At 41.3% G+C, this 144,179-nt stretch overlaps 2 protein-coding genes across 2 annotated transcripts; both read left to right on the top strand.

The window, feature by feature from the left end:
• Positions 1-32,601: 32,601 nt before the first annotated feature.
• Positions 32,602-33,513, top strand: LOC140908770 (paraneoplastic antigen Ma1 homolog). The gene has a single exon (XM_073336644.1). It carries the CDS (start codon positions 32,602-32,604, stop codon positions 33,511-33,513), a length of 912 nt encoding a protein of 303 aa, XP_073192745.1.
• A 16,811-nt stretch (positions 33,514-50,324) lies between these two features.
• BMP5 (bone morphogenetic protein 5) lies at positions 50,325-122,712 on the top strand. Its single transcript, XM_073335124.2, has 7 exons — positions 50,325-51,484; positions 78,061-78,253; positions 86,204-86,352; positions 105,167-105,364; positions 113,334-113,410; positions 116,624-116,734; positions 121,052-122,712. The coding sequence occupies exons 1-7, from the start codon at positions 51,001-51,003 to the stop codon at positions 121,199-121,201; spliced, it is 1,362 nt and encodes a 453-aa protein (XP_073191225.2). The 5' UTR covers positions 50,325-51,000; the 3' UTR covers positions 121,202-122,712.
• Positions 122,713-144,179: the final 21,467 nt, after the last annotated feature.

Below are 144,179 nucleotides of genomic sequence, written 5' to 3'. Positions count from 1 at the left end.
GAAGGGCGGGGGACAAGAGGGCCCCTTCAAGATTTAATATTAAGTTATTTGGGCAAAAGAACTGGAAGCAGAAGAGCTCAGTTTGCTGATACTGTGGAAAAAAGTGGCAGAAAAAACAAAAGCAAAGGAAGTCTCTTGAATTTGGAGGAATTTTTAACCAGTGGAAAGTATCCTTTTTTAAGCTGCCAGTGTAAAGGCACTCTGTAAGCTTTCCCCATTAAAAATAAATATAATTATCAGTTTATATCTAATTTCTGACCTGCAGCAACCCTATTATTCAATACAACATGGCTTCCATTGCTTTGGCTTGCAATGCTTAATTTATGTTTGAACTTAGGCAGACAGGTGAATATACATCTTTTGGCAAAAATCTGTTTTGTCAATAGTGCTTTGAGTCTGACTTTAAAACATATATTCCAGTCTGTGTGTGTATGTATACACTTAACTCCTTACATGATTTCAATATGTATATTTCACAATGATATTAATGATCTGTGAGATCCTGGCTTTCATTTAAGAACTTACATGACTTTTTATTTAAGAACTTATGTGACATGATAAAGATTGTGAAAGCAGCATGCTAGGTGTAGTGAGTTTGGCAGGCCTGATAAGAGTTGGTGCTCTAGAAGAGTGAAACCTCTGCCAGTTGGCATTGAAGTGGTTCTTGTGGTTACACTTACCAAGCGAAAGATGACTGACGCTAAGATAAACCGAGGAATTACTTGGGGATAAAGTAAGAGATCTCTGACACCATTGTGTGAGAAATAAGCCTAACTAATATGGCAGTGTACTACATACATTACTACATTAGCTTTCAGCACTAGGCTTCCATCTGTAGCTTTCTAGTAAGTGAAGGGACGACAGACAAGTAGCTGGTTCTGTATTGTCAATGTCAGTATGGCTTAGCTGAACTGCCACTGGTGGAGGAAGGACTAAGAAATACTTATAGAGAGATCCCTTCCACATGCCATCACATGCCTTGCCACCTTCCCCTTGCACACACTGCTGCACATCTTTCTCTGGCAGGTGGATATGCAGTGGAAAAGCGAAGATTTCCAGGGATTAATATTACCCCTATCAAATCATCAACATAGTTCTTAAGGAAACATGCATCAAGGGACTAGAGCTTTCAACATCAGCCATTAGGGAACTGATTAGATAAATTATGACTAAATATCAGTACAAATGAAAACTGAGCAACAAGGATTTAGTCAAAGTTCATCGCTGCCAAGTGAAGCTCATTGGACTAATTCACCTTCTGTTGAGATGTTACTTCTGTTTTAGTCCATTCCCATGTCCGGAGAATTGTTTTAGCCGGATTGTGATTGTCCTTTGAAAAAACCTACAATACAAGTGACTATACAAGTCTGCGACTGCAAGTTAACCAACTAGAATTTTATATTCTATCTAGAGACTGATTCAGATTAAGAGCGGAATCTCCAAAGTTTGATGGGATATTAGAATCCCTCCTACTGAAATGGACTTATTACTGAGAAGTTCAGATCTAAAACTAGATCTTCCCAAAGGTCAAGGCTGTATGGATCAGGTGTTCTGGTCTGGCCACATTTCCCATCATATAGTAATGATCAGAGCAGGCAGCATTTTCACCAGTAGGTGGAAATTAGTCTTAAGTTGTTGTCTTGTATTGATATTATGATGATTGTCTTGGTTCGGCGGGCATGGGGAGGGGTTTGGAGAAAGTTTAAATCCTGCCTGTGTGTGTTCAAGTTGTTACTTGCACTGTTCCAGTAAATGCTTTGACTTTTTTAAAGCAACTATTACAGTATATTAATGGGTTGATCTGGTTTTAAGAATACGCAGCAATGTTTCCAAAGTTACCTTAGCACATACTGTTCTCTGAAAAGTTAGCCAGCTTCTCCAGACAAAATACAAGATTTTTATATAAAAAGGAACTCAGCTGGCCATTTTAAAGAATACATTGCCCCCTGGTGTACAAAATGCTGAACTCTTCTTGCTTTTACTATTCAAAGGGTACTTACTGTCTCTGAGGAGAGTATCTTCCACCATTTGACCATCTTACCAACATCTTCTGTAGCTTGCAGTGTTTGTCCAGTCATCAGGGTCCCGTAAAGACTTGTAAGTTTTAAATAATAAACTAAACAGTTCAGTCACACAGGGATGCTACTTGGCTAAAGAGTAACTTTTGTAGCTATCTCTTGGTTATTTATGATTTGAGAGGAAAGTGTAAGGAACCCTACCTGGTGTAAATTCCCTGATCCATGCTTCTAGGAAGACTGTAGATTGGCCAGAGCATGGTATGGTTGGAATTGAATTGAGGTTCAGTATAACCAAGTCCCTCCACATCCTAGACAGTGACACTTAAAAATATGAGGATAGCTCCCCAGAGTAAACTGGCCTAAGCCCATAAAGTCAGATCTGGTGCAGGGAACCCTTGTGAATGTCAGCAATTGTGAAGTTACAAGATGTTGAATTAAAATGACTGCCCAGTGTAAGATATCAGTCATAAATTATGCTGTGTCAATAATAAATTGCTGTACTGTAAAGAGAAGTTGGGTAAATGAAATATGCAGATGCTGGAATGTTTTATTGACGGCCATCTAGAGCTATCCTGCTAAGAATATGTACTAATTAGATACACTGGAAGAGCTGCAAAATACCTCTTATAAAATGGTTTTGAAATGGAAATGTGAACTATCTGCAAACCCCAGATTGGATCCGCTTTCAGCAGAGAGGCCCAACCCAGAATACCAGTTCCAGACTCCAGTTCTGGATCATCTCTAACTTTTAGGGTGTAAAATCCTATTTAACTGTCCTCATAAGGTGAAAAGAATATAACTGTATTGCATTTTAAAAAATGATTCCTGTTTTTGTTTTGTTTTTTGCTGAATGCTGTGTATCTCTAACAGCGTTCCTCAAATAGGGCCACTGTGGCCGCATGCGGCCGCCAGGGGCTTTTCTTGCAGCCAGAGCCTTGTGGGCAGTGATGGGGGGAGGTGGAGTGCAGTGGCCCCTCTCCCAAGGCCACCAGCAGGGATTGGGTCCTGGCCGCTTTTGGAGCAGGCTGCTAGTGAGATCCCCACCTTCCCTGGGGTGGTGGGCAGCAGGGTCTGGCCCTGGGCTCACCTCCATCTCTTCCTCACTGCCTCCCCCGGCCCTCCAGCTATTCTCCCCATTGCCTCTGGCCCCCACTGCCTCGCTACCCACCTCCCCATCCAGGGCTTTATTTGTCCCTGGGCTTGTATATTTGTTAATATTATTTTTCACAGCAGCAGACTTAGTAGCTAGCAAGTCTTGGGGAAAAAAGCAACCAAAAAAGCAAAATAAACCACAACAAAAAAGACAAGAATGTGCAAAGCACCTTATTTGTGTTTCTATTCTGTTGAGGTCCAATAAATAGAGACAAGTGTACATTATTTTTATTATTGAGTCTTCAAAAAATCCCAACATAAATAAATTGCAATGATTTGGACATGTATATGTGCATATTTATTTGTCTTTCCTAAATTTAATTAGGAATTTTAGTTAAAATTGTAACCATGGCTACCAGCAAGAGTTGGTGGCTGCACTCAGAGGCCACCAAAAAATTTGTTGTGAGAACCTCTGCTCTAGAAGCTGTTATAATGGCCTCCAGCCAATGTTGATTTGTCAGGGACTGGCTACTACTTTGTGTTTGTACGGTGCCTCGCAGAATTGGGTCCCATGCTTCCTTGATCCGTAGGCACTAGCGTGATTAATAATAATCTCTTATTTTGTGGTCTTGAATACCTTCTGTGACGTTATTGACATGAACTGTGACTGTATAGATCATTGTTGCAACCAAGGTCCTATAGTTGCATCAAATCTTGTACAAAGGAGGTCAAGTAAGGTGTCTACGGAGAGGTTGTAATTTGCTAGTTATGATTATACTGTCTGTATGTGTGTATCATTTTTGTATTTGAATTTATGAAGATTGGCTATGTACTTGTATCTGTGTGTTTGATTCTAAGTAGCGTCAGTGAAGCATTTGGTCAGCTTCTTGAGACAGGACTATTCAGAGTAAGTGCCCAATCAAGAAACACTTAGCTGACAATAAGAAAAGGAGTACTTGTGGCACCTTAGAGACTAACCAATTTATTTGAGCATGAGCTTTCGTGAGCTACAGCTCACTTCATCGGATGCATACCGTGGAAACTGCCTGCATACCGTGGAAGCTGACAATGGACTTTTGGGAGATGACAATCCACATCTGAGCTTTCCTGGGAACATTCAAACTAACATGTAAACAGTGGCATCAGCCTGCAAAAAGCTGAATCATTCATAGACATGTGGCTTGCCCAGGTGGCTTCAAACTCCATCTTTTTGCTGTGATTTTGCACAGAAGAACAAGGGGGTTTCCGCCCACAAGACAGAAAACATAAGAGGCCCTGGAAGCCTCTCCATTTATCTTCAGCTGGCTCAAGAGATGGCCTCTCCACTCCCAAGAGATGCCTGAAAGAAACTGGAACAAAGGACTGTAATTACGGGGTGTGTGTATGTGTGTGTGTGATTGTGATTGCTGGACCGAGGCCATAAACTACAACGTTGGTCTGAAAAGGATTGGGCCCAGAGCTAGTCTGTGAAAGAAGCTTATTGAAACATCTGGGAGGATGAGATTTGCTGTATTCAGTTTCCTACTGTATTAGGCTTAGAGTTGCGTGTTTTGTTTTATTTTGCTTGGTAACTTACTTTGTTCTCTCTGTTATTACTTGAAACCACTTAAATCCTACTTTTTATACTTAGTAACATCACTTTTGCTTATTAATTAACCTAGAGAAGTAAGTAATACCTGGGGGAGCAAACAGCTGCGCATATCTCTCTACCAGTGTTCTAGAGGGTGGACAATTTGAGTTTACCCTGTATAAGCTTTATACAGAGTAAAACGGATTTATTTGGGGTTTGGATCTCATTGGGAGCTGGGCATCTGCGTGCTGGAGACAGGAGCGCTTCTTAAGCTGTTTTCAGTTAAGTCTGCAGCTTTGGGGGTGTGGTTCAGACCCTGTGTCTGTGCTTGCAGAAGGCTTGCATGTCTGGCTCAACAAGACTGGGTTCTGGAGGCCCAAACTGGCAGAGAAAACTGGCTCAGGGATTGTCTCAGCACATCAGGTGACTGTCCCAAGGGGGTCTCTGTGACCGAACCCGTCACACTTTTTCTTTTTTTTTCTTCTTTGGGAGTCTGAACAAACACATTAAGTTACTGAGTTAGGCTCTGGTCCTTCTAACAACAAACATGGATTTGTTTAATTTATCCATCAAGATCTGTTTGGCTTTACAAACATACTTCCATTTTCATCTATGGTGACTTAATGGGTTACGAAAACGGTCACAAAAAGTAAGGTTATAGGAACAATTCTCATTCATAATGGCTGTATGCTTTAATCTGGCGTGGGGTGTATTCTAAAATATATTTGTGTGATTAAATACGAATTAAAAGTATTGAAAACAACTTTAAAAAATTACATCCTTAAACCCCAATTCTTTACCTTCCTATAGATCAGTATGACTTTCTTGGAGCCTTAAGGCTCCATCTAGATTATTATTAATTATATTTATTGCTCTGGTACCCAGGGCCCCTAGTCAGGAACCAGGTCCCCTTTGTGCTAGGTGCTGTACAAGCACAGTCGATTTCTCAAAGAGTTTACAATCTAGAGTTAAAGCTGTGGTCACGATCAGTTTAGGTGTCGACAATGCTTGGGAAATACTTCTTCTGTTTCTTGTCACTGCCACCATTGGTGCAACTTGTGACATGTTTTGAACAGGTCTCATCATGAAATGAGGTTTAGAAAGTTTAAATTGAGAAGCAAAATAGTGTTCAATAAGGAGAAATGACCTGGCATGTCTTGGAGAAACTTAGTTTAATTTTGATTACGTTATGAGTATTTGAAAATCCGACTCTGTTGATGTATGATATTTTGGGAATGATTGGTTAACACCTCCAGGCAAAGATGGGCTCTACTGCATGTCAGTGCATGCATATCAGTGCCTCTTCTAAAGTGCACATTAAATGAGGCATAATTTGATAGAATTCTGGCTCCTTAAGGCTGCATCAGCTTGGGCTATTACATACTCTGATGTGCACCTTTGTGTGGGATGCAGTAAGGAAAGCAGAAGAAACAAAAACCACCTAGTTAAGAAATTCAGTTTAAAAACCTACATTAAGAAACAGTTAAGGTGAGTGCCAAAGTTCAGATTGAGCACCCAACTTTAACTCTGCTTCCTTGGCTGTATGAATTACAACAGTTTTTAATTACATGATCTCAAATACTACACCAAGTCATATTTCCCCCAGCCCCGACATCCATGTAAGGCACATGAGGAGTGAATCAAAAGGCATTTTTTCCTCTCATTAAAATGCCTCCTTACTTAGGAGTGTGCCCATAGCTGAAAGCTATGATATCTTCAGTTCTGTTTCCACCTCTCTGCTGACTAGTTTTAATCCTTATTCACTTTGCAACTCTTACGTAATACAGTTTTGAAGCATGCTAGAAGAAGGCAGTAATATAACAACTTCTCGTTACAAATGGGGTAACTGAGGCACAGAGAAATTAAGTGACTGTGGTGTCACAAGTAACTTGTAGCAGAAATGGAAACAGAACCCAGATCCTTGTATATGTCATAGGTGAGGGTTTTTTTTTAAGTAGCCTACTCTGTTCTCAGAACAAATGTTTCAGAGCAGCGTGCTTCATTAGATGTGTAAATTGGGCTTATTTATGTATGCTTCTCCACCTTTGACAAGTGCCTTGTGAACTAGAGGTGGAAAAAGTTTTTTATTTTAGTGCCCATTTTTGATATTGGAAAGGCAAAATGATTAACCTAGCTGGCACTATAGTTCTGAAGGTCTGTATTCAGTCTTCGACCCCCATTAACCAGTGTTCAGCTCCTGATTCTGAAATTAGGAAAAAAAATCTGGCTTTTAGGGGTTTTGGAATTAAATTGCAGCACTCAATATTTTATTAATAAACTACTATCTGAAGTAGACTTACTGATTAATTCAGTTCTGCACTTTGAAAACAGAAGCACACAATTTTAGGAGCTAAAGGAAAAAGTGAACAGGATAAGAAGTAGTGGGCTTAATCTGCAGCAAGGGAAATTTTAAGTAAGATGTTCGAAAAAACCTTCTCACTAGAACGGAAGTTGAGCTCTGTAATAGGCTTCCAAGAGAGGTTCTGGAATCCCCATCGTTGGCCGTTTTTTAAAGAACAGGTTGGAGAAATCCCTGCAGGAATGGTCTGTGATTACTTGGTTCTGCCTCAGAGCAGAGGGCTGGGCTGGACTTCTCAAGGTCTCTTCCCGCCCTACATTTTGATGCTTTTGTACATTAAAAATGTATTGACAGCTTTCAAATTAGAAGTGTAAGCAGTGTCAGGATGAGCTCCACCCTGACATCTGGTGGTGAAGTGTGGCAAGTTTTGGAAAAGAACTTCAGGGGCCGATCTCATTTGCATAGGCACACCCACCCCACCTAGAATGAGGCCATAGCTGCCCAAATGGTCACTTTGGCTGCTGTGAGATCCCCAGTGTCTCTGTTATTGGGGCAGGAAGAATAAATTGTTATTACCCTGATTATGGGAACTGTGCTTGGAACTGTACTTGGCGTTTTGTTATGATGGAGGGACTCACCATCAACTAAGTAGCACTCGCTAGGCAAGGGTCATGGGTTCCAAAACTGTGTGAATGGAGAGAGGCTGGGGACAAGTATTAATACTTGGTGGCATGGGCCCCTTGGTGAGGGTCTTACATGCTAATTGCACTTCCTCCTCTCTCCACTGTGGAATGTCAGAGCTAATTTTGATTCCATTAGGAGTCTAGTTACAGGCTGCTGAGCTCACTTTGGGCTAATGGTGCACCAGCACTGAGGCTCCCCTACTACAAGCTGAATTCACCAAAGAGCTGAATTGGCTAAGAGCTGAAATCACTGAGCATTGTGTTAAGTAGTGGGGGAGCCTGAAGATATATTGTGGAGCAGTTTGCGGGACAGCTGGAGTGCCTTGTGAACAGGCTGGTGGAGCAGTTCATAGGACGGCGGGAGCCGCTTGTGGGACGCGGAGCGGAGCAGTTCGTGGACCAGCTGGTGGAGCAGTTCGTGGGACGGCGGGAGCTGCTTGTGGGCCGCGGAGCGGAGTCGAGCGAAGCAGTTCGTGGGGCGGCTGGTGGAGCGAAGGCCTATGGAGCTGTGGGGCGGTCAGCTTCAGATCATGTAAGGTGCCCCTTACCTCTCGTTCCCCTCCTCCCCCCCATCTCCACTCAGGTTGGGAGGTAAAGCTCTGCAGATAAACTTTCAAACTCTGGGGCTGCCCTGACCAGGGACAGAGACTTTTGGGACATTGGACTTTTGGGACTTTGGGTGATTTGGGGTTGCTGGACTCAAGAACCCAAAGGGAAAGGGCATGCCCCAATTTGCTTGGGGTGGGTTTTTGCTCATGGGTTGTGTTATGAATCCTGTTGGTGGTGTTTCCCCAACATAATGCCATATTGTTTCTCTCTGTTATTAAAAGGCTCAGACTATGTGCTTGCAAGAGGGGAAGTATTGCCTCTTGGAGGCGCCCAGCGGGGGTGGTGTATATTTGTCCCAGGTCACTGGGTGGGGGCTCGAGACAGTTTGCATTGTGTTATTGGAATGGGTCCCCTAGATACTGAACCCGGCCCTTGATGCTGCCAACTCTGACGGGCAGAAGGGTTACAGAAGCATGAATGTAAAAATTCTGTACAGAATTTTTCACTTATTAAAGAAACTGTTTGAGTATATTAAAGAACATCCAGATCTCAAAATATTTGAATTTCATTATGTCAGTCTGAGGATATGGCACATGAAAACTGTACTTCTATATGAGACCTAGTCAGTCATGAAATGATAAAAAATATACTTAGTACATCTGTGTCCATGTATTTCTGAGAAATAACTTCTGAGATGCTAACACCTGGATGAGGAGCAGGGGGATGCTAGCGTGCAGGGCACCAGCTGCCAGGGGCGGGGTATGGTGAAAGAGAGCACAGGACACTAGCCACTGGGAGGACAGGAGTACAGGGGACACCCATCCACCCCTACTGAGACTAAGTAGCTCCCCTTATTTTCCCTGAACCCTCTCTAATCTCCCACTTCTCTCTTCAGAAGAGAATCTCTTTTGTTACTGACTCTAGAGAAATTTAGGACTGTTTTCAAATATATACAGATCAGCACGTGTCCTTTTCATATTGTACCTATAAAAGCTGCAAAGAATACACACATTCTTTTGAAGCACTTGGAGGAGAGGAAGGTGATCAGGAACAGTCAACATGGATTCATCAAAGGCAAGTCATGCCTGACCAACCTGATTGCCTTCTATAATGAGAAAACTGGCTCTGTGGATATGGGGAAAGCGGTGGACATGATATACCTTGACATTTTAGCAAAACTTTTTATACGGTCTCCCACAGTATTCCTGCCAGCAAGGTAAAGAAGTATGGATTGGATGAATGGATTATAAAGTGGATAGAAAACTGGCTAGATTGTTGGGCTCAACGGGTAGTGATCAACGGCTTGATGTCTATCTGGCAGCCGGTATCAAGCAGAGTGCCTCAAGGGTTGGTCCAAGGGCTGGTTTTGTTCAACATCTTTATCAATGATCTGGATGATGGGATTAATTGCACCCTCAGCAAGTTCGCAGATGACACTAAGCTGGGGGGAGAAGTAAATATGCTGGAGGGTAGGGATAGGGTCCAGAGTGACCTAGACAAATTGGAGGATTGGGCCAAAAGAAATCTGATGAGGTTCAACGACGACAAGTGCAGAGTCCTGCACTTAGGACGGAAGAATCTCATGCACCGCGACAGACTTGGGACCGAATGGCTAAGCAGCAGTGCTGCAGAAAGGGACCTGGGGATTACAATGGACGAGAAGCTGGATGAGAGTCAGCAGTGTGCCCTTGTTGCAAAGAAGGCCAATGGCATATTGAGCTGTATTAGTAGGAGCATTGCCAGCAGATCTATTCGGCACTGGTGAGGCCACACCTGGAATACTGTGTCCAGTTTTGGTCCCCCACTACAGAAGGGATGTGGACAAATTGGAGAGAGTCCAGCGGAGGGCAACAAAAATTATTAGGGGGCTGGGGCACATGACTTAGGAGGATAGGCTGAGGGAACTGGGGTTATCTAGTTTGCAGAAGAGAAGAGTGAAGAGAAGGGGGGATTCGATAGCAGCCTTCAACTACCTGAAAGAGGGTTCCAAAGGGGATAGAGTGAGGCTGTTCTCAGTGGTGGCAGATGACGACGACAGAACAAGAAGCAATGGTCTCAAGTTGCAGTGTGGGAGGTCTAGGTTGGAAATTAGGAAACACTATTTCACTAGGAGGGTGGTGAAGCACTGGAATGGGTTACCTAGGGAGGTGGTGGAATCTCCATCCTTAAAGGTTTTTAAGGCCCGGCTTGACAAAGCTCTGGCTGGGATGATTCAGTTGGGGTTGGTCCTGCTTTGAGCAGGGGATTGGACTAGATGACCTCCTGAGGTCTCTTCCAACCCTAATATTCTATGATTCTATATTAAGACTGCAAAAACAATTGTCCACCTGGTGGCAGAAGACACTTTGGGCAAGAAGATAACTCATAATGAGGTTTGGCAGAATTAGGGTGGTTCTGTTTTTTTTTTTTTTTTTTTTTTAAACAATCTTGACAGGTATCAATGTTATGTTTTTAAGACCTTTTTGATTTTTATCAATTCAGATTTTCACAGTTGCACAAAATTATGATTTTTAAGGTTTTTAAATTTATAATCTATACTTTAATAGTTCTGGTAAACTATGCGAGGGTCAGACAATTATTTAACGACAGACACTGAGATTCAAAAGTTAAAATTTGATAAACATTAAAACACAAACTGTTAATATCATATGTCAAAATAGAGAGAGTAAATATCCTTAAACTCCAAGTTCTCAACAGCATTTTTCTTAATTTGCATATCTATACATTTTGATGATCATTGATGGAAATATTTGTTTGTCGGTTTGTATGTGTACAATGAAACTGACATTTACTGATTTAAAAATGTAATCCTGCCAAGCCTAATTATGAAGAGTTTTATGAAAATGCCAAGCATTGTTGGATTTAGATGCTGTTTTCACTCCCATAATTTGAAAGAATTCCTGTAATAAAAGTATTTCAGCCATTAGTTAGTTTAGTGCTTTGGGGTAAGTAGGCTCCCACTCCTCCATCTAGCTATTGGATGTATTGCATATTATGGGCAGGGCCTGTTATAAAGGTTGTCCAACACTTCCATTCTCAGACCCTGCTTACAGTTGCTTATAACTTTTTTGCCAAACTTTAACCATTTGGGCTAAAATTTGACCTTGTGGGTGTCTACATCAGACTGAATTATTTTTCTGAAAATTTTCAGTCAGAAGGGTTCAGCCATTTCTGAGAACAAGCCCCTAGGTAAATATATTTTGCTCTGTGTGTGTGTGTGTGTGTGTGTTTTAAAACAAACTTTTCTTTGAACAATTTTACTGTCCCCATTCTTTGAAACAGGGACATGGAATTTGGCATGTGGTAGCCTTTGTGTTAGGGATGTGCCTTTTTGATATTCCTGTGAGAATCTACCCAAATTTGGCCAAATTATAAGCATTTGAAAAATTCAGTTTGCATATGCTCAGTAGAAACTTCTAGCAGCTAAAATATCTGAAGATTCCATCCTGACTGAGCATGCTCCAGCCTTTTGCAATGTCTAGGAATGGTGCATGCAGTCTGGGAAGCACTACAGAGCAACTGAGTATGCTCCATCTGTTCACAACTCCCATTGCTGAGTAGACTGCACATGTGCTATTTCTACTGAGTGACTGAGCTTGCGGCATCCCCTAACAACTCCATGAGCAAGATTGTACATATGCTATCTCCACAGAGCACCTAGCATGCTCCAGCCCTGGACTACAGGGCACAGCTGGACTTTGTCAGAGTAGCCACTGCAGGGAGTGTTTCCCTCAGGAACTGAAATTAGGGGGGATGTTCAAATTTTCAGGGTGGGAGGTCAGGGCCGATGAGGGGTGAGACCATGAGGGTGAAGGTGGGCTGTATGGCACCATAGTAAAAACTGAAAAATGTTTCATGACCATTTAATTAGATTTAACTCATGTTTTAAAATCCATCACACAAATTAAAGTTGGCTACTCAAGCCTTCTATGAAGCACTACATCTACATCCTTTGTGGCTTCTTGTTAGAATTTTGCACAACTCTGTTAATGAACTTCTTGAATGCAGTGCATTCATCTTTGGTGGCTTTTTGTGTGTCAAATACTTTCATTCCTTCAACTGATATGCTCATTAGTTCATTCACATGATCAGGCAGAAGGTGACTTCTTTCAGAACACAAAATTCTGTTCAATGATGAAAAAGAACACTCAACTGTACCTGTTGTGACTGGGAGTAGCAAGAGATGAATTCCTACTTCTTTCATCCCAGGCAACATATCACTAGTGTCTCGAGCCGATCTTTGTGCTGATAAAAAAGAAGTTGAAGTCAAATCTTCATTCATTCGTTGTGTGATATTCCACTCTGTGTTCAAATTCTCTGTTCTGTCCTGAGCATATGGCAGTCCCATTGCTGGTAGTGCCTCACTTCAATCAACTGTCGGTGTTTTATAGAACAGGGATCTGTAAAAGCTACGTAGAGGTTGAGTAGAATCTAGAAGTCACTGTTGTAGATTTTTAAGAATCAAGTTTGTGTACTTTTTCAGTTGTCTTAACAAACACTTATTGTCCTCTTCACTTAAGGATTCAATATAAATGACTTCAGTCTAGAAGCTGACTAATGACTTTGATTCTTCCAGTACTTTTTCAATGGATAGCTCTCTGATCCAAATGTAGCTTCTATTGCTCGACAAAGGTCTACTACTGTGTGTTATAGCAGATGCCTGGATGGCATTGTTTAATGACCCAAGTGGTTTCAACAGTAGACTTACAAGAAAGAGAATGGGAATAGTCTTCTCTGAATGTAGTAGCAAAAGTAATCCACCAGCCTCAGTACTTAGATCCATCCCATCTTGGTAGATACTTTCCAAAGCCAGTACTAACGGCTGGAGTAATTTTAAGACAACAGCCAAGGATCGCTCATGAGAAAGCAAGAGGGTTTTCCACGGTTGCACTAATTTGAACTTCAGTCCCAGTGTATCTTTTATATTTTCCAAGATATTCAGTCTTTTTGGACTCTGGCTGAAAAAAGAATATAATGAAGACATTAAATGTATAGCTTTTTAAATGTCTTTTGAAGAGTCTGCAGCTCGTCCTAGTGCTAGTTGGAGTAGATGGCCTCTGCAGTGTGTATAGGAGAGATTAGGGTTACACTTTTCTCTGAGCAAAGCTTGTACTCCACCATGTCTTCCAGAGAAGTCTGCAGCTCCATCAAATGCACAAGCAGCCATCTGTTTGGGGTCCAATTGACAAGCATTTAACTCTTGTAAGATGTGGGTTGTCACAGATGAAGCCGATGTGTCTTCGATAGCTTGAACATCTAGAAATGCATCTACTGGCCGACCACTGACATCAAGATAACGTACACAATGACTTAATACTTGATGCCCATTTGCTTTGGTGCATTCATCAGCCATATATGGAAATTTTTTGAATGTGGTGAGAGAGTTCTTTACTTTTTCAACCGTTGAGTCTTTCACTGCTGCACCACATGCTTCTAGCCAGTCAGCTAAGTTTCTTGAAGAAAGATAGTGAGCATTTGTCTTGTTCAGAACCAGTGCTCAACTTCAGGATGAACAAGTGACAATGAACTTAACATTGGCCTCCAGTTTGTAGTGTGTGATCTCTTGCTTAAATAGAAAGTATGATGCCGCAGCCATGTGTGTCACATGAACTGGGTTGTGTCTCCAGCATTCTTAACAGCCTCATTAACACTCACCGGTGTTGTCCTTGGTCAGCGGAGACTCAGAGTTCAGAGGTGCTTTTACATGAGTTCACCTCCCAGGTGGGGGCAAGAAGGCACCTTGCTCATTCCTCCAGCTGCTCACAGTTCACTCTGGCCACTGTTGTTCGTTGTGCCACCATTCACTCCATCGATCTGTTGCCAATAGCCCTGTGCTGTAACCTTCTGCTACCACCTGCCAGTGTGACCTCTGTGAGTTGGTCTCTTGAGGTTCCACCAACTCTGTGATTTCAGCTCTCAGTGGGGGAACCTCACTGCTAGTGCAGGCTGGGCCGTCTCTTCCACAGAAACTGTCCCAAATCAGGTCTAAGTGCTTAGACCTGATTATCAGTGATTTCAGCTGTGGTCACTTAACAAAACAAAAGATTCTCTATGGAGTCTAATCAGCTGTCTTTAAACAGTGGAGAGGGGCAGGTCAAATAGTACTTGTGACACAAGCAGACCATCAAGCAAAACACCTGTCCCCACCCTCTCTAGATGCCTTCAATCAGCACAGGCTAAGTACAGTTCTACTGCCCTTTACTCATACAATAAGAATAACACCATTTCATTCCCCTCCCCCCCACATTCAAGTGATTTGTAACCCAACCCCAGCCAAAATCTATCACTTGGGCAACACAGCTCTGTTGCTGGATATCTAGGTAGATTAGGTGTGAATGTAAATACAAGCTGGTCCTGAAGCCTGTCCCCCCAGCTCATCACTAGCTGTCAGGAAGAGCTCATTTAGACTTTTGCTTACAAATCAGAATTTGAAATTATTAGGTTGGCCAACATCACCAAAATGAATGCACTGACATTGTCCTAGAAAACAGCTGTATAAGGAAGCTAGTCTGTGTTCATACTTTTCAAATCTATTATACTTTTTCAGATACACATATTTTATCATACATGTTGTATGCTTTTAAAGTGTGTATTTCAATTTCAATTCAAATTTCCAAACAATCACTAAATTGGCAACACTGCATGTAACTAGGTCACAAAACTGGGGGCGGGTTGGAGAAATTCGGGGGGGGGGGTGTAGGAAAATCCCTGGGCTACCCCCAGCTGCTCTGGGCTGGGGTGGATTTGAGCACTGGAACTGAAAGCAGGGGGCTTGTCTCCTCTGCTTTGTGACCCCCTGCTGGCACCCCGGTAGCATGCAGGAGGAAGCCATTTAATTTGAATGCAGAGGGGACAAAAGCCAAACCAGGGCAGAGGGAAAGGAGTTGACTGCAACAAGGAATCTGATGAGAGTGGGTCCATAGTTTCTGGAACTAGGTTTCCATCATATACAGGGTTTACAGTTTGGTTCAATGGCTTTTAGCACCCCACTATACAAATTGTTCCCGCACCCCTGACTGGGTCTGGAATCAGAGAGGGAACCTGGGACTCTGTCTGTCTGTTTGGGCAAGGTATCATGTCCGCGACCCTGGAGGTGACGTATCCATTGTGTAGAGTAATGATGAAACCAGATGTGAGTTGCTGTGTATATTTTTGGTCATGACAATACCAGACATTCTGAGAGGAATGAGAAGATACTCAGATAAAGCAACAAAAATATGAGGTGGGGGCTATAGGGAAAGATTAATGGAACTAAATATGGTTCGTTGATCCATGAACATACATCTAATTCTTCAGTACTCTGATCAACAATAGGTCTTTCATTCCAAGTAGAAAACCTGGATACTTGTAGATATTGAGAGTATTGCATGTGGCTTCAGTAGAATTCCTTTCTGTGAAAGAGGTTACAGTATTGGACCTAAAAAATTTTTTTTTCTTTTCACTAACCAATTTAATTGAGAGTAATTATCTGGGTAAAATTGACTAATGGTATTTCTTCTATCCCTGACCATCACAGGAAAGTTTTTTAAGGATGTTCATGGACCTCCTATGAGAGTTTCTTCTCATGAGAGTTTTACTTCATTTGAGATCAGTTGGTGTTCCATGCGTGGGGTGGTTACAGAACTGAGTCCTCTATGACTGAAGATAAGGGCATTGGAAGACTCTCTCTTTAACAGTGATATAGATGTAAGCAGATTTTGGTGCGTTTCATACCACATAAACAGCCTGAGAAGACTTGAGCTAGAAACCAGTGGGAAAAAAATTCAGGTTGGTCAATTGAGGTTTTATTTGCCTACAGTCTTTTTGTCACTGTACAAGATAATACAGCCCTTCCTTAAAAAATGTTTCCTGTCCCCCATAAAAGCCTTGACTCTGTTTGCTCTTTTTGTTAGCAAAAGACCATTATTTCCAACTGTCATGAAGAATCAGACGCTTAGCAAAAATCGTATCAAATAAATCAAATTGCTTTGGTCTTGATAGAACAAAACAAAAACACCATCCCATCCATGTCTGCTCAAGTTTCAATACAATCCTGGGGTAGAGAGCAGAACTCTACTCAATGTGAAAAGGAATCCTGTTATTGGGGTTAGTAATCAACCACCTGGGAGAGTATAAAACTAAAATTATAGGTGGCCACGGAGACGCAGCAATGCTGCCAATTTTAAAGGTTTAAATCCAAATAAAATGTTATGGTAGTCTCAGGTGGTAGCATCTGTAGAAATTTGGACCTCATTAGGGGAATTGTAAAACTTAGAGCTGCTTTCAGTAATACTCAATTTAGTTGGCTAAATTAAAACTGAACTAATCTCCTTTCCGTAATGTGTTTTATGCAACTTGCATAAAACTCCTCCATTAGGACTCTTGTAGGAGAGAGAAGCGGGGGTATTATACTTCAGTCAGTCAAAACACAAATTCTGTGTGTAAGCAGTGTCAGGATGAGCTCCACCCTGACATCTGGTGGTGAGGTGTGGCAAGTTGTGGAAAAGAACTTCAGGGGCCGATCTCATTTGCATAGGCACACCCACCACGCCTAGAATGAGACCATAGCTGCCCAAATGGTCACTTTGGCTGCTGTGGGATCCCCAGTGTCTCTGTTATTGGGGCAGGAAGAATAAATTGTTATTACCCTGATTATGGGAACTGTGCTTGGAACTGTACGTGGCCTTTTGTTATGATGGAGGGATTCACCATCAACTAAGTAGCACTCACTAGGCAAGGGTCATGGGTTCCAAAACTGTGTGAATGGAGAGAGGCTGGGGACAAGTATTAATACTTGGTGGCATGGGCCCCTTGGTGAGGGCCTTACATGCTGATTGCACTTCCTCCTCTCTCCACTGTGGAATATCAGAGCTAATTTTGATTTCATTAGAAGTCTGGTTATAGGCTGCTGAGCTCACTTTGGGCTGACAGTGCACCAGCACTGGGGCTCCCCTACTATAAGCTGAATTCCCCTAAGAGCTGAAATCACTGAGTGTTGTGTTAAGTAGTGGGGGAGCCTGAAGATATATTGTGGAGCAGTTTGCGGGACGGCTGGTGAAGCAGTTTGACACGGAGCAGTGTGTGGATGGCAGGAGCTGCTTGTGGGCCGTGGAGCTGAGTGAAGGAGTTCGTGGGGCGGCTGGCGGAGCGGAGCGCAGCTGAGCGAAGGAGTTCGTGGGGCGGCTGGCGGAGCGGAGCGCAGCTGAGCGAAGGAGTTCGTGGGGCGGCTGGCGGAGCGGAGCGCAGCTGAGCGAAGGAGTTCGTGGGGCGGCTGGCGGAGCGGAGCGCAGCTGAGCGAAGGAGTTCGTGGGGCGGCTGGCGGAGCGGAGCGCAGCTGAGCGAAGGAGTTCGTGGGGCGGCTGGCGGAGCGGAGCGCAGCTGAGCGAAGGAGTTCGTGGGGCGGCTGGCGGAGCGGAGCGCAGCTGAGCGAAGGAGTTCGTGGGGCGGCTGGCGGAGTGGAGCGCAGCTGAGCGAAGGAGTTCGTGGGGCGGCTGGCGGAGCGGAGCGCAGCTGAGCGAAGGAGTTTTGTGGGGCGGCTGGTGGAGCGGAGTGCAGCTGCGCGAAGGAGTTTTGTGGGGCGGCTGGCGGAGCGGAGCGGAGCGCCGCTATGGAGCTATGGGGCGGTCGGCGGAGCGGAGCGGAGCGGAGCGCCGCTATGGAGCTATGGGGCGGTCAGCTTCAGATCACGTAAGGTGCCTCTTACCCCCGTCCCATTTCCACCCAGGTTGGGAGGTAAAGCTCCGCCGATAAACTTTCGAACTCTGGGGCTGCCCTGACCAGGGACAGAGACTTTTGGGGCATTGGACTTTTGGGGTTGCTGGACTCAAGAACCAAAGGGAAAAGGGCATGCCCCAATTTGCCTGGGGTGGGGTTGTTTTTGCTCATGGGTTGTGTTATGAATCCGGTTGGTGGTGTTTCCCCAACATAATGCCACATTGTTTCTCTCTGTTATTAAAAGACTTTTGCTACACTCAGACTATGTGCTTGCGAGAGGGGAAGTATTGCCTCTTGGAGGCATCCAGCGGGGGTGGTATATATTTGTCCCAGGTCACTGGGTGGGGGCTCGAGCCGGTTTGCATTGTGTTATTGGAATGGAACCCCTAGATATTGAACCCGGCCCTTGTTGCTGCCAACTCTGACGGGCAGAAGGGTTACATGTGCACATAACTCTGAAATCTGGCCATTCCCAGTTAGTTTGGTAAGGGCATTTCCATATAAGTTAGAATGATGCAAGATCTGACTGTTTCAAATGCATATAAAAATCATAGAATATCAGGGTTGGAAGGAACCTCAGGAGGTCATCTAGTCCAACCCCCTGCTCAAAGCAGGACCAATCCCCAACTAAATCATCCCAGCCAGGGCTTTGTCAAGCCTGACCTTAAAAACTTCTAAGGAAGGAGATTCCACCACGTCCCTAGGTAACACATTCCAGTGTTTCACCACCCTCCTAGTGAAAAAGTTTTTCCTAATATCCAACCTAAACCTCCCCCACTGCAACTTGAGACCATTACTCCTTGTTCTGTCATCAGCTACCACCGAGAACAGTCTAGATCCATCCTCTTTGGAAGCCCCTTTCAGGTAGTTGAAAGCAGCTATCAAATCCCCCCTCATTCTTCTCTTCCGCAGACTAAACAATCCCACTTCCCTCAGCCTCTGCTCATAAGTCATGTGTTCCAGTCCTCTAATCATTTTTGTTGTCCTCCTCTGGACTCTTTCCAATTTTTCCACATCCTTCTTGTAGTGTGGGGCCCAAAACTGGACACAGTACTCCAGATGAGGCCTCACCAATGTCGACGGACGTGATCATTCCCCTCTATTCGATCTGCTGGCAGTGCCCCTACCTATACATCCCAAAATGCCATTGGCCTTCTTGGCAACAAGGGCACACTGTTGACTCATATCCAGCTTCTCGTCCACTGTAACCCCTAGGTCCTTTTCTGCAGAACTGCTGCCGAGTCATTCGGTCCCTAGTCTGTAGCGGTGCATGGGATTCTTCCGTCCTAAGTGCAGGACTCTGCACTTGTCCTTGTTGAACCTCATCAGATTTCTTTTGGCCCAATCCTCTAATTTGTCTAGGTCCCTCTGTATCCTATCCCTACCCTCCAGCGTATCTACCACTCCTCCCAGTTAAGTGTCATCTGCAAACTTGCTAAGGATGCAATCCACACCATCCTCCAGATCATTTATGAAGATATTGAACAAAACCGGCCCGAGGACCGACCCTTGGGGCACTCCAGTTGATACTGGCTGCCAACTAGACATGGAGCCATTGATCACTACCCGTTGAGCCCGACAATCTAGCCAACTTTCTATCCACCTTATAGTCCATTCATCCAGCCCATACTTTAACTTGCTGGCAAGAATACTGTGTGAGACCGTGTCAAAAGCTTTGCTAAAGTCAAGGAACAACACGTCCACTGCTTTCCCCTCATCCAGAGAGCCAGTTATCTCATCATAGAAGGCAATTAGATTATTCAGGCATGACTTTCCCTTGGTGAATCCATGCTGACTGTTCCTGATCACTTTCCTCTCCTCTAAGTGCTTCAGAATTGATTCCTTGAGGACCTGCTCCATGATTTTTCCAGGGACTGAGGGGAGGCTGACTGGCCTTTCGTTCCCAGGATCCTCCTCCTTCCCTTTTTTAAAGATGGGCACTACATTAGCCTTTTTCCAGTCATCCAGGACTTCCCCCGATTGCCATGAGTTTTCAAAGATAATGGCCAATGGCTCTGCAATCACATCCTCCAACTCCTTTAGCACTCTCGTATGCAGCGCGTCTGTCCCCATGGACTTGTGCTCGTCCAGCTTTTCTAAATAGTCCCGAACTACTTCTTTCTCCACAGAGGGCTGGTCACCTCCTTCCCATGCTGTGCTGCCCAGTGCAGCAATCTGGGAGCTGACCTTGTTTGTGAAGACAGAGGCAAAAAAGCATTGAGTACATTATCTTTTTCCACATCCTCTGTCACTCGGTTGCCTCCCTCATTCAATAAGGGGCCCACACTTTCCTTGACTTTCTTCTTGTTCCTAACATACCTGAAGAAACCCTTCTTGTTACTCTTAACATCTCTTGCTAGCTGCAACTCCAGGTGTGATTTGGCCTTCCTGATTTTACTCCTGCATCCCCAAGCAATATTTTTATACTCATCCCTGGTCATTTGTCCAATCTTCCACTTCTTGTAAGCTTCTTTTTTGTGTTTAAGATCAGCAAGGATTTCACTGTTAAGCCAAGCTGGTTGCCTGCCATATTTACTATTCTTTCTACACATTGGGATGGTTTGTCCCTGTAACCTCAATAAGGATTCTTTAAAATACAGCCAGCTCTCCTGGACTCCTTTCCCCCTCATGTTATTCTCCCAGGGGATCCTGCCCATCAGTTCCCTGAGGTTGTCAAAGTCTGCTTTTCTGAAGTCCAGGGTCCGTATTCTGCTCCTCTCCTTTCTTCCCTGTGTCAGGATCCTGAACTCGAGCATCTCATGGTCACTGCCTCCCAGGTTCCCATCCACTTTTGCTTCCCCTATAATTCTTCCCGGTTTGTGAGCAGCAGGTCAAGAAGAGCTCTGCCCCGAGTTGGTTCCTCCACCACTTGCACCAGGAAATTGTCCCCTACGCTTTCCAAAAACTTCCTGGATTGTCTGTGCACCGCTGTATTGCTCTCCCAGGAGATATCAAGGTGATTGAAGTCTCCCATGAGAACCAGGGCCTGCGATCTAGAAACTTCCGTGAGTTGCCGGAAGAAAGCCTTGTCCACCTCCTCCCCCTTGTCCGGTGGTCTATAGCAGACTCCCACCATGACATCACCCTTGTTGCTCACACTTCTAAACTTAATCCAGAGACACTCAGGTTTTTCTGCAGTTTCATACTTGAGCTCTGAGCAGTCATACTGCTCCCTTATATACAGTGCAACTCCCGCACCTTCTCTGCCCTGCCTGTCCTTCCTGAACAGTTTATATCCATCCATGACAGTACTCCAGTCATGTGAGTTATCCCACCAAGTCTCTGTTATTCCAATCACATCATAATTCGTTGACTGTGCCAGGACTTCCAGTTCTCCCTGCTTGTTTCCCAGGCTTCTTGCATTTGTGTATAGGCACTTGAGAGAACTCGCTGATCGTCCCTCTTTCTCAGTATGAGGCAGGAGCCCTGCCCTCTCGCACGCTCCTGCTCATGCTTCCTTCTGGTATCCCACTTCCCCACTTACCTCAGGGCTTTGGTCTCCTTCCCCTGGTGAACCTAGTTTAAAGCCCTTCTCACTAGGTTAGCCAGCCTGCTTGTGAAGATGCTCTTCCCTCTCTTCGTTAGGTGGAGCCCGTCTCTGCCTAGCACTCCTCCTCCATGGAACACCATCCCATTGTCAAAGAATCCAAAGCCTTCTCTCCGACACCACCTGTGTAGCCATTTGTTGACTTCCATGATTCGACGGTCTCTACCCAGGCCTTTTCCTTCCACGAGCAGGATGGACGAGAAGACCACTTGTGCCTCAAATGCCTTTATCCTTCTTCCCAGAGCCACGTAGTCCGCAGTGATCCGCTCAAGGTCATTCTTGGCAGTATCATTGGTGTCCACGTGGAGAAGCAGGAAGGGGTAGCGATCCGAAGGCTTGATGAGTCTCGGCAGTCTCTCTGTCACATTGTGAATCCAAGCTTCTGGCAAGCAGCAGACTTCTCGGTTTTCCTGGTCGGGGCAGCAGATGGATGACTCAGTCCCCCTGAGGAGAGCGTCCCCGACCACCACCACCCGCCTCCTTCTCTTGGGAGCGGTGGTCGTGGAACCCCCAACCCTAGGACAATGCATCTCATGCCTTCCAATTGGCGAAGTCTCCTTCTGTTCCCTTCCCTCAGATGTATCATCTAGTCCGCTCTCCGCATTAGTACCTGTGGAGAGAACATGAAAACGGTTACTTACCTGTATCTGCGTTGCTGCTACATGGACGCTCCCCTTTCTTATTCTGGAGGTCATATGCTGCCAAATTTCATCACCGTCCTCCTGCCCTGCTGCGCAGACTGCTCTGAATCTTCAGAACATTGTGCCTGTAGAAGCATATCCTGAAGGGTGTATGGCTTCAGATATATCCTCTATAATTTTGCTGAGGAAGATGAAAGATGATTGCTTCAGTGTAAAAGAGGCGGTGTTAAATCTTTCATCCTCATTTTGTGGTGTTCTCCATTTATTCTTCAGTCACAGAAATGGCGTCCTCAGCTTTCAGGAACTAATCACTCAACTGCTCAGAGAGCTTGTACGGCATCTGACTGGCCAGTTACAATATGCCAGTGACAATGGAGAAAGCTACCCCCCAGAATGGAGTCAGCAACCAAAGATATTCAACAAATAACAAGTGAATATTAATTAATATTAGTATTAATCAATATTTGGGGGGAGGGATAGCTCAGTGGTTTGAGCATTGCCCTGCTAAACCCAGGGTTGTGAGTTCGATCCTTGAGGGGGCCATTTAGGGATCTGGGGCAAAAATTGGGGATTGGTCCTGCTTTGAGCAGGGGGTTGGACTAGATGACCACCTGAGGTCCCTTCCAATCCTGATATTCTATGATTAAGTTTAAAAAAACAACCAAACTTAAAAAACAAAACAAACAAAAAACCCACCCGATTAAAAATTGTTAGGGAAGGGATTATGGACAATGATCTTTGGAAGTACATGTGAGATTCCACATTCTACAAGCAATAGTCTCACACACACACACACACCTCACCGTAATACTTTCAAAACATAAGTCTAAATATTTATTCATAATTAAGCTTGCTCAATCTCATCATCTATCTGCTTTTTTGGTTTTAAATTGGTGCTATATTTGGTTTTCTCCATCCTTTATATTATTTTGCAGTTTTCCATAATTGTTGAGAAGTAATGGTCAGTGATACACAAATTAGCCACTCTAACATTTATTGTATGTTCAAATTTACCATGTATTTTACTGTAGTTTTCATTATAATGCTACAGCAAACATAGTGCCTTTTTGTAAAAAGTTGGGTGTTCTGGCCTCTGTGCAGTCACAATAACTTGATTTGTGTTTGCAATCTTAGTAATTGCACATATCTGAGTTTAAATAAAACAAATAAACAACCTCCCTCCACCAAAACAACCCCCTCCCCACCCGCCATAGTGCCCTTTTGGCTTTTTTGTGACTTACTGGTTTCCCTAGCTGGTCCTGGTGTCAGTACAGCACTTCAGGTGCTTGAGTACTTCGCTGATTAGGGACCCTATTTACTCTGCTGGTTTTGTGTCTTGTTCTTCAATAGGTATGTGATTTGTACATGGTTTCTATCATACTTTGTAACCAATTTCTTCTGCTTGTCACCTTTGTTCCTCTTGCAGCTTCACACAATTTCTGATCTCTGAAAGTACTCTTTGCATTGGGTGGGAAGTGTGGCACTGCAAAGTAAGAAGGTGGTTGTCCTGTGAAAACCATCTTACATCTGGGCCAAGAAGTAAGATGTGCAGGGATTGACTGGAACAGCTGAGTGTGTGGAAGGACTGAAGTGATGGAGCTGCTTTTATCCTCTGTGGAGTAAGGAAGCTGTTTACTTTCTCCAGCATACTGTTAATCAGGCATCATGTCAGACGCTCACTTCCTCCAATTTAACCTGCCTGTAGTGCACAGAATCATATGGAGGGTGAGAGGTCTTTAAAAACAAAAACAAAAAAACCCCCACAAAAGCGAAAAGATTGCCTTCCCTGATATCATCATTAAGGACCCATCATCATGCAGACTCCACCCCTAGGAGGGGGAGGGATGAAAGGCTGCATATGCCGCTGCATATGTCCAGCTCAGTTCCTCTCGCTGAGTGCTGGTGTGAGGTTATGGCACATATTGCACACAGCCTTGGGAAACTTTTGAATCTCTTTTAAATTTTGGTTTTTTTTAAACATGGTGTCAGGGCATGGGAAGTAGACCATGTAGACCATGCCATGCCAGTAGACCTGATGTCAATACAAGTTGTATACAACTTAATAGGAAATTACTTTGGTTGTTGCTTAGTCCCTGCCTTCCACCCTCTTTCCCCCGCCCCCCCTTCTGCCTACTACAGAAATTGACCTATGAGGTTACTGAACAGTTGAGTGTGGTTTTTTATTTGTTTATATGTTTTTGTAAAGAAGAGCTATTGCTCCAAGTCTGCTTTAAAGCTGAGACTAATTATACTAAATAATAAATGTAACAATGCAATCTAACTTTCTTAAAGATAATCAACTAAAATCAAGGGCCTGAGCTAGCATTTTGTGTTCAGGCAAAACTCTCATCAACTGCAGCGTGGGAGTCTTGTCTGATTAAAGGTATGCAATACTGGGCCTCAAATTATAAAATCATAACATACTTTCATTGTAATGAGAGCTTGGAAGACTGTAAATCCAAAAATAAAATTATATGAACAAATCAGTTACTGAATGGCTATGTTATATTTTCAAAACTAATATATTTTTTATGCTTCATTCATATCGTATTGAGGGGCAGGGTTGTTGTTGTGTGTTTTTTTTTTTTTTTTTTAGATAACCATGTATGGTTCTCCTAAATGGCAAGAGTCTCTTTGGAATATATCTGTTTATTTTATTGTGCACTGTTTAGGTATTCTAGGGGAAAAAAAGTTACAGATGCATAATTGTAGCCATCTGTTGTGTTTTAAGTCCATTCTAGCCCCAAAGTCTAAAAAGTCATGGCAACTACTTATAAAAACAATGGCAATAATATGAACTCACTATGGTTACTGGTGAAACTTTATTTTTTGCCCAAATGAAGTAAGTTTCCTTAGAGAATTATCTTAACACTTTATTTTTTTTATTAAATTTGCCCATAATATGACCAGCATCTCAGATAAGATTGTCGTATGGCTGTCTACTTGATAGCAAACCAGCATTTCTCTCAGATGTAGGACTTTGTTGTCACTCAAAGCCAAACATCAAGAAAAGCCTCTGTGTTTCAAAGTCCCTCTTTAAAATATATTTTTCTGGAGTGAACTGAGAAAAACTTTGTTAAAAATCTGTTAGAGCTGGCTGAATAATAGTTTATTTAACCAATTTTATGATAGTTTTCAAATATATTATTTGAATATTTGCCCAATCATTCATCAAACTACACAGCTGGCTGAATAATTCATGAACATATTCAGCAAATTTATTCAATGAATTTCATGAATATATTTCAATGAAATATTTGACAGATTTTTTTTTACCCACTGTTCGTCCCTCTCCCACATATATCTATTATTCTTATGTATTACTCCTGGGCCGGTGGGGGGGGGGTGGAATTCTGCGCCTAAAAATTATGCAGATTTGGTTTGTCAACATAATGCAATATAATCACACCAGCTTCAATTGTTTTGGTGTTATTTAAACTACGATACAGAAAAAAGTCACAATAACTATTCAGCATTTCCTAAACACGTGAAAGTTAAGTTACAAATACTTGGTAACTAATACCCTGCATTCCAGTGTTAATCCTGGATTTTCATTTAAATTACATTACAGAATACCAAACAAGGGGGGAAAAAAGTAGAATGTCACTTTAAATTGCTCAGACTTTCACACATGAAAGTCATAAAGTTTTGCTAATCATTGTCCTGGACCTAGGTGGGTACTTTGAGAAGTTCTCGGTTCTGATTGTCCTGACATTTTATTGACCGCTTGGTAAATTATTTATTTGCCCTCAAAAGTCTTTTTTTTTTTTTAAATGGGTACGTAAAAATCTAACCCCATTGTGCCACTTTGGCAAAGGGAAAAAAGTGAGAGAGTGTATAGATCTTCCTAGTTGATTCCCTTACTATCATTTATAAGGCTTCCCGACACTGCCAGGGTGATGTAGCCTTCAAATTTCTACAGGTTTTTATGCTCCTGGGGGAATTGACTGAGAATGCGAACAGTTAATGAACAATAGAATAATTAACAATTGGCACAGAATTCTGTCAGGAGTAATATATGGACACATTGGTTCAGAAAAGAGTAATTGTTCTTTGAGTGCTTGCACATGTCCATGCCAATGTAGGTGTGTGCGCTCCCTGAGCACAGCTGTCATATTTTTTTCCCTTAGTGGTATCTGTCAGGTTGGCTCTAGCACCCTCTGTTCCACACACTGATAGCGCCAGCATAAAGGGCCCTGCCGAGCTCGCTCCCCTTCAGTTCCTTCTTACCACCAGTAGTGGTTGCTGGAACCCCTCAGTGCTCAGACAAACTTTGTCTCGATTGTTTTCTTTTCTCCAATCTTTAGTGTAAATAGTTGTAGTATTTAGATATTTTCGAATGCCTCTGTGCTTTGTTTGCAGAATTGTCCACTTCCCCGGTGGCGGGGTGTCCTTGGTCACTAGGTTTCAAACCCTGCACTTCCTGCAGTAAGTCTGTGCCTTTGAGTAACCTGCACTTGAGCTATCTCAAGTGCTTGGGGGAAGCTTATGGGAGAGACTTCTGCCAGATCTGCAGGGACTTCAAACCCTGGACCAAGAAGGACCAAGACACTCGACTGAAGGTCCTCTCATGGAGGCAGCCTTAAAGACCTACCTCAGAGCCACGCTCGGACTTGGCACCAAGTACCTCAGCTTTAGTGCAGAGCACTCCTCCATCGACCCATGACTCTTGGCACTGGTCATCTTCCCCGGTACCCAAGAAGAAGCATTGCAAACATCAAGACAAGCAGCACCAGTACCAAGGGTGAAAGAAGACAGGGAGACAGCAAGATCTGTGTTAGGCTGCTCTTCCTCCCTGGCACCACATCATCAGGTGCCTGCAACTCCAGTGCTGCAGCAAGCTCCTCATATACCTACAAAAGGGAGAAAGCCTCAGAGCAAATGCACCAGCCGTCAACTCCTGAGGCTTTTGCATCTGCCAGGGACCTTCTTATCCTATCGGTACCAAGGTCCTTGAAGAGTCAAGTCTCAGTGCTACCGAGTAACAGGGAGCCAGCACCAGAATCTCACCTGGTGCCCCGGCCATTTTCCCAGGGAATACCCCCGATTATCACCTTGGTGACTCTCCAGCACCTTGTGGTACAGCACCACCCCGGTCTCTGCACCACAGCTTTCCATCTTCATTGGACTTTGAGGTGGACTTGTTTTCCCCTTCTCAGCACAGCCAATCTCATCGCTCTCTGTGCCATTCATATCCCACCCATGACCCTGACTTATGCAAAGCCTCCAGGCATTTGGCCACCAGGTAGGCTGGGAACTGCCAGCTATCCAATGACTGTTCTGGAACCCTTGATGGTTTACCCCACTGTAGGGCACCCCCTCCAGATGCTCCTATTCTGTTGTCTTGGTGGTCCAGGCGCCCCAGCACTGTACAGAGAGGCTATGAATCTGGACTCTGATACTGAATATGGCACCAAGACTTGGGAGGAAGCCTAGCAGAGTCCTGCAGACATTTAGGAACCAGCAGAGACTCCTCAGCCTGTTTTTTTTAGCTTCCTCATCCTCCGCTCTGGACAAGGCACTAGTAACACCAGAGGTCTCCTCGCCACAGGATGCCTGCAAGGATTGCCAGGACTTGTTAAAGTGGATAGCCTTGAACATGGGGGTCCAAGCAGAGGTGGTCAAAGAGGCAACAGATGGTCTCCTAGATATTTTTGTCACCAGTGGACACCTCGAGAGTGGCCCTACCACTAAGTGAAGCCATCATGGATCCAATAAAGGTCCTGTGGCAGACTCCTGCCTCCCTCCCTCTGACAGCAAAGTGCACAAAGTTCAAGTATTTCATACTGGACAAAGTGTACGAATTTCTCTTTTCTCTCCCTTCCCTTGTTCTAGTGGCTGCCAGTGAAAGAGATCACCAGGGACAGACCGCTCCTATGCCCAAGGCAAAGGAAAAAAGAAATTGGACCTATTTGGATGGAAGGCTTATTCTACAGGGGGCCTTCAGCTCCACATAGCGAACCAGCAAGCCTTGCTGGGTCATTAGGATTTTAATATGTGGCAGTCCCTGTTAAAATTCAAGAACCTACTCCCTGAAGACTCCTGAAAACCATAGCACCTGTCTCCTTGCAGGCAGCCCTGGACGCAGCTAGGTCTATAGCCAGATCAATGGCTACAGTGGTATCAATGTGCCAGAGCTCTTGCTTGTAGTCCTCAAGGCTCCCTCACAAGATGCAATAGACTATTCAGCACTTCCCGTTTTGAGGGATCATCGCTCTTCTCAGAGCAAACAGACACTAGGCTGCATGTTCTCAAGGACTGGAAACCTTGAAATCCTTGGGACTTGGCATACCGGCAGGGTCAAGGAAGCAGTATAGTCCCCAGCAAGTAGGCTGCTACTTCTCTCAGCCACCTAGGTAAGACCAAGACAGGACAAAGAATAGGGGATTCAGGGACAGACCTCCTCCCCCATCCTCCTCATCAGGTCCCGCTCAGCCTGGGCCCAGACACTTGCGATTGTCGAAGCACTTGTTTTCATGAGGCGCTTGAGGTTGGCATTGCAATCCCCTGTGTATCAGATCCAGAGGGACCCTTCTCATAATCATCTGTTGGAACAAGAAGTCCAGTCTCTCCTTCAGGTGGGAGCCATGGAAAAAGTTGTGTTTCATGTGAGAGAAAAGGGGTTCTATTCCCATTACTTCCTAATTCTGAAAGCCAAAGGTGGTCTCAGATCCATTTTAGACCTGCACCATTGTTACCCCCAACTTTGGATCCGGCTTTGTGGCTGACAGACCTCTCTGGGATCAGGGACTGCAGGGGAGTCCTCCCAGCACGGCATCTAATACTGTTCTCCCTGCACCCTGAGCTACCTCCCTGCCTGCACACTGCCCCTCATACCCCACCCCTGCACCCACAATCACCCCCTGTGTGCACACAGCCCCAGCTACCCCTGCCTGCACCTTGAGCTGCCTCTTGTCTCCACGCAGCCCCTAGCTGCCCCCTTTCTACAATCTAACCTGGTTTCAAACTTTTTGAGCTAAGCCCCCCTCCTTTGAGTTATACGTTTGGGTTGTGCACCCCCAACCCAGACATGCAGGGTGGCCTGCTGAAGTGAGTCGGTGGGGGAGGTGGCACTCCCTCCCTGGACCCCGCCATGCAGAGGTGGCTTAAGCCCCACTGGCCCCTGCACCCGCAAATAGAAGTCAAACTACACCTATGCCCAAGGCCCCTGCCCCGAGCCCCACTCTACCCTGCTGGGCCCTGGAGTTCTTCTAGCCTGTCGAGGAGGGCGTCGGAGAGAAAAAGGTGGAGAACCCCTGCCTTAAAGAACATTAAGCACCAACATTCTATGAGTGATGCTTAATCCGTCAGAGTGGGTGGGGTACAAGTCCATTCAAACATAGGCTTTCAGCTTTATTTACAATCATACTCATGCATTCCTTATTATTAAAAAGGAATTTTATGCTTATTTTTCTTTATAATCTCTCCATACCATCTTAAGAGTGCTTCTGTTTTGTCTGCAATTTTCACACTGCTGCTGTCACCTTCTCCACTGCTCACCCTTGCTCTTCTCCTCCTGCTGTCTTCTCGTCTTGCTCCTGCTTGCTCTCCTCCACTCACACACCTACGCCCAAGCCTGCCAGTTCTCTGCCTTGTATATGATTTTTGGCCTTTTCTGATTGGTTGCTTTCTCAATTCCAGCTATTAGCATAGATCCCCAGTGGGGCAATACCTGCTTAGCCAATCAAGCTGGACATAGTTGAGAACCTCCTTCTCACTGCTTCCTTCAGGTGTTTTGGAGTAAGCTGAGCCCCACCTTGCTGAACTTTATTTCACCTTATTCTCCTGTCTGTTCTTGGTCAATTTAGTCTGAATCCTCCATTTTGATGTCTCTAATATAAAATCATTGTGGTCGCCATTTTGGATTTCAAACTATAAACTATCAATATTTATTATCCAGCTACAGACTGGGGACCAACTGGCTAAGCAGCAGTTCTGCAGAAAAGGACCTGGGGATTACAGTGGATGAGAAGCTGGATATGAGTCAGCAGTGTGCTCTTGTTTCCAAGAAGGCCAATGGCATATTGGGTTGTATTAGTAGGAGCATTGCCAGCAGATCGAGGGAAGTGATTAGTCCCCTCTATTTGGCACTGGTGAGGCCACACCTGGAGTATTGCATCCAGTTTTGGTCCCCCTACTACAGAAGGGATGTGGACAAATTGGAGAGACTCCAGCGGAGGGCAACAAAAATGATTAGGGGGCTGGGGCACATGACTTACGAGGAGAGGCTGAGGGAACTGGGGTTATTTTGTCTGCAGAAGAGAAGAGTGAGGGAGGATTTGATAGCAGCCTTCAATTACCTAAAGGGGAGTTCCAAAGAGGATGGAGTGAGGCTGTTCTCAGTGGTGGTAGATGACAGAACGAGGAGCAATGGTCTCAAGTTGCAGTTTGGGAGGTCTAGGTTGGATATTCGGAAACACTATTTCACTAGGAGGGTGGTGAAGCACTGGAAAGGGTTACCTAGGGAGGTGGTGGAATCTCCATCCTTAGAGGTTTTTAAGGCCTGGCTTGACAGAGCCCTGGCTGGGATGATTTAGTTGGTGTTGGTCCTGCTTTGAGCAGTGGATTGGACTAGGTAACCTCCTGATGTCTCTTCCAACCCTACTATTCTGTGATTATGATTACTTATCAAAAGCCTTAAATCTCAAACTAACTTCATTTCTATGCATGTTTAAGCATTATGATACTATCAGTACATTTGTTATGTTAATTGGGAGAGGTGATTTCTACAATGTTTTCCACCCCTCTTTGGCTGTTTACAGTTGCGTGGCCTGACCGCTTTCTATGGTACTGTTGATTTCCTTACACAGTATAGAACAGCTAAAAGCCTCTTGTATCATCATCTCAACCGGTATCTCAAGAATTTAAAGTTCTGCATGGTCTCCTTGCTTCCATCATTCCCTCGCTAGATCCCGGGGACTGGTATGCTGCCCTCGATCTAAAAGAAGCTTACTTCCACAAATCGATCTTTTGTGGCCACAGATGTTTCCTAAGGTTCATAATGAACCAAAGTCAGCATCAGTTCACAGTGCTTCTGTTCGACCTCTCAGCCACCCCGTGAGTTTTCACCAAGTGTATAAGTGGGTGGTAGCAGTATTTCTCAGAAAAAAAGGGAGTCCACATATTGCCATATCTCGATGACTGGCTAGTCAAAGGCCTCTCTGGAGTTCAAGTGGAAGCTGACATCTGTCTCATCCAATCGACCTTCAGTGCATTGGGCCTCTTACTGAACGTACAGAAGTCCACCCTTATTCTGGACAAAAGGATAGAGTTTATCGGGGCTGTGACACTGTATGGAATCTGGGGGACACTTTAGGACATTATGAATACCGATATTGTAAAATTGGAATGAGTTATGCCAGATATACCACGTAAGGTATCTGCAAAAATGTTATAATTTGCCAGCTATAATCATATCATTTATGTATTTGTATCACCTTTGCACTGTAAGTTATATGTGTAACCCCTTGGGGTTTAGAGAGCATGGCCCCTTTAAATCTTTTTCCTAGTGGGGAGGGGGAGCAGTGAGAGAAAGGAGGGAAACTTGGGGGTGTGGCTCTGGTGCTCCCGGGAGAGAAGGGCTGCAGCCTGGAGGCTCTGGACAAAGTGAAACAGAGAGAACCTGCCTGAAGCATGGGAAGGACAAGGCGGCCGGTCTCGTACACCCCAGGACAGGAGCCAGGAGGAGCACTGTGCCAGGGAGGAATCGCCCGAGAAGGACTGGCCGGAGCTGGACCCAGTATCACTGCCACCCAGAGCTGCAAGGGGCTGTGAGTACTGGGGCTTGTGACTCTGCACTGGGAATAAGGAGGGAGGCTGCTAGCTAGTTACGTGGGGAGGTTGTCGCTCTATGCAGCTTTGCAGAGAGCGGCAGAAGAGGGCACCGGTGGGGTTTGTTGGGGAAAGTTCACTGGTGCCGAAGATGACCAGGAGCACCCAAGACTCAGCACTGAACTGGAACTTTGCTCAGGACTCCTGAACTCTGTGCTCAGACACATTGCTCGGTGTCTGTCCTTTCAGACTGTGCTACAACTGGGCCTGTGGGGCCTTTGTTTGGATGCAACCCTGTTTTACTGCTCCCGCTATACTTCCCTTGTTTTTCTCCTCTCATCCCTCTGTAAATAAATATCTCTCTTTGTTATATCCACTGTACTTTTCCTGTGGATGTGTGTGTTCACTCTGGGGGGTTTGGAACAGGTGCCCTTGGGGTGGAAGAAATTTTTTCTGTGGCATTCCTGCGCGCACCGTCTCTTGGCCAGAGCTACCTGCAGAGGAGACTCCATCTTGGCCATGAGGGCGTTAAAGTTACACTTGGTGGCCCGTACAGGGACTTTGCAGTGTACACACACACCCACACCCTGGGCTCTCCTTCACAGAGCAAAGAAACTCCTGAGTGACTTTCATCTCAGTTTTAAAAAAAAAATGGAGCGGGGATTACTAGAAGACCTGTGCTGAGGGGCATGAATCCCATGAACCAAAGCTGTGCGGGTGGTTGGGTTCCCAGAAGAGATGGAACCAAATGAAATTGAGGAGAGCCTAGTTGCAGCTGAAATACTGGGGAGAGTGAAGGTCCACACTCGTATTTACAACCGCAAAGTGAAGGGCATGGTAGCACTATGTACTTACTCCAAGGAAGCAGATCTTGATAAAGTACCCAAAGAGGTGCAAGTAGGAGCTATCCCCTGGACAATTCTGGGGGCAGAGCAGTCCCCTAGTAGTGTGCTCGTGTCACTTGAGGTGGATTCTTTAGTGCAGGAATTGCAAGCTCTGATGGTGGATGAGAAGCGGACAAGAGAGGAATTAATTTTGGCATTAGGAGGGGCTCCAACACCCGCAGCATTCAGCGTGGTGGGATGGGCAAAAGAGCTGGGAAATGCTCTCAAAGATGCATTGAAGCCGGCATATGAAAGTGCTCCATACAAGCGGTTACATTCTTTCTCGGGGGTGTCACCTGTATCCTCAGGGGAGGATGATTACGAGACCAGGAGGGATTTTATGGTGCCACTTGTCCAAGAGTGGGAATGCTCTGATGCTGAGAAGTGGAAACGTGTGCTTGAACGTCTGAGGGGACTTGCCATGCAAATTGTCCGAGCTCTGAAAGATTCCCAACCAGCTGCCACAGTGCAAGACTATTTAACCGCTCTTGAGAGTGTCTACGGTTCTATTGATAGCAGTGATGACCTGTATTATTGTTTCTGCCATACTTATCAGGAGCCCCACAAACAATTGTCGGATTTCATCAGGAGACTAGAGGATTTGCTACAGCAGGTAGTGCGGAAGAAGGGAATTCCCACCAAGTGCATTGATTCCGCTAGGTTAGACCAGAACTGTCAGGGCACCCGACAAGATGGGTTAATGTTGTGGCAACTGCAACTGAGGGAGCAGGCCCAAAACCCACCCCCATTCCTCAAGCTCGTTTGAGAGATATGTGAAGAGGAGGAGCGATTGTTGCAAGTGGATGCAGTGGTGCAACCGAAGAGGGCAGGGAGTCATACCACCACAGTGCTTGGAGAGATGGTAGAGGCCCCATCAGTGGCAGCAGCACTGAGAGATTTGACCAGAGAAGTGGCCATGATGAAGGCTCCGAGACCTACTGTGCCATCCTCAAGAGGGGAGAGTAGCAGGAGGGCTGATAGCTGGCGAGAAGGTTTCTGTTACAACTGTGGGAGAGATGGTCACTATGCCTTGGACTGCCAAAACAAGACGGATCATGCAAGGGTATCTCAGAGATTGCAGCAAACCATTAGGGAGCTTCAGGGAAACACCAACAGGGCTTGGGGAAGGAGCAACCCAAGACCCTGAAATCCCAAGGCTCCCCAGAAAAAAAACACAAACAGGGGTTACCCAGATGGGCTGGCAGGCCCACAGGCTATAATACCCGTTCGTATAGAAGGACGATTGTGTGAGGCATTGCTGGACAGCGGATCACAGGTCACCATACTTTATGAATCTTACTACCGAGAACACCTGCAGCATTTACTCTTGCGTTCCCTGTCTGGCCTGACAGTGTGGGGCATTGACTGTGACTCCTGCCCCATCTGGGATATATCCTGTTAAATGTCCAGTTTCCAAAGAACGTTGTGGGGGTAAATAAGGAAATAGAAACACTGGCACTGGTCTGCCCAGATACAAAGGGAAGAGAGTATGCACCTTTAATCCTAGGGACAAATGCAAACCTGTTCCAGAGATTGGCATGGAAATGCTGTGAAACGGCAGGGAACAACTATCTGCAGGAGCTGCCAATGCACGCTTTATGTCAAGCAGCATACCAGCGAGCCAGTGGCCCCCCATCCGAAGAGGAGACCAAAGCTAGACCTTTGGGGAGGGATAGTTTCCAGTTTGGGGATTTCCCCCATTCCTGCTGAAAGAATGGGACCGCCTGTTGTTTCTGGGTGGACAACTTTATTGATTGAGGGCAGATGCATCCCCAGAAGTCTCACCCAAAGCAATTGGTGCCACCACAGAAGTACCAGCGAGGCATGCTAGAGGCCTGCCACGATAGAATGGAGCATTTGGGAGTCGAGCAATTGGAGGCCCTAGTTAAGGCAAGATTCTGTTGGCCCCGGATGGGGCGTGACATTGTCCACCATGTTCGCATCTGCACAGATGTATTCAATGAAAGACTCTGCCTAAGCAGGCAGCCCATCTTGTCAGCATCATAAGTTCTGCACCCATGGAGCTTGTCTTTATGGACTTTCCATCATTAGAGCCTGACCGCCGGGGTACTGCAAAAGTCTTGGTGGTCACTGACAATTTTACTCATTATGCCCAGGCTTATCCCACCAAAGATCAAAAAGCTTCCACCAAAATCCTGTGGGAAAAGTTCTTTGTTCACTATGGGTTGCCCGCCAGACTACACTCTGATCAGGGACGGGATTTAGAAAGTCAGTTAATAAAAGAACTTTGTACGATCTTGGGGATCAAGAAATCACACACCACCCCTTATCATCCACAAGGGGATCCACTGCCAGAACGATTCAACTGCACACTACTGAACATGCTGGAAACTCTGCAGCCTCAGCAGAAAAAATACTGGAGCCAGCACGTGGAGCATTTGGTACATGCCTATAACTGCACTCGACACGATGCAATGGTGATCACACCATACATGCTAATGTTCGGTCGAGAAGCCTGGTTGCTGGTCAATCTCTGTTTTGGAGTGTCTTCAGATGGGGCACTCCCAGAAACATACTGGGGTATGTGACTCGCCCAAGAGATCAACTGAAGGAGGCATATTGGATAGCAACCCAAGCAGCTGGTCACCAGAATCAAAAGAATAAAACCCGATATGATCAGTGAGTGAGGCAACAGGAGATTCAGGGTGGTGACCGAGTTTTGGCCCGAAATCTCGGACTACAGGGAAAACACAAAATTGCAGTTGGGAGTCACACCCATACATAATAGAGAATAAACTTGGGGATCTACCAGTGTATTATATATGTCCTGAGGGTAGTCACGGCCCCACCAGAACTCGCCACCAGAATCATCTGTTACCTGTAGGGCAAGTATTGTTTCCCCGTAAGGATGTTTCTACAGATTCTGAGCCTCCCGGTACCATGAGTCGGACACAGTCCCAACGATGGAAATATACCTGTGCTCTGCAAACACCCAGCTCCTTGGAGAGTGAGGATGAAATGGGGTTTGGCAAACATCCAGTTTGGAATGCCCCAACTCTAATGGACCCTCTTGTTGTTGCACAAAGAGATGGTGAAGGGGAAGAACCCACACTGAGCATTCCCAAGGCCCCACTGTCCAAAGCTGTGGAGCACCCCCGCTCGCCCCCCAGAACATGATGAGGAAGGTTGAGTGCAGGCAGAGAACCCTGTACCGCAAACAGCCACTTTAAAGCTAGATGCCCTCGAATTCACTCTCATTCTCTTGAACTCAGATGTGAGCTTTAGTCTTTGGAGAAAACGTTTTGGAATTATCTTTAGTCTCTTTCTTGTACTTCCAGATCTCCTTTGTCTGTCAATCTCTCCGTTAGCTCTGATTTCCTAAATTTGTCCTAGTGTATAACCGGTAAAGAATCTCAATGAAGGAGAACCTACGGTTGTAGTTATGTTGTCATAATGCTGCTTTATCAGTCTCCAAATCAACTCCATAACTATTCTCCTGGCTTTCAAAAATCTCCATGGACTTACTCCACCCTATTTCCTTGACCTCATATCACTTCGTCCTCCGCCTGCTCCTCTCTGTCTCTTCCTCTCAGACAGAGAGTGCTCTTTTGCTTACATTGCATCATCTGTCTGGAACTCTCCGAATAAATGAGTCACTTCCATACCTTATATCTTGCCTTAAAACCCTCTCTCTTTCTCATGATTAAGGCCACTGGAAATCTGCATCTCAGAAAAAAATCTACAGAATCCTGCGGATTTGCTGTTCTCCACTGAAAAGGCCATAATCTCATACCGGAACTCTTGTGGGATGTTAATTCTCATGCTTCTAGCTGAGTGTTCCCTAGCTTATTGCTTGACTTTCAATACTTGGGAACTGAGCAGAACCGTGTCACTGAAATGAGCTGTCTAGTACTTTCCTCCCTTACTCATGGCAATTGAAATCTATTCTGTCATGATCATTACCTGGGAGGGAGGAACCAGTTGCTGCAGATATTTTGCAGAAACCATTTGATACAATTTCTGTGAATTTTCTATGGAATTTAAAGCTCATCAATTTTAGCTGTTTCTGTGTAACTTCAGTTCACTATTTACATTCTCTTTTCTGCAAATCTGTGCACTGAGGACATATTACCAAAAAGTTGTGTTGTACTTCAATCTTCCGTCAGCTGCTTGCCCATAGTAATAACACTATTTTTTCATAGTAATTTTAAGGACAGCTAAAGGTCTTTGATGGGTTTAAACAATTATAAGTATAAGCCTTGATTAGTATTTGCATTCAGACATCTTCAGCTATTTTCTTTTTTTCAATGGATATAGGGACACATTCTTGTCAACCTTCTGTTTCTTTTGCACCACTCAGAAGGCACAAAGAGTAGAGACCGGCTGTAATCCTCTTGCTGAGGGTTCTCTTGGTATGGGGAATCTCTGGGGTGTGGAGCTGGAAAAATTGTCTCCTTTGCCATTTTCCCTGGTACAGGGAGTATGTTAGAGGGAGTGGCTGGACCATAATGTATCCTGGCCCTCTCCAGCTGGTGGGTGTCTCTTGGGAAACATAGCCAAGTACCTGCTACATGTTAGAGCAGCCTCACTGTGAGGCCAGGTAGAGAGATCAGGGAGCCAACCAGTCATGTCTGGAGTGGCTCACAACCGTTAGTGCCTACCAAAGAACAGCCATCCCAAACTGGTGGTATGTTCTATAATTAGACTTCGCTAACCCAGTACCAAACATGAACTCCTAGGATCACTATAACAGACTTACCATGGAGTCATAGACAGTCCCCTGAGACTCTCTGTTTGTAACACCTACAGACCCTGGTCATCAACAGGTGCGATCGAACCTGGGACCTCTGGAGCTTACTGCATGAACTAAAAGCCACATGGCTGTATTGCTGACTCATTAATCTCTCTAAGTGGTCTCGGTGCCCCTATGAGACAGAATACCAGGCCCAGGAGGAGTGTGGGTTATACTTCCAGTCTTATCTTGCCCCCCTGGCAAGCTGGCCTTGGTGATAAATGGTCACTTAAACCAAAAGTCACAAAATACTCAAGTTGCTTTCAGTCCCAAGAGACTAGTCACTTACCCCAGATCAATTTGTATCTTAGATCTCACACCCAAGACGAAGCCTGTAGCCAGTCCTGTAATAAATTTAACTAAAGGTTTATTAATTAAGAAAAAGAAATGAGAATTATCCATGAGTCACCATATATGGTTCCTAAAGATGACAGAGATTTGGTAATCTGTCAATTCAAAGTGTCTCTCATGGCAGAAGTAGTGGCAAACCGTGGGGATCTCTGCCTTAGTTTAATGTCTCTGGCCCTCTGAGAGTTAAACAGCAAAGGGATGAAAAATTTTCATGTCAACTATTTTTATTTCCCTCTTCCAGCATTTAAACCAATGGGATGAGGCACATAGTTCTCCATGGGTGGATGGGTCAATAAATAGAGCTTTTGTCTTATAATGTCCTACTTAATTTTTGATAGTCCTCCTGGATGGGGTGTGGGGGCAAGGAACAATTCTCATGCCTGGGTTCACAAGTGTAGAGCAAACATTTTCAAAGTTATAAAGCAAAACTTACATAGTTCCTTATAGCATGGAATACAGATATTACAAGTGAGATTAATGTATGCAGCAATTTACAAGCATTTCATAGTGTAAACACCAAATACGTTCTTATAAAACTAATATTTATTTTGAACAAAAATAACATATAGGTGAGCTGTTTTGGTTTCCAGCTATGAGTTCATCAGTTCTTAGCTAAAGCCTACGTCCTTGGCCAGAGCTGGCACTTGGTTTACCAGCATCACACCCCAATTCTCTGCTGCACCCAGTGAAAGGGGGATACAGAAGAAAATCTGCCCCATAGTTTCTAGTCTGGGATTCTTTTTTTAATGTTAAAGGAACTCAACCCCCTGCCCTCATATTCACTATCTGATAGTCTGGTGGTGTTAGCAGTAATTACTTCCCCTGCTGTTTCAACCTCTAAAGTGTGTTACCCATATGCATATTCTCCACTTCTCCCTATAGCGCACATTGTCCCCATCCTGCGAACATAATCATGTACTTGATTTTAGTTGTTCCAAGCTCCACCTACGAACCTGCCTGTTTATGGCAGATTTAGACATAAAGAATTGAAAGCATTTGGCTGAAAATGTTAAGAGGTGCAGACTCAAGGACTGTATGCTTGCTGGAGAAGGTTGGGGATGCACGCCAACAATAATAAATGAGTTAAAAATAAATCAAGGAGCAGGTTTTTAAGTCTGACAAATTACAGTATATAAACACACCAAAAACTACTATTAATGGAAACAAAAACATTGTTATTAAAGCTGAGCACTGCCATTCAGTTAGCTTCAAAATAATGTTAGTGTCATGCGAATAGTCTGTGTAACCAAAAGGTGGCAGCATTCCATTCAATATTCACAAGGAACAGCTCTTTCAATTACCCATTCTTTTTCAAGCTCATCATGATAAAACAAATTTTATCCTATGTGCTTCCTAGTCTATTTGAATGCCATATGCAAAATGACATCAGGTGTGAGAAGTAAATAGTTTTTAGTACCAGGAACGTAAAAACATCCCATGTATCTCAGCAATGGACAATACACAGCAGGATGCATAAGGATACAAAGCCGTGTATAAGAGTTTTACACACCAGTCATGTCATTAGTTAAGAGAATATCTGTAGCCCTTTTGGTCTCTACCTCAAAGATGGCCGTCAAATAACGAAGTTAGTAACAAAGTTATAAATAGTAGTGTGTAATCAAAAAATTATTTTCCCACTAAAAGACCTGTATGGGGGTACAGGACAAGGCTGGTAGTTGTGTATTGGAGGATTAAACTATTTAAAAATCTAAACTGCAAACTTTATCTAGTCACAGATGAGTGGAATGAAAATGTCCCCTACAGGAACTATTGGACTATTGAAAGTTACCGAAAGACAGCTAATGAGCATAAAATATGTGCAATAATCCAGTCAATAATACTAAATTAAAAAAAAAATTTAACCAGGAAAGACCACTTGAGGCAAGAGTCTCTTTTACAAGAGTATCCTGGCAAGAGGGGCAGCATAACAGTCAATTATTACAAACAAAATCCAGGTTTCTTAATTAAAATACAAAATACTGGCTCTGCTGTGTAGCCTGTAATAAGTTATGTCCTGAGAAGACTGTAATTATACTGGCGCCTGCTAGTGCCGCCATAGTTAAGTCTGTCACCATTTCCATTATAAACCCCATTTTTAAGCAATTTATAACTCGACCGTAAAAAATCATTCTGGACTGAATCTTGGCATGGAGGGTTTCAGACCAAGAAGTTTTCAGGGTTTTTTTTTTTTTTTCAACAAAAACAATGCGGTTGGTCATCCTTCATATTTTTTTAGGAGCATACTTAACAAACCAGAAATTTTATGGTTTCAGAAGCTTTCTATCCATCCTATAACATAAACATAGTTGCTTTTAAAAACTGCATCTGTTTGTAAACTGGACGAGTATCCTTTACTGCTTCTTACATAGGATTTCACCTCTTCAGAGATCCATACATACATGAAAGATCTCACAATACCCCTGAGAATGGAGAAGTATGAATATCGCCATTTTACAGATGGTGAAACTAGGACTAAGAGAGTTTCAGTAGTAACTCCAGGTCCCATAGCAAGTCATTGTATGAGCCAGGAATGGAACGCAAGAGTTCCTCTCCCTCAGACACACGCTCAGTTAATTAAACAGCACTGCCTGACTTAAATTCCAAATTATTATTGATCAAACTACTTGTGACATTCCCCAGCCTATGTAGAACAATATCCAGGGAAGATAGAATGATTGATGACTGGTACAACCTCCTATCTCTGTACTCTCTGGCCCACACTGGAGGCTGGTATTGGTCAGATACCAATGGCAGAAGGGTTGCAAGCTGGGTTGTGCTTCCATTACTGGAGAAGCACCTGTTATGGCTCTCATGGAAACAAAAAGGCTGAGGTTTCTTTGCAGATCACTAGCCTCTAGGTAGTCTCCATGCCCTGGCCCTTCTGCATCACTGCTGAGTCCACAGAACAGGGAAGGGGAATACTTTCCCAAGGCCACACATTCCAGTGCGGTGGAATGTCTTCATTAATTTGTTCCTGTGCAGACCTTAACACAGAAAGGGAACATAGGGCCCACTGACAGAAGATTCTAGTATGGTTGTACTCTGAAAAGATTAGACCTGCGTCCTGAGTGTACTCATACTTCCTTCTCACTTTTCTAGCACTCCAAGCCAACAGTGCTGTGGGACATGAGCTATACCTGCTTATGCATTATCAATAGAATCGTTAATTAAGTTTCCATTGCATAACCTGCTCTTATTGATGAGGCATGAACAGACAAAACCCAGTTTCATTTTCAGATCCAAGGCTCCATTTGCAGGAAAGCTGTTCATCAAAAAGCAGAAATGCTTTTTAAAGTCTCAGTCTAGGATTTTTTACATGTACATGGTAGGGCTGTCGAGCGATTAAAAAAATTAATCACAATTAATTGCGTGATTAAAAAAATTAATCGCGATTAATTGCTTTGTTAAACAACAATAGAATACCATTTATTTTAAATAGTTTTGGACGTTTACTACATTTTCAAATATATTAATTTCAATTATAACAGAATACAAAGTGTACAGTGTTCACTTTATATTTATTTTTGATTACAAATATTTGCATTGTAAAAAACAAATTTTTTTTCAAGTCACGTCATACAAGTACTGTAGTGCAATCTCTTTATCATGAAAGTTGAACTTACAAATGTAGAATTATGTACAAAAACAGCTGTGTTCAAAAATAAAACAGTGTAAAACTTTAGAGCCTACAAGTCCATTCAGTCCTACTTCTTGGTCAGTCAATCACTCAGACAAACAAGGTTGGCTACAATTTGCAGAAGATAATGCTGCCTGCTTCTAATTTACAGTGTCACCTGAAAGTGAGAACAGCCGTTGCATGGCACTATTGTAGCTGGCACTGTAAGATGTTTACATGCCAGATGCGATAAAGATTTATATGTCCCTTCATGCTTCAACCACCACTTCCATTCTGATGATGGGTTCTGCTCGAGAAAGATCCAAAGCAGTGTGGACTGACACATGTTCATTTTCATCATCTGAGTCAGATGCCACCCGCAGAAGGTTGATACTCTTTTTTGGTGGTTTGGGTTCTGTAGTTTCCGCATCAGAGAGTTGCTGTTTTAAACTTCTGAAAGCATGCTCCACACCTCTTCCCTCTCAGATTTTGGACGGCACTTCAGATTCTTAAACCTTGGGTTGAGTGCTGTAGCTATTTTTAGAAATCTCACATCGGTACCTTCTTTGCATTTTGTCAAATCTGTGATAGTGTTCTTAAAATGAACAACATGCTGGGTCATCATCCGAGATGACTATAACATGAAAAATATGCAGAATGTGCATAAAACAGAGCAGGAGACCTACAATTATCCCCCCCGCCGCCAAGGAGTACAGTCACAAATTGAATTGACACATTTTTTTTTAACAAGCATCATCAGCATGGAAGCATGTCTTCTGGAATGGTGGTCGAAGCATGAAGGGGCATAAGAATGTTTAGCATATCTAGCATGTAAATACCTTGCAACGCTGGCTACAAAAGTGCCATGCAAACACCTGTTCTCACTTTCAGGTGACATTGTAAATAAGAAACAGGCAGCATTATCTCCCATCAATGTAAATAAACTTGTTTGTTTTACCAATTGGCGGAATAAGAAGTAGGACTGAGTGGATTTGTCAGCTCTAAAGTTTTACACTGTTTTGTTTTTGAGTGTAGTTATGTAACCAAAAAAAAATCTGCATTTGTAAGTTACACTTTCATGATAGGGAGATTGCACTTCAGTACCTGTATGAGGTGAATTGAAAAATACTATTTCTTTTGTTTACAAATATATGCACTGTAAAAAGGATAATCAGAAATAATAATATAAAGTGAGCACCGTGCACTTTGTATTCTGTGTAGTAATTGAAATCAATACTGAAAATGTAGAAAAATATCCAAAAATATTTAATAAATTTCAATTGGTATTGTATTATTATAAGTGCGATTAATCACGATTAATTTTTTTGAGTGAGTTAACTGCGATTAATTGACAGCCCTAGCACATGGACATGCTGCAGTTCCTCCATGATGCACAGCTCAGACCCACTAAAATGCCAGGTCAACAGCACTGAAATTTGTGAGGCTACAGATATGTAAATGAGAGAAGAGCTGTGTGATTATGCAGTGTTTAGATTATGGTGTAGTTTCAGATATGGAAGTTGGAATCATTCTTTGACCATGCAAGGACGCAGCCTGTACATGTAAATAATTAGCCTGTTGCCTAGAGTAACCTGTGCTTTTCTTGCTCTACTGAGATGGGCCAGTTCTGTTAACCGTTATCCTTCCTAAATCCCCTAAATCTTGTCTGTTTTGGGTGGGGAGAGGGGAACAGATTACTCTACTCTAGGCCATGCGTTCTTTACCTGGGTGTCTTGGGTCGGTGAAGGGTGTTAGACTCTGTGCCATACCCATGCAATGGCTTTGCAAATCCCAACTTCACAACACTGGCTATGTGAATGGAGGAGCAGCAACTGCTAATAATTTTCATATTTGCATCTGGGAATTTCAAGGCACTGCACAAAAGTGTGTGAATATTTTCTGTTATTACAAAGGAAGTAAACTGAGGAACCACAGATCACCCAGCAATAGAATAGAATAAACCCAGAACTCTCACTTCCAGTCCTGTACTTTTAACAGCCAGACCAGTTAGCTGTGCTGACGAACTTCATCGATCCAAGTAATGACAATTAATTTTAGCAACACCTGCCTAGCAATAGTGAAATAAGTTTGATCACGTGTGGCAGATGGTCCCCATCCCGCTGCATGGGGGCACTATGCCCTGGAGAGACAGTATGGTTCAGTGGCTGGGGATTCAGGACCCTTCTCTTCTATTCTCAGCGCTGCCACCTGCCATGTGACCTGGGCAAGGCACTTCATCCCTCTGTGTGCCCTGTCGAACTAGACAGTTCCTGCACTGGATGGTTTCTAGTCTTTCCCTATGTGTTTATGCAGCGTTTAGCATCATGGAGTCCTGATGTCGATTGTGGCTTTTAGGTGCTATCATGGTACAGATAATTAATAATAATAAAATCCCTGCCCTCCTGTGTCAGGATCATTGCTGTGCCTACAAAAATCCCTTTTCGTGCGGCTCATGAGCATTTCACATGACCGTATACTTTGATTGTGTCTTGGGTGATACCACTTTTGTCTATTGTCCCAAAGCTGCTGTACAGACATTTTGTACCCTGGTCCCTTCGTTGGCCATGAGTTACTGTTGATGATGCTCAAAGAAACCCGTGCACGAGGCTCAGTCAGCATAGTCCAAAGATTTTTAGGATGTAGGTTGTGTCCCATTAGTATCATGCACGTCTAGGCACATCTTTTCCTCTGGCAATATTCTTTGCACCACATGCGGCAATTAAGCTTTTAATAATTCATAAGATAGCACTTTTCTTCAGTAGGTCTGAAAGTACTTCACAATTTTTAATATAATTATCCTCACAATACTCTTTGAGGTAGGGAAAGTATTATTATCTCCATTATACAGATAGGGAACTGAGGCACAGGGGGTTGTATTACTTATGGTAGTACAAACAAATTGAAAGTATTGCAGCAGCAGCTCCTTCTGTGCCTCAAGGGATGCTGATCTATTACAAAAAGAGGAGGAAAGTGCTGCTAAACAAGGGAGAAGGGAAATTGTAAACAAACAAAAAATAGAAAATGACATCTGTCTCCAGAGATGTTGGAAAGAGTAGAAGAGATGTGGGAGCAGGAAGAGGAGGAAGGAAACAGTTATGCTGGGAAAGGGTTCTAAGTTAAGAAAGTAGAAAACAAATGGACATGTGCATATGGAATTAGAGAGAACACGTCAGTGCAACACTCTGTAAAGGAGAGAAACATACGGTGGGAAGATGTAAGGAAGCAAAATAAGAGAGGGCACACAAGCAATCTATGGAAAACACAATAAGACCAAAAGTTTGTAGGGCAAAAAGAGAGTGGGAAACAGTCAGATCAAAATATTTCCAGGAAAGGTGCTAAAGACATAGGTAGAGTACTCAGTGAGAATACACAATAGGGAAAAAATCCTGGAATTTTAGAATAAAGAATTTCAAAAGAAAATTGATCGTGTGACACAGGCATTCAAACTAACGAGCTATGATTTATTAACATAGTCATTTAATATATTGTACAGTAAAGAATGAAAAAGCAAAGGAAGACACAGAGCACAAGCTAGAGGACATCCCTGATAGAGAAATTAGGACAGCATTGGTGCAACAGAAAGGATATGGCAATCCTGAAGCTCGAGGACAACGAGTCTAACAGGTACCAGTTTACAGCTGGGGCACAATAAATTTTTTTTTAAGCCTAAGCCAAGCATAAACTTTGTAAAAAGAGCTAAGCACTGCTACTTACAAATGTTTTCCACGTCCAAGTGTTTTGTGTTTGCCATTGTGCAATTCTTTTTACTAATTAGAGCCTTATTGTAAAGCAAAGGGGGTTACTGGAAGCTCTTTTGGTTTCTAAAATATGCAAATGACAATGCTTGGCTGATGGATCATTTTATTAATTGTATGTTCTGTGGTTCAAGTATTGCAAATACTATTTGTGAAAGAAAGCTTCCAATTTTTTTCAATCATCAAACAAAATATGGTTTAAAAGGCGCATTTAACACATTGCAAAAAAATTTTCTGATTCTTTTGAAACTAAAAATATTGTGGTGTTTTTTATAATAGAGACAATACCATGCTGATGGTTTTTACAGCATAGGACATGGAGCTCTAAATAGAAAAGCTTTCACAGATGATTGTATTTAAAGCTAGAGGTCCTTCTTTGCCTGTAGATTGAAACAAAGTCGACTTATTCTGTTATATGCTTTCTATAAAATGCCTGAAGACATACCACCTAGGCAGGGCTGTGAATTTGTCTGAACTTTCTAAGAATTGGATGAGAAACCTGTAGAGAAAACATAAGTTCCTCTAGGAAGTTGTGTTGTTGACCGAGTTGGTGGCTCTCAGCTGTAAGTCAGTATTGAACCAATGCCTCTGTATAGTGGGCACTGTGGTGCAATGCATTCATCTGAATAAAACAAGAAATAGAGGTCCTTTCTACTTGTGGTTCTCAATGATCCCATGATGGTACTGATAACAATATGGAAATTAGCAGAAATATCTCCTGGTAAAATTTCAAGGCCAAAGCTTCCTCTAAATTTCCCTTGTGATTAAAATTTAATATGGTATCCTCCTTTTCCTGATGTGATGTAGTGGCAGATAAAGTTAGCCCTGTCCACTATATGTAACTAGTAAATGCTTTGGGATCCTCCAGAATGAAAGATGTTTATATGAGTATGCTGCATTTAATCATATGTTGCTTCACTTGTCTCCAGCAGTTAATTTCAGCAATATCCCAGCAATTTATTCTGACTCATTAAATATAATTAAGAATTCCAAAATAGATCATATTCTCTCCTCTGCCAGCAGAATTCCCTTTCCGAGTTCTATGCATGGCTCAAGTGCAGTCCTATGCAGAGAAGTTGTTTCATTTGTACAGTAAGTAAAAATACAACTTAACACGCACTACCCTTTTCTGTTGAGATACAATTGAAAGCAGTTATGTGGGTTTTATTCCTGAGTTATCTAACATGGCCAACACAGGGACATGCAAATCAAGCTCTCCATGCCATTGCAAGTAAGTCTAAGTGCGGTGGTGGTGGTGGTGTAACACACGTGCATTTTTCTATTTGATGATACTCTATGCACTTTAGGTAATGATCCTGTCCCAGTAAGAGAGTGGGGACTAAATACGCTTAATATATATGCCAGGCTTCCTTCCATGCTGCCTCTTCTTCTTAGAAATCTCGCCCTCTCCTTGTTCTTCAGATGGTTTCCCCCGGGTAGTGAAATTTCTCCATAAAAGTCTCCTCTTCCTTTTTTTTTAACCCCATCTCATGAGAGAGAACAAGTATACCAACAAAGAGCAAACCTGCACTGCTTTAAGGTTGGACCTTCATTTTATGTATGATACAGATCTGGGTGCTGGATCTATCCCATCGGTTGCATACATAGAATTGACAGGATGATTGGGCCCTGAGCTGTATTGTCTGTGTCTAATTTAAATTGTAAACATGTGGGAAAGGGACCATGATTTCCTCTATTTTCTATGCAGCAAAACACAGTTATTTATAGAGAACCATTCCTATGATCTGTTCCTGTAAACTGATGTGATATACAGAATGCAGCAGGGTGCTCCTCTAGGCAGCCACCTGCCACATATATTTCTGAGCACCAGACAGTGTCCTCACGGAAAAACAGTGACATATCCAATGACTGCTGTAACTCGCTGCAGAGTTAAGAATTTTCACTTGTTGAAATGCTATGGTCAAGTATCCTGAATCTGTGAATGGCTATTTCCTGAGCACAGGGATTATTATTTTTTGTTAATCTCATCCAAATTGTTGTTTGATCTGAACACACTGATGATGCTAATGTTGCCATTTGCAAGGTCTGGAGAGAGATTGCTTACATGCTCTCCTATGTAAATTCCAAGTTGAACCCCTGGGGATGAAAGAAGATCAAACTGTGCATCTTTATATTTCAGAATGAGGATTGTTGGTTTTAGAGAGAGCCAAAACTGGAACTTCAAATCCAAAGTAATCTGAATTTTGGATTCAAACACACTGCTGCAGTTTTGCTTCTGGATCAGATACAAAACCACCAGGGGCCTAGTTTCTGATTCCGATTTGAATGTAGCTAAAATCTTATGAAACTAGTTGGTTTCATACAGTTTCCATTACTTTTAAACTGAAATCTCATGCAAACAGCTCACAAGATTATGTTGTCATAAAATCTGAATCCTAGCTCTAATTTGATGTTGAACCTGAATCCTCACTTCAACCCAACCCAATCCAGATCCAAACATCACTTCTTGTTTCATCAGTAGTCAATTCTTGGGGGACATGGATCAGCGTGCATATCACACTCCCTGTCAGTACCTGGCCCAGGAAAGCTGATAATCCAGCCAGCGGACCAAATTCGGTGATGAATCCTGGTCATGTGCCACTTGAGGCATGTTGTGCATACACTAAGAAGACGACTTGCCAATAAAAGACACCAGTATACTAGATTTGTGTGTGATGTCTCCATTTGCTAGCCAATCCACCTACAGAAGAGATAAGGAAAGGATCTTATCTACCTTAACTGCTTCAGGAGATCTCCTTTAGCTCAACTGATAGAGCCTTTAATTTTTGGAGCTGAAGGGTTCTGGCACCCTATGTGTGAGATATCTATGGTAAATGTCTGTTGTCTCTAGAACATGAACTTGTTATGGAAGGATGTTGGGTGTGTTCTGATAAAAATTAAGTAAAGGCTTTTCTTTAAAGGTTCTAGTCAAGTGGACTTGCTGGCTCAGTAGGAAACCTTTCATATATAGGTCAAGTGTTTGGTTCTGACTTAGTTTGATAGTGACTGAAATTGTCACCATCAGCTGCATGAGTAGTGGTTTATATGATTATTCTGATTCCTATCAGCCAGCTGTTTACATAATTAAAAAGCATCCTCACCACTGAGAACATTTAGTTGGCACTCTCAGGAGAGAAACCAAAGATTGACTGACTGGGTTTGTGCTTGACGCACTTTAGCCCTCAGCTTGTCTAAGGGGCAGCAGGCAGCAGTACGAACTCCCAACATTGTCTCACTGAAGTCTCCAGGGCAATCCGTCCAAGACCTTTCATGAATGCTTAGAGGGGAAAAAAATGATGTAGCAATGTTGATCCCAGGATATTAGATAAGATGAATGAGGTAACATCTTATATTGAATCAACTTCTGTTGGTGAAAGTGACAAGCTGTCGTACTTACACAGAAGAAGAACTCTGTGTAAGCTTGAAAGCTTGTGTCTTTCACCAACAGAAGCTGGTCCTATAAAAGATTCTCTCTAGAGAAAAATGGGGACATTTTGGTGGAAAAGAGAAATAAGCAAGTTTACGAGAGATATGATGGGGGCAGGTGTACAATAACATCGTAGGCACCATTACACTCCTGTGAGTAGGACAAATGGGAGCTCAAACTTAAATGCAAACTGAGATTTACTTTGTAGTGGACGCAGCAAATGGTTGCCGAGGGAAAATAAATGGAAAAAGACCTCAGTAGGGTTCTGATCATTCTCCCATAAAGGAATAAGAGTTTTGCCATCAGCTTTGGTGTTAATTGTAGCCATCCCATTATGGGATAAATCCTTCCCTTGGCAATGCCCATCAACTCGACTGAACTCAGTGGGGTTGCCTGGTTGTCATCAGTGTGCCTTGAATGGGTCCTTGATTTAATGGAAAGTGTTCAGTCTACTTTAATGGGAGTTGGATTGGGCCCCAAAGGCATAATATGGACCAGAACATATGAGAAAAGCTTGTTTGTGCCTACTGTACTAGAGAAATTGTTCATGAGTGGCTTATTAGGGTGAGAATATAACTTCTGTAGTGCTCATAAGTTCACTGAGAACTATGGTCATCTGCTGAGTAGGTGCTGGTCACATGAGTGAAAGCTGCCTGAGGGCAATTTAGGAACCTGTTTTTTCTTTGATGTCCGGCATTTCAGTAACTTTTTTTCATTTTTTGTCTTATTTCTTCCTTTTTCTGTATTCTTGCCCCCATCTCACTCTCCAGCTGTATCCTCATCAAGGGAAATTTCCCTAACGCTTAAATCAAATTTTAAGAAGCAGGTAACTGGCTGCAAGTAATTTTAAGCAATAGTGACACACAATACTATGATTTTGTGTAAATTATAAGAAAATCCAAGGTGCAGGCCTTAATAAAATTTGGAATGAGAACCATAATTTCAAGTAAAGCATTTGTGAGTAACTGTTTAGCTATCTAGCCAGTTATACTAAATTAGAGAAATAGTTTATTAGTAGCAGGCTATGAAGTTTAAATCTCAGTTTTGCACTTTAACTAGAAAATGCAGTACAATCATGTATTATACAAAACACACTTTAAACAAATGATTATTGCTAATTACTACCTATGTGATGTATAATTACACCATTAACTATGTGCATTTTTAATATATTGCTTGCTGACTTTAATTTAGATTGCCTTCTGTTAATTTACAGCTAAACAGAGAAATAAATTGAGCTTTAATTGATAAATTATCCTACAGGTTTTTTTTTAAAGGTAATCTTTATTTATGTAAGCATCTTAAAATATAAACACTTCTCAGAATGAGATCCTAGTTTAATATGTCATGTGACTGAGTGTGTCATATTCAAATTTACTAATTTGCGGACTCAAAGACCTATATTATAAGCATAAACAAATTTAGGACATATAGTTAAAGTAAAGCTAAATTATAGAGCTGGGGTTTTGTAGAAGATGTTTGTAAATGTCAAAATAGGTATGTACCCAATTTACGTATATTACTGTACATTGGGGTTCTGGGGGGGTGAAGCTTTGTCTGGCAGCAGAAGGGTTAAGGACTTTTTTGCTTTGCCCGTTTCAAATTACAATGAGAAGCCTCTTCTTTCCCAGCAGGGTTGTGCTTACATTAGTCTTTAGATCTCTGTTGAAGAGAGCTGTTATATTTGTGCCTGCTAGAGTTGGAAATAACAGTTAAGAAGCTGACAGGGGTTGAATGGATTTACAGAAGTTTTTTCAAGTAAATTCAGGGAAACATATGAATTAGATTAGTACATTCTTTAGAATTAGTTTATACTAAGGTGATTCAAAAGATGTTAAAGTTATCACCAGGCTGCTGGACAAATATAAATTATACTACCAAGGTACAGATCAAGACAAATCTGTGACTCAGGACTTTATCTTTGAAAGAGTGCAAGGTGTGAGAAGAACTCAGAATAACAAGAGAAGATAACTCTGGGAACTACAGTGTATCAGAAGATCAGCTCTTGCTAACACAACCCTGAACTAAAGACCTGGTTATCTAAGGTTTTTAATAGGAATGCCTAGGTCAGCTGACAAAATACTGGTCTTCTGCTCCATAAATGCAGAAAAAACGATAACAACAGTGGAAAATTGGAAGTCTGAATTTCAGCTTTCTTAGAAATAACTGCAACCTGACACATTCCATAATATTTAAACGGAGGGTGGGTGAGAATCACCAAAGATGTTATGTTTAGAGATGACATTGACATGAAGAATAGGTAAATTTTGTTTTTCAGCCACTGGTAAAGCAGATCTCATAGGAGCTCAGAATAAGCAGGAGAAATATTTTTGTTCTTTTTCTTTTCAACAATGAACCTAACGGCACTCAAAGCTTTCCTGGGCTTACTTTGGAATTGCTGGGTTCTAGTGGGTCATGCACAGGGAGGCTTAGGAGACAATCATGTCCATTCAAGTTTTATTTACAGGAGGCTGCGGAACCATGAGAGAAGGGAGATCCAGAGAGAGATTCTCTCTATCTTGGGTTTACCTCACAGACCCAGACCATTTTCACCTGGAAAGCAGGCTTCTTCTGCACCCCTTTTCATGCTGGACCTGTACAATGCCATGACAAATGAAGAGGATACTGAGGAACTGGAGTATTCACTGAGGGAATCAATGGGAGGAGAGAGCAAAGGGGTAAGAAAAGGATACTCCGCATCTCCAAATGGATACTCACGGAGAATACAATTATCTCGCATGACCCCCCTGACCACACAGAGTCCTCCCTTAGCCAGCCTGCGTGATACCAACTTTCTGAATGATGCCGACATGGTCATGAGCTTTGTCAATTTAGGTATGTCTAAACATTTTTTTTCTGCTCTGTTTGACAAACTATCACCCTGATCCTGTAGTTTGTACAGAGGCAAATCTCCCAGTGTGAGCTTAGCCTGTATAAACAAAACAGGATTGGGCCCTGGAAGTTGTACTACTAATAAAATAGAAGTTCTGCTAATGGTAAAGTAGCTACATTGTAGGTGGCCATGGAAAAAGGTTTTTCTCACTGTTTATATAAAGTCAGTTTCTATAACTCCCCTCTCCTGGCTTCTGTTTTCTTTCTTCCATTGATGTAATGAAAGTGCTAGCCTTAGGCCAGCTCCGTTTTTTTAAAACTAAAAAAAAAAAAAATCAAACACTTATGTGTGTTGGTGGGTTATTTTCCCCTCCGTTTTATGTAAAGCTCAAACATAAAAAAACATCAGATGTTAATATTTTAAAGGCTAGAATGTGAAGAGGGTGGGGAATCAAGTCGTTTCTAACGAGAAGGGTTTTTTTTTTTTTTTTCTGTTGGTAAATGTCAAATTTTTGTTATCTTTTCAGCTGAATGGCTGGATTTTGTGGCATCTGCTGCTGATTTTTTGTTGTTTCTATTTTATAACCAAGGGTTGTATTTTTAGTGTTTTGTCAGGGTGTCTGGAACCTGGGTTCGGTCTTAAAATTTTGTATGTTTATTTATAACATAAATAATAGATATAATATTTCAAAATTCCAGGAACTCTTCTTTTTTGACTTGTTTCTGGTATGAAAGTGTATGTAAATTAAGTTATATGGATGAAACCCAATTATATTTGGTCTTGTGGAGCAACATGTTTACCAGTTATGAAACATTACATAATTCAATGAAAAAAATTAATTGCACGTTTCTTAACTAGAATAGGCGACTTAAATGTCATTAAGAATGTTGCAAACAATCCATTTAATTTACTCACCAGTTTTACAATCTAAAAATGAAAAAGGAATATGCTGAAAGCCTGACAGCACTATTTATACAACTTCTAATTTGACTTTAGTAGCAAAAGTGTGTAAATGAAAACCTGAAGGTTTTCTACAAGTGCTGTAAAAGATCTGATAAACTGTCTTGCTTTCCAGAGTAATCGTTATTATGGTAACTTTTTTAATATTGGCCCATGTTCTGAAATACACATCATCACACACATTTTAGACTTTTTTTGTCTTCCAGGTCCCTAAAACCTGCTGCAGGATTAAACATGTCTAATCACTAACCTTCTTAGCTACCAGAATTTGTAGGAAAATGACACCCTAGAGTTCAGTTGCCATAATAATAAAATCATATTTCACTAATTAGTTGGCAGGTTAGCGTGCTCAATTTCCAATTTTTTTTTTAAGAAAAACAGCAACATATATGTGCAACTCCAAATACAATTAATAAATTAATGTAATTACATTTTTTTGTTCCCAGAAGTCAATAAGTTGAACAGAATAGAACTTATTATTTTAACGGGTCAGTTCCTTTCCAGGGATGTTCTAAATATTATACTTCTATATTATCTGCATATTAGTTTTAAAATGATTGGAAACATGATACAACTCACAAAAAGTACTCTACAGCATTTGAAGTTAAAATGCCAATATTTAAAAAAAAAACAAAAAACAAACCACTATGATCTCCTAAGCAATAGTCAAGTATCCAATCCTACAAAAGTTTACATATCTACTTAACCTAATACACTGTGGTCAAATCCTCAGCTAGTGTAAATTGGTACAGTTTCATTCAAGTCAATTGAGCTACATCCATCTACAGCGGCTGACGATCTGACCCTTTGAGTAAGCCTGATGATTTTAATAGGACTTCTTACAGGATGCAATATTAAATACGTGCATAAGTCTTTGCAGGATTGGGATCTGGACTGGAATGGTCGGATTCTGCAGTGCTTACACAAGCAAAACTCCCATTCAGGTGAATGCAAGTCTTGTCTACGTGTCTTAATATTTCTGCCTCTCATTCTGGCCTGAGGTCCATGTTCCTTTAAAAACAAAAACCAAAAAAATCCCTTTAAAATAACATTATATGCTTTGTCTTACATTTTTTCAACTGAAAACTTGGAGTGAGAGTTTTCTAGTGGTTACAGTAATTAGACATGATTAAAATCTCAAGAATACTATATAAATTCCAGATTTTGTTTGGTATTTATAAGCCATTAAAAATGTATTTTAAACCTAAATTAGGTTTAACCCTGCATCAGTTTCAATGACATTCCACAGTGTTCATTCTGTGTAATTGTGGTTTATAGCATGCTTCACTATGTAACATTCATAATAAATATTGATGACTAATATAGATTAGCTTTAACATTTTTATTAAATGAGCCCATGTTTTAGCATAATAACTTATGACTAAATAAGTCATTGAAGCAGGTAACCATTTGGTATGATTTAAGATCCCGACAGATGAGAGCAAGCTATGTTAACATATAATGGGGAAAATATGCATTGATAAATTAATGCTATCACTATACCTTAAAATCAATAAAAATTGAGGTATTGTTAGTAACAGAACACAAGTCATTTTGGGTTTGAAGCACTAAGCAACATTTATCAAATTAATAAATCTTTGTAATCCTAGATTGCACTGATAAAATGTATTTAATTAATTATATGCCAGTATTAATATGGTCAATACTGCTTCCAAAGCAGATTAATCATCCTGGCATTTTACATTTAAACCATTGTATTGCCAATTATAATTACTTAAAGCACATATGGTAAAACAACGAATGTGTAAGTGTCCTGCTGGAGAAGCCTTATTAGGTATGAGCTACAAAAATAAAATCATCCTTATGGGTAACATAATAAATTACAAAAGAAACTAGGGGAAAGTAAAAATCAGTGAAGGACAAATCACTTTCTACTGAAGAACAAAAACTGCAAAAAAAGCTACCTTTCAGAATGGAGTTCTAAACTTCTCACCTTTTAAAAATACAACCAAGGGAATTACAATTACAAGAATTTCCCTCGAGCAACCAGGAGCAAAAAATGAACATATTTATCTTGTCTAAAATTAAAATTGTAAGCACATGCTGCTTATATCAGTATTATGGTCTCTTCTTTCTCAAAAGATATAGACAGGGCAGGGACTATGTATTCTCCCATGTTTTATACAATGCTGAGCATATTGGCAACTCCCCATAAATATTGATGATTGAAACACAAGAGTTAACGGGGTTGGTCCAGAAGACAAAGAATAAAACCTCACCAAAATAAACCACAGAGCTTTTAATAATCTGATCATATAACCTACAACTTCAGAGCTTCTTTGTTTTGTTCATGGGTGGTTTTTTCCTGTTACGTTTTGACCCAGACTGTTGTAAGTGAGTGACTGCAGCTTAGAGTTCTGGCATCTTCTTTTTGGCTGATCTCCAAAATGACATATATGACACTGTATTCGCCAGGGAAGAGCTAAATCCTATAATAATTATACAGTCCTTGCTCACTGTGTCCAGTGGGAATTATGTCAAAGGAAGGACTTTGCTGGAAAAAAAACTTCACGGTTTGCCCACCCCACACCTTAAAACAAAAAAGCAAGATTGAATTAGAGAAAAAAAATTGGCTCAAGTTTGGACCAAAGAAACAGAAAGGATTTTAACAGTTATGTTCAAACATTTCCAGTAAAAGGATTACATTTTCCATATACCATCACAATGAGCACTGCTACCACTGTGCTTAAGGGTTTCTCCCCATTTCTATTAATATATCTATATATTTTCTTTTGTTTACAAGTCATCCGTAAAACTTGCTGTAAGCAGATATTTGCCTTTAATAAGCAATTCTGTTTTCTGTCTTCCTATATTTGGTTTGAATACATTTGGCCACTGTTATATTATGGAATACAAAAATAATCAAACCTTTGGTTTTCAATTATTTTCTTCTTGCCTAACATGAAAGTGGTTTGAATTTTTAAAAATGCAGATGGGAAGGTCATTATTATATTTGTCAGCCGGAACTTTACATGCTATTTTAAAGAAGGAACTGACTGTGATCTTTAGCTTTACAAAGCAGCTAATGTCTATAAACAGAAACTACTCTTTCATAAGGAGTTTTTGGGCTGGATTCTGCACACCTAATTAAAAGTGTTCCCCCACTAGACCCTTTGGAGTCAGCTGCTGAATCAAAGGTTGAAATCAAAGAGAGTTTGCTTGTTTAAGGCATATTTATGCTCCTCTTTAAAATGTGAATCATGTATGGACTCATTACAGCCTATTGTTTTTCTGTATTACAAAGATGATAGAAAACAACTTTTATGAAGTCATTTTAAGGCTGTACTATGTTTTTAGTCCATACTCAAAATACTTACAAATCTATGTATTACTATTTGAGTTATATACAATAAAACGGGGGCTCCTATCCATATTTAGCCATTGTGCCTGTACGGTAGCTAGTTTCTTAAACCAAAATAATTGACTTGCTATAACCTCCCACACTAAAGTAACCAATCAATACTGAAGGATATGGCAAACTAAGCAAGAAAATGTCAAGAGTAGTGGAAACTGAGCTAGTTTTGATATATGACTGCAAAGAGCATCCGAAACCATTAACTTCTGTATTAGTTTAGCACTTAAGAATGGCCAAACTTTTTTGTATGGTTTAAAAAAAAAAAGTGGTCAGTTTCTGACCTTTGAGGCTTAATTTTAGCTATGAGTGAATTTCTTTGGATGTAGTACAGTATTTACCTCACAAAAATACAAGTTTTTTAATGGAAACATTGAAACAACCTTAATGAAAGTGATGCAAGTGGTGTTTTTACTATCTTGTGTTAAACAGACAGATGCTATTATACAAATGAATACAAATTAAATAAAATAGCCCACAGATCTTAATTATTTGTATAGTTGGGCAAATGCTGCAAAAAACTGCATGACGATATTGAACGGAAACTACAACAATCACTGTTTTTTCTTTGTTTTCTGTGAATTTTCATACAAGTGAAAATTTTGCAAGAAAACTTTGTAGCAAGTGAGTCTTGCTAATACTATCCAAACAAAAGCCATGCTGGCAACTTGAAATCTCCTTTGACTTCCCTTCACAATACAATTTTTAGTCATCCAGTCAGTGAACAGAAACAATCTAATGTGACTTAGAAGTCCAAACAAACATCACAAACAATGAGTAACAAGGGAATAATTTTATATGTTTACATAAAGTGCCCAAACGGCTTTGAATAATGAACAAATTAACAAATTTGTTACAGGAACAAAAATCCAAATTCATTGAATAACTTATTCACTACCAACAGCTCACCCATCTCTAATCATTTGTTAGTCAGGGCTAACCAATTTTGACATTAGGACAGAGCAGGTTGTTAGGATTTCAAAAGGGAAATATTTGTCCGTCTTTCTAGTCTGAAACTATATTGCTTTATCACTTTGTATTTCTATATTTCCTTGGAAATTTCTCATGTTACATGAATGTTATGAGTTCTATAGACATACCTCTAGATAGGTTTGTGTGTTTTGCATGACTATCATCTAACAAAATAATATTTTTATAACCGTCAGTTAATTCTTTGCCAAAGTTAACACTTTAAATTCAAGTAAATTGTTGTAGCAACTTGGCCAAAAATATGTCAAGCTCTCCATTAACTGGGGCATAAAACTGTCTAACTTCCCTTGCCGACAGATTTGAAAGAAATTGCAGATAACTGAAGAGAAACTGATTTAGCAGATGGTCAGAAGTTTATGGTGAAGGGATATCTATAATCTCTCTCTCTCTCAAATTGTACATAAACATATATTTAAAATATTAATATTTTCCCATTGGAAGGATGCTGACCCAGTTCTGCTTCTTTTTCTTTAATATGTGTTGCTTTTCCAAACTAAACACAGCTTGGGTTGGGGACGTAAGGATTGTGTGTATTGTACAGTACATATTTTCCTCAGAAAACACCAATTCCTAGTGACTAGCTACAAAAGAGGATGAGAGAGGCTGGTGAGGGCTTACTCTCTGAGGAGGATCTTCAGTGAGTATTAAGTCTCTAGTGGGGCTGTGGAGATGCCTTCTTGACTTTCTAGCCATGACACTTCCTTTGTGCTGGTTTTCTTGGGCCTATGGGCTAAGTTTAACAGAAAAGTGATGATCATTTGAGGTGCAGTCTTGTATTCCCACATAGCTGAGGATGAACAGTTTATGAAGTTCCTGCTAAAGAAAGGCTCCCCCAGGGCTTCAGGAAAACTCTGGCTGCTACCAGACTTGTAATTTTTTCCCACACTCTTCCCATAGTCTCCTCCTTGTCCTCCTCCCTGCCAGCAAAGGTGGGTCACTGAACTTTAATTTTATGGCAGTTTCATTTTGCTGCTCAGACAGTGAATTAGAATAATACTTTAAGAAGGCATTAAAGAAAGTATTAAGAAAAATGAATGCGATAAAGATGACAAAGGAGAGAATGAATGAGGACAGTTCAAGAGTGTGACCTCACTGGAATTGCTGATATGGAACGTGATGTATTCCCTTTGGCGACACTTGTATACCTTGTCATGCCAATAAAGTTCTTGAGATTGGAGGTCGTGTTAAAAGAGAGACAGGAGAATGAAAGGTTGCAAGATGAAGATGGATGAGGTGTAAATGGGAGGGAGTGAGGAGGTGCTCTTGAAGCCATGCAGGTGGAAGTAGGGAATTGAATACTTCATCCTCCAATTCCCCCCTTATAGCAAAGTAACTTCTTCAATGTCCCCAAACTATTCAGTTCCAGATACAAATCCTTTCATCCTAGCAAAAGAAAATAAGCCCCTTCTACTCCAGTATGTGTGTGTAGGGAGCACAGAGACTGGCTACTGACACTATAGTCATAAATAACATAGTAGCGAGCTTTTAAAAACCACAGGTTAAAGGATGAGGGCTGCCATGACGCATACAGAGAGACTGAGATCAGAGGATCAGCTAAAAGGGATCAGGAGGAACAATGAATCCTCTTGTTCCGAGTTATATTTATGAGTACTTCATTGCACCTAAAGTTCATATTTTATTGGCTAGGCCATGGGGTTTCCCCATTTGCTCTTCTCTTAAAATAACACCCCTGGCTAAAATTTCCTATAAAACACACAAGTGCTACAGCAGGCAGAACTCGTCAGCCCTGACAACAGCTCATTTAGTTTGCGGGTGGGGTGCATGGGGGCAGGAGTTGGTTTGTATTTTGTATTGTATTTTAAGACTTGATTTCTGTGCAAAAATTACTGTAAAATGAGTACAATCGTATTGGTTTTATGGTCCTGTACTTTGGCCAGAGTATTACAGAGAGATCCTTCGGTAGTCAAACCAAGCCAGTCGTTTCCAACCATTTTAAGCAATTGTGCCAGTATACTAGACTATGCTGATGGTATCATCCACTCTGTCTCCTCCTATTTAGTGATGTGTATTGTACCCACAATGATAAGAGTAGAACTTGGAGCGGCCCATCCTCTTTTGCAGATAGGGGCATGCACAACTGATAGACGACAATGACACAGTGGGGCCCAGCACAAAGGCACATTACTAAAGTAATGAGTGGAAGCCTAGAAAGCTAGTCAGGAAAACCTGAAGTATCAATGCTAGTACATGGTATGCATCCATTGTTGGCAACCAACAAACTAGGGGAAAAAATTCCTCCAGTGCTCCCTTGTAAGATATTGAAGGCTGAATCAGACTTTACCAGGATGACCAATAGTATTTTCATCCATATAAATACCTAATATTTACGGCTAAATTCTCTACTGGTGTATGTGATGTCACCTATAATGTCTAATATTTTACTCATTCATGTCTGCAGAGAATTTGGCCCATGAAGACCCTTTACATGTAGTTTTTTAAATGAATTAATTTCTTCACCACTATATTATTGTTTTTAACACTCATGTATTTAAACTACAGTAAAAGGAATGAAATTAAAGGAATACCTATTGCAAAGTCCCAATGGCCTACTCAGTTGCGGCACATGAAAACATAAGAATGGTCATACTGGGTCAGATCAATGGACCATCTAGTCCAGTATTCTTTCTTCCAACAGTGGCCAGTGCCAGATGCTTCAGAGGGAATGAACAGAAAAGACAATTATCGAGTGATCCATCCCCTGTTGTCCAGTCCCAGCATCTGGCAGTCAGAGACACAGGAACATCTGGAGAATGGGATTGCATCCCTGGCCATCTTGGCTAATAGACATTGATGGACCTATCCTCCATGAATGTATCTAATTCTTTTTGAATCCAGTTAGACTTTTGGCCTTCACAACATCCCCTGACAATGAGTTCCACAGGTTGACTGTGCATTGAGTGAAGAAGCACTTCTTTTTGTTTGTTTTAAACCTGCTGCTATTAATGTAATTGAGTGACCTTTTGGTACTTGTACTACGTGAAGGGGTAAATAACACTTGCTTATTCATTTTCTCCACACCCATCATGATTTTATAGACCTCTGTCATATCCCCCTTTAGTCATCACTTTTCCAAGCTGAACAGTCCCAGTCTTTTTAATCTCTCCTCACGAGGAAGCTGTTCCATACCCCTAATAGTTTTTTGTTGCCCTTCTCTGTACCGTTTACCATTTTTTTTGAGAACCAGAACTGCATGCAGTATTTAAGGTGTGGGCATAGTATGTAATGGTTTTATGATATTTACTGTCTTGAAAATGATAACGCCTCTTAACCATTTTTTTTATTTGTGAAGGAAATGGTCTTTAATCTATGAAGTTTTAAAAGGATGGATGTGCGTATATATATCTATATCTATATATATCTCAATCCTTCCATTTTCTCTTTCTTTCTCTTTTTCTCTTTCTTTCTCGGACTGTATTGCTGTAACATGTAGAAGCCCTAGTCATGGACCAGGAGCCCATTCTGCTAGGTGCTATACAAACACAGAACAAAAATGTATGTATTCAGTTGTAAAATACTTTCTTAAAATTATTGTATATACAAGTACAGATATATAGATATATAATGTGTGTCAAAAACACATCTGTTCATCTTCCTGATGTGGCCAGAATTGCTAATTAGTAATCTACTAATAGTATAATTTGCCTGGGGAGAAGGTTGAGCTGATTCTTATGTTGTGGTGATATTAATTTCTGTGCTAATAATTTGATAAGGGAAGTCAAGGGACACAACGAGAAATCTTTGGCCTGCAGGTTAAGGACAATAAGAAAGAGGTTTTAAAATGAATTAGGAACAAAAAGAATACTGACAAGGGTATTGGTCCATTACTAGATGGAAATGGTAGAATTATCAGTAATAATGTAGAAGAGGCAGAGGTAATTCAATACATATTTCTGTTCTATATTTGGGGGAAAAAACAAATGATGCAGTCTCATCATATGGTGGTAACACTCATTCCACTAGTTTCTCTGGAGGATGTTGAACAGAAGCTTACTAAAGTTAGACATTTTTAAATCAGCAGTTCCGGATAACTTGCATAGAAGAGTTTTAAAAGAACTAGCTGAGGAGCTAGCTGGATCATTAATATTGATTTTCAATAAGTCTTGGAGGACTATGGAAGTTCCAGAAGACTGGATCAAGGCTAATGTGTCAATTTAAAAGAAAAAGGATAAATGGTATGATCTGTTAATTATAGTCATGTCAGACTGACATTGATCCTGGGCAAGAAAATGGAGCAGCTGATACAGGATTTGATTAATAATGAAATAAAGGAGGGTAACGTAATGAATGTAGATCAACATGAGTTTATAGAAAATAGTTTGACTGTAACTTGATATCTTTTTTTGATGAGATTACAGGTTTGGTTGATAAAGGTAATAGTGTTCATGTAATATACTTTGCCTTCTGTACGACATTTGATTTGGTGCCACATGGCACTTATATAAACCAAATTTATATAAAATTAACTAGGAATAAATTAAATGGATTAAAAACTGGCTTACTCATTGGTCTGAAAAGGTAACTGTAAACAGGAAATTGTCATTGAGCGGGTCTGTTTCCAGTGGGGTCCTGCAGGGATGGTTCTTGGCCCTACCCTATTTGTCATCTTTAGCAATGACCAGGAAGAAAACGTAAAATCATCACTGACACAAAAATTGGGGGAGTGGTAAATAGTGAAGAGGACAGGTCACTGATTCAGAGCAATCTGAATCACTTGGTAAACTACGTGGAAGCAAGCAGTATGCATTTTAATATGGCTAAATGTACATGTATACATCTAGGAACAAAGAATATAGGCCATACTTACAGGACGAGGGACTTTGTCCTGCAAAACAGTGACTCTGAAAAAGATTTGGTGGTTATGGTGGATAATCAGCTGAACATGACCCCCAGAGTGACTTTCTGTCCAAAAGAGCTAATGCAATCCTAGGATGCATAAACAAGGGAATCTCAAATAGGAAGAGAGAGGTTATTTTACCTGTGTGTATGGCACTGGTGTGAACACTGCTGGAATACTGTGTCCAGTTCTGGTGCTCACAATTAAAGAAGTATTTTGATAAATTAGAGAAGGTTCAGAGAAAAGTCATGAGAATGATTAAAGGATTAGAAAACATGCCTTAAAGTGATAGACTGATCTCCTTGTGTCTATTTAACTTAAAAACAGAAGGTTATGGGGTGTCTTGATTACAGTGTATAAGAACCTCAGTGTGGAAAAGTATTTAATGGGCTCCTGCGTCGAGTAGTGAAAGGTATAACACAAACCAATGGCTGCATTTTGAAGCTAAACAAATTCAGACTGGAAGTAAGGTGTAATTTTTTAACAGTGAGAGTAATTTATTGTTGGAATAATTTACCAACCGTTGTGGTGGATTCTCCATGACTGACAATTTTTTTAAACCAAGATTGGACGTTTTTCTAAAAATGCTGGGGAAGTTCTATGGTCTGTGCTATAGGAGGTCAGATTCAATGATCACAGGGGTCCCTTCTTGCCTTAGCATCTATGAATAAAACCAAACCATAGGAAGGGAGGTAGTGGTGACTCTACACAGGGCTTTGCTTTAGATCAGGTGGAGAATGGCACGTGGTCACGCATGATGTAAGGTGCCAAAGGATTATTTGAACCCACTCTGCAAAAGAGGTATGAAATGGGAAAAATGGTAGAGATCCTGAGGATGGATGATGGAACAGCAGGCCCAGCATGCAGCACACCAACAGCAAATGGTTTTGCTGTGATTTATGATGGAAAATAGGAGGCTCAGGCAATTGCCCTGTAGTAAGACTGTTTTGGAACAGGTGCTCCAGAGGTTCTTTAACCCAGGGCATCTCCTAGGTTGCCAGCGAGTATTTGTCCTTCTCTGTCCTAGATTAAATAGATTGCCATTCTGAGGTCTAATCAGTCACTCTCAAGTTAGTGGTACTTGGTGTGTGGAACGTGGAAATCTGTATGGAGGCTGAACGGCTGGAGAGTCTACCACAGCCACGGTCACAGCCCAGACCTAAAGGACAGTCAATGGGCTGTCCAAGGAAGAAAACCAGAGAGATTCACTTTCCAGACAAAGATACCCTGCCTCAGTTTCTCCATCTGTAAAATAAGGATGCTTGTATGGAGCTTACATGCTTTGTGAGCTCTAATTCCCTTGGACAAACCTTTCCTTCTCTCCATAAGCACAGAGGGCCAAAGATGTTTCAGAATTGGTCTAGGACTGTGGTTTCACCCAGTGGTGGAGAGGGAATTTGGGGGACCAACAAAGGTTTGAGCTCCCTGTTCGTCCAGTGGAGGTAGACATGGTGGATCTGCAACTACATAAATCCCGTGGCCTCTGTCCCCCACATACCCTATTTTTAATGTGGCTGTGCACTTTGTATAAGATTTAGCTCTTGAGAGCTTTGTAGCCCCTTGCGCTTGTACTGTGGATTCTTCCTGGGGATTTCAAAGTGTCCTTGTTCTAGTAGGAGATGTCAGTAGATTGCTGTGAATCATAATCTTCAGGATGTATTTATAAAGACAGACAGTCATGTAGATGAAACAAAGAATTATTAAGACTAAAGCAGTAAAAGCTGCCTAACTCACTCAGGTATTGTGAGACTAGCCTAGTTTATGACTGTAAGGTATAAAATTGTGCAAACTTACTATGTAATGTCTCTACATAATAAAGATAAAACACAGAAAGCACATAAGTCTCTCTAGTTTAATACACTGGGGTTGTTGTTTTTCCTTTTTTAAAAAGTCCTTAAATTATACTATTTTTCCCCTCATCAATACTGTGCAGCCTTAGCAGCACTGACCTTTCCAGGCTGCCTGTTTGGACCATGGTTTATCAGATGACCATTTGACCCCTTTGTTAATTGTGCTTAATTGCATCCTGTTGCAACATTTTGAAATAAGGATGAGAGTTCATGGATCTGCTCCCAGGAGTTGAGGACTAATAACAGCATTTGAGCCTGGTGCTGTGAGATGCTGAGTAACCTCCCATTTAGTTCAGTGGGAGTTGAGGGTTGCTTAGTAGCTTGCAAGATAAGTCCTTTAAACTCTTATATTTCACAAGTAGGTTCCCAGTTACTTGTAAGACCTGGAGCTTTCCCAAAGGCCTCAATGCTGCATTGAGGAGCATAGGTCCCTTGTATCAGCTCCATTAACTGGAGTTTGAAGAAGATAACCTGGGATCTGTGCCTCTGTTCCCATGAGAGAGCTTACTCTGTCTTTCCAGAATTTCTCCCTTTTACTTCTCTAATGCTGCCATTTCTCCTGAGCTGACTGTGAGTCTCATGAAGTTTGGTGGTCTTCTTGGAGTCCAAGACTTACGTGAGAATCTCAGCTTTCATGTTTTTTTTTCTTAATGAAGTTTCTAATCCTATGGTTGCAAAAAAAAAAAAAAAAAAAAAAAAGTGGCCTTTAAATGTTCAAAAAGCAGAAGGCAAGTAAAAAGAACCCAAAATTTATTTTTTTAAAATGCATGATTTTTAAACCAGTCCCATGATTTGCGTGTGTGAGGGTGTCTGTCTAAGGAATTTTGAACACTAGGGTTGAAGATACTGCTTCAGTCCCCCAGAGGACGGAGATTTCCATGTGCCCTTTCACTGTGCAGCAAAGATGGGAGAGGCTCCCAACAAATAGCATTGCTATTGTTCTGTTGTTCAGATCTCACAAGGAAGTTCTCAGAGTGCTTCATATCTGAAAACAGATGAAGAAAAGAAGCAATAAAATTTAAAAACAAAATCCTCAGCTGGTGTAAAATAATTTACCTCTATTAACTTCATTTGAGCAATGCTGATTAACACCAACTGAGGATCTGGGCCCAAGTTTTTAAGAAGCACAATATGGAAGAGTATGTTATCAAATGATGATTAAAAACAGAGATAATTAACCTCTTAAGTGTTTTGTGAAGAATTAACTATGGTTGTGGAGGATTGTAGAAGAAGCCCAGTTACACAATGTTTGCCATGTAGTAGTTGGAATTTAGAAATTGTTTGACTCTGGATTGTAAGAACCTAGGTGGATCTGGCACCAACTCATGAACCTGTCTCTGAAAAGAAAAGTGTTCTTGAAATAAATACTAAGTTTTAGAGGTAGCACAGGCAAAACCTGCAGGTTAGATTTCTATGTTCACATTTACTTATGGAAGATGCTATCCTTCTTTCAAGGTGCTTAGTTATGATCCTGTTTGGTTTAAAAACCAACTCCAACAAGCTGAATATTGCAGTAGTCTAATCAAAAGGAGACAAAGACATGAACGAGCTTCATGGTCTCAGACAAAAATAAATATAATTGAAATAATAGAATATGATGTGATGACTTAAAGGAAAGGCTGCCTTTATTCTGGTGATCTTTGTGAGGGATGTTTATTGTAAGACAAGATAGTAATGTTTATCAGTATGATTCAAATTTAGGTGGCACATCAGAATATAGCCATTTCCTCTTTTTAATGCCTGCAGTGTGCACTTCAGATATTTCCTATCATAGCTCATTATGTGTGCTTGTGTTCCCTTATAACCACCTTGAAGTCTTCCAGCAATACACTTTCAATTCCCTTTTGCATTCTGGAATCGTGTTTAGTGAGGCTCCATAGCATACACTATCATGTGGATAGAGACCTAAAAAATCCATAGTGTAGCCCATGTTACAGAGTGAACAGATGACGGGGATTTTGTGTTGTGTTTTTGTATCACAATTATGGCACTGACTTAAATATATGAGAATAATATTACCCTTCCCCCTCCAACTTAAATTCTGAAACTGAAGACCAGATTTTTCAAATGGATATATACCAAAGAGCATACCCACTTTTTCCAGCTTAATACAGATGTGCAAATACCATAAAGTGCGCATACGGTGGGGAGTTGTGCACATATGCTAGACCAGACTTGATCTAGCATCAAAGCATCTGATGATTTGAATACTAGACTCTATAATACAATTTCCTAAAAGGGGATTTTGAGCCCTATATGTTTGTCCTGTGTTTACATCACCACTTGCTGCAGTATGTGAAAGAAGCCTGCTTTGTTAACATGGCATGAACATCCCTTTGGACTAGTGGGATATATTATGGCCAGCTCCAACCAAATTGTTCAATCTTGCCTTCAATGTATTGTCAAGAACATGAAAGCAAGGTAGCCCCAAAAGGTAGGGTACAATCATGGGCTGGGCAACAGATAGGGCTATTTTTCGATTAAATGTAATTTGGAACCATCATCAGAGATTACGCCAGTAGTCATTTTTAGTCCTAGGAGAAACAAGAGCATACTATAAACCGCAGTCAAGAAAAAGGTAGATCCTGCACTGTGTTGTAAATATCAAATTTTCCTCATTGTCCTGGCTCTACAAACATATAGTTTGAAATAAAAATACAGAGTAGCATGTTAGTGCTCAATTTATCAAACACAAGTATCTGTCTCTTAAGTTTAAGCTCCGCTAACAGCCAAGCAGCTGGAGTTGTAGCACATAAAATACATCTTAAGATTGGGTTAATTATTCCAGAGATGAATTATATTGATGAATGACTCTGCAATCAACATGGGTGTTCTGATTGTCTCACACTCCTAGTAATCCAAACAATAGACAGCTACATGCTAGGTTCGGGGTAGGCATCCATTGTGGTTCTACCCATGGCTAAACTGAGTTCTTCACAGGCAGACAAACTTGCATCAGCCATATGCTCCTACTACCACAGAGGCAGGGAAGAAAGTTGCGGGGGCTTTCAATATGCTCCTTGACTTGCAGCACCTGGAGCGCGTTGGTAATGGGGAGCAAGATAGATCCAGAGTCATGCAACCTTCCCCAAATCCAATGCCTCTCTTTTTTAACCTGGTGATAAATGTACATTGGGAAAGAATTGTTCAAAGTATTCATGCAGATTGGTGAGTTCTGAATTCACTTTAATCGTTCAGGAAAGAGTTCTGGGTTTCATTGTGGACAGTTCAGCAAAGGTGCCCAATGTGAAAAATGTTAGGGTGCAAAAGAAATGTTTTTGTTGTTCCCATCCTATCATTTGGCCAGGAATAAATCATGATCCAAACACACAGTGAAGCAAATACTGTAGTTCTGATTACGATTACAAGCATATCCGGTGTGAGGATCAGTAAGGGTAAATGTCCTTTTGCACGCTGCAGATTTTTGGTATGCTTTAACTAAACTACTTCCTTGTAGTTTTACAATAATCAATAAAGTGACATTGCTACATAAGTTGCAGAACTAGAACACGGAAGGCATAAAATATATAGGGTGGTTTAAATCCACTGGTGTAAATCGGTGTAGCTTCACTGATTTCAGTGGAGGTACACATTTATAATAAGTCAGGATATGGCCCAAAATATGTTAAATTATGTTGTTTATGCAAACTTCAGCATATTTACAATGTCTCACTAAGAAAATATTGAATGTGTCAAAGTAATTCTAAAGTGATCATCTACAATACACTTTTCTGTTTTCTCTAAATGTATGTTCTGGGCATTTTAAATTTTATTTATTTATTCATTCATTTATGATCGTTGTTCCAGCTGGCTTGATTTTGTTTCGTGTTTAGTCAAAGTTGAAATGCAGCATTCTAAAATGAAATAGCAGGAGGTTCATTGTTCAGCACAGTTAATAGTAATTGCAGCATAGAGTTCCCTATTCAGCCAATGAGTATTTGAAGGGTTAAACTTTAATTACTGGTTTTCTTAACCAGAAATTGTTTCCCTGCTTTATTTCTTATTTCATGTAAAATGTGATTCACTGATCATTCTAGATCGAATTGGTAGTGAGGGTAATGTTAAAACATCAGTAACCCACTAAAAGGAGGTAAACTTTAAAGAGCAATACTACACTGATTCATACCTTATTAGGGCAAGTTGATCATGAAGTAAAAAGGTAGAGCTCACATGGAAGCCTCTGCTGAACAGGACAGTGTTAAACATTGCATAGAGTTTGTCAGAAAATGCATAAGTGGTCAAATAACTTGCCGTGATTCGGTGGATTGGGGGGGGGGGGGGGGAATATAGTGAGAGAAGTAACTAACAGGAGGCGAGACAATCAATGCGCTTTAGCTTCTATACTCCTGACAGTTGCCTTATGGTCCTACATTCCCCTTCAGCCTTCTCACAAGTTACACTCCATCTTCAAATTCTTTGCCTGTTAAATCAGTTATAACGTCCACCCATTTTCTGACCAACTTTCCCCCGATGTATAAATTGAGTTACTGTTCAAACTCTGTGGAACCAAAAAGCAAGCGACTTGAATGAGATTGCACTAGGTGTAGGTTACGGCAGAATTTGGTGCTGAAAGTTTCAAGAATGAGGAAAAAGGTGTGTGTGTGTGTGTGTGTATTCCTTCGATTCCTGCATGTACTGTAGACGTAGGTCAGGAATCTGGATTTGAAATATAACCTGACACGTTCAATAGCAATAAAAGTTTCAGAGCTCTCATTGTGTACAGCTAGTTCTCAAGCAGTTTTTTCCCCCTGTGGTTCACTAATCTGCAGGCTGTGTTGGCCTGACATCCTGACCTTTAGGTTTGGAAAGAAACCTGGCTATAATTGTTACCTTTCATTGCAACCATTTGGTATGGGAGAAAACTAGAGCTAAATATTAGGAAAAATAATAGATTATTGACACACCATATCAATATGTACTTGATTTTTCTAAACCATAGCCATCAGAATAGTTGACTTAACTGAAAAAGCAGAGAAAATTAATATCCTTGCTCACGGTGTTCAGATGAATTATCTTAGATGCCTTCCTTAATAAAGGGCTGTATAGTAAAAACTAGTCTCCTAACAGGACATGAAATAAATGTGGAAAATTTGACTTCCTGCTTGAAATGGGAGCTCTAATGTAGTCTGATCTAGACCTACATGATACTTTATTCATTTCTGAAAGACTTATTTTCCTTAGTGAAATGGTAATGCCAGTCCAATATCTAATGGGCACACTATTTTGAGTGAGGTTATCGGTGTCTAGCATGCTTATGTAATAAATGTTGTCGTATCATTTAAAGTGATGGACTGAAATAAAGGGTCCTTATTTGTTTCTCACAAGAAAAACTGTTTGGTCCAGATTCTTCCCTCAGTTGTGTCATTTTGTGACACCTCAGCAGCAGTCCTGAAACTGTCTCAGCTGCCTATGGGAGGATTAATTACCCCAGCAAAGCTAGAACTGCTGTTCGTGGCACAGAACCACAGTGACAGATCCCGTGCTAGCCCAACCTCCACCAAGTGACATGGCTGGGGGAAAGAGAGCATAGCCTCAAACTGCTCTAATTTAAGCCAGGGGACTGGATTGGTACACAGCTGGCCTAGGATTAGTGAAGTGCAGAGATAGTTGTGCTGTGTGTTTCAGCCAAACATCAGGGCTACAGGATTCAGTGGAAGTTTTGTCTCCAAAGGTTCAAGACTTAAATACAATGGAAACAAGAAATAATGGAAATTACTTTCAGTTCGTTCTGATTTTTGTTGTGGTGATGATGATGATAATAATACTTAGCTTTTCACAGTGCTTTTCACTTCCCAAACCCTGTTCCAGTAGGAACTAGACTCCGTATTTTTTGCTATTCCTTATCCATACTGTTGCACTGGCAAGGTTCAAACTAGCTTAGGGAAGATGAAGCGTTTTTCCACTTACAATATCAATAACTGAAAACCTTCCAGAATTTAATAAATTTTGGGTCAGCTGTAGTGTAATACTTGTTTTGACTTGTAAAGGAAGTGCATGTGACTTGGAAGGCATAAATGGAATGAATACCATATGTTTACAAATTAGCTTTTCACCAAAACAGTTAATGTAGTGAGACTGGTTATTTCTTCAAAATGTATATTTACTTCAGGGATATTTTAGCCTATATAAAGTGAATGGAAGATGCTGCTGGTAGAACATACTGGTAGCTTACTTATGATAAGATCCAGTTGTGCCTTTTTACACTGATGCACGTTGGAGTCTGTGCAGGAGAGGGGTACTGGTAGACACTGTGATGTTGTCCCTTGGAGCTCTTGGAAGTATTGCAGAGAGAGGGAACTCTGGGGAAGACAAGTCTGGGAGAATATTCTGATGACTTTAACTGCTCAGGCTTTGCGTCTTAAAGGAATTAAAAGGAGGAGTAAATAGATTTTACTACAAACCCTTCTATACTTCACTTTCTTTCACACACACAATTTTCTTTTTCTCCTGGTTGCAGAATTGGTGTCTGCCATTTATTAAAGTTGATTATGTCACATGGATGTTTTGAGAGGAATGTCACAAAGACCCAGCTAACCAATAGCTAGGACTTTTGCAAATTCATATTTGGCTAACCCATAAAAACCCTTTTGTTCTCAAAAGTAAAAAAACCCTGTGGTGTTACAGCAGTTCTTGGCAAAGATTTAAGAGCAAAGTGCTTGGGAGAGATCCTTTAATACTAAGAATTCATGGCTTTTACAAGATACTGAACACTGCAGTAAATTATTTACAAAAATTCTATGAATGATAAGTAATTAAAACTAATCTATCCTTGTAAGAAGTGAACAAAGTGCAGTTTTGTTGCAGTACCCTTGATTGATTTAACCATAGTTGTTCCCTTCCTCTCTAAGGTTCTGATCCAGTCTACTGCAGTGAATGAAAGCCTTTCCATAAATTCCACCGCTGCTTTGGGTCAGGTTCTAATTCATATATTTCAATAATTCTGAGTAATTACTAAAGAGGTATTATCAAATTACTGGATTCAATAAACATTAGTCAGCTAATTTTTTTAATTGAAACTGGCATGATCTGCACAGCATTTTGTCAAACAGTTCATAGAATGTATCTTTTAGTTCAGTTGAGGACAACTGGGCAAATTCTGCTCAGCTGAGCTGGTAAACAAATAACCTCTTTGGCTTCAGTGTAATGGCTCTGGACTTACGTAAATTAGTGTCACTTGCAGCAGAATTTGACCCATCAGATTTCATGTTTTGTAATTTAATAAAAAAAGACCATTATATGTAAAATCTATTTATATTACACTTTCAAAACCACATCTGGAGACCTACAATTAGCTTAAATAAAACCAGGGCAGTAATAACAAATGCCGCATCATTTAAATATATAGTTCTTCAATAAAAGTACTCTTCAAAGACCAAAGTGCTGCAATGAAAATTTAACTTACTGCAGACTTACACTCCTTGCTCAAGTAAAATTCTCATTGATTTTGGTTGTGGTTTTATCTGAGTAGGGAGTGCAGAATTTGGCTCCTAGTGTTCTGTCACAGTAAGCTTTATAGTATTTAAACTGTAACTTTTACGCTGTTGTTTGTTTTCTGGTAAAAGTTGTTTTTATCACTTTAGTTGTTCAAGTATTTTTCACTGCAGTTCAATTTGAAGGTTCTGTTCAACCAAAAAAAATCCCTGGATCTTCTAGAAGACCGTGGGCCTTATCCAAAGGCCATTGAGGTCAATGAAAATACTTTGGATTGGGTCCTTCATTTTTAGGGCTTCCAGAGTACAGCAGAGAAACCTATATATATATTTTTAATTAAGCCTATTTCTAGCTTGTAAAATTTGGACTCCTTGCTTTCCACACTGTGCAAGCCTGTACAAAGACACACCGCTTTAAAATACAGTTTGTAGGTGTTAGCTTGGTCTCCTCATGCGCTTGAAGTGTAGAACATGAATGGGGGGGTCTGAATATGGCTCTTAATTTTTCTTCAATGCATTAAATTAAAATATTTGCATATGGGAAAACAATGGTTTTCTCTTTCACCCTGCTCTAGATTAGACCACTTCTGCTATCTGCATACCTTCACTAAGTTTCTCAGTTTGTTGTGATTTTGTTTGTTATATAAAGTGTAGCCATAGGAAGTAAGAATAGATTTCTAGTCATTTGAATTTTTGGAGAGAAGAGCAAGAATGCTGTAAATAGCTGTTTGATGTCTGTCTTTTCACAGTAGCACAATAGCTAATTCCTGGGGCCTCTGACCTTTTAGTGTCCTGTAACAAAGTATTTGCATTAATCTGTTGCTTATCTGTCACCTACCACATTTGATATTTCCAGCCTCTGCTTTCAATTATCAGTCATTAGAGGTAGGACTGGGTAACTTCAGGAGAAAACTCCTGGAATCTTTGGCCTGTTTTGTCAGATAACCACAAGTATTTACTGTAGATAAACTATCATTTCATTGTATTCAAGATGTAAACGAGTGTAGTTTGTAGTATATCAGCTTACCGTAACCTCTCTCACCTTGAGGTAGTTAAAACTGACTAGTTTATTTTAGTGCTTGTGCAAAGAATTCAAACAGTGAAATTTAGTGAGATTAGGATAAGTGACCTGTTACAGTCACATGATCTATAAGCCCCACCAGTTTTGCCAGTGCAAGTATATTTAACAGTGAAACAGTGACAATAAGCTAAGTAGTAAAATATCACAGCTTTAATATGTGTAAGTATAATGTGTAGAAAAAAACTTTGTGATCATGCAGGACTTCAATTTCAGTGACATGTGTTGGAGGTCTCATGGTACAAAACCCTCCTCAGAATTTCTAAGCAATATCAATGAGAATTTCTTAACTCAAAAAGTGTTGCAGCCAACATGGAGGAATTCTCTGTTCGACCTTGTCTTTAAAAAAAGGAAGTAATCAGAGAACAAAAAATTAATGATCGTTTCGGTAGAAGTGATCATGACTTGATCACATTTATAACACGCAACCAGAGTAAAGTCCAGACTAGTAACATATACACGTGGTGCTTTAATTGGGCCAATTTCACAAAGCTAAAAACAATTTTGAGGCAGATCAACTGGGAGGAAGAATTTAATCAGAACATTGTGAATTATAATTGGGAATCATTTTAAGACCACCTTATTAAATGCCAAAGACCACAATCCCCCATTCGGGAAAGGCTGTACTGCTTAAGAAACAGATCTGGTCTACAGGGGAACTGAAGGCAGCTATTAAAAGTAATGTAATATATAAAATAAATGGAAGAAAGGGGAAGTTGATAGTAATGAATATAAATCAGAAGTTATCAATTTTCTACAATTCCTAACGGAAGCAAAGGGACATAAGAAATCTATGCTCGGCACAGTTAAGGACTATAAAATGCAGGTTTTTTTAAAAAGAGGATTGGGAACAAAAAGAATCCTGAAAATGGGTATTGATACATTATTAGATGGAAATGGTAGAATTATCAATAATAATGCAGAAAAGGCAGAAGTGTTCAGTAAATATTGATGTTCCATATTTGCGGAAAAAACAGATGATATTGTCTGATCAGATGGTGATAACAGTCTTTCCATTCCTCTAGTATCTTTGAAGGATGTTAAACAGAAGCTACGAAAGTTAGACATTGTTAAATCAGCAGGTCCAGACAACTTGCACACAAGAATTTTTAAAGAGATAACTGAGGAACTAAGTGGACTGTTAATGTGGATTTTCAATAAGTCTTGGAGCACTGTGAAAATTCCAGAAGAGTAGAACAGACCTTATAACCTGGGTAGTTATAGGCCTGTCAGTGTGACACAGAATCCGGGCAAGATAATGAAGTAGCTGTTATGGAACTTAATTAATAAAAAAGCAAGGAGGGTAATGTAATGAATGCAAATCAACATGGGTTTCTGGAAAATAGATTCTGTCATACTAACTTGATATAAAAGTAACATGGCACATATTAAATGGATTAAAATCTGGCTAATGGATAAATCTCAAAATGTAAAAATGTAATATGTAAATTGGAAATTGTCATTAAGCAGGTTTGTTTCCAGTGAGGTCCTGTAGGGATTGTTTATTGACTCCATTCTATTCAACATTTTCGTCAGTGACCTAGAAGAAAACATAATATCATCGCTGTTTGTTAGTTTGCAAATTGGGTGGGGGTGGTAAATAATGAAGAGGTCAGGTCACTGATTCAGAGCAATCTGGATCACTTGGTAAACTGGGTGCAAGCAAATTATATTTGTTTTAATATGACTAAATATAAATGTATACTCTAGGAACAAAGAATGTAGACAATGCAAATTCTCTGCATCTATTTCAGTGGAGCTGCCTCAGTTTACTCCAGCAGAAAAATTAACCCAATATTTTCTCTTGAGATCAATGGTGATCCATTTTATAAAGCAACTCTTAGATGTGGCTTTTTTTTTTTTTTTTTTTTTTGTAATTTAGTTTAGTATGAATGCATTGTGACACTGAATGTTTCATTGGCCATATTGATGGCTGGCAAGAAAATGCTCTTTGCCATTTACTCAGTCATTTCTTGTTAATATTCCCCTGAGTTGGTGGTGAACCAGTGCCCCAATGTAGTGTTAAACATGTATGTTGGAGGTTCTGTTTTTAAGATGAGATTTGAAACCTAGGTCCTAGGCAATTGTAACAACTTAAGATCTCTCTTTTATAATACCGTTTGCTCTGATGTTCTAGTCAGATTCCAGTTTGAGTAATTATATTCCATTTATTTAAGTTCCCCTTGCAATTTCAAATGGTTAAGATGTATTTCCTCACTTCCTGTTGTTAGCTGTTGCATAGTATTGCTGTACTGTATTCCATTAAACTGCTGTTGTGATCCATCCCTGTGATGGCTGCCTTTCAGCTAGTGAATTGGTGCGTGTATGTATATGATAGAGAATTGGAGTAGTAAATATTTAAGGTTGCTTAAGTGTTTCCTTTATAAGAACCTGTTTTTCAGAGTCTCATAACTTTCAGAAACTTCTGCCTCCTAAAATCTTTTTGTCATGGGACCAGATCCTGGATGACACCATGGCTCCCTTTGTGCTACTTCAGCATGCAAAAGGACCTGAAAGCTTCCCTGAATGGAAAGAAGAGGATTTCCGTGGCAGAAGGGAATCCCTTACCAGTACAGAGTTAATGTAGGGGTGTGGGGTTTGTCTTTATACAGATTCTATTATATTATCTTCTCTACTAAGAAGTTTTATTTCAATGGATTGTATGGACTCTCTTAGAAAGAATGTTACTCCCCCACTTCTATGACCTACTCTGCCCTTCTTTATAGTTCATAGATAGCTATTATTATATCACATTGTTTGGGTTTTTTTTTTAAATTCCATTATGTGTCAGTAATGCCTATTTCAAAATCTTATTTGATTGCTAGGCATTCTAGTTCACCTATGTTTGCTTTTAATTTTCTCATGTTGGTATACTGAAATCTACAGTGTGAAATCCCAACCCCACTGAAGTTAATGGAAGTTTATCCGTTGACTTCAATAGAGCCAGGATTTCACCTATGGCTTTTATTTTTATTCAATTCTTTATTTGGACAATCAGTTATTTTTCTGGCATTTACCTCTGTTTTTTCAATTTGTCTGAATGTAATTTCAGTCCTGTTCAATTGAAGATCAGGACTAAAAGAATGCCCTAGAACAACAGGGGGGGGGTGTTCTCCATATTGCAACAGTGCCTTTTCTTTGAAATAATATAAATAGATAAGTAAAATGTGTGTTAGCCCTGTTTGATATATTTCATTTTGTTTAACTCAACAGGAAATGATAAGTATTTTTTCAGCAGTTGTGTGTGCTTCTAGGAGAATACTATCAATGCTGTAATACGGTGTGTTGTAAATACTGATCCTATTTGTGTCTGAGTTATACCATGGGGGATACTTACTGTTTCCATACAAATGTTATTAATTTGAATTTATTGCAAAGTAGATAGACATGAAAACCAGACCAGTAATTCTGGGATTTGAAATCCGCATTTGGGGCCTAATTCTGCAACCCTTACTCACAGTGAGTAGCACTTACCCACATGAGAACTCCCTCTGAACTCCTTCAATAAGTAATAATCAAAGGGTTGCAGAATTGGGCCCTGGATTAATTCTACTTTTAAAATATTTTAAAAATGAAAACTCTTGGCACATTCTGCTCCCCAAGTAGTCTTTAAATGTTCAATTATGACATTCATAATTTATAGCAAGATCTTCACTGTATTTTAAAAAAAAAAAAAAGCATCCCTGAACAATTCATTGTGATTGCATGTGCTAACTCATGTTGTACTCTGTATCAGTAATGAAAGACTTTAGTGTGTATTTTTTTAGACTTTTTGTTGAGGCACAGTTACAATAAAATGTTAACATACTACATCATACATTACTTACTACTTATTTAGGATCAGGTTAATATTCCAAGAACCTGGCTAAAGATTCTAGCTTGTTGGTTGGGGTGTCTGCCTCCTCTGAGTGTGCTAAAAAAGTTGACAAAATTTCTAAATTCTGATGCTCTTTTTAACACTTCTCTTGTGTATGTACTTGGTGTGAATGCTTTTACATATTTTTCTATACTGTAATTCCATTGAAAGAGTCCATTTTTCCATGAATGTGCAATACAAAGTCTAGCTGCGAACAATAAAACAGAAATTGATTTGTCGTCCTGTGTAAAATATAGATCCTTTATTGGAGCATTAAGTAAGCCGATCAGGGGATCTCATTGCTTTAAAAACTGGTCTGATATCAATATATATCTTGCTGTTTAGGAGCTAGTGATGTTGGTATTAAATAGACTGTATCCTGTTTCTCTTCAGTGGCAGCCCATTTATCTTTGGCTGCGGAGCGGGTAGTTTACATGCTTCTGCCTCTTGACTTTGTCTTACATGGAACAAAATCTCAGATCCTTAAAGTCAAAATGTGTATTTGGGCTAACTAACTCCTTGAGTTTGTTTAGAGAGGAGTTTTATGGTTCTTTGTCAGTCAAGAGAAATTTCATCTTCACTGAAGTAAAGATAATACTTTCTTATAGATAATATAGTCTGTGCAGTATGTTAGACTGACAAAGCAAAACTTGTCAACAGATCTGCACATTTAAAGAAGTCTATATTAATGAAATCCATTTCCAGTTATGCTTTAAAAGACTAAATAATAGGTGCATACTTAAGGACTGGCATTGAGAGTTGACAGAGGTGCTTTAAATACAGTTCTGAAAGTAATTTCAGCGTTTTTGGAAGGACAACTTTTACGTCCGTGTCATTAACTATGCACTTCAAAACCTAGCCCTATTTTCCTTTCCTTTCCCTTTTTAACGTAGAGTGCTTCAGGGCCAAAATTGTTACTCTCTTGGATCAGTGGAATGAAAATAGTAGATCTGAAAGTAGGAGAAGGGGTTGTGTGGGAAAAGAGTGTAGTGGGGCTTAGTGAGACTCAGTTTGTCGGCTCATCCCAGCCGAACTCAAGCTCTGAACCCTTTGGACTTCTCCCATCACTAGTAGACACGCGCTAACTCTTGGTGAGACAGATGAATGGATCTGAATTCTTGACTCTGGACTTGCCAAATCTAGTAAGGTACAAAACTCTAATGCAGTTGGGGATCTACCACTGATTACCCCATAGGCATAGGTGATCTTGTTTTTCATACATGTAAAATCACATTGAGTAATTATGTGGGCTTCTTTGATGCATCAAAACAAATATTCTGCAAAGACGTCCTCTCATACTACTGGGCCAGAACCTCAGCTAGTGTAAATTTAGCATAGTTCTGGTGATATTAATGGAGTTGTGCTGATTTACCTCAGCTGAAGATCTGGCCCTCTGTTCTTAAAATACTGTGGGATCCTGATTAACTAGTTATGAGGATAGATTTTAGCTCCTGGTGGACCTTTGCTGCAATAAAAGAAGCATTGGAAACTGTACATAAACAAAAACATGGCAGAGAATTAATATATATGTGTGGAGAAGACTTATACTAGGAGTGTTGCTTCAATGTGCAGTTTGGGTGCTGGAACCACATAGCTCTGACTTGTGGTTCTCTTGCTCATACCACTGAAAGAGGACACTTTTATGCCATAAGATGACAGCATGTGTTAATTTATATGATGTAGTTTCTTCTTAAATATGTAGCAATTACGGTGCACTTAACGCTGTTCCAGAATTTATTGCCTCAGACAGAAGTAGTCAGCTTTCCCTGTTTTCTTTCCCGATTATTACCTACAGTCATGTACGCCAAGATCATTTGTGTGTCTCAAATAATTTTTGCTGTACATGTAACTAAACCCAAGTATCAAATCCTTCTGCAACTTTCATTTTATCCATATTTTTAGTTGCTTTACACCATGACTACTTTCAGTTTTCTTGATATTCTTTCCACTCTGACTTCTGGAATTTGTATAAAACCACAGAGGGTTTTTCCTCTTGAACTGAAGACCATTTGGCTTGTGGAGTTTCCTTTAACTGGAAATATGTCTGGATTTGTGGCTGTATTATTTGCACAGTTTTATATACTCCAGTTTGTTGGGATTTTTTTTAAACATAGTGAATGCACAGTTAATGATTGGATTGGTATATTCATTTCACTCCTTTAATTTAATTTAATTTTTTTTCATAGTTGAAAGAGACAAGGACTTTTCTCATCAAAGAAGGCACTACAAAGAGTTTCGATTTGACTTGACTCAAATCCCACATGGAGAAGCAGTGACAGCAGCTGAATTCCGGATTTACAAGGACCGAAGCTACAGTCGGTTTGAGAATGAAACAATTAAGATTAGCATATATCAGATCATCAAGGAATACCCAAACAGGTACTATTTATTTAAAAAGAAAAAGAAAAAAAAGTCCTTATATTAGCATTCTCTCAAATGGAGAAGTGATAACTGGATATCTTTCACAAATTCATCTGCATCTAAACGTCTGCAAGATATTGTCACCATCAGTTAATTTAAGAGGCTGTTAATTCCTGGGAAACAACAGAAATTCAGCTACAAAAAAATCTTGTACAAAATGTCTCCATTGTTGGCAGAGTTTTTCCAGCCTGACTACCTAATCCGTGCACAATACATGCTCTCCATGTTTCTGTGTGCAGATGGGTTAAGTTAACTGTTCTGGATGAGCAAATGTCAGAATTGCATGCCCAATTTAAGTGGCCAATGTTAAAAAAGTTAACCTTCATTGAAATATGGATTCCACAAGCCAAGTTTCATTTAACTACTGTATACTGTACAGTTCAGCTTTATTTATTTTTGTCAAAGCAAGAGCTGTATTGATTTTTTTTAAATGTAATTTATTGTTTAAATACTGCCAAGGACTGCTATGTGTGTCTGTGAGTGAGTTAGGCAGTGTAGTTATGGCCGTGTCAGTCCCAGGATATTAGAGAGACAAGGTGGGTGTGGTAATATCTTTTACTGGGCCAGCTTCTGTTGGTGAGAGAGAGATACACATTTTGCTCCATGGGATTACCATATGTTAAAGTTTAATGCAAATAAAGCATTACAAGTGGACAAAGCAATAATCTTTGAGTGCAAGTTTACAGAAAGCTCTATAGGACAGATTGTCAAGTGTGTCCAGCACCTAAGTAAATAATTAGATTTTCAAAGGAGCTCAGCACCCCGAAGTGCTCATTTTAACCTAGCAGCAAGCCCAGTCCTGGGTTCTCCCTTTCCTACTGCTAACCCTGAAAATAGTCCTTCAAAATGATGTAGAGAATCTCCTGCTTAAATATGTGGATCCAAATAGTCAAAAGATCTCAGAACTTGGCTTCCATGGAAATTCTTCCTTTTGAGAATCTGGCCACTTCTTTAGGTGCCTACATGGGAACAGCTGGATACTAAGCTGTTTTGAAAATCTGGTCCTTCATTATTTTAGCAGGAGACTTCATACATCACTCGAAAGGGATATTTTCAGGGTTAGTAGCAGGGAAAGGGAAATGAAAACCCAAAATTGGGTATCATTTTACAAAACAAAGGAATATTGTTAAAATGAGAATCTTGCTCAGAATATTACTCACCACAGAAAATGGTCACCTGTAACCAGAATGTTGCCTCTTATAGATCTGCAGACCAGGAGCTGATTTCCTGGGCATGCATGTTGCAAAAAATTCAAAAGAACTGTGACAACAGGTTCTAAAAAGGTACTGTGAGGAAGAGGAGAACGTGAGGGAACATCGATATCTTTAAATAGATATAAATTAAGGTGTGAATGAAACAGGGTTTTCAAATTCAAATTTGAATTCAAAGTCAAACAGGGTCTTCAAATTCTATAAATTCAAAAGACTGATAAAGAAGTCCAAGTCCAAAGGGCAGCTCCACTGCCATTTGCTTGTGCTGAGGTCTGAAACCTGCACAGCTTGTTGGATTCCCAGCTGCCAAATAGCAGTGGTTGCCAAGAATGTGTTTATCATTTGTGCTTGGCAAGAAAGTTCTTTGTTTTGGTTTTCAGACCTGGTTACAGTTATTCATGGGTCTGTCACCTCCAGGTTGTACTCTACAAGGGGGCTACATGAGAACCGTTCAGAAGCTGCAGTTGGCGGCTGCATTCTGCAACTGCTTAGTAAGCAATAGTTACTTGGGGCTATCCATTAGCTCCTGAGTGAAACCAAACATTGGTTTGGACATTAAAAACCCTAAATGGTTTAGGTCCTGGTCACCTCAGAGGCCTTCCTCCCAGTATGATACCACAGTAACTGCTATCAGCAGACTTCTTCAATAAGAAAGTCTCTTGGTTTAAGCAGGGAAAGTGCTGGGGCATCTGGGGTGCTTGAGAAGTGGTCCTAGATTCTGGAAGACACTTCTTTCCACCATTTGGACCACCAGAGCCCAGTTTTGTTGACTTTCAGGTCACCAGCAAAGACTGTGTACTCCTAGACTTTTCCTGTCTCTGTGGCTGCTTGGCCACACATGTATGGGAACGACACTTCGGGTTTGCATGTGGCAGCCTGTGATGAGATGTACAGGCCCCACACGGATGAGGAAGGGGCCAGAGAAGCCCTTATGGAAGGGGTAGTCTCACCCCTCTGGCTCTGTCAATCATCCATGATAGGGAGGAAGCTGCAGCCAGCAGGGAGGGGAGGAGGAGGATTGCCCTAAGCAGTAGACTGCAGGAGTGACTTCTGAAGTTGTGGAGGGAACTCCTAGGCAGGAAGCCTTCACCCCAGCCCTGAGGAGAGTACAACGAACTCCCAGGGTAAGGGAGACAGGCTGAGCTGATCTCAGAGACCCGGCCAGAGCGATTTCACCAAACTCATTGCATGGGTCTGGATCATTGGCAGTAGGGTGACCAGACAGCAAATGTGAAAAATCAGGACAGGGGATTTGGGTGGGGCAGGGGGTGGAGGGTAATAGGAGCCTATATAAGAGAGAGAGACCCAAAAATCGGGACTGTCCCTATAAAATCGGGACATCTGGTCACCCTAATTGGCAGCATTATCGATGTGCCACTCCCCTTTGCAGGGAACACAAGAAGGGAGTACAGTAACTTCTCACTTAAAGTCATCCCACTTAACATTGTTTTGTTGTTACATTGCTGATCAATTAGGGAACATGCTCATTTAAAGTTGTGCAATGCTCTCTTATAATGTCGTTTGGCAGATGCCTGCTTTGTCCACTGCTCGCAGAAAGAGCAGCCTGTTGCAGCTAACTGGTGGGGGCTTAGAACCAGGGTGGACCAGCAGCCCCCCTATCAGCTCCCCATTCCCCTAAGTTTCCTCTGCGGCAGCTGCTCAACAGGCTATCAATTGCCAGCAGTTCAGTTGTCCCTCCCCCCACTGTCATGTGCTGCTCCTGCCCTCTGCCTTGGAGCTGCTCTCCAGAGCCTCCTGCTTGCTGTGTGTGGGGGAGGGGAAAAAGTGGGGGGCTAATGCCAGGGTGTCCCCCTCCCCCCTGTTCCTACACCCTGCTTACCCCATCTTGCATAGAGCAAGGGGGACAAAAGACAGGGCTCAGGACGGAGGGAGCTTCCTGGCAGCAGCTGCCCTCTCAGCTTGCTGATTAATTTAACAAGGTAGTCTACTTAAGAGTGGGGTCAGCTTACTTAACGGGGAAATGCGCATCTTTCTCTCGCTCATGGTGTGTCTCTCTGGCTCTGTCTGCCAGGCTGTCTCCCCTCCCTCCATTTGTGCTGCCTTGAGGAGTGTGAGGCTACATTAACAATAATGCATTAACCCTGGAGGGGGTCAGCCAATTGCTAGTTCATCATTTAGCAGTAAGGCATTCCCTGGGAAATATCCCACCCTCTGACTCCACCACCTCAACCAAGCTTCACAATCATTGTCATGGTGTAGCAGTATTAAATTGTTTGTTTAAATCTGTGTGTGTGTGTGTGTGTGTGTGTGTGGTCTTTTGTCTGGTGAAAAAAATTTCCCTGGAACCTAACCCCCCCATTTACATTAATTCTTATGGGGAAATTGGAGTCACTTAACATCGTGTCCCTTAAAGTCGCATTTTTCAGGAACATAACTACAACATTAACTGAGGAGTTACCACTGAGGAGTTACCATTCAGTATCACTGAATGTGTGGGGGGTTGTGGCTTTATTTTGATCCCCCAGACAGAGAGACTAAAGGAGGCCAATAAAGGGCAGAGCCCCGAGGCAAATAGTGGGTAAATGGGGCCTTAGTACTGACCACCTAGTATAGCTCACTGGCTGTGGTCAGGTTCCTCCACCCACCTGAGGGAGGAACCCCTATGGACTCTGTTACACAGCCTCTCAACTTATCCCAAGAACACATAAAGCATGGGCAATAGTGCAAGATTTTCTACATAGCTTTGCCAATGTGCTCCAACCCTGAGCTGGACTGACCATTCCCAGTGACGAAAGTAATGCAATCCACCGGCCAAATACTTGGTTCTGGTCTGGTGGCACAGAGTCATGAGCTTAACTAGTCATGTGCTTTGCGGAATTGTCAGGTGCCATAAAGACGCCGTAGCAGAGCCCTTGATTCAGGGAGTGAGGGTAGGAGAAAAGGAATACTAGCGGGATATCTCTAGCTAGCTGCTGTAGTAGTCCTGAGGTGGCCTGGGACAGATCTGCCCCAGGATTCAGGGGCTCACAAAGATGATTTTGTGAACCTTTATCCTGCCCAGCTCTTGCAATCAGAGAGCAGCTCAGCTGGCCGTTGGGGATCAGGAGCTGCACATCCATTCTGTCCAGAGCTGCCTCTGCTGAGACTCTCAGCTGGGGTGGATTTTCTATCATGGACAGCTGACCACGAGGGACTGGACTGAGGTCACCAAACACATTATGCTTAGACACACAATAGCCTTTCTCGTGGTAAAATCTTTGTCACTACCAGAGTATGTTATGATGGAGGCATTTTTCCCCCCTGAATTTTGTAACCAGATGTTCACTGTTTTGTTCAATCTTTTCTTTCAGGCTACTTCATCCCCTTTCATGTTTTCATTACATGTGATAGGCTACTTTTTGCATAGAAAATATGAAATTTTGCATTTTGAATCTGAATGTTGAAGCTGCCTATCATTCAGAATGGACCCATGCTTGCTTTCATTGGATAAAAGGAGAAAATCCACAAAATGTGGTGCACTTTTGGGTGAATTGGGCTCAAATTAAGGGTCACATCCTGGCCCCAGTTAAATTAATGGTAAAACTCCCACTGATTTCATGGTGGGCAGTATTTCACCCTGAGTTTGAAACAAAATGTGAAAAAAGTCAAATTTTTGTTGCAAATATTTTGAAGTTCTGTATTAAGTTACTATTTACCTGGGCTAGATTCTTTGCAGTGATCTAGAAGTGAAAGTCTCTATATTGTATTACCATTCCCTTGAGCTATCATTTCTTGTTTTCTGTAGTTCCCTAAAATGAATAACTTTTCCATACGTGAAGCCAAGGAGAAAGAATAATCCCTTTGTTACAGCCAGTTACACTACCTGATTCTGCTGCGTGAAGAAGGAAGAACCAAAAGATCGAAGTACCAATGCCAAAGGGTAGCCAAGTTCATGTCAGCTGCAGCAGTGCAAGTAGACTAAGTTATATTGGCCAGCTCTGAGATCATTAGTTGGGCGAAACTCCCTTTAGGGATTTTGTCTCTAAGAAGGAGTTGAGGACTAGACCCATTATTAGGGGCTTGTTTCACTATTGTATAAGAATGTTCCGCTCCAATTGGCTTTTTCGTGGATATATCTGAGGGCATATTTGGAATCTTTCTGGTACAAGTCAAAAACATCGCAGTTAGTAGCTTTGTGAATCAATAAGGGAGAATAACTAAGAGAGGGAGTGCAAATCCAAAGGTTCCTAACTCCTTAGGCATGTCCACACCACATCCCTATTTGACCTGTGTTAGGTCAACTTCCAGCCACTGCAGTAATTACTGATGTCCACACTACCCACCTTCTGTCGGTGGTGCGCATCCTTACCAGGAGTGCTTCCATCAACTGAAGAGGGGCAGTGGGGGGTGTGTGTGCGGGAGGGGGGGCTGAAAGCCAGGGCTTGAGCTCTGGGCAGCTCCCCACTGTAAGCCCAGCTGCCCTCTCCTTTCTCCCGCCCTCCCTCAGTTTTCGCCTCCCCACTCCAGCCTGGGCTTTGCAACTCCCCGCTCCCAACCCAGAGAGTGAGTGAGTGTGTGTGTGTGTGGCGGGGAGACAGCTGCTTGAGTTTCTAGGCTCCCTGAATGAAGAACAGGGAGCCTACAGGCAACAGCCAGCTGGGAGTGGGGAGTCAGGGGCAGCTGAGCTCTAGCTGCCTGGCTTTCTTGTCAATTTCATGGTGCCAGCATAGAGCCCTGAAATTGACAAGACAGCCAACAGCCAAAGTAAGTAAGGCAGCGTCCACACAGACACTGATGCCCTAACTAACATAAGCATATGCCTCTTGTGGAGGTGAAGTTATTATGTTGATGTAGGAGGGCACTTACATTCACAGGGCAAGGCTGTAGTGTGTACACTGACATAATTGTGTAGTGTATACCAGGTCCCTTGTAAAGGGCTCTCCTGCAAAAATGACAGATCTGGAATAAAGGCTAATTTGAGTCTTAAAGAAAATCATGTTTAACAGACATTATCACATGGACTCCTTGGTGGGGAGTGAGTATGAAACTACCAGTTCTGTTATCATTGTAAAGTTGTTTCAGATGTGTTTTAAATATTTACTACAAAATCCTGAGTTTTGTAAACATTTTTTCCTGTTTGTTTTTAATAATTTAAGTAATTTGTTCTTGAAGAGAATAGTAAACATTAAAACAGTCAATTTTTAAAAATCTCATATTTTTGCTCCAAAATAGTATTACAGAATTGTCATCTTTGTGTACATTTGTTACTAAGTGATATAAAAATATTTATAAATAACCATCTTAGAAGGCCATCTCATTTACAGCTAGATGTTTAATATTTAAAGTTCTGATAAAACTGCTTATTAGAGGAAAATTAGGCATTTAAGACCCCCGAGAATACCTTTTATGAGCTTGTGGTATGCTGTTAATGCGTTCAGTGCTTGAGTAGCGGGTCAGGGTCTTGTGAACTGTAGGATTTTTTCATGTTGGTTATACCCAGAGGAAGCAGTATGTTTTCTTCTTGTGTGGTCATTAACACATTTCTGCTATAATCAAATAGATAGGAGCACAGCAGGAGAATGTCCTCACTAGCATTATAACTTAACAGAGAAATTGGGGAGCACTGGCTCAATGTGATTGATCTTGTTTTAATAAAGAGCCAGTCTCCTCTCCAGAGGTCACCTTTTATTAGCCCTGATCCTGCAAACACTTACTCACTTGTGTGTACTGTAGTCCCTTGGGGGTCAGTTGGCCTGATGCTTAGAGATGCTGAACCCTTGCAGCTCCCATTGACTATTATGAGAGCTGAGGTGCACAATATCTCTCAAAATCTTGTGTGTAAAATTACTCATCTGTATACATTTGCAGAATCAGAGCCTATGTCTGCATTTAAAACTGACAGTTTAGACATGCCAGTTTCCACCCGTCATGTCACTGTGATGTCCATCTGCACAGCTGCTGGCTGAAATATCATTTACCCAAGGCCATCATAATTTTTAACCTGTTCGTTTCATATTTTATAAGCTTGTTGTCCCTTTGTATTTCTTTAACATATGATCTTGGTGTGTGCAGTTATCAGTATAGTTTTTAGAGGATGGATTAAGTTTGACTTGAATCATTTACCATTAATTCAGACAGAAATAATTTTGAATCAGATACTTTACTTACTAAAAGATTTCTGAGGTTATAAAAGCTTGCCCACCATGGCAAATAGGGGTAAGAATGTTTACCTTGAACTTGCATGCTGCTTTAAGAAAAGTAAACTGATACCGATATTATTATTATTTTATTTATTTGTAGTACAGTTGTGCCCAGGAAGCCCCAATCATGGATCAGGGCTTATTGTGCTAGGTACTGTACAAACAGAAAGAGATGATCCACACCAAGCACTTAGGGTATGTCTGCACTAAAATCCAGACTGATTCCTAGCTTGAGGCGACACACCTTTCATATGCGCTAGCAAGCTAAAAATAGTAATGTAGCCGTGGTAGCTATATGACTGCCTGGTGTAGAGAACTGGCTGTGGTCAGGTTCACTCCCTGAGAAAGGAACCACCAAGAACTCTGATATAGGCAGTCTCTTTCCAGGGGAAACAGCTAAGATATGTAAATACCCTGTGTCACAGCAAAGGAAGACCAAAAAGCTGTGCCTCATTGCTCACATGGGCCCTGTTAGATCACTCTCAGGAGTGCAGATCAACACAAGAAACAATGACTTTGCTATTGCCCTAACTTTCTGCTGTTTGTTTTTAAAATAGGGATGCAGAACTGTTCCTGCTGGACACAAGGAAGACTCAAGCTTTTAATGTGGGCTGGCTTGTATTTGATATCACTGTGACCAGCAACCATTGGGTGATTAATCCACAGAACAATTTAGGCTTGCAACTCTGTGTTGAAACTGGGGATGGTAAGTTACAGTTTATACCTCATTTTATATGCTTGGGGTGTGGCCTGCAAACCCACTGTGTGCAGGATCAATTTGAACTGCAATGGATAAAAGTTGTACTTGCTGCTGGTTGACAGGATGAGACTGCTAACTTACCCTGTCACCTCCACAACATGTTCTCAATGTAATAGAATATGGTGATTTTACAAACTGGAGTGAGTCTGATTACACCTAATGAACACTTAGGTAAGATTTATTGTATGGAACTGCCACTGATGATTACCCATAAGATGACAGGGACAAGACGGGTGAGGTAATATCTTTCATTGGAACAATTTCTGCTGGTGAAAGAGACAAACTTTTTGAGCTATACAGAGCTCTTCTTCAGGTCTGCAACACAGAGAATTCCCATAAGATATACATTCATAGAGTTTAGACAGACCCTTCTTTTAAAAAAAAAAAAAAAAAGAAGAAAAAAATCTTGCCCTAGGTAGTCATGGCTTCATTTTTCATCCAAGAGAAATTATCCTAACAGTCCTCTGTTGAAAATTGACTTTTGTGGGCCCAAAGCTCCTACCCATGCTACCTCCAGAGCCCTGGCCTTGACTGAACTGCCCAGAGTCCTCTCCACTGGAACCACCACTGAGCTGCCGCCTCTAGAGAACGATATGGAGGAAGAAAGAACTAGGTCCGACATTTTTTCTTTCCTATGAGATTCAAAAATGTTTTCCCATCTTGAATTGGGTCAAAAAGTTGAAATCTTAAAAAGTTTCACAAACTGTTAAGTCAAAAAGGTTTTCAGATTGGGTCAATTGATACATTTCAACCTTTTAAAAACATTACCTTTTAAAAAACGTAGATAACTAGGGTTTGTCTTCACTACCCGCTGGTTTGACCGGCAGCGATCGATCCAGCGGGGATCAATTTATCGCGTCTAGTCTAGATGTGATAAATTGATCCCTGAGCACTCTCCCATCGACTCCTGCACTCCAGCGCTGTGAGAGGCGCAGGCAGAGTCAACGGGGAAGCGTCAGCAGTCGACTCACTGTGGTGAAGACACCATGGTAAATCAATCTAAGTACGTCGACTTCAGCTACGTTATTCACGTAGCTGAAGTTGCATAACTTAGATCAATTTCCCCGCCCCCAGTGTAGACCAGGGCTAAGATGTCAAAACATTTGGTTTTGAAACCAAAATATGAAACTTTTATTTTGAAAATATATGTTTTGAATGGGGAGGTTAGTTGAAACCTACCTTGTCCTGCAAAATTCCTGATCAGTTGTAAAGTGAATACTTGAACCCTATGCAGTAACCTGGGATAAAATTCATACCACTTTCCCTCACCTAGCTTTAGGGCAAGGAATGGGGAAGGGAATAACCCCAGTCCCCTGCTGAATAAAAAATCTGCCATCTTACTAAAATAGCAACTTGTCTCTGCTGAACCAGACATTCACACCCCTGGTTATACTGGTCATTTAAAAGTATGTCTTCTAAACACAGCTGCATACAGTTTATGCATAAATGCAAGTTTAGTTACAAAGAATTTAGCCTCTACATACGCATCATTAAAAACCAATTAAAAGTGAAATACTAGTAAACTGAGTTATCATATGATCTCTGAAATGGTTTAACTAGCCCATACTCCACAAAAAGTCTTCCAAATTAAACTCTTGACCTGTCAGTTTAGTATTTGTGTCGGAGGTCAGGTGATCTATGGTGTCAGTTAATCTGAACATTAGCTGACATGACGTTAATAAGGACCAGAAGAAATTCTGGGGTCAGGATTGATATTTTTCTTTTTTCCTCTGCCTAGGCAGCACTTTCTCATTGTTAATGATCTGGGTTCAGAAATTGCATTTCTCATTCATCAGTCTGTGAACATTCCCAGCTTTAGAAAGTCTCCCCAACTCCTTCTCTGATAGGTCCCCACCCAGGCCCTTGCCTTATGAAGATATTGCCCATTTTTATTCACAGATCTAAGAGCTCCTTTTTGCTGAAGTTACTGTGGGAACAGATGTTTTCAATAAGTGAGACAATAATAAATAAATGAGGCTTCAACAGTTTTTCTGTCATTTTTTTTAATCTGACACTGCATTTTAGTATATGGTTTTTGGGAGACTGCAAACCTTCCACAAAGTAGCTTGCTTGCAGGATCATAAGTGAGCAAATGCTTGCCGCTGAACATAGGCACATCGGTGGGAATATCCTTGGTAGTAAGTATGCACCCATTAGTAAGTGTTAGTAGATCAGGCTATTAGGTAACTAACACGCATTGGTGCATTCAAAGGGGGTAAATCACCATCTTAATTTTTCCAGAAAGCTATTTGTTTAAAATTACTGTCTTGCTGTATGGAAAATGCCTGTGAACTCTTAACTGAAAAACTACTTTCCACCAAAATGAGTTATTTTTCAAAAACCATACTGCAGTGCTCTGATAAAGTATCCTTCCACTGTCATATTGTCTACTGACAACTGGTGATTCTCTGCCAAATTCAGCTCTTGGTTACAGAAGTGGACTAAATCCAGAGTAGCTGCATCATCTTCTGACATGCAGCAAAGACAGATGTCAACTCATTCAAGAAATTATATAAAATTAATAGGGCTGTCAAGAAATTTAAAAAATTAATCTTACTATTAATCACACTGTTAAACAATAATAGAATACCATTTATTTAAAATTTTGTGGATATTTTCTATATTTTCAAATATATTGTTTTAAATTACAACACAGAATACAAAGTATACAGTGCTCATTTTATATTTATTTTTGATTACAAGTATTTGCACTGTAAAAATGATAAACAAAAGAAATAGTATTTTTCAATTCACCTAATAAAATCCCTTTATTGTAAAGTGCAATCCCTTTATCTTGAAATTTGAACTTACAAATGTAGAGTTATGTACAAAAAACCTGAATCCAAAAATAAAACAATGTAGAATTTTAGAGCCTGCAAGTTCACTTAGTCCTACTTCTTGTTCAGCCAATCACTCAGACAAACAAGTTTGTTCACATTTGCAGGAGATAATACTGCCTGGTTCTTGTTTACAATGTTGCCTGACAGTGAGAACAGGATTTCTCATGGCACTGTTGTAACAGGAATCGCAAGATATTTATGTGACAGATGCACTAAAGATTCATGTCCCTTCATGATTCAACCACCATGCCAGAGGACATGCATCCATGCTGATGATGGGTTCTGCTCGAGAACCATCCAAAGCAGTGCGGACCGACGCATGTTCATTTTCATTATCTGAGTCAGATAAATCAACCTTCTGCTGGTTGATTTCGTTTTTAGTGGTTCGGGTTCTGTAGTTTCCACATCGGAGTGTCGCTCTTTTAAGACTTCTGAAAGTCTTATGTTCCACACCTCATCCCTCTCAGATTTTGGAAGGGACTTCAGATTCTTAAACCTTGGTTTGAGTGCTGTTGCTATCTTTAGAAATCTCACATTGGTACCTTCTTTGCGTTTTGTGAAATCTGCAGTGAAAATGTCCTTAAAATGAACAACATGTACTAGGTCATCATCCGAGACAGCTATAACATGAAATATATGACAGAATGTGGGTAAAACAGAGCAGGGGACATACAACTCTCCTCCAAGGAGTTCACTCTCAAATTTAATTAATACATTTATTTTTTTAACGAGTGTCATCAGCATGGAAGCATGTCTTCTGAAATGGTGGCCGAAGTATGAAGGGGCATATGAATGTTTAGCATATCTGGCACGTAAATAACTTGCAATGCCAGCTACAAAAGTGCCATTCAAATGCCTGTTCTCACTTTCTGGTGATATTGTAAATAAGAAGAGGGCAGCATTATCTCCTGTAAATACAAACAAGCTAGTTTCTTTTAGCTATTGGCTGAACAAGAAGTAGGACTGAGTGGACTTGTAGGCTCTACAAGCAGGCTTTACATTGTTTTGTTTTTGAGTGCAGTTATGAAACGCACAAATCTACATTTGTAAATTGCACTTTCTCAACAAAGAGATTACACTACTGTACTTGTATGAGGTGAATTAAAATACTATTTCTTTTGTTTTTCATTTTTAAAGTGCAAATATTTGTAATAATAATATAAAATTTGATTTCAGTTACAACACACAATACAATATACAGTATGTGAAAATGTAGAAAAACATCCAAAATATTTAATAAATTTCAATTGGTATTCTATTGTATAACAGTGTGATTAAAACTATGATTAATCACATTTTTTAATTATTCATGTGAGTTAACTGCAATTAATTGACAGCCCTAGAAATTAACAAATACATGATCATTCTCCTTATAAAAATAATATGAAAAATAAAAATAGGTGATTTCCTGCCTGCCTCCCAAAAATTGATATTGCATTATTTCACCAATGTATTTTTAATTCATAAGTTACTATTCCTATCCATCAGCAATTGTTGTAAATTAATATAATCTCAGGATGTCTACCTACAAGGTGATAAAGAGCAGAACCCTGAAAAGCAGTATGTGTTCGAATTGTGGCGCTGCCTAAAGTTATTGGTTACTTGACACTTCCCATTATGAGACTCTGTTTTTGGCAAGTTATAAGCAACCGAACTTTAACCATTTGGGCTGAAATTTTCCATATGAAGTGTATGCTTGAGGCTGCATTTTTATTTTATTTTTTTAATTTCAGCAAAATTGGTTCAGCTCTTTGCTAGAATCAGAAGAGAAACAGGAACTGACATTGTTTTGCCCGTGTTAAAAAATGCTTACAGCCGTAAGGGTATGGAGTGTAAGAACAGGGTTTGAACTCAGGCCCAAGCCTAACCCCCCACCCTCCCATCCATCTACACACAAGTCATGCTTGAGACCAGGGCCTGGTCTCAAGATCCCATGGGGTGGAGGGTCTGAGACTGAGTGAAGCTAGGATCTAGGATTCAAGCTCTAATGGGCCTGAGTCTACACTGTAAAGCAATAGACTCATACTCTGGGAGTCCATCAAAAGTGTTCCACGTTACCAGGGGTCTGACTTTTTTTGTCTTCTGGACATTGAAGTTCTGTGGACAGTCAAGTTTTCCCACACAACACCATGAATGAAGGGCTAGAATGACCACAGTTTGGGAGGGTTCTAGGAAGTCCTGGGATATGAGTGGTAGGTCTCGGATAATAATGCTGGAGTCCCAGGGTTCAACAATTCCTAACCTGGAGTTACGAATGAGTGTAGATGCTCAAGCCCTAGATTAACAAACCCAGGGTCTACTCACCCTGTGCTTACATAGCAGTGTATACATACATTTAATGTTCTTTAAACATAGGTTTTTGGGTATAATCATGGATATAAAACATAGTATTGGATATAAAATAATATTCCTACTGCAGAAGAAATTTTAGCTGCTTTTTTTTCAAGAGCTTCATGTAAATTCATCTTCTTTTAAAGAGTTAAATATTTAAAAGTTAAATATTCTTGAATACCCTATGGGAGGCATTCAGTAAGAAAATTTGGAAAGAAAGAGGTGAAGCAATTTGTTGGCACTAGCATCAAAATTCAGTTAATAATGAGAGATTGTATAGGTAGAAAGTAATCTTTTAACTTACACATTGGAGAAATTGTCTAAGTACAGCTCATCTTTATATAGATATTACTCCTGTCTTGTTCCCAAAATCAGATGACAGGTAATTTTCTGCTTAAGTGCGAGTGCCATAGGCAGTTTGAATTTCTATGCCTGACTTGTCTGATTTCTGTGATGTTTTAGCTAAATGAAGACCTTCATTTTGAAAGGTAGTTCTCCTCTTTCCTCACTTTTTTAACTTTTCAGTTGATTCATGCCAGAAGAGTACACATCCATAGTGAGTAAAGATTTTGGTAAAGTTCTAGGAGAGAGTTATGCTGTGCAACTTCTTTAGTTTAGTAATAGGAAAATCATCCTTAGATACTCCTAGAATTTTGGTCTTAAGGTTTTCATTATTTTTATTGAATTGCATTTATTTCTGGAACCTATTATACTATAAACATAGACCACTGAATGACGTGTTTGTGCACAGATGGAATATGTATTTTTACACTACTCAGTATGTAACAGATTCTGTCCATGAATCAGAGAACCCCCTCTTCCCGCCTCCCATCTATTTTATATATGCACATGGGGCTTGATCCAGGGCCCATTCAACTCCATGGAAAGCCTTCCATTGACTTCAGTGGGCATTAGAACAGACCCCTGATCCTGCAGTCCTCAAGAAAAATTCTCTGTAACTTCCACTGGAGCTCTAAGTGAGTGAGGAATGCAGGACTGGGCTGTGCACTGGAAAACACTGAGAGATTTTAGGCCCTGCTTCCTAGTTAAGATCCATTGGTACAGAGCATTGCATCCATGTGGAGTCCCAGTGAAATAAACGGGATTCTGCTTGGGTGCTAGGGTCCATGCCAGGGGATCCAGATGAAGGATTGGGACCCAAAGTGATAAGCTCTTTGAGGACAAGACTGTGTTTATTTGTATTTATTTCTATGGCACCTGCTCAATAGGGCCCCAATCATGATCCAGCCTTCCAGGTGCTACTGCAATACAATATTAATTAGTAATTATTTTCTGAATGTCATTTGTAGAGGAATTTTCAGGGAATTAGAAAAATGGATATTTTCCTTGTGCCATCCCCCTTGGTGAAGTCTGAAAAATAAAGTTTAAATTAAAAATCAAGAACATTACTATTTTAAAACAATAATGCATTAAGAATAAGAAATGTTTGGTTATTGTAGTTCATTTTTTTGCCCTTGAAAATGCTGAAAATGTACAAATGTTCACATGGCATTGGAATGTGTTGTTTTCTTTAAGATGTATTTGGTATCACAGGCATCCTTTGGTATGAAATGTAGCCATTTTTCTGTTAATGGGACATATATTGAATAGTAAAAATGAAGAGTTGCATAACACACATGGAAGCTGTCAACATATAATTTACCATTTCCCTGGAGCTGTGGTAAATTAAGGATCATGTTTGGTTTTTTTTTTTTTTTTTTAATTCTGTCTTTTTTTAAATGTCTACATATATCTCCTCGGCATTCTTCATGCTGATTCCATCCTTTTGATGCTGAAAGCCTCTGTGGTGTTTAAAATCAGGTGATCGCTTTCACACTGATACGAATGGGGTACTAGATGAATTCCAACATATAATTTATGCAGATGCAGAAACAATGTGAAAATTCATTAATTTTATGCTTTTCCTGTGTATCGAGCATGCACCCCATAGGCCTTTAAAAATAGTGTGAGTGACTCAGCACCTTTTGTTTTCACGCTTAACATTTGTATAATTGGAAATTAGTGACAGTTTGCACATCATTTTTACTACAGGAACATAAGAACCCAGGGGAGATGAAAAAGTATCGGTATTTCTTTTGCTGTCATATTGTTCACTCTGGAGAGAACTCAACATGTTCTCTCCTCAATACAAAGGAGAAAGAAAATGTATCTCTGTAACATCAAGGACAGAAAATCCAGAGAGAGAGCAGACTGCAGACACATAGATCTCAGCTCAGCTTCAAGGAGAGCTTTTAGACCCTGCACTTTCCATGCAGCTTTCTATGCCCATGCTGCTCTTGGCTGTTTCTCCTGTTGCTGAGCATTGTGGGGTTAGAATCTTAGAGTGACTTTGAAAGAGTTAAAGCTGCTTCTAGCAGCGTTTATTATTGTGAAGATTCCCCTTGGGATTCTGTCAGGGTTTGAAATGTGCATGCTGTGTGGAGCAGCTGCCCCAAGTCTGCCTCTGTTACCTCGGCTGTTTTCTCAGAGGAGGGGATGTGGATTACTGGGTCTAGGGAAGCCCAACTTGGAGTGGTGTGCTCTCTGTCCTCTCCCCCAGATTTGCAGTAGCTCCTGTCCCAGGTGCTGCCCACAGAGTGGAAGATTGGACACTTGTGCCATGTGCTGGGTTTGGGGGGTGGTTGTGGGGAGCCTGGCCTGCCTCTCTCTCTTTCACACCTCCCCCCATTAGCCTCCATTTCTTACCACCCGGGAGTTGGGGAAGATCTTGCCTCCTATAGTGCCCCAAGGGTGGGAGAATAACTGGGCCGCTGGGACCACATGCTGCGTTGGGGCTAGTCAGCTTCAGTGCAGCATCTGGTGGCAGTGGAGCTGATGCTTTCATGGCGGCATGAGCCCGGCCTTTGAAAGTTCAGTGATTTGGGCAGGCTGCCAAAGTTTTCCTGAGGCTGCAAGTCAGAGAGAGTTTTACTTGTATTTTACCTGTACTTTTGTTTGTATTTTTACTTTGTCTCAGCCAAATTTGAGTGGCATTTCCTGGGACAAAGAAAAGGCATTTTATAGCGCAAGTGGATCCTCCCACAAACAATTTAGGTGTGAGAGCTTCTCAGAGAAAAATGGTTGCAAAAATGCTTTATAATGGAAAGTCTTAGGCAACCTAAATATGTGGGTCCCTACTTGCTCCCCCTATAATTATTATTCTGGTACTGCTTGAAGGCTAGAGTGAGGATCAGGGCCACATTGTACTGGGTGTCCCTTACTCTTAGAATTCCACCTGTCTCCTTGTGTGTCAGTGAGCAACCTTTCCTTTTAAATCCTTTCTTAATTTTTTTCCTCCATGAGGCCCATCAGTATTAATCCACCAAGTATGGAACATTTGTATAATGTATTGCCCATCTATTAGCTGTATTTATAGGTAAACTGAGCCACATGAGTCTGCACATTCAGTGATGCCTCTTCTTGTAGATAAACTAGATTATGAGCTCCTTAAAAGAGGGACCATATGTTACAGAACTGAGTACACATTTGATACTTAAATAGTAGAAACACTAGGCCTGAGTCTGTAATCACTTATACTAAAGAGCAAGGAGGTAATATCTTTCACTGGACCAACTTCTGTTTGTGAAAGAGACAAGCTTTCAAGCTTAAACAGATAGAGAACATCAAAAGTGATTTCACAGTGATCCGTTGACTTTCACTGGGATAAATATGAGTTCAGAATCAGCCCCACTGCATCACTTAAATAAGTTGCCAGCATGCCAGATGTAAAAATAGGAGTTTGGTTAGTTTTATTTGGAAGACTGTTGGCTCTTTTTAACTCCTCCAATGGATGACTGAAGAATCCAATCTCTCCCTATTTTATCCTCTTGCTGAAAATACAGTAAGCATGCCAAGAAAGTTGAAAGACTCCCACATACCATTCACAGTTTAAGTGCATTAAATGTAAAGAATAGGTCAAATATTTAAAGGGCCATATTTTTATATGATTACAACATTTTTCTTTTAAATAATATATCATACTGTAGTAGAATATACTGTTCCATGGATCCTCAGATGTTCATAAATTATCCAGGGAGCTTGCCTTAAAGTGCTTTTCAAATACCACTTTCAACATGTATAGATAAATGACAAAAAAAAATGTAAAATTAATTTTGCTGGTCTCACTTAAGGCAGCAACAGGAAGATTGCCAGAAATTAAAGCTAAAACTTCAGCTTTGACTTTGGCCTAGGCATGGTGGGACTTAAGTGGCCTGACTTTGTTGGGCCAAAGCAGTGCAACACAGATTCTACATGATCACGCATTGTTCTTGAGTGGGGTTTGTGTGAGTGTAGTTAACTGCAATGAAGGGGAAAATATTAAGGGAAAGTTTTATTTGTGCTGTTTAGCCTCATTGGCCCAACGCTGCACAGATTCTTCTGCTTGAAGTCAATGAGACTGCTCTGGCATAATGATCCTCACAAGCAGATCTCTCCATCCTCACTAAATTTTTCAGTTTAAGCTAAAAATATATCCAAATACTACAAGAATTGCTACTATCCTCCTAAGCTGTGGTTAATTTGTAAAATGTGTTTTGTTGCTTATTGAACACTGTTGAAGGTAAATAAGTACTTTCTGTTTAAAGACAAAATGAGTGCCTTGCTGCAAGTGGATGACTCAGGACATAATAATGGACTTTGTAATTTTGCTGGCTGCTTACTGGCCACCTGCTCACTGCTCTCATAAAATATCAGGGTTGGAAGGGACCTCAGGCGGTCATCTAGTCTTGCTCAAAGCAGGACCAATCCCCAATTTTTGCCCCAGATCCCTAAATGGTCCCTTCAAGGGCTGAACTCACAAATCTGGGTTTAGCAGGCCAATGCTCAAACCACTGAGCTAACCCTCTCATTGTGCCCCCTCCACCAGCCACCCTGTTGGTCACTTCTCTCTGCTGCTGCCTGCTAATCATGCCTCTCTGCCGCCGCCCTGCTGGCTGATCATTCACCAGCTGACTGTTAGTCACTTTCTGCCTCTCTGCTGTGACCTCTGCACATCAGTCTCTCAGTGATTTTAGCTCTTAGCAGGCAGGGCAGAAACACAGTCCTACCACAACTGGTTTCAGCTCTAAATGAGCAATTAAATTAACAAAAGAGGCTCCAAATGAAGTCTATTTAGCTCTATTCTTTGAACAGTGGGAAAGAACAGAGGACCCCTTGGGGGGGGACGACGACAGGGGTTGTGCAATCTCCTGACCAGGACTCCTATCCCCATCCCTCTTATTTTCACAGGGCTTTGACATTGGAGCCCCTGCTTAATGAAGTTCTTTCAACTGAGGGTGCCCCCCCCCCATTTTGGACAGGTTAAGAACAGTCCTGCTTTCCTGTATTCCTACAATAATTACAACATTGGTAACCATATTTCACTACCCCTGCATTCAGTACTAAGATCATTTGTACCCAACACCAGACAAAGTTGATCATTTGACACAGCTGTAAATGATTATGTAAACAGAACCGGAGCAAACTGTATTTACATAAACACACCCACAGTCTTTTCCCCTTCCAACTAGCTATCAGGGAAGCATTCATTCAGACCCTGCTTACATCTGGACAACTATCACCTTGGACATGTGGATTTTAGACACAGTAATGGAAGGTTATTCCATCCAATTCAAATCCTTTCTGCCATGTAGCCCCCCCCACTGTCCTCCCTTTTCATGACAGATTAAAAGCAGAAGTACAAGCTGTACTGCAAGCAGGGGCTGTAGAAGAAGTACCTTTAATTTACAGAAACAAGGGTTTCTACTTTCTAATCCTGAAGAAAAATTGAGGTTTCAGACCAATTATGGATCTCAGGCCTCTAAACAAATATGTCAGGAAGTTTTAATTCAGAATGCTATCTCTGGCTCTGATTATTCCCTCCCTATCAACCCTGCATTGGTTTGCTGCTCTTGACCTCAAAGATGCATATTTCCACATCCCCCTAAGACCATCTCACCACAACTATCTACATTTTGTCCTTTGGTTTGGATAATTTCCAATACAGAGTCTTACCCTTTGGCCTCTCCACTGCACACAGGGATTTTATCAAATGGCTGACTCCAGTAGCAGCACATTTAAAAAGACAAGGGATCTTTGTTACCCCTTACTTAGATGATTGGGTGCTCAAGGCCCCGTATGTAAAGGATTTAAACAAAGCCATTCAGGTCACTTTTTCTCTGTTTGAAACCATAGGTCTTCTCATAAACAAAGAGAAGTCCTTTCTGATTACATCACAAAAGCTTTCCTTCATTGGGGGAATCCTCGATTCCATAAGGGAGACAGTTTTGGAACTAAAGACCACTATACTGCTGCTACAACCCTCTCAGAGGATAATGTATTTCCCGGAGTTAATGGGCTTCAGGGTATCCACAACGTATATGTCCTCATATACTGGACTCAGAATGAGGCCACTTCAGCACTGGCTATTAAAGAACTTCAAACCCACTATGGACAATATGCTCAAAAAACTCACCATTCTGAGAAAGGTGCTCTTTCTAATATGGAGACTGAAACCAAAAAATGTCCTCAAGGGAGCATCGTTAAATCCACTTCCTCCTTTGCAAATGGTCACCACAGATGAGTCCAGAATAGGCTGGGGTGCACACCTCCTCAACCTTTACATTTGAGGTCTTTGGAATGATAAGGAATCCTTACTACACATAAACGTGTTAGAACTGAAGGTCAGTCAGTGGGTTCTCAAGGCATTTCTTCTGGAGATTCAGGATGTGGTAATCCAGGGGACAAAACTTTGGGACTGGCATATCCTATACAACATTTCCCCAATTGCCTTATGTGTTGCAGGACAGCACAGTGAGCTTGCAGATCATCTGAGCAGAGATTCCTCGCAGATGCATACATGGTCTCTAAAGGACTCAATGATTCAGAACATTTTCAACCTTTGGGGAATTCACAACCTAGATCTATTCACTGAAAATTCATTACAAAATGTGCTTGTTTTTCCTTGAGACTGGGCTCAGACAAACAGTCATTGAGGAACACATTCCTCTTAGACTGGGAAATGTAGCTGATGTAAATGCATTTCTCCTAACCCTCAAAGAAAATAAGATTCACCAGGATGGTTCTAGTTGCCCCAGCATGACCAAGACAACAGTGGTATAATGAGTTACTCCATCTGTTCAGTGGAAAATACAAGATTTGGAAAAATCTGAGAATCATAGATTATCAGGGTTGGAAGGGACCTCAGGAAGTCATCTAGTCCAACTCCCTGCTCAAAGCAGGACCAATCCCCAACTAAATCATCCCAGCCAAGGCTTTGTCAAGCCTGACCTTAAAAACCTCGGAGGAAGGAGATTCCACCACCTCCCTAGGTAACACATGCCAGTGCTTCACCACCCTCCTAGTGAAAAAGTTTTTACTTATATCAAACCTAATATCCAACCTATCCAATATCAACTGCAACTTGAGACCATTACTCCTTGTTCTGTCATCTGCTACCACAGAGGACAGTCTAGATCCATCCTCTTTGGAACCCCCTTTCAGGTAGTTGAAAGCAGCTATCAAATCCCCCCTCATTCTTCTCTTCCGCAGACTAAACAATCCCACTTCCCTCAGCCTCTCCTCATAAGTCATGTGTTCCAGTCCCCCTAACCATTTTTGTTGCCCTCTGCTGGACTCTTTCCAATTTTTCCACATCCTTCTTGTAGTGTGGGGCCCAAAACTGGACACAGTACTCCAGATGAGGCCTCACCAATGTCAAATAGAGGGGAACCATCACGTCCCCTGATCTGTTGGCAGTACCCCCACTTATACAGCGCAAAATGCCGTTAGCCTTCTTGGCAACAAGGGCACACTGTTGGCTCATATCCAGCTTCTTGTTCACTGTAACCCCTACGTCCTTTTCTACAGAACTGCTGCCTAGCCATTCGGTCCCTAGTCTGTAGCAGTGCACAGGATTCTTCCGTCCTAAGTGCAGAACTCTGCACTTGTCCTTGTTGAACCTCATCAGATTTCTTTTGGCTCAATCCTCTAATTTGTCTAGGGCCCTCTATATCCTATCCCTACCCTCCAGCGTATCTGCCACTCCTCTCAGTTTAGTGTCATCTTCAAACTTGCTGAGGGTGCAGTCCATGCCATCCTCCCAGATCATTAACGAAGATATTGAACAAAACCGACCCCAGGACCGACCCTTGGAGCACTCCACTTGATACCGGCTGCCAACTAGACATAGAGCCATTGATCACTACCTGTTGAGCCCTACAATCTAGCCAACTTTCTATCCTCCTTATAGTTCATTCATCCAGCCCATACTTCTTTAACTTGCTGGCAAGAATACTCTGGGAAACCGTGTCAAAAGCTTTGCTAAAGTCAAGGAACAACACGTCCACTGCTTTCCCCTCATCCACAGAGCCAGTTATCTCGTCATAGAAGGCAGTTAGGTTAGTCAGGCATGACTTGCCCTTGGTGAATCCATGCTGACTGTTCCTGATCACTTTCCTCTCCTCTAAGTGCTTCAGAATTGATTCTTTGAGGACCTGCTCTATGATTTTTCCAGGGACTGAGGTGAGGCTGACTGGCCTGTAGTTCCCAGGATCCTCCTCCTTCCCTTTTTTAAAGATGGGGCACTCCATTAGCCTTTCTCCAGTCATCCAGGACCTCCCCCGATCGCCATTTTCATGCTCCAGTGAAGTGCAGTAAATTCTTATTAATGCTCAAAAACCATCTACCAAAACAGCTACAATTTCAAATGGAAGAGATATGTTATCTGGACAACTAATAGGAGTTTCTGTCTCTATGCAACTGGTTTTGTAATACTTGATACACTTAAAGACAATGAGCTTGTCTCTCTCTCCTCCATTAAAGTCCACTTAGCGGAAACAGCAGCATTCCATACTTACACTGATGGTAAATCCATAATGCACAAATAATCTGGCAAGAAAATCTTTTTAAAAAGTTTATTGAATCTGTAGCCCCCAATTTGAGATCCTGTCTCTCCGTGGAATTTAAACTTCGTTTTAATATGGCTGCTGTGTCTGCTGTTTGCACCACTAGTAAGCTGTTCTTTGTTTCATCCCTCTGTGAAGACAGCCTTTATAATAGCAGTCATTTCTGCCAGCAGTGTCCACGAGCTTCATGTGATGATGCTGGACCCCTCTGATACAGCCTTTCATAAAAAATAAGGTGGTTCTTAGATCAAACCATAACTTCCTTCCAAAGGTGGTTTCAGAATTTCATATAAATCAAAGTATAAATTTACCTATTTTCCCCCAAAACTATTACAAGTAAAGGAGAATCTAGATTATGTTCCTTAGATGTGAAGAGAGAGCTCTCATTCTACTAGGACAGAACTAAGAGCTTTAGGTCTTCTCCCAAATTATTTATTTCATATGCTGGCTCTTCAAGGGGTCAGGCCATTTCAGCACAATCCCTCTGTAGTTGGGTCAGGCTGTGTATTGAAGAGTGTTACCGAGCAGCTTCACTCTCTCCTCCTGCTCCCCTTGAGCACATTCCACTAGAGCAGTTGTGACATCTGTAGCATTCACTAAGCATATTCCCCTTATTGATATTGATGGAAGGCTGCCTGCTACATGGAACTCCATGCATACTTTTACAAGACATTATGCACTGGCTAGGACATCCAGGTGTGATGCACAGTTTGGCAGGGCAGTACTTCAGTCATTGTTTAGGTAGGACTATGCTCCCTCCTTCCAGTTTATGGTACTGCTTGCCAAACCAACCCAAGAATGGGAATATGCAGAGGATTATCGAAGAAGAAATGAACATTACTTACTTGTAACAGGAGTTCTTCGAGATGGACTCTGCATATTCACTTTCCCCATCCACCTTCTCTCCTCTTGCAGAGTCCTAATTTAGGGTTAGTTCATATTCGACTTTAGTGATTGGAAGTAACTGAGGTGGCAATGGGTGCCATGCCCCTTCTATGACCAAGCCAAGGGCAGGGGAAGGAAGGGCGGCACTACAACTAGAAGATTCCACCATCCCAGATGCTCTTGGTCAATGCATCCCAAAGAAAATGAATGTTCAAAGACCATCCTGAAGAACACTGGTTACAAATAAGTAACCATCAGTTATCTTCATTGGGTTGCGAAGTGCATGCTGGCATATTTAGGATAGAGAAGGTTATGGGGACTCTCTGGATCCTCATCTTGAAAAGTAATTCTTGAATGATCTGCATATTTTTTTCAAGAGTAGGGATTGGTCCTTGTTGCTCAGTGAGCTGAGTGCCGGCTAATCACCAGCTTGCTGCCCTCCACTTCAATGTTGATGGTATTTTTGTGATTCTGTATGTATATACAGTACTGGAGATATGTGCTTTGGAATCTTTCAGGATTAAAGGTGCGAGATAAATGTAACTGTGATCTAATTATTAATAGAAGAGTTAATTGACGCCTGTGAAGGGTCAGAGAAATCAGCTTAAGGGATCTGGACTGCTGCACTTTGCCATTTGATATGACTCTGAAAGGGATGATGCAGCCTGAGTGATGCAACAGTTTTTGGAATATATCACACTAATAGCATAACGAGGAGAATTGTGTCTCAAGAGGACCAGAACCTGCAGTTCTAGTGAAGTCAAAAGGGGGTTTGCTGGCACGTGGAGTAAAAGCCAAAGGTTTTGGCTGCAAAGAATTGGCACATTAGAACAGCTTTCAAAATTTTGCTAAGTGAATCTGTGTATCTCTCTCAAGCTAATTCATTTAGATATATTAAGTTTTGAGTGGTAACTGTCCCTGTCACTAGCCGTTCAAGACCTTTTGATAAACTAATGTTGGCAGACCTTGTTAAGCATTAACTTATCCATTTCCCTTGCCACAGTGTAGAACACCTCCTGAAATCGGCACTACAGATGAAGGTTTAGTCTCGGAGCAGTGGCTAACAAGCAACCTTTGGCACATTGGATGAGGTAGAGTAGGGAAGGGAGCTTGAGGCAGTTCAGAGGCATGGGGTTTGAGGGATCCCCAGGTTTATGGAGAGGCAAACTTTTATATTCTTTGGTCTAAGGGGGTTCCTGTTCTTCCCAGGGAGCAGTCTTGTGGATGCTCTGCAAATGCAAATTCTTAGATTTTTTTCTGTAGTCTGCACAGAAGTAACCTACAGGAGACAGTACATAGTTTGATGTGTATTTTGTGTAATTACCCTAATCTAGCTAATGTAAAATGTAGCTAGTACTACTTGTGAAAAGTGTATATTTATAAGGAATCATCTTCTGAAAGATGCAATTAAATCTAAAGCATATAATAAACCAAGGTAGGTAATGGGACTCAGTGTTTAGAAGTAAAACTTCAGTTGGACTTTTACCGTTGACTTGAGGTCTGGTAGAATTGTGTCCTTATCCACAGTAGGGTTGGGGAAAAAAACCTCTTTTCCTAAAAAAAACTTAGTTTGGCTACTCAAAAGATCAAATAAACAGAAGGTATAGAGCCACATAAACTGCTTCTGTGTCTAAAAAGAGTGTGGGTTATGGGCTTCAATTTTTTTTTTCATGGTTTATATCTCTATACCTTGAGTAAGTAAGTAAACCTTAGCTTGTGGAATCTTAATAGTCATCTCACTGCTGAAGTCTAAAGGAAACCAAGAGGAAACTTAATAATATTAAAAGTTATTTTAAAGGGAGTTCACATGGGTTTGAAGGGTATTTTGCTTCTCACACAATATCCACCTTTGTAAATTCAGTGAACCTAGATTTAAATTTAGAGAACTTACACACATCTTTTACAGTCCTCAGTACATAAATCTAATAGGATTCCTAAAATGTCTGCCAGTAAGGTATTAATCTTTTACAGATAAAATTAAAATTCTGAAAGTCACTGGAACAAAAAGAATTCCCTCTAGAAAAGTAAAGGAAACTTGGAACTTTGTGGTAAGTGGCTGGTCGGTCCATGTTGTAATGAATAGAGAATAGTCTGTACAGTGTTTCATATCTGACCTGCTACAAGACTTGAACATTCAGAAATTAATTTTAATGTGTTATTTCATAGTCATTTAAATAGATGAAGAGAAGAATTAGATAAACACAGAACTAAAAAGCCATTTGAAAATGAAATCAGTAGCTTCAACAAATAATTTTTTCCCTTCTAGTCAAAAAAGCAATTATCAAAATTGTTCAGAATATGTTGCCAGTTACTCTGCTCCAAAACTGCTAACTTTCTCAGTTCTTCTTTTGCCTTTGCTGGGCTCTCTGTCACTGGAAACATCTTAAACCAATTTAAAGTGCTACACCTGAATAAACATGTTGTAAAAGTGTTTATGTATTGAAGTGGGTCAGTTCAAGGTATGGTATTTGGCTGGAACTTCTAATTTCTCTTTTTACAGCAAAAGGGCTGCCAGAAGGAGGAAGTCTGAGCTGAATTAATACATTTGTTACAGTGGAAGTAGAATGGAAACTGCTTTAACCACAAATCAAACTGCCTCTTTCATTTACGCCAGTGATAGAGTTTTTCTAAGAAATATAGACTCTGGCACAGAGCCATTGTAAGTTTGCATTCTAAAGGAAACCTATAGGCTTATTTGTTTAAGGTTTACTCCTATGATTATTGGTAAGGTCTTTTTCTGGTAAAATTAAGTTTAATGGAATTATACCGTACATTTGTGAGGCAGATGCTCCTTTATTGTCCTTGTAGCTATTTAACAAACCTTTCCAATCTATTAGTACCATAGTTGAGTGCCCTGATGCTGCCCACACCAGTGCATAGACTATTTCTTGACCAATACCTTCACATTTACAGGACCTCTGTGTCCCCCAGCCTTGCACAGCTGCACAGCTTCATGTGACACGGTCTTCTTTTCTGACGGTTGAAGGGCTCTGCATAATACACGTACACACAAGTGTTTATGCTGCCAAAGTCAATTCTGTTAAGAGCAAGGGTTTATTTGTTAAAATGTCACTGATGCAGTTTCAATGACTTGTTTTGCTTACTTTTCTTCTAGGGAGGGTCAGTTCCTCCAATACAGTGAGGTTACCACACAGTCCTGACTGAACAAATATTTTAAAGAAGTACGTACATCCCTTAGGAGAAGAACTGGAGTCAATCATGTACATATTTCAAACTCTTTTATATTTCCCTTGAAAGACTGAGTGCCCCTGTATATGTAGTGATGACTTCACATGAACTTGGAGTAATGCTTTACATTGTTTAAAGCGTAAATATATTGATTGCCTATGCTTCTCGTTCCTATTGATTTGAGTTGGAGAAATAGAATTCCAGATTTAACATACTTGTGATGTATGTTAAGATGACTGCATCATGTTATCCTTTTCCAAGAGCATAGAAGTTAATGGAGTTGATTTATTTCTTTGTAGTAGATTAGTACATATACCACTGAATTAATATATCAGGGTTTTGTGTAGAATGCGTGGACAATGTTTTCATGTAGTGGGAGTCTGTGAAGTTACTGAAACTTTTGTAAATAAATCTGTTGAGTTCTCTGCCTTTTAGATTACATTCACCAAAATAAGGTTAAGGTTTCTAATATTGTAACTTCAGGATCATGGGTAAAATCCTTTCCCCAGTGAAGACAATGGCAAAACTCCCATTGACGTCATTTGCGCCAGGATTTCACCCATATATTTATCTGGCAACCAGAAAGAGCAAAATTGCGTACGGTATTAATTGTATGTCTGCATTATTTTATAGGTCGCAGTATCAATGTTAAATCAGCTGGCCTTATAGGAAGACATGGGCCTCAATCAAAGCAGCCATTCATGGTTGCATTCTTCAAGGCGAGTGAAGTGCTTTTTCGATCTGTCCGAGCAGCCAACAATAAAAAGAAAAATCAGAACCGCAACAAATCCAGTAGCCATCAGGATTCTTCCAGGATGCCCAGTGTTGCAGGTAAGATGAAGCCATAGTACCATCTATGCAGTAGGCATCTGAGAGTACAACTGTAAGGTGCACATTTCAAAAGTTAGGTACTGTGAAATAAATTTGTGCATTCACACATTCAGTGGTCCAAATGAATAATGCAGTGATGATTCGGCCGCCTCTGTCTTCTTGGCTGGTGAATTATTCACTGCGAACTTTGGCTGGGAAAAGGTGAAAGATCCAACTCAGATTAAAGAAACGGTCAGTAGTGAGATTGAAAATGTGTAAATCAGCCACAGCTACCAGTACACGTCTTGCTGAGTTAAATGTGTACTGTGCTATGTGAACTTTTAGTGTACTAGCCGGTGAGTGGGTAATTCAGCACACTTTTTCAATGTTTGTGCCTGTGCAGGTGAGCCATCCGACTAAAATCCCTTCTCGCAAATAGCCGTGTACATGCTATGCAGATAATTAAAGGATTTCTTATCCCAAATGTGGCGAATTTGAACCTTTTGATAAGTCACTTGAATGTTTTTTGTCTGAAAACTATTTTCCATGTCTCATCTTTCAGAGAAGAAAAAGCAATCTATTGGGATGAGTGCAATCCATTTGTTGTTTTAGACGACTGAGATTTCTCTTGGTGTTATAAATCCACATGGTATCCCTAAATGCTAGTATGCCGTGTGCAATTTGATCTCTTTCTTACTTGAAAAGTGTTGAAAAACTCACATAGTCAGACACTAATGCATACGAGGATGCTCAAGGTGGTTGTTTGTTCCATTAGGTGTCTGGAATTAATTATGGTCTATACATTATTTCCTGGTATGTTTCCAGTTAGAGGAGTATGAAGAACTTGTTTGAAATTCAAGATCTCCCCCTTTTGGAGAAACCTTGTCTTTCTTTTTGGGGACAGGACCTGCACATCCAAATATGTATTTTTTAGAGGATACTGTAGCAGAGTATAGTATTAGTGGATCAAGAATTTCTCTTGAAAGCTGTTGCCAGCCTCTCAAACATGTCCATTATGTAAGTAAATTAGTGCCCCGGAATGCAGTTTTGTGACCAGAATTGAGCCATAGGGTGGTATTCATGTATATGCAGAAATTAGTATGTCCCATTCAGACCCTCAAAATAGCAGGTTAAGTTGGTCTTAAGCAGTGTATAAGCCTTGTGCTGGCCCTCTGCTCAGGGATGGATTTCACTTTCACTTGATTTCATGATCACTTGGGACTGGCTGTTCAAGTGTTTCCGTCAGAGGCTATGGAGATTTACCAGGTGATCTACTGGATCCCAAACCTGCTTTTAAGGTATAAATAAATGTCAACACCCATAAAACGCCACACACAAAAAAGGAAAAAAAGCTCAGTCAGTAGTAGCTATTATTAATACCTATCATGGTGGTGATGGATTTTATTTTTATGTAAAATATAACTAAAATGCTGTGCTGTCCGCTGGAGCAGGGCTTCTTCCTCTTTGCTCCACTCTACATTGAGGAACTGGAGCAGAAATTATCCTGTGAGGCAGGCAGCAGAGAGATAACATGCATCTTTTCATTGTGCTCAGGGATTGAGAACCCTACAGTCCAGCCTTTGAAAAGCCTCCTGTCCATATATTCAAAAGCACTTGCAAGGTGTTAAGACTTAGTGGTGCTTTACTTATAATTGCTCTCTTGCCTGTCCCTTTTGGGTATTGTAAATTTCTTTCATTTACTGTTCAAATGATCTCAGGAACAACTCACCTGCAAGAGCACTTTATAGCCCAAGAAAGAATCACGCAGAGGAACAATTATCAATAAATAAAACAGACTGGACAGTTTTAAATTATTACTGGTGGAAGAAAAAAATACTTATTGTTGCTGTACATCAGAAAACCCCATTTGATTGTTTTAAAGCACATTTACTAAGAAATGAAGAGTAATTAAATGCTTTTAAAATTTCAAAAAGGGGCAATACATTGAGGTTTAAAAATCTATTAAGCGTGTTTTAAACCAGCTGAGAAATTCAGATCTGGTATTAGCAGGTGTAACTCATTGTGTCAAGTCAGTGGAGTTTTGCCGGCTTACACCAGGTCTTAATCTGTCAAAATCCATTGACTTTAATAGAAGGAGTTGTACCTGTTTATACTAGATCTTTGTTTGTATCTGTGTGTGTGTAATTGCAAGATGGTCAGGAATGGCTCTAAGGAACTGTTCCTTCACAGTAAATAATATTGATATAGAAAGATGCATTTTCCTCTTAGAATAAAATGGCTTTGAGTAAGGTGACATAAATAGAAGTTTTGAAAAGAAACCTGCTCAGATACATTCAACCAGAATGACTCCAAAGAAGCAATCACTGATTTCCAGGGTGAATAGTACTTCATACATAAATTATATATAAAACTCATTGTTGCATATTTTCCACAACATTTTTACTGATTCTGATAATCATAATTCAGTCATGTAGGCCTGTTTGGTAGTTCTGTTCCCCAGTAATTATGCATTTTATTCCCATGCTTTTCTCTCAAGAAACTAATTTTAAAATAAGAGGGAGGTAAAGAACTGTTCAGAATTTTAGTGGTAAAAAATTCAAATTGTTTTGTGAAGTTTATCAATGATTTTTGACCAACATCACCAAATTTTATGAATGTGCCATCATTTTGTAATTGTTTTAGTAACTTTGTGAAAGCTCCTCTAAAAGCTGGATTTTGTAATGATTCATAAAAGCCATTCATCTGTAGACAGCACTATTCCCTTTAAATCAACCAGGCTTCAGTGTTGGAGATGTCACTGTGATGTTACAGAGGCCGTTTGAATAATATGTAAAGACAAATTCCTAAACTCCAAAACCTTATAATTAAGGATTTCCTGGCACTTTTAGAAAGAGCAGTGGTGTTTGCCCAATGTCCTGATCAAATTCCAATTTGGGTAGTTATATTCTGCTATTACAATCTACTTATATTTTTCCTGCCACCTAAATTTAGTATGTACTACTTCTTCATTTCAAGTGTTGTACTGCACTGTTAAAAATAGTCATGTTCCACCCTAGAGATGCTTGCATTTCAGCGGTTAGTGAAATGATTCCTACATATTAACAATGACTGCACTTATTTGGCCGTTGGTTAACTGATGGCTAGTCATATCCCCCACACTTATATGCTGTGAGTTGCTCCTGTGCTTATCCCATGACCCATATTTCCCGAATTTCAGGTCTGTTCAGAACTCTTTTGAAAAACGGTGCTGTAATTATATTTAGCCATCTATATTTCATGTTGCAAAGTGCCTTGGGATTCCTTCAAGTTGAAAGGGTCTGTGTGAGCATGAGAGAGTTTTCTAAGTCTGAAAGTAGTCTTGGAGTTTGTTTGCATATTTTCACAGTATAGCTGAAGAGCTTTTAGTTTGCATCTCAAGAACTTTCTTTCAAGTATTAAATGGTGCAGCTGGAAAGAGACAATCAAGTAACGGGGCCCTGTAAAACAAAACTGTCCTGAGAGGTAAGCCATGGTACCTACTTTCACCATGGCAAACCAAGCTGCTCTTACATTGTCTTGCTTGCATCTTCTCTGAACAGTTTCCACATCACCCCTTGCTGTGTAACTGCACACCAGTCCCTTTGGTTAGGGTCTTATTAAGTATCAGTTATAAGAGTTGAACAAAATCAACTTTTCAAGATCTATAATAGCTATTGCAGTAGTTACTATCTGCAAATGAAGATATCAGTCGGTGCAAGCTTAGTGACTGATTCTATTCAGCTGCTCTAAGGTGTAAGAAGGGGGAGAGGAGAGCAAAATAAACCACTAGCCTTCTTGTCTCCTTGCACAATGGCAGAATGTAGTCCCAATCCCTGGGTTCCTCTGCCCATTTACCAACCACTGGAGCTGGGAGGTTCACAAGGAGGAGTATGCTGCATCCCCTGCAGGAATACAGAAGAAGGCACAGTCTCCCAGTTTGCAGGGGTGCAGCAATTCTGCACAGCCCCTACCAATGGCCAGTATCTAAAAGGTACAGTAAACTGCTGTAAACTGAATAGAAAACCTAATAGTTCTGCCCACTATGCTCATCCTTGCCCATGCATAGGCAATGGAATTTGCAGATTATCGTAGCCTAACTATTGACGTTTATTAGAGAGACAAGGTGGGTGAGGTAATATCTTTTATTGGGCCAACTTCTGTTGGTGAGAGGGACAAGCATTTGAGCTACACGGAGCTCTTCTTCAGGCTGGAGAAGGACCTCGATGAAGATATCTGAGTCGCTTGAAATCTTGCCTCTTCACCAATAAAAATGGCCCAAGAAAAGATGTTACCTTACCCCTTGTTTCTCTAATATCCTCGGACAAATGTGGCTACAACAACACTGCAGATACCTAAGCTTATGTCAGTAGGCCAAATTCTACTCCAGTTTATATCCCATGCAACTCCATCAAAGTGAATGGCATTGTAAGTGGTGTAATTACAAAATTTGGTTCCTTATCTCTTTACCTGTTGTGAAACCCCTGGCCAAATGCCTCAGAGTCAAGTAGTTTTGGTGGGAAATGCTGTTCTGCATAAGCCACATGACATGCTCCTGTTATGGTTGCTGTCATTTGTATAGCACAGGGTTTAGTCTTATTTCTTTTTCATTTTGCAGAAGACACTAGTTTGGGGAGTTCCTTTCTTGACTTTAACCTGATCATTCTTACCTTTTGATTTTGTTCTCACAAGAATTAAGTTCATTTCACTCTCTCACCAAGTCAAGAAAGACATTCCTACTTGCCATAGTTCACTGCCTTCTTTTCCCCCTTACAGTTAATTAAAATTGTGAAACTCCTTTTTGAAATACTCCCGCACATGCATGCAAACAAACAGAATGCGAATAAGAACAAAACCTATATAATATAACAATCTGGCAAAAGTTTTCTTCTTAATGTTGACAGGTCTGTGCTTAACCTTCCTCTATTGAGTGAAAACTTTAGGGCACATGGCTTAAATGCATGCAAGAACACAGTGCAGAAAGCAGAATGTATCCTCCAGGCCCTCCCTTCTGTTCCAAGCAGAAGGGTGAAATTTGCAGTATTTCTTCAGTTCTGACTCAGGTGCTACTTCCATTTTGGTCAAACTGGAGTTGTCTGGCAGATAAGGGACTAGAGGAAAAGTATGTTTTCTTTCTTTAACTTGTCCTGAAATCGACAAAAAACAAAAACAAATCAACCTTTTCCTCAAAAAGTGGTTCTGAAAAGGGGGAGGGAAATAGTAATTTGGCACAAAATGAAATCTATATTTTAATAATGTAAAGGCAATGATGCAAACTGACATCTACCCAGAAATTCAAAAGCAAGGCTGTGGTACTTTTCATTCCTGATGCTATGAGATAAGAATGGAAAAACATGCTTAACTGTGTATTTCCTGGATTTTATTGGTTGCTGTCACACTAATTAATTAAACATATGGTACTTTGTGATAGTAAATGCAGGCAGGTTCCTATGTTTCAACTTCCATCTCATCTTTAGAAACCAAAATCCTCTCTGAGTGCCAGTGAATATGCATAGGAATAAAAAATCTGATTCCCTTGCCCTACCCCCACAGCTCCTCCTGCCACATACAGATTTGGAACACAACTGCAGTCCTTGGATGGCTTAGGTACAAAGTTTACTCAGTCATAATATCCCATGGTTTTGATGCCTGACAGAATAAGCATATGGACCTTGAAGCAACAGAATGTGAAACTGGATCCTTGGCACCAGATCCTGTTGTAAATGTCACTGTGGCTACTTTTATGTAATGTTACATTACACACAACATTTGTCTTATATAAAAGGCAGAATGTAGGGAAGGAATACGAATTTGCTTTAGTAGTTTAGCATTCTAAATAGGTGTGTGGTTAGGTAGGTTTCAGAAAGCTATATATCAAATGCATGTCTGCATATCAAGTATCCTGGGACTTTTTCACATCCACACAGCATTAATCTGTTGTTTTTTTTTAAGTAGTTTTTGGGATTTTCAAGACTATGAAGATATTTGAAGTGATGCCATACATATTTATTATGGAGCCTTCTTCCCACAGGCCTAGGGTCCCCTCCACATTCTTTTTGGTGCTGAAGGTTGTGTGTTAAACATGAAAAGTTCAAAAAATTAGAAATTGATTCCAGAGCTCACGCTGATGGAGAACTTAATAAAGAATAATTTATTCACCAGCTTCCACCTGTTTTTCTGTTTGTGGACCATCTACAAATGGATTGTGACTTTCTCCTGTGTGTTTCTTTCTGAAATCATTCAGTCATATTTTTCACACATTTCATTTATACTATGGCTTTCTATTCTAAATTTAGTGCCTGAAATTTGAAATGACATATGGCATTGTCTTTATTTCCTTGTTCAATGAGTAACTCATAATCTAGTTTCTTGTGTAGATTTTCATGGAACATGAATTTAAAATTGATTCTGAGAGTTTGAGCATGCAAGCTCAAAATTCATCTTGAAGGAGCATTAAAACTAGTAAAATATTCATAGAATGTTATCAAAGAAAACTTGTTTAAGATTTTGAACTAATATTAGTCAGTGTATTTGCATTATTAACCAAGGACACACTCCTAGCTAGTGGTGAGCACGCCAGCCCAAAGTAGAAAAAAATTATTTAAAATTAAGCTGAAGTTAATGAGACTATTAACCTCTTTAAAGCTAAGCACATACTTCAGCATTTTGGTGATCTGAGCTGGAGAGCACTGTGCAGAATCAAGCCCAAGTTCTAACCAGAACCTTTAATGGCTGTACCTATCTAACGTACCTGGAGGACATGCCAGAGCTATTCCAGGCAACAGAAAGTCTAACCGTGTCATTCCATATAACATTAAATAGAGCAGGCTGTCATTTATCATCAGAAATTTTAAAAAAGGCCCCCTGCATTTCCCAAGAAAATGTGTTGTTAATGACAGACACACAACCCCCCACCCTGAAACCTCCAAAACTTTTGTTTTTTGAAAACCATTCTCAGTTTTTAAAAAAGTCAGTTTGGTAAATTTTGGGTTTTGAATAAAAATTTCAATTTTCAGAAAGTATTTTGGGTTTTCAGTTTCCAGGTGGGGGGAGCGCGTGGTTATGAAATTTCTACCAAAATGAAAATGGCCCATGAAAATGTTTGGTTTTGATCAAAAAGCCATTTTTTGTCTTAAAACGTTTTTTCACCAAAACCATTCTTTTTTTTAACTGGCAGGAATACTGATCATCATCAGGAGACATAATCACTCTCCCAGATCCCAGGCAAACAGGAGAATGGGCTAAGCTGCAGCATCCCTTGAGGTGCTACTTCCTGTGGCCTCGCATTCCTATCCAACCGCTCAGATAGGGTGGTGATGGGATGGGACCAGGACTTCCCCACAGCTTTGTACTTCCCCAAGGAGAGATTATGATTGTCCCTGGCACAAGAGTGTAGAGAAGGTTCTGTGGGTCTTCCCATTTTAGCACACCTGTGCCAGGGCCAGAGACAATCAGGCCTTTAAAGTCCATCTGTTGTGCTACTTGTTTAATTCGTATTAACAGCTAAAGGTCATTAGTTAGGCGGATATTTTTTACAATGGTAAAAAAAGTAGCTGTACAAAATGTGCTAAGATTTAAATAACTGGAATTATGCTTTTTATATTTTTAATTTGAAATTGGGGTCTCTCCCACTCTTTGTCTGGCACTTGAGACCTGATCCAAAGCCCAGTGCAAAGACTCCCACTGTCTTCAGTGAGTTTTAGATCAGGCCCTTGATGTTTTTTTTCCAGCTTGCAAAATTACATCTACCTGCTACTTCGATAGCTAGCAGCTAGGCAGCATAAAAAGTTATTTCCCCTAATCCTGAATGCATCATTTCCGCTCCGTACGCAAACTATGCCAGCCTGAGATTGGGGATTCAGAACTTCAAAAAATGATATTGACTTTATGGACCAGCCCTAGCTGTAGAGTATTTCTGTTCCTTTGCTTTGTGCAAGTTTGCCAAGGAACTTAAAACAGCTGAATCTTGTCTTCCATAGCAGTGTGTCTGAACAGTGTCTTTTTCTTTCTGTAGATTACAACACAAGTGAACAAAAGCAAGCCTGTAAAAAACATGAACTTTATGTGAGTTTCCGTGACTTGGGATGGCAGGTATGGATACCAACGCTCTTTCCTATCAGTGCTAATTTCTATAATCTCTTTTACAATCTGCCATCTGTTGTAGAGGGATTTTCCCTGGTGGTAACTGGTGCTGCACTGAAGAGGCAAGAATTCTCAAAGTGCACTTGGTAATGATGTGTGATCCTATATGCAATCCTTTGATAGCAGTTATAGAGCGATTCATGTTTACAGCCCACTGAGCCCTGTGGGAAAATAGCTGATGAGTCTGTGAGAGAAATATCCCAGGCATAAATAGTTTTATAGCCCTGATAAATTAATAGGTTTTACTAGGGATAGGCCCTAACCGTTACTCCAGATCTGAACACCCTCTGCACACTGGTGGTGGTGGGGTTTGAATCTGCATCAGAATACTGCCACTCAACCCTCTTTCAATATTTGATCAAACCAAAATCCCAGGTCTGAACACCCCTAAACTTCATAGCTGCTGGAACTAGGAGTGCTGGGAGTGCTGCCGCACCCCTTGGCTTGAAGTGGTTTCCATCATTTTCAGGGTTTACAGTTTGGTTGAATGGCTCTCAGAACCCCCATTATACAAATTGTTCCAGCGCCCCGGCTAAATTGTGGAGTATTTGAAATCCAGATCCAGATTTGGCTTGAGTCTCTTTCTAGTTCCTGCACTTGCTGTGTAATGACAGATGAGAATTATACCATCTGGGTTTGGAGCCCTGTGGAAGCAGAGCTTTCAGCCCCTACAAGGTGTTCTGAATCACTCAACGGCAACCCCTTTATGCAGTCGTAGTTTAATGGAAAAGATGGTGCCTATGGGGCCATGAAAGCAAGGTAAGGCAACAAAAGACAGAGGCTTTGCTGGGTTCTTCCAGGGAAGCAACAGCTGTTTGCAAAGGAAATATTTTATTAAGGAAATAATGGGAAGGCCATCAGCAACTGATTTCGATAACACACTTCAGGTTTCCATGTGTACTTAAATTCCCTCTGCAATATCAATTTAATACAGAATTCATTTTTGCTTCCTAGATGTGTAGAACTGTGGTGCGCTCTTAAACAGTTGCAACATTATACCCCAGAGGTGGTTTCATTTCAGTGATGGTTGATGTGATTCCTATAAATAATATAAAACACTCATGTTAAAACTAAAGTGTTCATTGTTCGGTATAGTCAGGATGTAATCCCTAAATATGAGCTGTGGCATATACTTAATTGCCTCTAATACCGTACTTGGTCTTAGCTATAAGGCCAGAAAGAATCAACTGGCTAACATTTTCAAATTGGCTTATGTTAGGGCCCTAAATTCATATTTAAGCGCATAAACAGAAGTTGAGTGGGTAATATGGATATAGATATTTAACTGTAGGCACCCAAGTTTTAAATTTTTGGCCATTGTTCTTAGGGTTATGTCAACTGCCTCCAATGTTAGCCATAAAGGGGATTAAAGTACTGGAAACACCACTAAAAAGGCAAAAAAACTGACAAGGAGGATTGAACTCAAGCAGCATTAGCTTCTTTTGACTCAGCAGAAGTTCCTTTATGTGGTTTAAAGGAGAGTCACTCTGTGGCATCATTCCCACCAAAGCCATTAACGTTAATTCCTTTGTTTTCCTGCTCAGTCTGGCAGTCTCCTTGGAGGGTGGAGAGGCCAGCCTAGGGCAAGAAAGAACTGGACTCATGGCTCATGTGGTGGGATTGTGATGAGGATCTGAGTAGGAATGTGGACATAGCAACTCTTGCACAAATGCCTCTGCCTTCTATGGTGTCCCTATACTATTTGTATGTGGTTCATGGCGCAGCTATAGGACTAGCATTTCAAGGACCCTTCCAGCTCCGTAAGCAACAGGCCCTGACACCCTCAACATTCTTTGGAAACTCTCTAGCTTCTAGATATCTGTCTTAGTTATTTATAGTGCTCCTATTATTGTAGTATCCGAGAGTTTTAACCTCACAAAATCCCTGTCAGGTAATATACTACTGTTGTTCCCATTTTACAAATGGGGAACTGAGGCACAGAGAGGGTAAGTGACTTGCTCAAGGTCACACAGTAAGTCTGTGGCAGAGCAGGGACTTGACTGCAAGTTTCCCAATTCCTAAGCAAGTGCCTGTCTTCTGGACCATCCTTCCTCACTACATGCGTGTTCAGAGTTTTCCAAGTACTTGTTCTCCCATAGATTATTTCCACAACAGGGCCCATCATTTGTAAGGGACTTTGAGATCATGGGCAAAGCAAGGTGTCACAGAAATGTAAAATATTATTATTTCATGAAAATGTTGCAGCTTGTTTAGCTCAGATTTCTCTAAATACATATTTATAAAAAGAATAGATAATCTCATAATGCAAGCACCTAACCAAGTATAACCATTCAAAAATGGATCCGTGAAACTAATGGTGAATGGGACTACAATGAAAATTGGGTTAACCCCCAAAATATGTGCTTAATGCTCCCCCCTGCCTCCCCACCTCAGCTGGGCCATGGGGGAATTCAGCCAAGAAAAATTCTCTAACTAAACTTTTAAAAATACCTTTTTCTTTCTGTGAAAAATTATCTGCTTTATGGTTTGGTGAAGACCCCCAAAGTTGATCATTCTGTGACATCACTAATGCCACCATCCTCCATGCAACTCCTGAGACCATAAATACTTTTCGTCTCAAACAAATCATCGGGATTAATGACACTGGATATGTCAGAGAATGATACATTTGGGATGCTTTTAGTGAACCAGAAATAACTTGAGAATTCATAGGTGCTGGAACTAAGGGTGCAGGGGGTGCCACAGCACTCCCCAGAATGAAGTGGCTTCCATTATATACCAGTTCAATGCTCTCAGCACCCGCACTGTACAAATTGTTCCAGCACCCCTGTGAGAATTTCAAAGTGGGAGGAAAAGTATTTTAAAGGCTAGTTTCAATGTATTTCTTTGCTAAATTCCCTCACCGGTTGGTTAGTTGGGGGTATTCAGTACATAGTTCTAGGTTTAACTCAATTTTCATCTTGATTGGGGGTATTCAGTGCATAGTTCTAGGTTTAACTCAATTTTCATCTTGATTTTGAAGGAAAAGGGATTTGGACATTTTTTTTCCCCCAAAATATTGTATTTCTGTATATGCCTTATTCAGTCATCCTGGATCCAAATTAGAATGACAGTGATACAGTTTTCAATTGATTGAATTGGGAAGGATTGAGAGTGTTTGTGTTTGTTATTATTTACTTTGCTTGTGGTTTTATTTTTCAGGATTGGATAATCGCACCAGAGGGTTACGCTGCATTCTACTGTGATGGAGAATGCTCCTTTCCACTCAACGCCCACATGAATGCTACAAACCATGCCATAGTTCAGACTCTGGTATGTCTGTGTCATAAATATTTTGTAACATGCAAATAACTTGGGACAGGGAGCTATGTCTTCCTCTCAGTTTATTATTATTGGTTTGCGGTTAATTTTATTGGATTTGGATTAATTTTGTTTAAATTACACCCTTGTACAAAAGCATTCGTGATTGCAATAGCTAGTGGATGAAATGCCCAGAAAGCCCTGTTTTATATATTTACATTCGGTTTCTGACCCAGTAATGCATGAAAAAGACTGTGTCACAGGTTCTGGTGATGCAGAGGCGGATTAAGGTTTCATAGGGCCCTGGGGCAGAGCAAGTGGGGGCCCCTCCTCACCCCTTCCATCTCTACTCCCTCCCCCATTCTGCTCCTTCTGTCTGCGGCCCTGCCCACAGCCCCACCCTATTCTGCCCCTTCCCACGGCCCTGCCCCATTCCACCCCCTCCCCGCTGCGGCCCCATGACTGGAAAAGCTCTGTCCTCTCCCTCCCCCAGCCACACGCCTGGGGCAGCAGCAGCGAGTGAGAGCTGCCCCAGCCCTGAGGCCGTGGCAGGGAACTAGAGCTCCTCCAGTCCCGGGGCTGCAGCCAAGATCAGGGCACAGGGGCTTCCCCCACCTCACCTGGCATTCCTGCCAGGGAACAAGGTTGGGGTGCCCATTTTGGGGGGGTCCCCCAATTGGCCAGGGTCCTGTTGACCCAGTGGCTAATCTGCTGCTGTGCTGATGTAAAGCAAAGAGGGGCTTCCTTCCTGCTTCCAAGTGTTTTATGCAGCTTTTGAACTTCCTCATCAACATTCACAGTACAGTCTCTGGTAACTTTGACCTGTACTGCACAGCAGCTCTCGATTTTCAGCTGTTATCGGAAAAGCCTCAATCAGTTGACTGGGCTGAAAAATACCTTTTCATCTAAGATGTGTGAGTTGATGCAGTTGCAAGCAAGAAGTGTGCTGTGTGCCTGGCTACCAGTTATGGTTAGAAATATAGTACCATTTGGATTTGATTCTCCGCGTGGTGCAGCTGAAGTGGGAAGAGCCTTACAGCCGCCTTTCCAACTCTCCCAGTCCTGGTTCTAGCTGGGGGTCAAGCCAGCCCCCCACACAAGATGGACTGCCACAGGATGTTCTGACTTACATTTGCTGGAACAGTCCCCTAGGAAAGCTTCGGTGGGAGCTACTGGGTGCTCAGCAATTCACAAAACTAGGGAACTTATTTATGTGCCTAAATATGGACATAGGCGTCCAATGTTAGGCTCTTATTTTTCATTTACATCAGCTGAGGATACAACCCGTGCTCTGCACAACATAGAAAATTAAAAGACAGACCGATGAATGACAGGGGAAATGGCTTCAATGGACAAGCAGGTGATTGGGATCATGGCAGGCACATTTCTTGTTAGTTCCATTTTTAACAAGCACTAAATGTGCCTCTTCTCCTCCCACCATTCAATCCCCTCACCCCCAGCAGTCCCCAACTACAGAGCCAATGACCTTATATCCTTCCATCCCAACATTCAAGCCAGCAAGATCCTATACAGAGAGGCAGAAGGGACAGGAGGAGGGGAGGGAGTCAAAGGTGGAAATAAGCAACGGGCGGTGGGAAAGGGATTCATTTGGAGAGGGAAAGTAATGCTCTTTGGCAAGAACTAAGGCAATGCACATACGTGATGATGAAGAAAAGCATATTTACAATAATAAACTGTTGTTTCTCTTCAGCTATTATGGCAAAGATTGCCTAGAAAAGTTGCCAAGCTTCAGTGAGACCTTAGATTACAGTTTCTCTCATGGAACTATCTGTCATGCAAGATAAAACATAGCAGTCCAACTTTCATGTGTGCACCTAGCTTTTACTGAAATCCCCCATAGCTAGTTTCTTAAGGGCAGGGGGTTCAAATTGTACTGCACACACATTCTATTGGGCAGCCAAATATCCATGGGGCTAATTGAATTTTAAGTGCACATAAATTAGCTGGCCAGCCACTTTATGTGCACTTAAAAGTACAAAAGTGTTCAGCAGTAGCCAAACACTTTGTTTGAAATTAAATCTAAATAATCTGTATACTCAAGGTGTTCACACAGCGAGAGTTCGGGAAACAATTATTCATACACTCTCCCCCAATCCAAATGTAATCAATTCCTGTCCATGGTGATTGCACCATTCTGAAAAAGCAGCTTTGTTTTGGGACGAGATTGTTCCTTGAAACCCTTCCAAATATAACTGACTGTTTTGGTTCGTTTTGTAACAATCTTTGGTCCAGCACATCTTCATTTCCACGTGGGGCTAAGCTGCTTTTTCGAAGGTGTATCCATAGGAGTCAAAAAAGTGCTTGAGTAGAGCTAACTCTGCTCCCACTGACATCTGTGTGTAAACTCCTATTGACTTCAGAGGAAGCAGAGTTAGGCCAATGCCAAATGCTTTCGAAAATTCCACCCTAATAATACTTGTTTAAACCTTTAAAAAGTGAATCCTCACTCCAGTACAAATACTAGTATCAGTATTATTAGAGATTGTAAAATTTGAATCAGGATATTGCACATTGAAAGTATGGCTGTGTTCAGATACAGGGGTTGGCTTTGGTTCCATCTCTAGTTACTATTTCCATTTTGTAGATGGGGAAAGTAAGGCAGAATGATTAAGTGGCTTGACCAGGGTCACAGATGCAGTCAGTTTCAGAGCCAAAATTCATGAGCAGGAGTTCCTTGCTTCCAATCCTGCATTTAATCCTGCTGGTCAAGCTGCCACTCTCGCTGCTGAACTGTCAAACCTGCTCCCCTTCTCTGTCCTATAGTGGTGGGAGGCCAAATTAGCTGCTTAAAAGAGGAGCTGGCTCACTGGCAGGCAGCCGGGGAGTAGCTTGTGGAGACACTAGCTTCTTCAGCAGCAGGAGTGGCATCCCTAAAATATCACAGAACTCAAAAGCTAGGGGGTTCAAAGGCTCAGGAGGCTGACCCTGGATGGCTCTGAGTAGAGATTGTAGGCGCAGTAGAGATAAAATCACTGCGGCAAATTCCAAATCCTCATGACTAACTTACATTTTCAAAACTATCTTTACAGTAGAATAGGCAAGAAATGTATTTAGTGAAAGCCAAATTTAGCCCAAACATCCACACGGGGTTCCCAGAATTGGGATGCTGGTGGCTGTGGGCTTGATAGAATCCAGAGGCTGGCTCTGGGTGAACATCTGCTTAGAAGGAGGACAATTTTTTTTCTCCAATATTTTGCTTGTCATTAGTTAATCAGTTTTGAAATGTGTGTGTCTTTACATCCTTACTAAACTGCTACTTTGGGATTTATTATTGCTCATTTTGAAAGATCTTCTCATGGTAACAGTTACATAAAAATCACTTCCTGATAGACTGTTATTGGTCTGGCAAAGACCATAGGCTTATATTACTGCTAGAAAGATGGCTATAACAGATTTTAAAAGACTTCACATACAAATGAAATCCATTACTGCTGAAGTCTTCATCCGTACTGTAATAGTCTCTTACCTTCTATATCACAGCTCCCTTCTCTCTGGCCTCCCCAGTCTCCAGCTATCCAGCCGTGTAGAATATCACTTCCAACTTTTTTGGAAGGATAGAGAAAGTATGTTTAGTTGCCCTTATTTTCAGTTATTTTCACGATATCTCCATTCATTTTGAGATGCTGCTCAAAATAACCTCTCTTTTATTTAGCATTCCATTGGAATACCGCAGCCTACCTCAGAGAATACCCTCTCTTTACCCTTCCCTGCATCTGACACCCAACTTTTAGCTTGATTCTGCTCCCCTTGACAAAATTGACATTGACTTCAATGGAATCACTGATGCCAAGGCAATAGAAACCTTAAAAGAACCATGTTCTTAGAATCTTCATGGAATCCAGACATTCTGTGTGAGAGCTTTCGCCTCTACATTTACTGTATGGAACAAACTTCCTTTCCCCCTCCCCATTGAGGCTCTGATTCAGGAAGACAGTTTAGTAACTAAAGTCAGGGACTTAAGCACATGCTCAAATTCTGTCCTGAATAGTGCTGGTATTAACCACATGTTTAAGAGCTTTCCTTAACCAGGACCTATCTCCATTTCTTTTTCAAATCTCATCTGAAAACCAATTTTCTCTCTTGGCTATTCCTCCTAATTTATCCCTCCATCTGCTATTATTGTATAACTCTATTATGTAAATCAGTAGAGCATTCTGGAAGTGAGTTTTGTATGAAAGTTGCTAAATGAAAGAAAGCGGAAACTACAGAACTCTGCAAATTGAATAGAAGTGTTTTCCATAGATTTGCCATTACACCTTTCTATTTGGATATATAAGCAATTTCGCTCTCTCTCTCTCTCTCTTTCAGGTTCACTTGATGTTCCCTGATCATGTACCTAAGCCATGCTGTGCACCTACAAAACTGAATGCAATCTCAGTGCTCTACTTTGATGACAGCTCCAATGTTATTTTGAAAAAATACAGAAATATGGTGGTGCGTTCGTGTGGCTGCCACTAGAATAAAAAACAAGAAAAAAATCAAGCCCAGTGTTTGTTCAGAATTGTAATCAAGTCAAAATGCAATTCTTGCTAGTGAAAAGGCATCCCTAAACTTATTCCATTTCATTTCATCTCTCAGTTAATGTACAGTAATGTATATAGTAGCTTTTATTTATTTAAAGGTATATCGTTTCTTTTCTATGGGTGAAATTTCAAAACAGTTTATTTTATGGGTCACCTTACTATGTCGGAGAACCTCCCAAGCTGGTTTGCAATCAATCTCACTGAGACCTTTTTCTGTCCATTTCAACATTTTAAAGTAAGACCTTTGTATAGTTTTTTTTTTTTAAGTTAGAAAGCCCAGAACTCCTGTGATTGTTTTATGTTGTTAAAGGAAATTGAATACATTTGGTTATGTTGTGCAAATGAAATATATACTGGGATATTTATTTAGAAAAGGCACTAAAAAAAGAAACTGAAGAAAAAATCCTTGGTGAAACACAATTTTTCTTTTAGAAGTTCTAGTCCATTAGACAAATTGAAATGTTGAACCGTGTTTAAATAAACAAACAGTCGGTAGAACATAGAAGCTGAAAGACTGCACATAATTGTTATAGCTATTTTCTTTAACAGAATCGGTGTAACTGGAGGAACATGTTACGTCTTGGCTTGTGGAATTTTGCAAAAGGCTCAAAGCTTCAGGAATTCTGTGGAGAGAGGCTTTAGTCTGTGCCTAGAGCTTTCCAAGTTAACGCTAAAACCTTGTAGTACAACGTTCTTTCCTCCGATAAATTGTCAGTTTGTTATCTATAACACTATGGCAGCCGATTTTTTTTCATGTTGAATAACAACCCTCTCCTCCCCCCCCCCCCCCACAAAAACAAAAGAACCCTCCACACTCACCTGAGCTCCCTTACCATATGGGCAAGAATTAATATGTGTGTGCAATGTGTAAAAGATTAAAATCTGGAAGGAATTTGTTTTCTTTAGCTTCCTTTTCTTGCTGGGTTTGATAATTGGTGCACAGTAAGGCATTTAGGAACATTGGAATTGCCATACGTAGTCAGATTTGTGGTCAGTCTAGTACAGTGTCCTGTCTCTGACAGTGGCCAACAGCAGGTGCTTTAGATGAAGGTGAAATAAATCTTATACGGCAGTTTTTAGGATAATCTCTGTGCACAGTAGGTCCTCTCCTAATCTCTAATCTTACTATCTCTTCCAAAACTTGTTTGCAGTAACTATTATATTCTGAAAAAAGAAAAGGAGTACTTGTGGCACCTTAGAGACTAACCAATTTATTTGAGCATGAGCTTTCGTGAGCTACAGCTCACTTCATCAGATGTTTACCGTGGAAACTGCAGCAGACTTTATATACACACAGAAATCATGAAACAATACCTCCTCCCACCCCACTGTCCTGCTGGTAATAGCTTATCTAAAGTGATCAACAGGTGGGCCATTTCCAGCACAAATCCAGGTTTTCTCACCCTCCACCCCCCCACACAAATTCACTCTCCTGCTGGTGCTAGCCCATCCAAAGTGACAACTCTTAACATAATCAAGTCGGGCTATTTCCTGCATAGATCAAGGTTTTCTCACATCCCCCCCCGCCCCCATACACACACAAACTCACTCTCCTGCTGGTAATAGCTCATCTAAACTGACCATTCTCCAGGTTTAAATCCAAGTTAAACCAGAGCATCTGGGGGGGGGGGGGTAGGAAAAAACAAGAGGAAACAGGCTACCTTGCATAATGAAAGGTAGCCTGTTTCCTCTTGTTTTTTCCTACCCCCCCCCCCCAGATGCTCTGGTTTAACTTGGATTTAAACCTGGAGAATGGTCAGTTTAGATGAGCTATTACCAGCAGGAGAGTGAGTTTGTGTGTGTATGGGGGCGGGGGGGATGTGAGAAAACCTTGATCTATGCAGGAAATAGCCCGACTTGATTATGTTAAGAGTTGTCACTTTGGATGGGCTAGCACCAGCAGGAGAGTGAATTTGTGTGGGGGGGGTGGAGGGTGAGAAAACCTGGATTTGTGCTGGAAATGGCCCACCTGTTGATCACTTTAGATAAGCTATTACCAGCAGGATAGTGGGGTGGGAGGAGGTATTGTTTCATGATTTCTGTGTGTATATAAAGTCTGCTGCAGTTTCCACGGTAAACATCTGATGAAGTGAGCTGTAGCTCACGAAAGCTCATGCTCAAATAAATTGGTTAGTCTCTAAGGTGCCACAAGTACTCCTTTTCTTTTTGCGAATACAGACTAACACGGCTGTTCCTCTGAAACCTATTATATTCTGGATATTTCTGTTTTACCCTATAAATGTCAAATCCCTTTTATTGTCTTGCTAAGTTTTTTGCCTCAATTACATTTTCTGGCAGTGAGTTCTGCAGTTGAATTACACATTGTGTGAAAAAGTAATTCCATTTATCAGTTTTCAGTTTACCAGCTTTTAATTTCATTGAATATCCCCATGTTGTTATGGGAGAATAGAAGGTCCTGATTTCCCGTCTCTACAACCAGTCATCATTTTATATAGTTTTGTTGGGAATTGCCTCAGTAGACATATTGCTATATTAGAGTGTTATTTAAAATGAATAGAACACGCCCATTTCTTATGCCTTAGAGAATCTTTTCATTTAAATCCTGATTTCTATGGTTATTTAATGCACATTCCACAAAACACAGACTATTGCAGAATAATATAATCAGGTGTGTGTGTGTGTTTTGCAGAAACTAATTTATTTTATCTCACTGTCGGAATATTGTCTTAAATTGTTAAACATACACTTAACTTTTTGAAAAATTAAACAGGGTGTTTTTTTTTTAAGTCATAGCATTTTCTCCAAACATTACATTTCAATTATTATTTTATACTTTATGTACCTCCATAACTATGTCTAATTGCAGTTCATGTACAATAAGGTATATTAATAAAGTTTCGTCAATGAATTGCTGTTTGGGGACCACTTAGATAATGAACGTTAAACTGCATGGGGGATACTTTCAGAAAAGTTATGGGTTTGTTTATGAATCGGGTAGATGGTTATGATGTTTTGAATTCAATTTATTCTAAATAAAATGTAATGGAAACTGAATTTGGTGTACATTAAGTAATATATTTTTGAATAATGGTGTACTATTTTGAGAATAAGAAACTGAAAATTATATTATTCTTTAAAATGTGCTGTTGGAATATGTTTCTATATTTTAAGATCTAATAAACCTGTAATACTAATTTGCTCTGCTATGCTTTTTGATTCTGAGCCATGTTATACTGGAAAGTCAAGTTCATGTTCTTTAAAAGCTAGAACAAAAGAGAATGGCCATTACTGAGGATAGTGTTTGCTGAATTTTGTGTCTTAATACTGTCATGTGTTGCAAAATGGCTTTCATTTTGTTGCTTTAAAGACATAATTATTATTTGAACCATGTACAGTATTAATCACAGTTTTACAACTCTCTAAGCTACTAAAACAGCAATTGAAGTCAAAATATAGCAGAAACAAGGAAGGATGGGGAAAAATATGCTCTGGAAATTCCTTCCTAGTCCTTCCTCTGTTTGAGAGGAGAGGCAATTGGCATTACTGTTTTCACAGACTCCAAATAAATGCATACATATACCTTTGGGTTTTAAAACACACATGTTCAACCACACCTTTTCCCATAGTACTTGATGTAACACTTTCCACATGTCTGTCTTTTCAAAAATACTAAGTAAATGTCTACGGTCATTCCATTTCCATTCAGGATTCATAAGAGAGTATGTTCCCATTTTAATCAGTTTTACTTTCTTCATCATCCTGAGAGACTGAAAAAAAACAGCGGGTACCTAATAAGCCTAATGAGCTAAAAACAAAAAGAGAGAACATATATATTTTCTCTTAAAATGTATGGGCCAGATCCTCAGCTGGTGTCAATCAATGTATTTTCAATGACTTCAATAGAGCCATTTGCCACTTATACTCTTAGGGCAGGTCTACACTTAAAAAGCTGCAACAGCGCAGCTGCACCCCTGTACCGCTTCAGTGAAGACAGTCCTTTGCCAATGGGAGAGCTTCTCCCATCAGCATGGTTAATTCACTTCCATCAGAGCTAGTAGCTATGTCAAAAGGAAAAGCCTTCCCGTCAACATAGCACTGTCTACACCAGGGGGTAGGTTGGTATAACTGTGTCACTCAGGATTGTGGATTTTTCACACACCCTGAGCGACACAGGTATTCTGATGTAAGTTTCTAGTGTAGACTGGGCCTCAATCCTTATCTTATTCATAATGTTAATACCATGGGCGGTGCGTGAACCGCTGGATGGGGAGGCTAGCCTCCAGCCTTGCTCTTTCCACCTGAGCCACCGCCCCTTCCATCCCCCCTGCCGGAGTCCAGAGCCCCTCTTCACTGTGGCCACTGGCCCCTGCCCCAGGCTAGTCCCGCCCAGCCCCAGAGCACCAGGAGGGCAGGCAGCCGATGTCTTCCCCCTCCCCTCCAAGCCTTGGAGCACTAGAAGGGCGGGCAGGACAGGCCATTGCCCAGGAGGACTGGAGCCACATGCAGAGTGGGTTGGGGAGGCCTGGGGGTGGAGCATGGGCAGGGCCACACCTGGCTGTTTGGGGAGGCACAGCCTCCTCCAGCCTAAGATATCTGCCACCCATGGTTAATATCATTGTTATAAAATCTCAGCTAGAATCAAGCTACTACCATACATTTCTAGTACACATTACTTACTTTTCTTTTTTAGCCCTACTCATCTAAGTCAGGGTCGGAACTGGCCCTCTGAGTGCATATTTAACACTTCTATTGTGGTAGCACCTGGAAGCCAAAGAGGTTGGGACCCCATTGTGCTAAGCACTGTATAAACTAGAGTAAATAACAGTCCTTGCCCCTCCCCAAATGTTGTTACCTTGATGATTGTGTTATAGCCGCTACCTTGGTAGGTTGTCAGCCACGTTCTATTTGGAATCTAACATTCCTTTCCACTTGCAATAGAGGTAACGGGGCATTTTTTAAAAATATATTTCTTCTGTTCCATTTTCCTTTCCCTGAGTTCTTTTGTAACAGCTACGTAATTAATTTTCTTTGATTCAGGAAGCTTGTAAGATATTGACAATAAGGTTTTTGTCCTTTATTCATAAGTCTCTGAATTGTTGATCCAAATAAAGCATTTTGGGTGCTGTGAGATTCTCTAACAGTTCAAAATATGGATCCCTTGAATCCAGGCTTTTGTCAATAAAGTTCTTTGCAATTAGTACTGACTTTCTTGTTCACACATTGGTCTGTGCATATCAAGAGTTTGATATATTGTACTTGTCCCTGGTATATTATAGAGGCTTCTCTGTGATTGCTGCATTACATCTGTAAACACATGCCCTGTAAACAGCAATCTTCTTCAAATAGTGTCCCCAGGGGTGCTCCAGTAGAGGTGTGCTTGCTTCCCTGCACTGCCGTTTGGAGAACTTTAAAACAGTGTCCATTTGGCCCGCACATGTGCTGTCCCTGCCTCATGCTCTGCCACATTGCTAACCAGCATGCATGGCCAAACCCCCCTCAGTTCCTTCTCAACCACCCCGGCTAGAGACTGAGCTATTAACAGTCCATTCATTGGATCATTATCTCTCTCTTAGCACTTCAATAGTTAGTTAGTCCTTTTTCTCTTAGTTGTAGAGCTTGCGGGGGAGGGAAAACTTCTTTCCCCCTTTGTCTGAGGTTGCCTCAGCAGACAATACATTTGGTTCACTGAGCTTTAAGAGGTGCCTCTCATGCAAGTAGGCCATCCCTGTAATGGATAAGCATTCCTGCTGTATCTGGTGCCTCTGGGAAAACCACATTTCCTAAAAGTGTGGTCTCTGCCAAGTTCAGATCTTGGAAGGACAGAGAACTGAGACTAAAACTCCTTCTCATGGAGGCAGCTCTTCAGCCTTCCCTGGACCTGCACCAGGAGTCACCAGATGGCACCTCTAAACCTCCAGAGGAGATCATGGAGAAAAAGGAAGGCAGATTCGAAGAAGTCGTCACAGCATAGACCAATATCTCTTCCTCCTCTCCAGACAAGGCAGTTATGCCCTCACCACCATCCCTAGCTGATGACTTCAGGCTGTTTCAAGATCTAGCTAAAAGGGTGGCAGACACACTGCAGATACCCTTGAGGAGGTAAAAAACACACATAGTAAACTCTTGGATATCTTTCACTCCTCCTATTCCTCCAGAATAGCCTGCCCCATCAGCGAAGCCCTTCTGGACTCAGCCAAACTTATATGGCAAGCCCTAACATTGGTCATGCCCACCTGTAAATGGGCCAGTAAGAAATATTGTAGCCTGGCTAAGGGTATGGAATTTCTTTTTCCTGCCCACCTCTAAATCCATTGTGGTGGACGCAGCAAATTCACAGGGTCACCAACATCAGTTGAGCTCCACCCCCTGTGATAGGGATTAGAAGCACCTCAACCTGTTTGGGGAAAAAGGCCTATTCCTCCACCACACTGCAATTCTGAATTACAAACTATCAAGCTCTGGCAGCAAAACATGGCTAAGTCGGTTATACCAAGCTTAAACACGTTTATTGATCAGCTCCTGGAGTCACACCATGAACATTTTGGGCCATTGTTACTGAGGGACAACTGGTGGCCAAGACAGTGCTCCAGTCCGTGCTTGATGCAGCCTACACGGTAGCCTGGTCCACCTCTACTATAGGAAGTCCTGTTAAAAATAAAAAGAGAGAGAACAAACATCATACTGATTGCTCCTTCCTAGCTGAGACAGATGTGGTACCATTACCTGTCACAACTGGTGATGTGCCCACCAATTTCTTTCCAATCTACTCTATACCTCCTCTCTCAGAACGAAGGATGTGCTCTCCATCTGAGTCTGCAGATACTCCGACTCAAGGCCTGGCTCCTTCACAGTTCCAGCACATACAAGGTCCTGCTCTGAGGAGGTACAGAAACTATACTACACAGTAGAAAATCTGCTACCCATCGTACTTACCTGCAAAAGTGGGCCAGGTTTCAGGTCTGGTGTAATTCCAGACAAATTTTGCTGACATCTGCTACTCTCCCAATGGTCTTAGATTATATACTGACTCTCAAGTAATGAGGACTACCTCTTTGTTCACTCAAAGCTCACATAGTGGTCATAGCAGCCTTCCATCAACAAGTAGGGGGATACCCAGTGCTCTCACACCCAATCACAAAATGATTCCTCGGGGTATAGTAAAACTTTTTCCTCAACCCAGACATCCTACCCCAACATGGGACCTAAACCTAGTACTAAAGAGCCTGACTAGGCCACCCTTTGAACATATGGCTACTTGTTCGCTTGCATATCTGTCTATGAAGATGCCCTTCCTGGTGGCTATCACCTCAGCAAGAAAAATAGGGGAAATAGCAGCACTGATGGCACATCTCCCTTATACAATATTGTTTTCGGACAAAGTTACTCTCAGACCACACCTGAAGTTCATCCCCAAGGTGACCTCATCTTTTCACATTAAACTAACTGATTCACCTCCCGACCTTTTACCCTAAACCTCACCGTGATATCAGGGAGGCTATACTGCACATGCTAGGTGTTAGGAGAGCCCTAGTTTTTACCTGGACAGGACAAAGGTCTTCAGGAAATCTCCTAAGGTTTTTCCTATCCATTGTGGAAAGGTCTAAAGGTGCAGCAATATCGGCCCAGAGACTCTCCAAATAGTCTTGAACTGTATCAAACACGGCTATCAGGTTCACAACATAATAACTCCATCCAAAATCTGCACCAACTCCACAAGGTCGGTTTCCTCCTCTGTCGCCTTCCTAAAGAATGTCCTTATCTCAGAAATCTGTAGAGCCGCAACCTGGGCGTCTGTGCATACCTTCACAGAAACCACTGTGCTTACCAGGACTCTGCTTCCAGTGCTAGCTTTAGCTCTGAAGTATTGTTATCCAGAACAGACTCAACTCCGAAACCCCAGCCTCCCACTGGGGATACTGCTCGGGAGTCACGTGCAGTAGAGTACCCTCAAAGAAGAAGTTACTCACCTTGTGCAGTAACAAGGGTTCTTCAAGATGTGTGTCCCTATAGGTGCTCCACCAGCCACCCTCCTCCCCTCTACTTCAGAGTTCTTGTCCAGGACTCTGCGTTACAGGAGGAACTGAGAGAGGTTTGCACACGCACACTGGTGATCCTCATGGCCGAGCACAAGGAGAAGACAGCGCATGTGTGGGCCAAAAGGACACTGCTACCAAAGTTCTCCAATCAGCAGCGCAGGGAAGCAAACACATCTACAGTGGAGCACCCATAGGGATGCACATTTTGAAGAACCATTGTTACTGCCCAAGGTGAGTAACTTCCTCTTCTGCAACAATTCCATTTAATAAAAAATAATCCTTAGTTTTTTTCTATTATAATTCAAGTAGCCCAGCACCGACCATGGACCAAAGCTGACCAGGAATCACATGTTGAATTAGTGGTTCTTTTGCATTGATTCCTGTATTTATTGTAGATTCCACAGTTGGATACTTTCACTGGCAGCCTATATTCCTGGCCAGAATAGGGCATTTGGGGCTCTGGCCTTGCACTGCTTGCTATCCAGATGGGCACAATGGATTAATAATACTACTAGAAAGCTTTTCATCAGTAGATCTCAAAACACTTTACAAAGGAGGTAAGTATCATAATTCTTATTTTACAGATGGGGAAAGAGGCACAGAGCAGTGATTTGCCTGTGGTAGTATAGGGAATACAACCTAGGTCTCCAGAGCTCTTCAGTCCAGTTCTCTGTCTTCTAGGCTACACTGTCTGAGCCATATATACATTTTGAACACCTTCTCCTACAGCTCCTTACATTTATTAATTATGGACATTCTTGAAAACGTATCTGGGCCTGTGTTATGCAGTTAATGCATATTTTTCAGTTTCATGATTGTTTTCTGAAGTCTGGGCAGTAGCTGCTGTTAAAGCCAGTAGCAGTGACATGAAAGGGCTCCTCTTTGCAGACTACACCCTTTCTCTCTCTTTGTGAGAGAGAGAGAGAGAGAGAGAGAGAGAGAGTGTGTTAGCCACCCCTTCACAGAACTGATTGTTCCCTGCCCCAGATCTTGCTGAGTCTCCTCAGAAGGATTTGGAATCTTCCGCAGGAGGTCAGGGTTAAGAGCAGTGGTACGTGTATTTTTCCTATGCTCAATGGAATGCCCAGTAGTGAGTCAATGAAACCTGGGGACCAGGTTAATATTTTTGCATGGAGGAATCTCATGCAGCATGGAGGGGCAAATGCTCCTCAGTGAAATGGAGGGACAAATGTTCCTAGGGAGAAAACTGTGAGGAGATTCTTGTGGGGCGTTCTATACCTCAGGCCTCCTTCTATGACAGCGGGAAATCTGGGCTGAGAAATCTTGAGTATTGCTAGCTAGGGAATTTCATAGAGATTGAAGCTGGAACGAGATAGGGTGAAGAAACATGGTGTTTTCATCAAGATAGCCCATGTTGATCTTCTTTAAAAATACTGCCTATCAAATCATCGTGGCTGTGGTGTTTTTTGTTTTATTTTGTTTTGGTTTTTTTAAATGATGGAGCCCTCTTGTACCATTTTACCACAGGAAACTACATTCCTTTCTAGTGGGCCACCTGCACTTCCATCATTTTGATTCATTTTAAAAACCAGCATCTCTCCTTTAACCATGGACATAGCTTTTTTCTACCCTTCTCTGCATTGTATCTGTTCTTTTATTCAGGGCTTGTCATAAATATAAAGGGAAGGGTAAACCCCTTTGAAATCCCTCCTGGCCAGGGGAAAGCTCCTCTCACCTGTAAAGGGTTAAGAAGCTAAAGGTAACCTCGCTGGCACCTGACCAAAATGACCAATGAGGAGACAAGATACTTTCAAAAGCTGGGAGGAGGGAGAGAAACAAAGGGTCTGGGTCTGTCTGTATGCTGGTCTTTACCGGGGATAGACCAGGAATGGAGTCTTAGAACTTTTAGTAAGTAATCTAGCTAGGTACGTGTTAGATTATGATTTCTTTAAATGGCTGAGAAAAGAACTGTGCTGAATAGAATAACTATTTCTGTCTGTGTATCTTTTTGTAACTTAAGGTTTTGCCTAGAGGGGTTCTCTATGTTTTTGAATCTAATTACCCTGTAAGATATCTACCATCCTGATTTTACAGGGGGGATTTCTTTATTTCTATTTTTTATTAAAAGTCTTCTTGTAAAAACTGAATGCTTTTTCATTGTTCTCAGATCCAAGGGTTTGGGTCTGTGGTCACCTATGCAAATTGGTGAGGCTTTTTATCCAACATTTCCCAGGAAAGGGGGGGTGCAAGTGTTGGGAGGATTGTTCATTGTTCTTAAGATCCAAGGGTCTGGGTCTGTAGTCACCTAGGCAAATTGGTGAGGCTTTTTACCAAACCTTGTCCAGGAAGTGGGGTGCAAGGTTTTGGGAAGTATTTTGGGGGGAAGGACGCGTCCAAACAGCTCTTCCCCAGTAACCAGTATTAGTTTGGTGGTGGTAGCGGCCAGTCCAAGGACAACGGGTGTAATATTTTGTACCTTGGGGAAGTTTTGACCTAAGCTGGTAAAGATAAGCTTAGGAGGTTTTTCATGCAGGTCCCCACATCTGTACCCTAGAGTTCAGAGTGGGGGAGGAACCTTGACAGGGCTAATAACTTCCACCGGGAATGATTTTGCCTGCACTGTGTTGCAGGGATAGAAGAGAGATAGGACCTGCCAAATTGGATAGTTGTTTAACAGGGATGTGCAGCTTAAATAAGTGTGTTTTGTTACTTTTCCCTTTCTCCTTAAACATATTTGGATAGTTTCTTGGTGTACCCTTCATATAAATGCTCTTAAGGAAAAAAATATATACATAACTAAGTGCAGGGCACTCCATGCTATATTGTTTTGAATTATACTAAAGCACTTAGCGATCAAGAAATATGTGTAGTAGAAAGTAAAAGTGGTAAATGGAAGGCAGCTTGATCCAAACAATCTGGAGTTAAAGGAGTCATGGGCAGTCATTCAGATCCCAGTCAGCCTCCTCTCAAAAATCAAAACTAAAAAAAAAAGATGATTATGCTTAGTGAAAAGTTTGTATTCCCATTCAGGAGGCAATTTTATCTTGTTATTGAGATTATTTGAATTTTATTTACTGTAGCTGGACAGAGCAATCACTACTAGTTTAAGTTACAAAATGAAAAGGGGTTTTAATAAACAGGAGCATGAATAACTTGTGTCAGTTAGGATGGAAAGGGCCAGATTTTTGGTCTCAGTTATGCTGGTATAAATCCAGGAAAAACGCCATTAAAGTCAGTGGTGTTACTCCACATTTACTCTGGCATAAGTGGGCTCCGAATCTGGCCCAATCTATTCTACTTTCCTTGATCCATTTTGCTTACTTCTGTTTAACAATAAAGTAAGAACAACTTCAGGCATTGCTTATAATTGGAAAAGAAATAACTCTTTCATCTTCAAAGTTCTTGTTCTCTCTGCAAGGCCCTTCGCAGCTCTGCTCCTCACTATTTATCCACTGCTGGGCCAAAGTCTCTGCTGATGTAAGTGGGTGCAGCTTCAGTGACTTCAGTGGGTTTTGCCCATTTGCATCAGTAGCAAGACATGAGAGCTTTTCTATTAGGAGAGAGTACTCTGTTCAGTGGTAAAACCCATTTTACCTTGTCCATTTGTGTCTACGAACTTGCTGAGCTGTGGCATGGTTCCTTCATCTCCTAAAATAGCACATTCCCTTGTTAAGTAGCTGTGGTTCTATTGAGCATATCCAGAAGATTCTTGGTAGTTATCTCAATGAGAATGCTACTAAAATGGTGATGAAGGTTATACAATAGATAAATCAATGGTGGAGAAAAATTGAACCTCTTTTTTTCCTTGTCCCCCTCAAATAAAAAGGGGAACTTGAATAGCCCTTGGATCACTTTTATTGTGAACATAGAAATTGCCAGGCTGGGTCAGACCCAAGATCCATCTAGTTCAGTAGCCTGTCTCAGACAGTGAGCAACACCAGATGTTTTAGAAGAAGGCATAAGAACCCTACAGTAGGCAGATGGTCTCATCCCAATAGAGATTGTTCTAAAACCTGGTGTAAGAGGTTAATATCCTTTTCAAAATTTGTTGTTGCTAATTATGAAAACTCTGGATATTCTTGTTATTCATAGAAATGCCGAATCCCTTTTTAGATCTTGCAAAATTCATGTCCTCAGTGTCTTCCTGTGCCAATGAGTTCCATAATTTAATCATACGTGGAAAAAGGATTCCCTTTGATTTGGTTTTGACTTTCCCCCTTTTAATTTAATTGAATGCCCCCATATTAATGTATTATGAAACAGGAAGAATAGAAGTTCTGATTTACCTTCTCTAGATCATTCACTATTTTATATACTGTTATTGTATTTTCTTATTTGTCTCCTTTCTAAAGTCAACAGTCCCAATCTCGTGAATTTCTCCCATAAGAAAGTTTTCTCAGGAAAAGTATCATAAATATTATCATTCTTTTCACCAACATAGAATAACATAATTCCTCTATAATATGAAGCTTGCATATTTTGACACATCAACCATATGACAGTGTTAAAGATATATAGCACAAAAGTGGTGAATTAACTTGTGTAACTCACAAGAAATTCACATTTTATGAGACATAAATAATTGGAAATTCTGTCTTGAGACTACTGTAATTTACCAGTTATCTATAAAATAGAAACAGCTTCATAATCATTAATTCACAATCATCATTAATGATCTGGTGCTGATATCAAGGGTAGTGACCCTGGGAAATGTGCAGGTCATAGTGGATGGCTTTGCTGCAATGGGATTCCCTAACTGTGGTGGGGCTATAGACGGAACCCATATCCCTATCTTGGCACCAGAGCACCAAGCCGGCGAGTACATAAATCGCAAGGGGTACTTTTCGATAGTGCTGCAAGCTCTGGTGGATCACAAGGGACGTTTCACCAACATCAACGTGGGATGGCCGGGAAAGGTGCATGATGCTCGCATCTTCAGGAACTCTGGTCTGTTTCAAAAGCTGCAGGAAGGGACTTTCTTCCCAGACCAGAAAATAACTGTTGGGGATGTTGAAATGCCTATATGTATCCTTGGGGACCCAGCCTACCCCTTAATGCCATGGCTCATGAAGCCGTACACAGGCAGCCTGGACAGTGGTCAGGAGCTGTTCAGCTACAGGCTGAGCAAGTGCAGAATGGTGGTAGAATGTGCATTTGGACGTTTAAAGGCGCGCTGGCACAGTTTACTGACTCGCTTAGACCTCAGCGAAACCAATATTCCCACTGTTATTACTGCTTGCTGTGTGCTCCACAATATCTGTGAGAGTAAGGGGGAGACGTTTATGGCGGGGTGGGAGGCTGAGGCAAATCGCCTAGCTGCTGGTTATGCGCAGCCAGACACCAGGGCGGTTAGAAGAGCTCAGGAGGGCGCGGTACGCATCAGAGAAGCTTTGAAAACCAGTTTCATGACTGGCCAGGCTACAGTGTGAAAGTTCTGTTTGTTTCTCCTTGATGAAACCCCCCGCCCCTTGGTTCACTCTACTTCCCTGTAAGCTAACCACCCTCCCCTCCTCCCTTTAATCACCGCTTGCAGAGGCAATAAAGTCATTGCTGCTTCACAGTCATGCATTCGTTATTCATTCATCACACAAATAGGGAGATGACTACCAAGGTATCCCAGGAGGGGTGGTGGAGGAGGGAAGGAAAATGCCACACAGCACTTTAAGCACAGCACTTTAAAAGTTTACAACTTTAAAATTTATTGAATGACAGCCTTCTTTTTTTTGGGCAATCCTCTGTTGTGGAGTGGCTGGTTGGCCGGAGGCCCCCCCACCGCGTTCTTGGGCGTCTGGGTGTGGAGGCTATGGAACTTGGGGAGGAGGGCGGTTGGTTACAGAGGGGCAGCAGTGGCAGTCTGTGCTCCAGCTGCCTTTGCTGCAGCTCAACCATACACTGGAGCATTCTGGTTTGGTCCTGCAGCAGCCTCAGCATTGAATCCTGCCTCCTCTCATCACGCTGCCGCCACATTTGAGCTTCAGCCCTGTCTTCAGCCCGCCACTTACTCTCTTCAGCCCGCCACTTACTCTCTTCAGCCCTCCACCTCTCCTCCCGGTCATTTTGTGCTTTCCTGCACTCTGACATTATTTGCCTCCACGCATTCGTCTGTGCTCTGTCAGTGTGGGAGGACAGCATGAGCTCGGAGAACATTTCATCGCGAGTGCGTTTTTTTTTCTTTCTAAGCTTCACTAGCCTCTGGGAAGGAGAAGATCCTGTGATCATTGAAACACATGCAGCTGGTGGAGAAAAAAAAAGGGACAGCGGTATTTAAAAAGACACATTTTATAAAACAGTCGCTACACTCTTTCAGGGTAAACCTTGCTGTTAACATTACATACATAGCACATGTGCTTTCGTTACAAGGTCGCATTTTGCCTCCTCCCACCGCGTGACTACCCCCTCAACCTTCCCCCCTCCCTGTGGCTAACAGCGGGGAACATTTCTGTTCAGCCACAGGCAAACAGCCCAGCAGGAATGGGCTATACTGAGTGTCCCTGAAGAAAAGCACCCTATTTCAACCAGGTGACCATGAATTATATCTCACTCTCCTGAGGATAACACAGAGAGAGAAAGAACGGATTTTGGTTGAATGCCAGCAAACATACACTGCAATGCTTTGTTCTACAGTGATTCCCGAATATGTGTTACTGGCCTGGAGTGATAAAGTGTCCTACCATGAAGGACGAAATAAGGCTGCCCTCCCCAGAAACCTTTTGCAAAGGCTTTAGGACTACATCTAGGAGAACCGCAAATGCCAGGGCAAAGTAATCCTTTCACATGCTTGCTTTTAAACCATGTATAGCATTTTAAAAGGTACACTCACCAGAGGTCCCTTCTCCACCTGCTGGGTCCAGGAGGCAGCCTTGGGTGGGTTCGGGGGTACTGGCTCCAGGTCTAGGGTGAGAAACAGTTCCTGGCTGTCGGGAAAACTGGTTTCTCCGCTTGCTTGCTGTGAGCTATCTACAACCTCCTCCTCCTCATCATCTTCTTCGTCCCCAAAACCTGCTTCCGTATTGCCTCCATCTCCATTGAAGGAGTCAAACAACACGGCTGGGGTAGTGGTGGCTGAACCCCCTAAAATGGCATGCAGCTCATCATAGAAGCGGCATGTTTGGGGCTCTGACCCAGAGCGGCTGTTCGCCTCTCTGGTTTTCTGGTAGGCTTGCCTCAGCTCCTTCAGTTTCACGCGGCACTGCTTCGGGTCCCTGTTATGGCCTCTGTCCTTCATGCCCTGGGAGATTTTCACAAAGGTTTTGGCATTTCGAAAACTGGAACGGAGTTCTGATAGCACGGATTCCTCTCCCCAAACAGCGATCAGATCCCGTACCTCTCGTTCGGTCCATGCTGGAGCTCTTTTGCGATTCTGGGACTCCATCATGGTCACCTGTGCTGATGAGCTCTGCATGGTCACCTGCAGCTTGCCACGCTGGCCAAACAGGAAATGAGATTCAAAAGTTTGCGGTTCTTTTCCTGTCTACCTGGCCAGTGCATCTGAGTTGAGAGTGCTGTCCAGAGCGGTCAGAATGGAGCACTCTGGGATAGCTCCTGGAGACCAATACCATCGAATTGTGTCCACAGTACCCCAAATTCGAGCTGGGAACGTCGATTTAAGCGCTAATCCACTTGTCAGGGGTGGAGTAAGGAAATCGATTTTAAGAGCCCTTTAAGTCGAAATAAAGGGCTTCACTGTGTGGACGGGTGCAGGTTTACATCGATTTAACGTTGCTAAATTCGACCTAAAGTCCTAGTGTAGACCAGGGCTTAGCAAGTTTGAAGATGACACTAAACTGGGAGGAGAGATAGATATGGTAGGGATGGGATACAGAGGGACCTAGACAAATTAGGGATTGGGCCAAAAGAAATCTGATGAGGTTCAACAAGGACAAGTGCAGAGTCCTGCACTTAGGACGGAAGAATCCCATGCACCGCTACAGACTAGGGACCGAATGGCTAGGCAGCAGTTCTGCAGAAAAGGACCTAGGGGTTAGAGTGGACGAGAAGCTGGATATGAGTCAACAGTGTGCCCTTGTTGCCAAGAAGGCCAATGGCATTTGGGATGTATAAGTAGGGGCATTGTGAGCAGATCGAGGGACGTGATCGTTCCCCTCTATTTGACATTGGTGAGTCCTCATCTGGAGTGCTGTGTCCAGTTCTGGGCCCCACACTACAAGAAGGATGTGAAAATGTTGGAAAGCATCCAGCATAGGGCAACAAAAATGATTTGGGGACTGGAACACGTGACTTATGAGGAAAGGCTGAGGGAACTGGAATTGTTTAGTCTGCAGAAGAGAAGAATGAGGGGGGATTTGATAGCTGACTATCTGAATTATCTGAAAGGGGGTTCCAAAGAGGATGGATCTAGACTGGTCTCAGTGGTAGCAGATGACAGAACAAGGAGTAATGGTCTCAAGTTGCAGTGGGGGAGGTTTAGGTTGGATATTAGGAAAAACTTTTTCACGAGGAAGGTGGAGAAGCACTGGAATGGATTACCTAGGGAGGTGGTGGAATCTCCTTCCTTAGAGGTTTTTAAGGTCAGGCTTGAAAAAGGCCTGGCTGGGATGATTTAGTTGGGGATTGGTCCTGCTTTGAGCAGGGGGTTGGACTAGATGACCTCCTGAGGTCCCTTCCAACCCTGATATTCTATGATTCTATATGTACCATTTGTTAGATGTTTTTCTTTTTCTTTTATGAACAACACTTGTTTAAAAAAATGCTCTGGTCTTTGCACAATGAAGTTTAAGATAAATTTCTGCCCAATGCAAACTGCTGCAAACCTGATAAATTTTCTCAGCTGCTATTGTTTGTAGAGTTGGTGTTTCTGAAAAACAGACAACACCAAAGGTGTCTTTCAGTTCAGTGAGTTTACTCTCACTTACATCCAGTTTTCTCCTCTGCCTTTTTGTCTCTACTCTAGTTCAGAGATTGCCAACAGTTTGCAGAAGTAATTTCACACATCTTTAAACATTTCTTTAGTCACAACTTACTCTTCCTTTGGCTAACACATTTCTAGTCACACATTTACTTGCTGACCTGGTGCCACACTCATTTATTGTCACCCAGAACTTTTGTTAATCACTTTTCCCCTCTTCTTACGAATTACTGGCACATCCCAAAACCATGCCACAATACAAATCCATGGTATGCCCACACCTTGAATACTGCAAGCACCCCAGTTCAAAAAAAGTTCTATTAAAATTGGAAAAGGTACAGAGAAGGGCAACAAAAATGATTAGGGGCATGAACCAGCTTCCGTATGAGGAGAAATTAAAAAGACTGGGACTGTTCAGCTTGGAAAAGAGATGACTATGGGGGGATATGATAGAGGTCTATAAAACCATGACTGGTGTGGAGAAAGTGTTACTTACCCCTTCATGTACACAAGAACCAGGGTCACCCAATGAAATTAAGAGGAAGCAGGTTTAATACAAAAGGACATATTTCATCACACAAAATGCAGTCAACCTGTGGAACTCATTGACAAGGAATGTTGTGGCTAAGACTATAACTCAGTTAAAAAAAGAATTAGATATGTTCGTGGAGGATAGGTCCATCAATGGTTATTAGCCAAGATGGTCAGGGATGCAACCTCATGCTCCAGGTATTCCTAAGCCTCTGACTGCTAGATGCTGGGCCTGAACGACAGGGATGGATCACTTGATAATTACCCTATTCTGTTCATTTCCTCTGAAGCACCTGGCATTGGCCAATGTCAGAAGACAGGATACTGGGCTAGATGGACCATTGACCTGACCCAGTATAGCCATTCTTATCTTCTTTACAATTTTCCTTTTCACATTTACTCATTATTCTTTAAAACCAAGTTCTGTACCTAAAATCACAGTGACTCCTCTCCTGATTGTGTGATGTGTGGGCCCCTCAACACCCATTTAAATGAAATTTGATTCTTGAGGGGGAGAAAAGAGCATGCGCTACACCCTGCCTGATGATCTGCTAAATATCTTGTAGCTCCCTATATATTCTCGGCTGCCTTTGGAGTCTTGTTGTAAGACTGCCATCTTCTGACCGACTGACTTCTTATGAATGCTCTTCCCTGCGTTTAGCTCTGCTTCACTTGGTACTTCTATATGTCCCTACTTTGTAGAAAGATGTGGCTTTCTTGCTTCTCTTTTGCTACAAATACCTGACGAGCTGGTTAACTGAGTGAGATACGAAGTAGTACCATCATCTGGGCCCAGCTGAGCAGTCCTTGACTTTGGCAAACTCTTAACATTTACACCTACAGGAAAGGAAAAATCAGGCACTAGAAAGTGAAATGAAAATACAATATGTTCCACTGAGATATTTTCGAAGCTGTCTTGGTACATTCTGTAAGATCATAGCACTGTCCCCTCAACCGCTGCCAAGGTCCAGATCAGGTGGTACTGTATCTTCTGTTGATGTAGAATCTATTACACCAGGGCCTGTCTACACTGGCAAGTTTCTGCACAATAAAGCAGCTTTCTGCACTGTAACTCCCGGGGTGTACACACTGCCAAGCCCCTTAGTGCACAGAAACTGTGCAGTTGTGGCGCTGTAAAAAAACCACCCCGACGAGAGGCGTACAGCTTTCTGTACGAGGGCTACAGCACTGTCGTGCCATTGTAGACATCGTGGTCAATTACAGCGCTGCTACTGGCCTCCGGGAGGTGTCCCATAATGCCTGTTCTCACCTCTCTGGTCATCAGTTTGAACTCAGTCAGACTAACCACCATCCCCACCCCGTACATTCCTTTGGAATTTTGAAAGTCCCCTTCCTGTTTGCTCTCAGCGCATCTTTCCAGGTGGCCATGCCTGCTCCATGCACCAGGTGATCCCCTGCTTGGAGCAATGCGGAGCTGCTGGACCTTATCAGCATTTCGGGAGAGGAGACTGTCCAGTCTGAGCTGCACGCCAGCTGTAGGAATTATGATACCTACGGACAGATTTCACGATGCATGACAGAAAGGGGCCATGACCGGGACACATTGCAGTGCAAGGTCAAAGTGAAGGAGCTGCAAAACACCTACAACAAGCCGCGGGAGGCAAACTGCCGCACTGGTGCTGCGCCCATGAGCTGCTGGGAGCTTCATAGATATGTCCTTGGGAGCCCAGTCTCCCTCTTTGTTATCAGCGGCTAAACGGCTGCGCAGAATTAGCAAGCAGCCGAGAAGCACTAAGGAGGACTTCCTGCGTGATGTTATGATGCACTCCGCCGCTGAGAAATAGGAATTGAAGGAGTGGCGGGACAGTGATAAGATGGATCGGAAGGAGAATGCAGCACACCAGAATGAAGCCACGGAGGCTCTTAAAGGTTATAGAGTGCCAAGCAGACACGCTCCAGGCCATACTAGCTCTTCAAACCGAGCAGCTCCGCGCCCGCCCTCCCCTACAGCCACTGTCGCAAAACTCTTTCCCATGATCCCCCCCAGACACCACCAACAAACTCTTATCAATCTCCTGGCTCCAGTCTATACCCATGGCATTCCACTCCTCCCCCCTGACAGTCCAGCACTGTGGACTCCCAGTACTCACTGAACTCAACACCCGTCCCTCTGCAGTTTAGCCCTGCTGAAGTACAGTACCTGGTGCACTGTACTGCAGAGGAGAAGGCTGAATATGATTCCTGGACATACACAACTCTTTAGCCATCCCGGGACCCCTCTTCCTCCTGGGACCTTCCCTTCCCCCATCCCCCTCATTGCTGTTTTTGTTTTGTTTTTTGTTTTTTGTTTTGTTTGACTCTTTCCTCTGGTTATTGTTTTTTAATAAAAGATTTGTGTTGGTCTGAAAGCACTCTTTATTCTATTGATTGAAAGCAAACAGAGCCCTGCAAGGCAACATACAATTATGTTAAACCCACATATTGCATCGTCTGCACCAATCACGTCTAGCATTACAGGCACTGCACTCCCAAACACAGCAACAAATATTAGTGGTTTTCAGCCTCAAATTGCTGTGGCAATGCTCAAGGCATCCCTTACCCTTATGGCTCCATGCTGTGTCCCTCTAATAGCCCTGGTCTCTGGCTGTTCAAACTCAGCCTCCAGGCACTGAGCCTCTGTGGTCCAGCTCTGAGTGAAGCTTTCACCCTTCCCTTCACAAATATTATAGAGCATACAGCACGTGGCTGTAAGCATAGGAATATTGTCATTGGCCAGGTCCAGCTTCCCATAAAGGCAGCACCAGCATGCTTTTAAACAGCCAAAAGCACACTCAACAGTCATTCTGCACTTGCTCAGCCTGTTGTTGAACTGCTCCTTGCTGCTGTCAAGTTGCTCCGTGCATGGCTTCATAAGCCACGGCATTGGTTTCCATAAATTTTAACAATATGGTTGTGACAGAGTGCAGAGGCCCTATATGATGGACAGCAAATAGGGGGTTAAAAACCCATTTGGCTGAAGGAAATTAGATAGAATGGCAGCCTCATCAGGCTCACAAAATGAAGACAGGAAACTATATAAGAATGGCTCTTCTGGAGTAAGAAGGCTGGGTCTACACTACAGACCTATATCAGTATAACGATGTCACTCAGAGATGAGAAAAATACACACCCCTGAGCGATGTAACTATACCAACATAACCTCCCATGTAGACAATGCTATGTCGATGGGAGGGCATCTCCTGTCCACATAGTGACTGCTTCTCAAGGAGGTGGATTAACTATGCTGATGGGAGAAGCTCCTCTGTCAGCATAGGAGTATCTACCCTAAAGTGTTTCAGTGGCAGGGCTGTACTGCTGTAGCGCCATATGTGAAGACAAGCCCTTAGTACCTCTTCCAGACCTGAAGGAAGAGCCTGTGTAGCTCGAAAGCTTGCCTCTCTCACCAACAGAAGTTGGTCCCATAAAAGATATTACCTCACCTGCCTTACCTAGTCTTGTCTCTTGTTGCTTTTCCATCCTTGGTTCCTCTTCTCCATCAACACTAGCCTTGTCTGTCTGTTCCTCAGCTTCTCATACAAATTTCTCCATATCTTTTTCAGTGTTGCCTTCTTTGAACTGATCCATACAGGTTCCTATGCTCTTCTCCTTCAAATCGCTCTCTAAGGTCCACCACATATGAGATGTGAGAAATAAGCATTTTTCAGTTGGAAGTGCAGAGTTCAATATGTATAACCAATAAAGACAACATAGATATTTATCCTTGTTACTCACACCCTACTTGTAACTGCTACAATCAAAACTTAATTATCACTCCAGCACCATCTATTATTCAGGACCAGCATGCCACAAAATGCTGCAAAACTTCTACTGAATTATATTTGGATTAAATGAAAAATATTGCACATGTAATATGTAACAGTTATTAATTTTGATTATTTTTCTCTTTTTAATAGACCCTCCATAATCTCATAATTGCCTCTTCAGTTTTTCTTTTTCCCTTTCCACACAATATACTCAGAGGGGCAATAAATACAAAAGGTTCTGACAAGCTGAATATGTTAGGGAGTATCTTTTAGCTGCATTATTTGTGAACTCCTCCTGCAGAGGTGGAGATATGCTGTCTTTGGAATTGTTGAAGTTGTTTATCCATTTATAAGTAGAAAAGTATGTCTAACAATCAAAGACACTACAGTTGAGTGTAATTAATTGGTTTATGTGCGCTAAATCCCTCAGGTAGGGTCAGAGATCAATATGCTATTTTCAAGGTCTGGCTTTTGTAAACGGATTTCCAAATTAGCTGGACGGTATGTAAAAAATCACATCTAGGCAGATAGGTCCCACTAGGCTTTGAATTTGAGCCCAGCTGAAGCATGGGGCTTATTCTAGTTAGAGTATGCTTCTGAGGAGACTTTCTTCCTATAGGATTAGGCAGATAGATGTACAGTGGGTAGGGCTATCACCTTCTCATTTGGACTAGCTAGGCCCCTCTTCTGGGACACTTGAGTACAGGTGTGATGGCCCCATGTGTCTGTCCCAATCCGTATAGACAAAAGACAGCAATATCCTGGCATGGCTACTCCTTATTGCTTAGGCTATTGCGTGTCACAATCCCGCTTTACTTTTGGGTGATGCACAAACAGACAAGGCATGAGAATCAAGAGTTCAGTTCTTGGGCCAGATACTTAACTGGAGTAATCTAGAGTATCTCCGTTCACTTCAGTTGACACCAGCTGTGGATCTAGCCCTATGTTTTGTGACAATGATTTCCACTCTTGCTATATCAATATCATACACACTGACAGTGTTGTGCATATGGAGATGGAACCTAGTTATGGAATTTATCCAACAACCTACATAAATATAACTGACAAATAATGGAAAAAAATAACAGGCCTACTATTGAATCGTATGGGATTCCACTAGCAATGGAAAACAACTTTAGATCACAACAATTTACAAGTTCCTCCCCCTGCCTCGTTTGATAAATTGCCTTTACAAGAATGTTGTTACATGATAGAATACTTAACCAGTGTCCCCTCATCGCCCCCTTCTCTTTCCCTGACCTCCACATGCTTTTCTAGTTTGGCTGCTGTTGGGAGTCTTATGGAAATAGTACAAAGGAAAAAAATATTTTCTTTCCATTTTTCACCTGCTAAGTCAAGTCTCAATGTTCTTTCCTAGACTTCATACCAAGCTTGCTGGTGGTCCTGGAGGGCTTTATCATCACACATAAATGAACAGGAGAATGCTGTTTGCAGTGTTGAAGAAATGTTGACATGCTGACCTGAAGAAGAGTTCTGTGTAGCTCGAAAGCTTCTCTCTTTCACCAACAGAAGTTGGTCCAATAAAAGATATTATCTCACCCACCTTGTCTCTCTAGGAGAATGCTGGCAGCAAGGATGAAAATGAGCATCCTTTCGCCTCCTCAGTTATGTTGCTAAAGCTTTGGCTACTGCTATAAAGGGAGTTGAAGGCTTATGCTCTTGCCCTCTTCTTCCATAAAAGTTTGAAGAGATATGTAGGAAGTAGAAAATGACTTCCTCTCTTTGTACAGCTTAAGGTTCCTTGGGGACTGAGGGCCTGTAAAGTCTTTGCCT

This window comes from Lepidochelys kempii, chromosome 3 (genome assembly GCF_965140285.1).
Source record: "Lepidochelys kempii isolate rLepKem1 chromosome 3, rLepKem1.hap1, whole genome shotgun sequence".
Taxonomy (NCBI): domain Eukaryota; kingdom Metazoa; phylum Chordata; order Testudines; family Cheloniidae; genus Lepidochelys; species Lepidochelys kempii.
This window is presented reverse-complemented; position numbering and strand designations above follow the sequence as displayed.

Excerpts from the sequence above, each read along its gene's own strand:
- LOC140908770 (XM_073336644.1), top strand. The coding sequence starts at position 32,602 with ATGGAACCAAATGAAATTGAGGAGAGCCTAGTTGCAGCTGAAATACTG.
- BMP5 (XM_073335124.2), top strand. The coding sequence starts at position 51,001 with ATGAACCTAACGGCACTCAAAGCTTTCCTGGGCTTACTTTGGAATTGC. Across the intron at positions 86,353-105,166 it reads CTGTGTTGAAACTGGGGATG|GTCGCAGTATCAATGTTAAA; the intron begins GTAAGTTACAGT and ends ATTATTTTATAG. Across the intron at positions 113,411-116,623 it reads TCCGTGACTTGGGATGGCAG|GATTGGATAATCGCACCAGA; the intron begins GTATGGATACCA and ends TTTATTTTTCAG.